Genomic DNA, 136,188 nt, shown 5'->3' with positions numbered 1-136,188 from the left:
TGCTCCTCAATCGATGTTAGTTATTGAACATGATAATATTTCTGGTTGTTCTTTTTGCTTGATGTTGAGTTTGACAGTTGAAGAACATAAGATTTGTGCTTTCAATTCCTTTTTCTTTTCTTGGAAGTAAAATGTTTTTATGTGGAATCAAATGTAATTTGGTAGAACAACAGCTAGGAGCTAAATATATATATTGTCAAAACAGAATCTCATTTGATTAGCACTAATTGTTACTCTGAAAGATATTTGAAGAGACTCCTTCCCATATGTAGGATTAGATTATTTCCCTTTTCATAGCTAATTTGATTGTTGCGTTATGTCTATGTTGACACTGTAGGATAGGTAAACTTGTTCTAAATTGTGTAAATATCTATCGTGGCAGGGGTTGTTCTGTAAAAAATGTAGCACTAGTACTGCCAAAACGACAATGCAATAGACATAGGGTGCAAACGGATTGGATACGGACTGGATATTGGTAAAACCATATTCGTATCCATTTTTATTTTTCGGATACGGATTGGATACGGACTGGATATTGTTCTAAATTTTTGAATGCGATAACAAAACGGGGACCAATTTAAGATTTGTTCTCCACTGGAAGGATCATGTTCATAGGTTTTGTTCCTTCAAAAAAGTTGGACTCAAAAATGATTTTGTCACCCATTGGGACTCAAATTGATTATCGAAGTGTTGTTTAATCAATTAATTTTATGTCTAACAAAGAGCAAAAGGCCTTATCAGAAAGTTGAAAATTGGAGATAAATATAATAAAATAGCAGATATTCAAATAAAGACCAAAAATTGGCCAATTCCAAATTTCACCATCGGCTTGCTTAATCCTTCTTCTCAACTGTATGCTTGGTTGCAAAATAAGAACAACTAGAATATCCAAATCAAAAATAGCTATCGTTTGTCTTATTAGAATAGCCAAATCTCAAAATTCTTAGGAATAGCCTATGCTAATATGACAAAAAGTTTGGATTCCCCATCTGGCTATTCTAATTCACCCAAACACCAAATAGGCTATTCCGAATAATATATTCTTAACCCAATCAAACATACCTCAAGAGAAGAATATTTGAAGAAAAAAAAAAAGAGTATAAAAAAAAATACAAAAACAATGAAAATGAGTCCTCACAAGCAAAGAAAGTTCTTCTCATTTAATAAATTGGATGGTAAATTCATTTCTCTCGAATGTCTTGGAGGGGATTCCTGTGGGCGAAAGGAAAATAGTAAATTAAATTCTATCGACGGTCTTGGAGGGAACTCCTGTGGTAAAAAAAAATGGAGCAGAGCTTATGTAGCAGCAACAGAAAAGTAATATAAAAATGAAATATTTATTTATCGAAACAGGAGCAGCTTGATTAGTCAACAAATCTTACCAAGGCTAATGGTTACATAGAAGTGAAAAAGTTCGGTGGTCAAAATCTAAATATTCAAATAATTATAATTATAATAGCAATAAAATTATGAACCTAATTTGATTTATCGTCGTCACTATCGTCATCCTCCCCCTCATCTTCGACATCATCATCGATATTGGACATCGATGTATGGTGCGAGATCGAAGTTTCCTGTGAATAATAGAAACAGGAGCAGGAGCAGCTTGATTAGTGAACAAATCTTACCAAGGCAAATGGTTACATAAAAGTGAAAAAGTTCAGTGGTCAAAATCTAAATATTCAAAAAATAATAATTATAATAATATTAAAATTATGAACCTGAATTGATTTTTCAAAGTCAGGGCAGCCGCACCCATGAACATCCACGTAACAAGGCCCAGGTGGAATCAACCCATCCGGCAGAGAATGAAGCGAACCACAGTTTTCAATTACCAACTTTGTAAGCGATGAAATGCTCTGCCGATTAATATGTGTTAATTCATGAGAGAACTCACCAAATAGCTCAGTAGATTCCACCAACTGCAGTCCATCCATTGTTAGTGATTTCAGGGTTCCACAGGTACGAATATCCAGTGTTTCCAACATATTCAGATGCTCTAGTCCGGTAATCAACTCCAGGTGGTAACACCATGAGATATACAAAATTTTAAGCTGGGAGGGCAGCTGCTCCAGCTGGATGACTCGGATACTAGAACAATTATGAATGGTGAGCTTCTTGAAAGTGTGAAGATAGCCGAATGGAAGGGATTGAATATAGCAACAATTTTCTAACGAGATTTGTTGAATTGACTGCAAGACAGATGGATCCCTCATCCATCCTGGTACTATGGCAGAAGGGTAACCTTCTACTCGAAGTTCCTTGAGGTTAGGATGTGGCTGGAGGCATTCTAATAAGGAAAAATGTATATCATCTGTCCCAACTATCTCATCCTCTAAGTACTCGTTTAGAAGATCTGCAAGCAACCTTTCTTTTTCAGGAGGGAAGGAGACTTCCCGTCTTGGCAGGGGTGTTTTCTCCTTTTCTACCCTTTTATGCATTTCTCTTATCTCGGGTATCGCCATTTGTTTACCTTTGGCGCAGCGTAGGCAACACCATTTTAAACATGCCCCATCTTTGTGTGGGGTTTCTTCGAATTTAGTACAAGGAGGGTGACACGTGTTCTTGCATTTTGGACATGTCACCATCCCCGAGGATTCTCCAGGAATTCCACAGACTTCGCATAGAGTGAAGGTTGATTGGCTTGACTCGGCTTCTCTCATATTGCATGAAGCTTTTGCCCCTCTACCCACATCACTCGGGATTTTAACGAATAATGCCAGCTCTGTTTGCGTATCACATAAACCCATAAATTCATATTCCCATAGTAGCTCTAAAATCTCAAGTTTGTGCTTATTTCTCAGGTTAGCACGCTTGGCATCTTCTAAATTTCGAAAGTTCTTTAAATCGTAAAAAGTGATTTTTCCTTCAAGGTCCTTCATATCCTTTAACCAACCTATAGTTCTAACATTCAACATTGCTGAAAATGTTTTTATTGATGGAAAATTAACAAGACCATGAGGGACATACTCCAAATCATTAGCAGTGTCTATAATTAATTCCAGTAATTTAGTAAGTGAACCAAATGATTGAGGTAGCTTTTTAAGATAAACATCACTACTAATAGTTAGAAACTGTAAGTTAGCTAGATGACCAATATTTTCAGGTAGATATTCAAGGGAAAAGCAATCAATTTCTAAAGACAGTAGGTTGTAAAGGAGGTCAATGGATAATGGTAACATTTTAAGACGTAAACTTCTAATTCTTAGATAGGTAAGATGTTTCAACCCGGAAATGGAGTGAGGAAACTTTCCCAAACAATCCCATTGCAATATCAATACCCTGAGCACTTCAAATTTAATGGGGTTACATAAGGTTACGTCTTCCAAACAATCTTGAGAATCACAACCTTGAGAAACATAATCTTTACAGTTTGTACAAATTACACAGTCAACATCTGCGTTGCATTCGGGCATATCCATAAAAATAGTTCTTAAACCATTCATATGTTGGGGAATTTGATTTACATATCGCATGAATCCTCTTACATATAAATGGTGTGCTTCTCGCAAAACAATCCTCTCTAGAATATCAAGTGGTTGATTGTTCTCCACCGAGTAGTGTTCATTCTCAGAATTAAGTCTAGCAAGATCATGGATTATATCATGCAACTTACAATATTCTTTTTTGAAAAATGTATTTTCATACTCAAGGAAGGACCTCTCTTTTAACTCATTATAATATTCAACACCAATTTCTATGATATTTCTATTGCTCCGGGACTCGATGTACCCATGAGCGATCCACAACTTTATCAAATCCATTTGTTTTAACGTGTAATCTTTTGGGTACATTGAGCAAAATAAAAAACATGGCTTAAGATGGGCAGGCAGATGAGCATAGCTAATCTGGAGTGCTGGGAAAATCACTTCTTTTGATTCCTTGTTTTCCCAAAGATCACTTTCTAGAATCTCCCTCCAACCCTCTTCATCTGCTTCATGCCTAAGGAGACTTGCAATTGACTTTACAGCCAATGGCAACCCGCCACACTTCCTTGTAATCTCCCTTCCCATATCTACCAAGTGTATTGGCATGGTGTCACTTGTACCACTAAATGCGTAATGCTGAAATAACTGCCAGCATGAATATTCAGATAAGTTACTTGGGTTAAAACAGCTTGTTGTTTGCATGACCTTTGCTACCTTTTTATTTCTTGTTGTCACGAGAATTCTCACCATCCTTGCTTCTTTCAAAGGAACTCGAAATGACTCCCAAAGATTATGATTCTCGTTCCACACGTCATCTAAAACAAGCAGTATTGTTTTTCCCTTCACAATTTTTGCAAGCTCTTCTTGTAATTGGCTAAACTCACTTAAATCACATTTTTTTTTGGAGAATGATTCAATGGTTGCTTTGCTGAGTCTCCTAACATCAAATTCTTCGGAGACACATACCCACCCATTTAAATCAAAGCACCTAGAAACCCTCTCATCTTTGTAGATAAGTTGGGCAATGGTGGTTTTTCCGAGCCCACCTTTACCAACAATTGAAATGACTGATAATGACTTTTCTTTTTCAGTTAGTAAGAAATCAATGACCTTTGAAATGTCGGCATCTCTGCCAAAAATATTTGCCTCATCCACCATGTGACCCGTTGGGGGTCGTAAAATTTTGTTGTTTGGACGCCTCACCCCATCACTCTCCCTTAATTGAAGAGCCTCGTGATCCGTTGCTATTTCATCAAATCGCCTTCTTATTTTGTCAAGCCGATCAACAATTCCAATAGGAATTGGTACAATGTACTGTAAAAAGGAATATAATTACGATGCTAAATTTCATAATTTGTTAGCTGAAAATTATAATTAAGGGATCAAGGCACCTACAATGTGAACTACTGCACCATCCTTTTGCAAACTGACCTGTCTTTTAACCAATAATCGAATATGTACGGAAATAAGTTACAAAAGTTGATTTTTTTTATTTAAAAAAAAAGGATTGGTAAGTTCAATAGTATGATATTTGTTTTGTATATATTTTAACCGAAATATTGTATCAATTTGAAAGCATAAATTAACATGCATATAATAATTTCAGTGTTAATTTCATATACTACGATTCTACAAAAGAATTGCCTCATAGTCCGGATTGGTATATATCTAGAAATAAGAGTGAGTCTATGGTACTATGCATAACACGGATGGGTCCGTACTACGATTCAATTTCTTCGTTTTCAAAATTATAACGGTCCATCCGAACCATTCAACATGATTTCCATAGGAATATGTACTTGCAGACCAAATTTTACATTTTTTAGAATTTGTTTACTATTTTTTAAGATAGAAAGAAAATCTCTTGATCTGAAAATTTTGTACCATCCAAAAACAATGATTTTCTACCTATATAAAAAATGTGAGCCGATAACCACAAAACAATTTTGGCTATTAATACAACCTAAGAAATATTTATTTTTCTCAAATAACACATTCTCTCCCTTCATTAATGTGTAGATTTTATTCTTTTTGAGATATTATATCTAGTTCAAACCCAAAATTATTTTTTGTTGGAGATTAGTTATTTTTAAATTATCTTAAATAAAATATATAAAAGTGTACTCACCATAAGCTAGACCTCACTTAACGATTTAATAATTTAATTAAACACTGGATTATATATAAATGATATTTAGATATATTGATTAAAGTTAATTTTCTTCATTGCCCTTTTTATTCTAAATTAAAATCCAAGATTTTACCATACAACGATAAAAGGAATAAAATAAATAAACCAGATCCTTTTGATTTCTATATGCACAAGGCACTAACCTCCATCTGCTTTGCTTTCTGATAACCAGAAGCCTCAGAAGCCTTTCTTGCCTCTACTTGGACACGTGTGACCTCATACTGGTACTCGCCGAGCACATCCTCGGCATCATAAGCGACCTTCTTGAGCTCCTTAAGCCAGAGCTTGACAGAGCGGTCTCTGATCTCCCTCTCCTCAGCATCATACAGTGTGGCCTTGATCCGCTCCAGAGTTCGCATCAGCCTCTCAAGATCCTCCTCAACGGCACGAGCACGCTCTCTTTCTGAGTTATTGTTATGATTTGATGAAGAGGATGGAGCCTGCGCAGAGGCTGTAATTGAGGGGAACAAATTGGTGGCTAGAGAGAGCAGGGAGGTTATCAAATTCCCTGCCATTTTGCAAGGAAACGAGTGTGTGACTCTGCCTATGCTCTGTTTTTTTAGATTTTATTTGCGAAAATGAGAAATGAGAGGGAGGAAAGAACAACACAGCGTATATCTGAGGGGTAAGCTAGAGTCAACGTCTATTGGTCTGCAATATTTTATTTCTCCTGACCAATTTGAAACATGCATGCACGTCTCCAATATTGTTCTCTCCCCCCCTTGCAAAGTAAGCCATATTTCTAGTTCCAAGTGGATTCTGACTTCTAAATTGATGCATTATTCGGATATTACTTGAAATGTGTGGGTATAATATATGAATAGTAAAAGGAAAGAAAATATATTTTTCAGGTAACTTTAAATTGTGTAAACTTTATTATTTAGAAGAATGAAAAACATATTTGGTAAACATTAGTTGGAATAATAAAACACTTTAACTAGGAGTGTACACGAAGCGAATTTGAAGCGTATAATGCTATACTAAATTTATATCCGCCTTTCAATGAGCAGTTATGAATACAAAATTAAAAAAAAATCCGCCTTAAACAGATACAAAGCAGATAATCCATGAATACATATTCGAATACGAATACACAGCGAATAATTGTTGAATATTTGAGTTATATCAACTTAAGATACAAATACTAATTAAATAAATTAAAATATGAAAATAAATGAATAATTTATGCTAGTTTATAATTTAAGTATTGAAGTTCATAGTTTGTAAATAAAAATTAATAAAAAAACCTACTATTTAGCAGCAAATAACAGCTAGTTTTTAAACCATGTTATACTTTCAATTTTTAATGTTTTCTTTATACTAGTCATTGGGATTGCATGACAATACAAAAAATACAAAAAAGGTTTATATTATTTTGACACCATACAAAATTTGAATTTTGATTTGCAATAATTCTTGGACATATACTGATGTGGAATATTCACTTTCTAATAGAGTGAAAAGTATGTGAAGTTTCAATCAAAAAAGAAATATGTGAAGTCCGGATATTGTAACAACACAGATGAGAGAGTAATGAATTATGACGGTAGCGTACTGGGAATCCAGTTATGGGTAATAATGGATATCATTATCTACATAATTATCCGTATACAAATTCTAATCTTACGTTTTTATTTAATAAACTAGTATCATACCCGTGCGTTGCAACGGGGACATATTATAAGAAACAAATATATCAATGAAAATAATAATTAATCTAAAAATTAAAACACATGTTAATAGAAAATTTATATAATTATATATTTTTAATTAACTTTAATCGTGATCTCTGATAACAATTTGATGATGTGATGATTCTTTATTTTTAAGTACCAATGATATCAAAAAACATAAATAAAAAATGTTATCATTTGTATGTATAGGATATATACACACACACACACATATTATAAGAAAAATATATATTCACACACACGTTCCAATTTATATTCTTTTTTGTTTCCAATTTAGAATACACACACGCACGCACACATACACACATTGATATATTATATATTGGAAATATATTCTAAATTGCCCACACCAATATGTATAAAAACAAAGAAAGAAAAATAAGGAAATTAAAAAAAAAATATGATTTTCATTGTGATTCGTATAAAAACAAAGTAAGGAAACAATAAATAAGAAAATGAAAACTTGAGTCTTCTCAATTGAAGAGGAGAAATATGGAAACAAAGGAATAAGGAAACAGATAAATATATCGCTAAATTTCAGAATTTGTTCATTTCAAATTGTAACGTATTGTGTGGCAGCACATGTGGTGGGTATGTTTTTAACTAAATTTAGACTTCTATACATAAAAGAGATGCATTTAACCAAAAACAGACAAATTATATAATTGGAGAGCTGAGATCAAATCCGAAGTTTCATCCCTCAATCGTAGCCATTGGCGGATCAGACACCCAACGTGCTTAATAATAGAATGGAGATATCCCGATCCGAAATCGTGAAATATCAGCTCCGTTTATTCGTATTCAGATCGGAAACTGATTCGGAGCAAATTTGGACGGATAAAAATGGATTTGTTTTCTTGTCTTACTGGAATGCATAACAATCACTGTAAAAACAACAATATATTATTAAAAAAATAAAAATATATTATTATTATTATTATTATTATTATTATTATTATTATTTAAAATATAGTGGCTTCCATTAATTCCGTCATGTATATTTTCATATTTAAATAATGGATAATATATTTTTTATTCCATTTTTTTTGACAAGTGCAATTTATTAATTAGTAATTATCATGAATGTATATATAAATTATTTTCTGCCATGCTACATCAAAAGCGCGGAGAAAGCCTGGAGATGTGTGGAAATTATTACCAAATTTCCTCTCTTCCAAAATTCTATGGGCATCCAGCGTGTATAGTCCGTGCAGTAGTGGTGAGTATAGCCGGTAGCTACGGCTAGTGTTGAAAGGGTATTTTCAGCAATGAATTATGTGAAAAACCAAGTAAGAAATTCAATGGGAGATCAATTCTTGAATGAATGTTTAGTGACCTATATTGAGAAAGATTTGTTTGATGAGGTATGTAATGAACGAATTAAGCAACGATGGCAAAATATGAAGGGTTGTAAAGGAGTGCTCCCTCCATTGGCTTGACTATGTAACATTAATATATTTCTTTTTCTTATATGTAAACAAATATTTGTTATAAACTTTTGATGTTCAATTATATTATATTGACTTCTTGTTTATTTTGATGGATATTGTAGTTTTTGTTATGTTGAATTATTTTTTGTAACTATATATATTCTTTCATATATGTTCGCCTACCCTGGCAAAATTCCTGGCTACGCCACTGAGTATAGGTTGGTATATAATGTTTGGTGCATATCTATCTCTTATTATACTTTTTTATTTTTGTTATAACAGTGGGCAAACCCACCGATTTCCATATTAATGAAAATCAGTCATACAAAGTTCTCTCTTATTATAGTTGTGAAGAATTTAGTTGGCAATATGATTTCTTATTCTGGTATAGCTGGTTGCATATGTCCCACTAGATAAGCATAATTTAATTGCCAAATGGGATTTAAATAAAAGCGTTGAAGTTGTAACACCAATTAAAATTAGTAAGACAATGTATAGCTAGGCTGGTGGTGATCGGCACGAATAATAGTAATGTATTATTATTTTTTTCTTTTTAAAGTCGTGTTAAATGAAACAATCCAATCCTCTTTGGGCTATTACGTAAATATAAATACTTCTCTGACTCAGTCCAATCGAATCCTCTTTAATGATTCCAGGGAGAAAATTCCCAGTGGTATTTTGATAGGTCATGTCCTCATTTTTGACAAGCAGCCTGGAACCATTAGGTCGGGATTGAAATAATTTTCCCATTTATTTCGGGTCAGATCCATTGAAGGATGAGTGTGTATCCTCTGAGATATCTCAATTTTTGCGTGACCGACATGTACGGTACCTATTCGAGTATAGTGCAGGGCCAGCATTATTTGTGCTTTGAGATTCGTGCATAACGTATTTGAACGGTTGTAATTCTCCATGAAAACACTCAAACTTTGAGATATCTCAGAGGATGCGAATTCCTGAAGGATTGTGCCCCAGCGGACCCTCTACACGGACATTTAAACATAAAAAAAATAAATAAAGAAGAGAGCTACACGGACATTTAGCCAAATATCCGTGTAGAAAGAGTAATCGTACACGGACATTTAGCTAAATGTCCGTGTAGAAAGAGTAATCGTACACGGCTGTTATGATTTTGTAATATTCCCATGCACCTCAATAGATGTTAGTTATTGCATGGTAATATTTCTGGTTGTTGCTTGATGTTGAGTTTGACAGTTGAAGAACATAAGATTTGTGCTTTCAATTCCTTTTTCTTTTCTTGGAACTAAAATGTTTTTATGTGGAATCAAATGTAATTTGGTAAAAGGTTCATCTTAATTATTATTGCTAATTATATCTTGGCAGCCTCTGCCAAGATTTAGAAAAAAAAAATATTGCCACTTTTTATCCCCAGGGAAGTTGGACTCAAAATGATCGTCAACCATTGGGACTCAAATTGATTATCGAAGTGCTGTTTAATCAATTAATTTTATGTCTAACAAAGAGAAAAAAGGCCTTGTCAGAAAGTTGAAAATTGGATATAAATATAATAAAATAGCAGATATCCAAATAACGAGCAAAAATTGGTCAATTTAAAATTTCACCATCAGCTTGCTTAATCATTCTTCAATGGTATGTTTGATCGCAAAATAAGAATAACTAGAATAGTCAAATCAAGAAAAGTTATGGTTTGTCTTATTAGAATAGTCAAATCTCAAAATTCTTAGAAATAGCCTATGCTAATATGACAAAAAATTTAGATTCCATATCTGGTTATTCTAACTCATCCAAACACCAAATAGGCTATTCCGAATAACCTATTCTCAACCCAACCAAACATACCCTTGTCAAGAGAAGAATATTTTAAGAAAAGAAAAATAGCATAGAAAAAAAAATACAAAAACAATGAAAATGTGTCCTCACAAGCAAAGAAAATTCTTCTCATTAATTACAAATCATAAATAAATTGGATAGTAAATTCATTTCTATTGACGGTCTTGGAGGGGTCCCCTATGGGCGAAAGGAAGATGGTAAATTCATTTCTATCAATGCTCTTGGAGGGGACTCCTGTGGGCGAAAGGAAGATAGTAAATTAAATTCTATCGACGGTCTTGGAAGGGACTCCTGTGGTAAAAAAAATGGAGAAGAGCTTATGTAGCAGCAACAGACCAAGCAATATAAAAATGAAATATTTATTTGTCGAAACAGGAGCAGCTTGATTAGTCAACAAATCTTACCAAGGCTAATGGTTACTTAAAAGTGAAAAAGTTCGGTGGTCAAAATCTAAATATTCAAATAATTATAATTATAATAACAATAAAATTATGAACCTAATTTGATTTATTGTCATCACTATCGTCATCCTCCCCCTCATCTCCGACTATGGTGCGAGCTCGAAGTTCCCTGTGAATAATAGAAAAATCTAATCAATTATGTACATTTTTACGAAGGAATTAAGTCAAAATTCAGACTTAATTGATAAAAAATAAGAAGCCAAAATTCAGTTTTTTTTCTCTTGAACTACATTTTGCAATTTTCTCTTTAATCTAATCAATAAGAAGCCAAAATAGGAATACATCATTGAAGAGAACGGTGAAAAAAATTTTGGACAAAACCTTATGTATCAGAAACAAACAAGTAATATAAAAATGAAATATTTATTTGTTGAAACAGGAGCAGCTTGATTAGTGAACAAATCTTACCAAGGCTAATGGTTACATAAAAGTGAAAAAGTTCAGTGGTCTAAATCTAAATATTCAAAGAATAAAAATTATAATAATAATAAAATTATGAACCTTTTGTATTCGGGGCCGAGAACGAAGCGAAGGACAGTATCCAATGTCCACCTTTAGAAGTGATGAAATGATCAGCCCATTAAAATGTGGTCTTTCATTAGAGGAATCACTAAAAGACTCAGTAGATTCCACCAACTCCAGTCCAACCGTAGTTAGTGATTCCAGGGAACAACAGGAATAAATACTCAGCGTTTCCAACATATTCAGATGCCCTAGTCCGGTAATCAACTTCAGGCATTCACACTCTGTAATATACAAATCTTCAAGCCGGGAGGGCAGCTGCTCCAGCTGCATAGTTCGGATACTAGAACATTCTTCAATCGAGAGGTACTTGAGAGTGTGAAGATTGCCGAATGGAAGGGATTCAATATAGCCACAACCTTTTAACATGAGGATTCGAATTGACTTCAATAACGATGGATCCCTTATCCATCCTGGTAGTATGGCAGAAGGATAACCTGTTACTCGAAGTGTCTCGAGGTTAGGATGTGGCTGGAGGCATTCTAACAAGGAAAAATGTAAATCATCTACACCAACTATCTTGCCCTCACAAGCTTCTAGTACGAGATCTAATTCCGGCTGTAAGTCCATGGAGTAAATATAATAATAGTTTCCACTCCAGCGTAACTCCAAATCCTCAAGTTTGCACTTATTTCTCATGTTAGCTCGTTTGGTATCTTCTAAATTATTAATGTTCTCTAATCCTCCAATAGAGATCGTTCCTTTAATGTCCTTCATATCCTTTAACCAACCTATAGTTCTAACTTTCCACGTTGCTGAAACTGTTGTTATTGACGGAAAATTAACAATACCATGGGGGACATAATCCAAGTATCGACTGTTTTCACCCACGTGTCGACTAACACTGCCAAAAGTTAATTCCAGTAAGTTAGTAAGTGAACATAATGATATTGGTAGCTCTCGAAAATTATGATCATAAAGAATACGTAGAAACTGTAAGTTAGCAAGATCACCAATATTTTCAGGTAGATATTCAAGGGGTTCACACTCAACTTCTAAAGCCAGTAGGTTGTAAAGGAGGCCAATGGACAATGGTAACTCTCTAATACGTTGAGATTTAATCGTTAGAAAGGTAAGATGTTTCAAATTGGAAATGGAGTGAGGAATTTTTGTCAAACTATACCAGTCCACTATCAATACCCTGAGCACTTCAAATGGAGTGAGGTTACACAAGGTTAAATCTCCCAAACAATCTGGACAATCTTCCGTCAACTCCAAGTTTTGGTCAATTGCCTTTGTACAGTTTGTACAAAAATATTCATACTCAAAATCTCTGTTGCATTCTTCGATATCCATAAAAATAGTTCTTAAACCCTTCATAGCTTGTTGGGGAATTTGATTTACATATCCCATTGAACATCTTACATATAAATGGTATGCTTCTCGTGGAACAGTTCCCTCTTGAATACCAAGTGGCTGGTTGATCTCCACCAAGTAGTGTTCATTCTCAGAATTTAGTCGAGCAAGATCATGGATTATATCATGCAACTTATAATAATCTTCTTCGGATTCTGTAAATGCATAATCAAGAAAGGACCTCTCTTCTAACTCATTATAATATTCTACACCAATTTCTATGATATTTCTTTTGCTCCGGGACTCGACGTACCCATGAGCAATCCACAACCTTATCAAATCCATTTTTCTTAACTCGTAATCTTTTGGGTACATTGAGCAAAGTAAAAAACACGGCTTAAGATGGGCAGGTAGATAAGCATAGCTAATCTGAAGTGCTGGGAAAATCACTTCTTTTGATTCTTTTATTTCCCAAAGGTCACTTTCTAGAATCTCCCTCCAAACCTCTTCATCAGCTTCATGCCTAAGGAGACTTGCAATTGACTTCACAGCCAATGGCAACCCACCACACTTTCTCATAATCTCCCTTCCCATATCTACCAAGTGTATTGGCACGGTGTCACTTGTACCACTAAATGCATAATGCTGAAACAATTGCCAGCTCGAATTTTCAGGCAAGTAAGTTGGGCTAAAACAGGTCGTTGTTTGCATGATATCTGCAACCTTTTCATTTCTTGTTGTCACGAGAATCCTGACCATCTTTGCTTTTTTAAATGGAAGTAGAAACAACTCCCAAACACTTCTATTCTCATTCCACACATCATCTAAATCAAGCAACATTGTTTTTCCCTTCACTTTTTCTGTAAGCTCTGCTTGTAATGGGCTCAACTCACTCACACCACACTCGGTTGGGCTCAACTCACTCACACCACAATTGGTTTTGGGGAATGATTCAATGGTTGCTTTGATCAGCCTCCTCACATCAAATTCTTCAGAAACACATACCCATCCAAATAAATCAAAGCGCTCGGATTCCTTCAAATCTTTGTAAACAAGTTGGGCAATGGTGGTTTTTCCGAGACCACCTTTGCCAACAATTGAAATGACTGAAAAGGACTTATCTTCTTCAGATAGTATGAAATCGATTACCTTCTCTATTTCAGCATCTCTGCCAAAAATGCTCGCCTCATCTACCATGTGACCCGTTGGGGGTCGTAAAAGTTTGTTGTTGGGACGCCTCGCCCCATCACTCTCTCTTAATTGGAGAGCCTCACGATCCTTTGCTATTTCATCAAATCGACTTCTTGTTTTGCGAAGCCGATCTACCATGCCATCAGGAATTGGAACAATGTACTGTCAAAAAGAAATGTATTACATAAATATGCCAAATTTTAAAACTTGTTAACTAAATATAGTAATTAAGGGATCAAATGACCACACTGGTGTTAGATTTGGAAAGCTGGTAAGAAAGCAATCGATCACTCAGTGGATTTTAATTCAGCTAAAGAAAATCAGAAAAGAAAATAAACATTTCTGTTTGCTTTTAGTACCAAACTTTGACACAAAAAGAGAAAACACCAGCACAAGTAAGATCCTTATGATTTCTATATGCACAAGACACTAACCTCTATCTGCTTTCTCTTGTGAAAACCGGAAGCCTCAGAAGTGTTTCTTGCCTCTACTTGAACACGTGTGACCTCATACTGGTACTCGCTGAGCACATCCTCGGCATCAAAGGCAACCTTCTTGAGCTCCTTGAGCCAGAACTTGACGGAGCAGTCTATGATCTCCCTGTCCTCAGCATCATACATCGTGGCCTTGATCCACTTCAGAGTTCGCATCAGTCTCTCCAGCTCCTCCTCAGCAGCACAAGCACGCTCCTTTTCTGAATTATTAGAATTTGAAGAAGAGGAAGGAGCGTGCGCAGAGGCAGTAATTGAAGGGAGCAAATTGGTGGCTACAGAGAGCAGATATGTTATGAAATTCCCTGCCATTTTGCTGTGTGTGTGGACTCTAGGTATGCTGTGTTCTGAGTAGTGAAAATGAGAAGTCAAGTGAATAAAGAGCAGCAGTCTTCAGATCTGAATTGGAAATAATATTCTAATCAAAATCTATCAAATTTTGGAAGATATATCGTGCATGCATGTGTTCAGTATGAAACCGGGACATATCGTGCATGCATGTGTTCAGTATAAAATTTTGGAACTCCCAAATAATATTCTAATCAAAATATTTTATTAGTAATAATACCTAATGGAACTCCTGCAACCTGTGTAGTTTCTACACAGCTTGTGTCATGTTAGAAAAAAGAGGAGAGTTGTGATAGACGTGACAAGCCAATGTAAAATACAATTTTTTTTCTATAGAAATGAAATCCTCATGGACTCCAGTTTGGGTTTCATTTCTAGCTAGCCTACTACAATTTATTTTGGGACTAAAGACTTTCTTGTTGTTGTAATAATACTTGATGTGGGATATGTGATGATCTGTGGTGCTCTGTCTCAAGATGCAACAAAGACGGATCATGCATTCATGAAAAAAAAACCCTAAATTCACTACTACAAAAAACACATTTATTATCGCCCCTTTACTTTTGAATTTTGAATTTATTATCCGCAAGAAAAAACCTGAAAATGGGTGCAGATTTTAATTATTTTTTTTGGATATTAATAATGATTCGGTAACAAATGTGTGTGGACTCTACGTATGCTCTGTTTTTTATATGTGAGTTGTGAAAATCATGAGATGTGAGTAAAGAGAGTAACAGTCTTTAGATATGAATCTTAATCTATCAACTTATCCGAGTATAATATTAGCAATTTGAAGCTGTTCGCAAGTTTTCAACTTTTCCATTGTCGATATTGTGGCTTAAATATTTTTATGTTTACTCAGCGACAACATCAATAAAGAAAAAAGTTGAAGATAGTGGGAAGCGCACCTTATCGTTGCTTTATATTTATATATTTTAAGTTGAATATAGTGGGAAGTCGAGACATAACTATTATATATAGTGGGTGGTTGGTTGACCCGGCCGTGACCAGAGAAACACTTTAATTTTTGTATTATTATATTTCTGAAATAATTTATCTTTGGTATATAAAGAAATTGAATTTGTTGAATCCACCGTTCAAAAAGTGGCTTTTAATACGAAGCTAAATATTTTTTTTAGAGTGCAAAAAATATATCATATTTTGTATTAAGCATGCACGCACTATAGACAAATGCAAAATTTATATATAATTTGCATATAGAAAAATAAAATTAACGCTTGTAAATAACATGACATATGTCTATTGATAAAGAGATGACAAAATTGGCTCCAGCAATCAAAATGATCTGCCTTTTTTTTTTTTTATTTATTTGTAGACTACTGACACAATTTTTTTATTTTTTCATATGTAGTATATCATTTTTTTTTCATTGCTAATATCTCAAGTTTAAGTTCCAAATAATATTACTAAAATATTAAATTCATTTTGAATTGCTTGCTTTTTGCGTTTATAAATCAGTGTTGTAAATAACGGTATGCGGTCGTCGGACGGACAGGGTACCGCCAAGCGATTAATTGAGAATAATCGGAAATAATTAGCCATAATCGGGAAAAATCGGTCAATTAGTCGGAAAAATCCATGACGGTTTGGTCACCGCCAACGACTAATCGGCCGATTAATCGGCCTAAACGGACGTTTTTTACAACACTGTTATAAATATACATATAATTGTGAGTAGAACAAGGATGTTCAGTTCATCAATGAATTGGGAAACTTAACTTCAAAGTCTATTAAAATGACTTCAAATGAATTGAACATTTATTATAGCGCCTTTACTTTTGAATTTTGAGTTTATTATCCACAAGAAAATTAAAAACCTAAAAATGAGTGCAGACTTTGAATTTTTTTTTTTTTGGATATTAATAATAATTTCGGTAACAAGTGTGTGTGGACTCTACGTGTGCTCTGTTATTTAGATGTAAGTTGTGAAAATCATGAGAAGTGAGTAAAGAGAGCAACAGTCTTTAGATCTGAATCATAATCTATTAAATAATCCGAGTATAATATTAGCAATTTGAAGTTGTACGCATGTTTTCTACTTTTCCATTGTCGATATTGTCACTTAAATATATTTATTTTTACAAAGCGACAACATTGATAAAGGAAAAAGTTGAAGATAGTGGGAAGCACACCCTTATCGTTGCTTTATATTTCTATATTTGAAGCAATCCCTTATCGTTGTTCAGCTGAGACATAACTAGTATAGTGGGTGATTGGTTGACCCGTCACAAGAGAAATGCTGTAATTTTTGTATTATTATATATCTAAGATATATAATTTATTTTTGGGTATATAAAGAAATTGAATTTGTTGAATCCACCGTTTAAGAAAGTTGCTTTTAATACGAAGCTAAATATATTTTTTAGAGTGCAAAAAATGTATCATATATTGTATTAAGCACGCACGCACAATAGACAAATGCAAAATTTATATATAATATGCATATAGAAAAATAAAATTAACGCTTGTAAATAACATGACATATATATGTCTATTGATAAAGAGACATGACAAAATTGGCTCCAGCAATCAAAATGATCTGCCTTCTTTTTTTTTTTATTTTTTTTATTCGTAGACTATTGACACAATGTTTTTTTTTTTTTCATATGTAGTATATCATTTTTTTCATTGCTAATATCTCAAGTTTAAGCTCCAAATAATATTACTAATATTAAATTCATTCTAAACTGCATGCTTTCTGCGTTTATAAAAATACATATAAATGTGAGTAGAACTAGGATGTCCAGTACTTCATCAACAAATTGGGAACCTAACTTCAGAATCTATTAAAATGACTTCAAATTACGAATCAAAATTATTGAAACTGATTTACTTCACGAGTAATGTGTTTACATGTCAAATTTATAAATTTATTTAGTACAAAGTAAAATATTTACAAGTAATATATTTTTAATACGTTCATTTTTCATTTTATTTTGATCGTTGATTATGGCAACCTGGTAGAGACCCAGCTTATTCAGAGCGGCATCTATATATCTTTCCATTATACTTCATGACAATGCGATGCGTATTAACTTATAATTATCCTAAATAATGGCTGTAACAAATCAAACATCACATTTAGATATATAAAACAATTAATTAGTTGAAATAATCCAGAATAAAATATTTCTATTTGTAATAATACCTGATTACAGTAAACAAACATAACTTACATTATAATCAGATCCTAAAATACCCTAAATTAAATTTGTACTACTTTAATCTAAATTCAAACTAAATTATTCTAAATTATTCTAAATTGGCATGTAGCATGTAATTAACGTGCGTTGATCCATTAATTAATACTGGGCTACAACGGCCCATAAGGCCGAGCCCACCTGTTCCTCTCAGATTATTAATTGCTGGGCCAGCTCTATGAATTAAGCATAGTAGGAAATATCGGTATTGGTATCGGGATCGGTCACGGCCAATACCGATACGTATCGGACCAGTATCGGACCAGTATCAGCCAATACGGCTCAGGCTCTTTAACACACTATCGCGAGTATCGGACCAGTATCGGATCGGTCACGGCCGATACCGATACGTATTGGCCGATACGGATCAGTATCGGCCGATATTTCCTACTATGGAATTAAGTCCTTCCATGAATTATAACTAATTAATTCCTTGTTTCAAGCTGTCATGCAGGGATTGGACCCGCGAGCTATGGGAGAAGACGATCCGCGAGGTGGAATACATATCACACCATCTGGGGCTGCTTCAGCCAACGCACCGGGCTCCTCTAGCTGCTCGAGTATGCCCAGTTTCTCTACATGAAGAACCCTACCAGGCTCGGCTCCTCTCGTGATGGCGGCAATAGTGGTGTACCCATTCGGAGTCTATTATTACTGATTACAGGTACGCACACTGACACACACCCATTCAGCAATAGTGGTGTACCCAAACTGACACACACACACACACAGACACTACTTGTTAAAGTCATTGATCATATTTTTTTATTAAAAATCAGTCGCTAAAGGACACAAAGAGACAGGGATCTATTGGTCTCTAAAAGGAGCATCAATGACTGACAAAATTGGTCTATAAAAGGAGTATCAACAACCAGAGTGACATCATTCAGCGACCAGCGACGTCATCATCTAGTATCAGTGACCATAGCTTCTGTGACCAGGCCATCTATGACCAAAAGTGGTCGCTGATACCCAGCTGCGACCGGCGCAGTTATTATCAGTGACCGAATCGCCGGTCACTGATACCCATTTTTGCTGTAGTGTTTTATGGTACTGATTCAATTTGCTCTACTTATATCCTGTTATTGTTGTTGCAAAACATAAAAATATATCACAAATCATAAACATGCAAGAAATGACCAAACTAATAATATGAAGACTACAATACTATAGATACACAATAAAACAACATAAATTCATGTTGCCGCCTTGGCAGAATAGTAGGGTGTCAAGTGTCTCAATGTACTATAGAGCTGCAGTGGACCTCGGGAGCACGTCGATATTTATCGACAAGGATAGCATAATCTGCTACATCCCAATTCCCCACTCATGAACTGAATCCAGCTTGGCGGCACCATGTCGTCAGCCTCTGTTGGTATGCTGGGCTCAGGGGAGTTTGTAATTTTGTATCGTCTCAGGTACCCGCATAAGTGGGGTCCACAACTTTATGGTTAAGATTTACTTACAGCCGGACCAAACTCAATCCGGTGCCTATTTAAAAATATGGGGTCCGCTTAAAGATTCATACGAGGTTCAAAGAACAGTCTGAATTTAGTAATTAGATGTGCGGTACTGGAGGTGATCAGGATTCAAGCTCAGGGTTCGGTATGTCGTAGGCCGGATCAACGCCTAAACCTTAATGGAGCTTATAGCTCCAATCGTCATTGTCCCCTCTAGTATTCCTATGGCTTGGAAATTTAAAATATAGAAATAGAATATAATAATTAGCATACACTTATACCCTTAATTAAATGACAATCATAAATACTGTCATCTTAATACCTTTAACTGATAAGCCCCAGAGAGCTGACGTCCTCCAATGCCACTGTCATTTTGTCAACAACTAGATGAAATGTCGATGTGTCCAGCTCGACCTCTCAACCAGGACGGTGATCAATGACATGTCAATAGGACAATCATTGATTCTGGCAAGCTGGCAGAGATCCAGCTTCTTCAAAGCGCCAGTTTAACTTTATCACAGTGCAATGCGTGTTGACTCATAATATTGCACTTGGCTGGAAATTAAAGATCATGTATATAAATCAAAAGGAATTAATTAATCAAAAGGAATTAATTAATCGAAAGAATTCAAAGAAAATATTTTTATTTGTAATACTACCTGATTGGAGATGTGCAATGATCTGTGGTGCTCAAACTAAATTACATTAATTATGATCAGATCCTAAAATACACTAAATTAAATTGTACTACTTTAATCCAAATTCAAACTAAATTAAACTAAATTATTCTAAATTGACATGTAATTAACCTGCGTCAATTAATTGTTACTGGGGTACAACAACCCATAAGGCCTGGCCCACCTGGTTCTCTCAAATTATTAATTCCTGGGCTCTATAAGGTCCTTGTAACAGGCCTTCAATTAATTATATAACTAATTTCTTGTTTCTCCTCCCATCTCTAGCGGAGCTTTTGATCGCACACATCCCAATGCAACACAAATCTTATTACCTGCAACGGGCCAAAATTGTCCCATCTTAAACTGAGCTTTTGATCGCACGCATCTCCATGCAACACGGATCTTATTACCTGCAACAAGCAAAAATTGGCCAAAGAAAAAAGTTGGTTGTTGCCTTAATCATTTTCAAGAGGACAAGAATTGAAGAAAAGAAGTATAGAAAAGTTATACAAAAATCGATGAAAATGAGTCCCAAATTCTTTCAATATATTAAAAATCATATTATAAATTGAATAGTAAAATTCATTTCAATCAAGGGTCTTCGAGGGGATACCTCAATGTTCTTCCGGACGAAAGAAGGACATCAGGGCAACCGCAACGGAGAACACATATGGAGCAAGGCCCATTTGAAATCAACCCATTAGGAAAAACACGAAGCAAATCACAGTTTCTGATTTCCAATCTTGTAAGTGATAAAATGGTCTCCCCATCAATATATGGCTTCTCAGGAGAGGAAGCACCAAAATGGTCATTTATTGTTAGTGATTGTAGGGCCTTACATGAACAAATTTCCAACTCAGCCAACATATCCAAATGCCCTAGTCCGGTAATCAACTCTAGGTGGTCACACTCTAAAATATGCAATGCTCTAAGCTGGGAGGACAGCTGCCCCAGTTGCAGAACTTGAATACCAGAACATGAAACAATGGTGAGGTGCTTGAGAGTGTGGAGATTGCCAAATGGAAGAGACTGAATACTGATACAACATTCTAACAAGAGTTGTTGAATTGACTGCAAGGAAAATGGATCCTTCATCCATTTTGGTAATCTGGCACAAGGATACCATCTTAGTAAAAGTTTCTTGAGGTTAGGATGTGGTTGGAGACATTCTAACAAGGAAAAATCTAGATCGTCTGCACCAACTAACCTGCCCTCACAAGTTTCTGGTATGAGGCTTAATATCAGCTCTGATTTTGTATTGTTATTTTCAGAATTCCAGCATAAATCCAAAGTTTCAAGTCTGCACTTATTTCTCAAGTTAGCACTCTTGGCATCTAATAAATTGATCATATTCTCTAATCCAGCAATGGAGAGTTTTCCTTCAAGGTCCTTCATATCCTTCAACCAAGATAAAGTTGTAGTTCTCAACCCTGCTCTCATTGTCTTTATTGCCGGAAAAGTAACAAGACCATGAGGGCCATAATCAAGTAATTTATTACTTTTGATAACTAATCTCAGTAAATTTCTAAGTGAACAAACTGATTTAGGTAACTCCTGAATTGTTCCAGATCGAACAGATAGAAACTGTAAGTTTGCAAGATCACCAATATTTTCAGGTAGATATTCAAGGAAAAAACAATTAAGAATTAAAGCCTTCAGGTTGTAAAGGAGGCCAATGGATAATGATAATATTTTAAGACTTGAAGAAGTAATACTAAGATAAGCAAGATGTTTCAACTTAGAAATGGAGTGAGGAATCACTGTCAGACCATACCCTTTCAATTCCAATACCCTGAGAGCTTCAAATTTTGTGAGGTTACATATGACCAGTTGCCAACATTTCTTATGATATTCTGACAACATATGGCCTTTGTTTATACAATAATGGTGCTCCAAATCTTCGATGTAATTGTTTATACAATACCGGTGCTCTAAATCTCCGATGCAACCTCTCAGATCTGTAGAAAGAGTTTTTAAACCAATCAGATTATGTCGGTTTTGTTGGAGCATTTGATTTACATATCCCAAGAAACCTCTTGCATATAAATGGTATGCTTCTCGTGGAACATTTTCCTCTTGAATATCAAGTGGATGATTGATCTCCACTGAATAATGTTCATTCTCAGAAATAAGTCGAGCTAGGTCATGAATTATATCGTGCAACTTACAGAATTCTGAAGATCGACCTGAATAATTATCAAGGAATGACCTCTCTTTTAACTCCTCGTAATATTCAATACCAACTTGTATGATTCCCAGATTGCCCCTGGACACGACGTAGCCATGAGAGATCCATAACTCTATCAAATGCATCTTTTTTAATAAGTGATCTTTTGGATACATTGAACAAATCAAAAAACACGGCTTAAGGTGGGCAGGTAGATGAGCATAGCTGATTTGAAGTGCTGGGAATATATCATTTGATGGATTGGATTCCCAAAGATCACTTTCTAGAATCTCCCTCCAACTCTTTTCATATGTTTCATGCCTAAGGAGGCTTGCAATCGATTTCACGGCTAGTGGCAACCCACCACATTTTCTCATAATCTCCCTTCCCATGTCTATCAAGTTTGTTGGCACATTGTCACTTGTACTACTAAATGCATAATGTTGAAACAACTGCCAACATGAACTTTCAGGCAAGTTACTTGGCCTAAAAAGCTTTTTTGTTTGCATGACTTTTGCAACCTTATTATTTCTTGTTGTCACGAGAATTATGACCCATTTTGCTTCTTCAAAACAAACCCAAAACAACTCCCAAAGGCCTTGGTTCTCGTTCCACACATCATCTAAAATAAGAAATATTGTTTTATCCTTCACAATTTTTGAAAGCTCTTCTTGTAATGGGCTCAACTCACTCACGCCATTATTTATTTTGGTGGAGAGTGATTCAATGGTTGCTTTGATGAGCCTACCGACATCAAATTCTTCAGACACACATACCCACCCAAATAAATCAAAGCATTTGGAAACCCTTGGATCTTTGTAGACGAGTTGGGCAATAGTGGTTTTTCCAAGGCCACCTTTGCCAACAATTGAAATGACCGAAAAGGACTTCTTTTTTCTTTGTTTCTTTTTTTCAGATAGTAAGAAATTAATGATTTCCCTTATTTCAACATCTCTACCAAAAATGCTCGCCTCATCCACCATGTGACCTGCTGGGACTCTTCTTAATGTGTTTGGACGCCTCACCCCATCACTCTCCCTTAATTGGAGAGCCTCACGATCCTTCGCTATGTCATCAAATCGACTTCTTATTTTGTTAAGCCGATCTACCATATCATCAGGAATTGGAACAATATACTCAACGGACTGTCCAAAAGAAATGAATTACATTAGTATGGCAAAATTTAAATTTTGTTAACTATAAATGATAATTGAGAGATCAAGTGACTACTCTGATGTATGATTTGGAAGGCTTTGAAATTAAAACAAGCTACCACTATATTGGATGCCAATTCAGATAAAAGAAAAGAAAATGAAAATTCAAGCATTGCCCATTTGCTTTCAGTACCACAAAATACTAGCATAAGTAATGTGATTTTAATATTTATACACAAGGTACAAACCTCTATCTGTTTTCCCTTGTGATATCTGGATGCTTCAGAAGCCTGTCTTGCCTCTACTTGAACACGTGTGACCTCATAACGATATTCGCTAAGCACATCCTCAGCATCATAAGCAACCTTCTTGAGCTCCTTGAGCCAGAGGTTGACGGAGCGGTCTGTGATCTCCCTCTCCTCAGCATCGTACATCGTGGCCTTGATCCACTTCAGAGTTCGCATCAGCCTCTCCAAATCCTCCTTAGCAGAACGAGCACGTCTTTGATGTGAGTTACTTGAATTTGATGAAGAGGATGGAGCCTGAGCAGAGGCTCTAAATGAAGGGAGCAAATAGGTAGATAGAGAGAGCAGAGAGGTTATCAAATTCCCTGCCATTTGACACAGAAAAAGTGTGTGACTCTGCGTATGCTCTGTTTTTTAGATCTGAATTGTGAAAATGAGAAATGAGAGGGAGGAAAGAACAACACCGATCTTCAGATCTGAGGGGTAAGTTAAAGTCAACGTTATGTGTAGAGGCTTTGTTTTCCTAATCAAAACCTCTCAAGTTTTCCAAGTATATATTATAAATTTGAAGGTATACCTACACGGATGGCGACAATAAGCAATGCATGTCTCCTATTAGATGAACTTAAGTAGCATTTCTAATTCCCCCTTGAAATTTAGGCTCATTTCTAATTCCATGTAAAATATGACTTATGAATTATGTCATTATTCGGATAGTACTTAAAATAGTACGTGAAATATGAGAGGATAATATTTCAATAGTAAAAAAAAAAAAATATGTTATTCAAATAGTACATAAAATAGTGCAAACTTTAATATTTAGTAGAATGAAACATTATTTGATAAACTATTAGTTGGAATAATACTGTATTGTATAATAAAAACAGTAACGGCAAGTATTATCAACAACAACAACAAAAATAATAATCATAATAATAATAATAATAATAATAATAATAATAATAATAATAATAATAATAATAATAATATTTTAAAATATAGAGGCTTCCATTAATTCCGCCATGTATATTTTCATATTTAAATAATGGGTAATATATTCTTACTTCCATTTTATTTTCGACAAACTTAATTTATTAGTAATTACCATGAATATAAAAATCAATTAAATTGTTATTCTCTGCCATGCTTGGTGAGTACGTATAGGTATATAATGTTTGGTGCATATATCTATCTATAATTGTACTAGCGAAAAATTCATTTAGTTGGCCATGACGCCATGTGATTTTTAATTTGTGTATAGCTAGCTGCACACATCACACTAATAGATGATGTATAGGTAGGCGGTGCGTTGAATTGATCGGCAAACCAAACAAATTGTTTAAGTATTAAAATATTACAACTTGATGTGCAACTATTGATTGTCCGCAACAATTTGTTTAAATAGTGGCAACTATATATCCTGATGAATCAATTTTAAAGTACCACAATAACTTATCATAGTCATCCGATTATTTTATTATAGTAGCCAGCCAATAGAAAATTTATGTACTGGACAATTTATTTTTTTCTATAAGAGGAGAATTCAAATGTTTCATGTCTTTCATGCCTCATTATGTCTCACATTATAATCATCATTTTTTAAAGTGCAACGTACCTGTCTATCCAAACCAGTCAATATGATCACCATATTAAAATTAGCTTTGCGACAATTTTTTTTAAAATTATTTACTACTTTTGTAAGATAGATACAAAAAAAATCGTTGTTTCTAGACCATTCACAAATAATAACTTTGTACCAATCTAAAAATATAAAAAAAAAATCCGAAAAACATAATTGCTGTTTTTGTCCTTGGGTAGATCAATATTGCAAATCAGGAGACCGTGATTGATGTTTTCAATATCATAATTATAGACGATGACCTTTCTGATAAACCTTAGCCGTGTAATTTTAGTTTAAGAGAATATTTGCATAATTCACATCTCAATGCAAGATAGGAGGACATGCTAAACTCTCTCTCGCTATAGAGAAAGAAACTGACCGGATCATTATGCCGTGAATCATAAACCTCGAGTTCTTTATCTCGTGATCAACAGTGTCATGCCACATTGCATCTACACCTACACATCATTAGAGGAACTGGACCTCGAGAATGAGTGTGGAACATGTTTATCTGTCCTGCTAATAATTCTTACTAACCTTAAGAAACTAAGTATTTCTTTTGGAGATCTTAGCTCCAGTTATGTGAACAAGAATGTCTTCAGCTACATATGATCGATTTTACTGATTGCGTAATTGCTCATGAATGCCTGAAGCATTTAACTATTGTAAAAGTCATGAGTGGTAAATATTCGAAGAACACTACTTCCTTGAAGAAAGGGGAGGTGAGAAATAGAAGGGAATGGAATGGAATAGAAAGAAATATTAACATATTAAACCTCTTCATGTTTGGATTATTAATGAGGGAAAATAAACTTAACTTTCTATTTCCGTCTTACTTTTTGTTTGGTTAATTAAAATTTAGATGGTTGATTAAAATTTCGATGGTTAATGAGAAATTAGGTGACTGTTGTAGGATTGTGATAATAAGCTTGTATGAAAATTGTATGATAAGATATAAGGTTGTTCATTTGTATTAGTTTTTTTTAACAATATCAGTAAAAAAAATTATTTCCATCAGTTACACTCCAAATTAAGAGGGAAACCTATTCTATTTATTATAATGATGCAAAGTTAAACCTTTCACCTCATGTACCTTTCACGTCCGATATAATTTTGTCAACCAAACACGATTAAACGAAAAGTTTTCTGTTCTTTCCGTTCCCTCCCATCCTCTACTCTCCGTCCAAACATGGTGGTGGTTGGCGAAGTTCCTTCGTTTCATTACAAATTTTGAACCTCTGGAGTTACATTTCCACTGCGCTTTCATGGTATATATCCATCTCATAATTAATTATTATTTTGCATGAAAGTTCCATTTAGATATGCTCTTAATTTTTTCACGACACATGTAATTGTGAAATTTTACACCTTATATATATATATATATATATATATATATATATATGAGGGATCAAGTTACAACAACCATTTTTTTACATTTTTAAAGTCCAAATCGTCGATCCAAACCGTTAGATGTGATCTCTACAATAAAATGTGCTTGGAGACCAAATTTTACATTTTTTGGAATTTTTGTACTATTTATTAAGATGGGTACAAAAACTAGTCAAATTTAGACCATTGAATTTTGTACCCATCTTAATAAATAGTAAAAAATTTTCAAAAAATGTAAAATTTGGTCTCCAAGCACATTTTATTGTAGAGATCACATCTAACGGTTTGGATCGACGATTTGGACTTTAAAAATGTAAAAAATGGTTGTTGTAACTTGATCCCTCCTCTCTCTCTCTCTCTCTCTCTCTATATATATATATGTATATATATATATATATATAGTATGGCTATATTGCTACCGGTAGTATTTCGACCTAAGTTCTTACGAGGTCAAATTTTAGTATTTGATGTTCAAACAACAAATCCAAACCGTTAGATGTTCAATCTATATTAAAATATGTTTGAACACCAAATTTTACATTTTTTGGAATTTTTTACTATTTATTAAGATGGCTGAAAATCGCTATTTTTAATGGTGCAGAATTTTTACTCTTCATTAAGAGTGTCAAAGCACGGCGATGAGTAGTTCGGACCGTCGGAGTGCGGCGGCTATCGAACGAAAACAAATCCAATCGTGGAGAGGGTTAGAGAATGATGTATTAGGGTTTTTAAGAGTGTAAATAAGTATGATTAGAAGGTGAGAGTAGTTTAGATGAATGAATGATAATAAATGAGTTTAGATTTAAGAATTAGAGTCATTTGACTCGTTGTAAATACATTTTTCATCAATAAAAAAACAATATATAATAATAATAATAATAATAATAATAATAATAATAATAATAATAATAATAATAATTATTATTATTATTATTATTATTATTATTATTATTATTATTAAAATATAGTGGCTTGATTGGCTTCCATTAATTCCGTCATGTATATTTTCATATTTAAATAATGGATAATATATTTTACTTCCATTTTGTTTTAAACAAATTAAATTTATTAATTATTAATTATAGTGAATGTAAATATAAATTATATATTCTCTGCCATGCTAAAAAGGATGGCAAACCAGCGAAGATAGAAAGTTATTTTGTGGAGATGTGTGGTACTACATTTTCATAAAAAAAAAAAAAAGACTTTTTTTTTCTTTAAAGTTGCCTAGCTGCACTTTATTACAATCCTCTTCTTTTTTTCTGACTTGAGATAGACTTTTTAGAAATTATACATGCAGAGTTGTTGTTGTTTGAAAACTATTTCCAAAAATCCTCTCTTCCAATCCTTTTTAGGCATCCAGCGTGTAGAGTCCGTGCAGTACACGTGATGTGACCATTTGCATGTGGTGACTGTCTGTCACCACTTTGATCATGCCACGTCACGTGAAAAAAAAAATTCGTCATGTCACATGAACAAATCACGGCGTGTTTGTCACGTCACGCCACGGCGTGTCATGTATTTCCTTTTCTAATGTTGATACTGTAGGATAGCTAATAAAAACAGACTTCTAGATAAGGTGCTCAAATTTTTAAATGCGATAACAGAAACATGTTTCTAGTGGAGAACTCGGAATTAGTGTCGGATGTTTATGGGTATTAGTGTCGGATCCGACGGTCGGATCGGGCTGGAAAGGAAGTTAGCTTGGATTTGGGGCTGCGGAGCTCCTGTCAAAATTTCAGCCCGATCCGACGGACGGATCAAAAGTTACGCCCCTTGGACTGAAGCATGCTCGGTTTGAGAAGATATGGTATTCGCGTAGAAGCGGCTCGGTTTGAGAAGATCAGATCGGAGAGAAGCGTGAAGCGAAGTGAAGGAGATGTTTTAAACCCTAGGCGTGCGTTTGAAAGAGGTGCGCGGGACTTAAAATGAAATTTTTTTAGCTTTAATGTCGGCTGTTTATAAATAGCCGACACTAATAACTGAGAATTAGTGTCGGATGTTTATAAATAGCCGACACTAATACATTAGTGTCGACTGTTTATAAACAGCCGACACTAATTCTCAGTTATTAGCCGATTTAGCCGACACTAATATTATTAGTGTCGGTTTTTTGTAAATAGCCGATACTAAAGTATTAGTGTCGGTTTTTTAAGGCGACACTAATTGTATGTTCTCCACTAGTGACAGGACCAAATTCAATTTGTTGCCCATTGAAAAGGATTGTCTTAATAGGTTTTGTTCCTTTAAAAGGTTCATCTTAATTTATATTGCCAATTATAACTTGGCAGCCTCTACCAAGATTTACAAAAAAATATTGCCACTTTTTTCTCTCAAGGGAAGTTGTTGGACTCAAAATGATTTTGTCACCCATTGGGACTCAAATTGATTATTGAAGTGCTGTTTAATTAATTAATTTTATGTCTAACAAAGAGCAAAGGCCTTATCAGAAAGATGAAAATCAGAGATAAATGAAAAAAAAAACAAATATCCAAATAATGACCGAAAATTGGCCAATTCAAAATTTCGTCCGCTTGCTTAATCATTTTCAACAGTATGTTTGGTTGCAAAACAAGAATAACTAGAATAGTCAAATCAAGAATAGTTATTGTTTGTCTTATTAGAATAGCCAAATCTCAAAATTCTTAGAAATAACCTATTCTAATATGACAAAAAGTTTAGATTCCCTATTCTAGCTATTCTAACCCAAGCAAACATCGAATAGGCTATTCCAAGTACCTATTCTCAACCCAATCAAACATACCCGAAGAGAAGAATATTGGAAGAAAAGAAAAAGAGTATAAAAAAAAATACAAGAACAATGAAAATGAGTCCTCAGAAGCAAATAAAATTCTTCTCATTTATTACAAATCATATAATAAATTGGATAGTAAATTCATTTCTATCGACGGTCATGGAGGGGACTCATGGAGAAGAGCTAATGTAGCAGCAACAAACAAGTAATATAAAAATGAAATATTTATTTGTTGAAACAGGAGCAGCTTGATTAGTCAACAAATCTTAGCAAGGCTAATGGTTACATAAATGTGAAAGTTCAGTGATCAAAATCTAAATATTCAAATAATAATTATTATAATAATAATAAAATTATGAACCTGATTTGATTTATTGAGGATCCCCAATTTCAATGTTAGGGCAGCCGCAACACCAAACTCTCACATAACAAGGCCCAGATGGAATCAACCCATCCGGCAGAAAATGAACCGAACGACAGTATTCAATTTTCAACATTGTAAGTGATGAAATGCTCTGCCGATTAGTTTGTGGTCTTTCATGAGAGAAATCACCAAATAGCTCAGAAGATTCCACCAACTGCAGTCCATCCATAGTTAGTGATTTCAGGGTTTTACATGAATAAATTATCAGTGCTTTCAACATATCCAGATGCTCTAGTCCGGTAATCAACTCCAGGCATTCACACCCTGTAATTTCCAAAATTTCTAGCTGGGAGGGCAGCAGCTCCAGCTGCATAGTTCGGATACTAGAACATTCATCAATGTAGAGGTACTTGAGAGTGTTAAGATTGCCGAATGGAAGGGATTCAATATAGCCACAACTTTCTAACCTGAGTACTTGAATTGACTTCAATAACAATGGATCCCTCATCCATCCTGGTACTATGGCAGAAGGATAACCTTCTACTCGAAGTTTCTTGAGGTTAGGATGTGGCTGAAGGCATTCTAACAAGGACAAATGTACATCATCTGCACCAACTATCCCTCCTTCACAAGCTTCTGGTACAAGATCTAATTCCAGCTGTGAGTCCACGTAGTCAAAAAAATAAATGCAATCATCCCAGAATAACTCTAAAATCTCAAGTTTGCACTTATTTCTCAGGTTAGCACGCTTGGCATCTTCTAAATTATTAATGTTCTTTAATTTTCCAATATGGATCATCCCTTTAAGGCTCTTCATATCCTTTAACCAACCTATGGTTCTAACATTCCACAATGCTCTAACTGTTGCTATTGACGGAAAATTAACAACACCATGGGGGACATAATCCAAGAATCGACCATCAATAGCTAATTCCAGTAAGTTAGTAAGTGAACCGAGTGATTTTGGTAGCTTTTTAATGTTGTTACAAGAATCAATACGAAGAAACTGTAAGTTAGCAAGATCACTAATATTTTCAGGTAGATATTCAAGGGATTCACATTCAACTTCTAAAGCCAGTAGGTTGAAAAGGAGGCTAATGGATAATGGTAACATTTTAAGACGTTTAGAACTAATACTTAGATAGGTCAGATGTTTCAACTTGGAAATGGAGTGAGGAATCTTTGCCAAACTATCCCATTTCAATATCAATACCCTGAGCACTTCTAATTGAGTGAGGTCACACAAGGTTACGTCTCCCAAACTATCTTGACAATCTTCCGTCAACTCCAAGTTTTGGTCAATTGCCTTTGTACAGTTTGTACGATATCCGTACTCAAAATCTCTGTTGCATTCTTGGATATCCATAAAAATAGTTCTTAAACCCTTCATTGTTTGTTGGGGAATTTTATTTACATATCCCATTGAACCTCTTACATATAAATGGTATGCTTCTCGTGGAATAGTTCTCTGTTGAATATCAAGTGGATGATTGATGTCCACCGAGTAGTGTTCATTCTCAGAATTTAGTCGAGCAAGATCATGGATTATATCATGCAACTTACAAGATTCTCCTTTGAATCTTGTAGTTGTATCATCAAGAAAGGACCTTTCTTTTAACTCATTATAATATTCAACACCAATTTCTATGATATTTCTTTTGCTCCGGGACTCGACGTACCCATGAGCGATCCACAACTTTATCAAATCCATTTTTTTTATCATGTAATCTTTTGGGTACATTGAGAAAAACAAAAAACACGGCTTAAGATGAGCACATAGATGAGCATAGCTAATTTGAAGTGCTGGGAAAATCTCTTCTTTTGATTCTTTTATTTCCCAAAGATCACTTTCCAGAATTTCTCTCCAAACCTCTTCATCAGTTTCATGCCTAAGGAAACTTGCAATTGACTTTACAGCCAATGGCAACCCACCACACTTCCTTGTAATCTCCCTTCCCATATCTACCAAGTGTATTGGCATGGTGTCACTTGTACCACTAACTGCGTAATGCTGAAACAATTGCCAGCTCGAATCTTCAGGCAAGTAAGTTGGGCTAAAATAGGTCGTTGTTTGCATGATATCTGCAACCTTTTCATTTCTTGTTGTCATGAGAATCCTGACCATCTTTGCTTCTTTAAATGGAACTCGAAACAACTCCCAAAGACTTTTATTCTCATTCCACACATCATCTAAAACAAGCAACATTGTTTTTCCCTTCACTCTTTCTGCAAGCTCTGCTTGTAATGGGCTCAACTCACTGAAACCACAATTGGTTTTGAAGAATGATTCAATGGGGCTCAACTCACTGAAACCACAATTGGTTTTGGAGAATGATTCAATGGGGCTCAAATCACTGAAATCAGAATTGGTTTTGGGGAATGATTCAATGGTAGCTTTGATGAGTCTCCTGACATCAAATTCTTCAGAAACACATACCCACCCAAATAAATCAAAGCACTGGGATTTCTTCAAATCTTTGTAAACAAGTTGGGCAAGGGTGGTTTTTCCGAGACCACCTTTGCCAACAATTGAAATGACTGAAAAGGACTTATTTTTTTTAGATAGTATAAAATTGATCACCTCCGTTATTTCAGCAGCTCTGCCAAAAATGCCCTCCTCATCCACCATGTGACCCGTTAGGGGTCGTAAAAGTTTATTGTTGGGACGCCTGTCCCCATCACTCTCTCTTAATTGGAGAGCTTCACGATCCTTCGCTATTTCATCAAATTGACTTCTTATTTTGTTAAGCCGATCAACCATGCCATCAGGAATTTGAACATTGTACTCAATGTACTGTCCATAAAGAAATGTATTATATAAGTATGCCAAATTTCATAATTTGTTAACTTAAAATGATAAATAGATTGGAAATGTATTATATCATATGACCACTCCGATGTCAGACTGGAAAAGCTGATTATAAAATAAGTGACCACTCCGGTGGATACCATTCTAGCTAATAAAATAAATCCAGTATCCTCTATTAAGTTTTGGTGCCACACAAGAACAAAAATAACACGTGCACAAGTACTAACCTCCATCTGTTCTCTCTTGTTAGGACCTGAAGCTTCAGAAGCCATTCTTGCCTCTACTTGGACACGTGTGACCTCATACTGGTACTCGCTGAGCACATCCTCAGCATCATAAGCAACCTTCTTGAGCTCCTTGAGCCAGAACTTGACGGAGTGGTCTATGATCTCCCTCTCCTCAGCATCGTACAGCGTGACCTTGATCCACTTCAGAGTTCGCATCAGCCTCTCCAGATCCTCCTCAACAGCTCGAGCATGCTCTTTTTCTGAATTATTAGAATTTGACGAAGAGGAAGGAGCACGCGCAGAGGAAGTAATTGAAGGGAGCAAATTGGTGGCTAGAGAGATCAGAGAGGTTATCAAATTCCCTGCCATTTTGCTCTGTAGATTTCTGTTGAGAGGGACGGGGATGAAAGAATGAATGGTTTGTCAGATCTGAGTTGTGAAATGAGAAATGAGTAAAGAAAAACTGAGTCTTTAGATCAGAGGAGTAGCTACAGTCGACGTTTATTTCACTTCTACTTTTCTTTTATTTTTTATTTCAAGTCTACAATAATGCATCGTTTTATATATTTATTGGTCAACAGTCCCGAATACAAGTTTAAGTTCATTTATTTATTGCTACTTGTTCTAAAAGATGTGATAATTGATAATTGTTAGGTGAGCCCGTGACTGTAAGAGGGCCCACATTTCTAACATCAAGTTGCTAGAAATGACAAAACAATATAATAAACGAATAAATAAATGAACAAATAGTTGGTAAAGAAAACTTTTCAAAACAGTCGTAATGTTAGTCTTCATTTCCTACGTATTTTTTATTTTTATTTTTTTTTACTTTGTTATTTTTGACGAGTGTCGATGGATTAGGGAGTGGGGCACCCTAATCAAGACGGTTTAAAAATTAGAAGTGTTTTGATGTGTCATGCCACATAATATATGTTACGAATATAGGCATGGTACCAATTGATGCAACGTGTTTAGGCGTACCTAAAAATTTCGAAACATCCTTTTGTTAAATATTTCACAAAAAAAATAAGAAAAATATTGAAAAAATGATTAATAAATAGTGAACAAAGCTATGTTCTAATTTGGTCGTTTCTATATATTATTTATCAAATTTTCTCCTATGTTTTGTTTTTTTTATCTAATTTTACGTGTTACTTTGGGTGTTTGAAAAAAATCATTACATGTACAAATTAAATAGTATAAAAGAATATGTTGCTAATTTTCAATTTTTAACTTTAGTAGGGTTAAATGGTCATTTTTTATTATAATTGCTTTCCAGTAATTAAAATCATTTATGGGTGTACATAACATGTCTGGGTACAATTTGAGTGCAAACTGGGTGTCGTTAACACACACAGAATGGATACATGTAGACACAGCATGCCTGACACTCTGTGTCCTTGTACAGATATTGAGCCAGAGCTTTGATTTTTACCAAGTTGCATTAAATAGTATTCCACGTTGCTTTCTTTACGTTTTGTAAAATTATGAGGTTTTAATTAATAAAGACTCCTCAGTGATCCTATATTATGATGGCATTAAACATAATCCGCGCTATGCATAGTAACGTACGTAGCCTCACCTCTAATGATATACACATAATTTTGATGTTGAGATAATAGATCGATGCAATAAACAAGCGCATGGAAGGCGTTTGATGCATCAAGTAATTTACCTTCTTGTACAACATCGTCCAAGTGTAAACATGAAAGAAAATAAATAATTGGTGCAAGAAAGAAAGAAAAAATCGTATAGATGATTGTTTTCCATTACACAGATCGAACCCTCTCATTGGCTTTAGGTTATTCATCCAGCAGCTCTCTATCCTTGCATCATGCACAGCGGCTATTAAGAAGATTGCGTCAATGCATGTTTGGTAGGTACAAAAATGAACATAACTGGGTGATTGAAGGAAGTTGCAATAATTGGATATTTTGTTAAGGGATTGCTTTAACTGCAATAATCATCCACATTCAACTGGATGGTTTAGATCGAAACTATCGATCTAAACCATTCAACATTCAATCTATATTAAAATGTACTTGGAGACAAATTTTATATTTTTTAGAAATTGTTTAATATTTATTAAGCCAGTTTTAAAATTACTATTTTCAATGATCCATAAATTTTTGAATAATTATTTCAGTACCCGTACTTAGAGGAATAATGTAATATGGTCCTCACTAATTATATTATGTCCACTAATTATTATTCTAAAAAGATATTATATAGTCTCAACCAAGGTTGTAAATAGCGTTTATCGCGTCATAGCGGAAAGCCTACAAAAAAAGCTATAGCGAAAGTTATGCTACATAGCGTTTTCTTATTTTTATAAAAATTATATCATATATTATACTAAATATCAACATTGTCTAAGTCTCATAGAACAATAAATAATATCAAATTGATTAAAAAATTATAATATTCATATTGAACCAATACAAAGTCCAAATTGCAACTCAAAATATCCATAGTAATACTAATATCATAAACTATCAATCTTTTTATATTCAAAATATATTCAGCATCATGACATAATCTATCATTTTTCTATTTAAATTTCAAAATAACTTAGACATCATGGCATAATTAACTATCTTAATATATTCAAAATATTCAAACTACTGTATAGTAAGTATCATTTTGTTATTTCAAGAAATATCTTAATATATTCAATCTAAGCCTTTATTTAAAACCCATATAAATTGAAAAGAAAAAATAAACAACTCATGTTGCATAGCGCGTTGTAGCTTCCTTATTTTGATTTCATTTGACGGATCTCTCATTAAATATTTAATAGTTTAATATAAAGCTTAGTACGTCAATTGTAAAAAAAAATTACAGTTAAAATCCAATTTGAACCTTTATTTAAAGCTCATATAAATAGAAAAAAAAAACAGCAAATGTTGCATAGCAGGCGTTATTTGCGCTACACGCTATGCGCTATAGCGGACCGCTATTAACGCTATAGTGTCTGTAGCTCAAATTGCGCGTTATTATACCATAGCTTAGTGTTTAGGGTCCAAAAACGCTATGGCGCGCTATTTAGAACACTGGTCTCAACTAATTATTATTCTAAAATCCCAGCAAAACCATTTCTTTATGGTCCCCACTAATTATATAGTTTTCATTTTACAGTTCCCACACTCGTTCTCACATCAATCTTTCTTTAACAAAAATAGTTAACTTTATAGGAATAAATACTTCAGTGCATAGAGGAGGAATCCAATTACACTCTTTTTTGGTGACACCGAATTACACTCTCCATTTTCAAAGTTTTCAAATTCCAAACCGTCCAACATATATAATGGATATGTTAAAATGTGCTTGCAGATCAAATTTTACATTTTTTTGAATTTTTTTTACTATTTATTAAGTATTTAACAAAATCGCTATATTCAGACCATTGAATTTTTGTACCCATCTTAATAAATAGTAAAAAAATTCAGAAAAATATAAAATTTGATCTGCAATCACATTTTGACATATCCATCAAGTTGAACGATTTTGGATCGACTGTTTGGACTTTGTAAACATAGGGTGTAATCCGGTGTCACCAAAAAAAGGTATAATTGGATCCCTCCTCTAAATATAAATACTTTTAGTACTTAGATATTAATACTTTCAGTGTCATATGTACAAAATAATTAGATATTTATACCTTTGTAGTTACAAATACTTAGAAGATAAGATATTAACACTTAAAAAAAAGATATTAATACTTTGATGCCTAAACTTTTGTTATTATAATACATTTGTTATTACAACAAATGATTTCCCCCATCTGAGTTTCGAACTCATGACATCACTGTTTATTAAAATCTGCGATTTTAAAATTAACTTAATAAATAGTAAAAAAGTTTTAAAAATGTAAAATTTGGTCTCCAAGCACAATTTATTATAAAGATCACATCTAATGGTTCGGATTGACCGTTTGGACTTTAAAAATAAAAAATAATAATTGATTGCACCACGACTCCGGAACAAACTTTTTGATATTAGCCAACCCCCCCCTCTCTCTCTCTATATATATATATATATATGAGAGTGACTAATATGCTTTCGGTAGCATATTAGCGATTTTCAAAGTGGCTTAATATATAGTAAAAAAATTCAGAAAAATGTAAAATTTGGTCTCCAAGCACATTTCAATATAGAGATCACATCTAACGGTTCAGATCGACTTTTTAGGTTTTAAAATTTCAAATTTGGACCGGTAGCACTTCGGCCCATATGTTACCAAAAGCATATTAGTCACTCTCTCTCTCTCTATCTATATATATATATGAGGAGGGATCGGATTACACCCTTTTTTTAGTGACACCGGTTACACCCTATGTTTACAAAGTCCTGTAGGGCGTAGAAAGTTGCACGGCGTCAGGTTAGCTAACGGTGCGATTTTTATGTGTGGGTGAGTGGTAATGCTCCCAGCTAGGGCTCAGTGCTCTGGTTCATGAGCATGTCACCGAGCTCAGGGGAAGGCATCCACCGGGTATTTCTTCCTGCATTCCTTCTGGTTCACCCCTTGTGACAACCTATGTTCCTGATCAGTTGTCGGAGGTTTTATTATTTTCGATTCTGGGGACGTTTAAACTCCCGACGGGTGCAAGCCCCCGCCGTTAATTACATCAGAAAGACCTTTCGGGTCAGACTGAACACCTCATGAATTCCAGGATTTATGCCTATTTGGATTGAATCGAATAATGGGGCTAAAGAAGGCTCATGTATGATTCACTTTGGTCATGCAGTTGGATCTCATTTGACTTTGTATTTCTTTTTGGTCAGTTACCATAATATGTACATGAAAATATGGATTTCATATTTAAAATATGAGAATATGCATGAGAAATATCATTTATGTGTTTTTAATTTGAAAGGAGCATTTAAATATTGTTTTTTTTTTTATATTTTTACTCATAAAAAAATATGTCAAGAGAGGGGTATTTTGGTCATTTCAGATTATAGCTGGGATCTGGATATGTTCAGTTATCATTTGAAATTATAGAGAATTGAATTTGGGTTTATTTGGAACTGATTTGAGTTGATTTGGACTTAGTATGAGAAAGTTATGGTCAAAAGGACTTGAAAGGGCTTATTTGTAAAGATTTTATATTTTTTTAGGGACTTGTTTGTAATTTCCAGGGACCTGAGGCTGTAATTTAGGCTTTTGACAGGGTCTGGATTGTAAAATGGGCCTTTAAGGGCTTGTTTGAGAAGGTTTTGTTCTGACAGGGGCCTTTTTATAAATTTATAGGGGCTTCTCTGCATATTTTTAATAAACAGAGGGGTTTATATGCAAAAGGGAATCTTCTGGTCACATGTGGACTTTAAGATTGGTGCAGAGCTTTAAGATTTGGGCTTTTGGGCCTTTGAGATGTGTACAATCCATTGGATCAAGATCATTGGGCTTTAGGATATGTGCAGAGACGATTTAATTAAATGGGCTTTGAGATTTGGGCTTTGAAGCCTTCAAGATGTGTATTGGGTTATCAATTGATGTGCAGGGCACAGATACCACTCATTTGGACTTTGAGATTCAGTTTAATCTTTGAACTAAACATATGACAGATGGGGCCCAGACTTCAGGATCCGTTGGATCTGATTTGAATTCGGTTCATTGGATTAAACAGATTGCTTTTCTTGGGAAAATTTTATGCACATTTAGCATTGTTCAAGCATTTTAAAAATAGTTACCAATTTCCATTTATTTAATTGGTAACTTTTTAGGGTACAACAAGTCCAAACAGTCGATCCAAACCGTTCAACTTGTTGGATATATTAAAATGTGCTTGCAGATCAAATTTTACATTTTTCCGAATTTTTTTACTATTTATTAAGATGGGTACAAAAATTCAACGGTCTGAATATAGCGATTTTGTTAAATACTTAATAAATAGTAAAAAAAATCCAAAAAATGTAAAATTTGATCTGCAAGCACATTTTAACATATCCAACAAGTTGAACGGTTTGGACTTTGAAAACTTTGAAAATGGAGAGTGTAATTCAGTGTCACCAAAAAAGTTGTTAGCTGAGATTTTATGAGAGTTATGTTGCATTTTAGGGGTAGAAATAAGGGTTCTAGGACATCTATATATGTAGCTTAGTGGATGGGTTTATGTTGTAATGACTCCACATGGTTTCGCAGATCACTTGCTCGACTAAATTCCTCTGAGGATTTTAACTGTAAGCCAGTCAAGATCACAACAGACAGGGACACAGTCATGAATCATGATCAGTACTTTTCTAATTCACTTAGTAATGTCCTTCATGACCGCGCCATATAATATCCAGTTTGTTTATGGTGTTCCTAAATTTTCTAGGGTGACTTTGCTCTTGCACGGCACCATCTTTGATTTAGACACTTTGCACTTTTGATACTTGAAGCCATCTACTGTTGCATGGCACCATCTGTGTATGATTGTACTGTTGATACGTGAAGCTAAAATTGTTTTGACCTTGGTCAGCTGTATGCTCACCATAGGATGCAACGACCACATCGCCTAAAAGCAGTCCACCATCAAGCGGTCGTGCATCAAAAAGGGTTCCCCACGGGCCACGGCCGGTCCGCCAATCCCTCCAGATAAAAATAAAAACTAATTTCATTGTTTCATTAATTTCACACATTACAAACCGGGAAATGTTTGATGATCTAATCTTAATATGCAATTAATTATCATCGTAAGAAAAAAATAAAATAAGCAGGGCTTGGATCCACGACCTACGGCAAATATATCTCAGGTACGGTGTGCATCGGAGAGTAGACGATAATAGAGAAGGAATGCTTCATTTTAAAACTAGTCAACATTGCAGGATTGCAGTTCGGGCGGTGTTGAGGTCATATGCCACATCATCTGGGGCTGCTTCAGCCAGCATACCGGCCTCTTCATGCAGCCCAAGGAATCTCAGCTTCTCTGCATGAAAAACCCTGCCAGATTTGGCCCCAATTCAGACTTCAAAACCTGGGTATGATTTCCTCATTAAAAAAATTTGCTGCAGAACTCAACACCTGAAAGAGCATCCTGCTATCTCTAGATGGCCGGCTAATCCTTGTAATATATGTACTTGAGTTGTTACCCATATATTGCATGGCAACGTTTATAATTCCCAAGCCGGTAATTAAGGAGTTAATGGGACTCACTAGAGACGATTTTTTTGGGGAAAATTTGATAAAAAGAGGTTCTTGGCCTACGACGCATGGGACATAATTACCCTTCTGACAGGGGATCTAGGCATCAGAGACTTACAAGTGGTTAATGATGCTTTAATGATGAAATCCATCCTGAAATTGGCTGCGGGTTCACAAACTTTGTGGGTGAAAATTGTAAATTGCACAGCAAGAGGGATCACCGTTGCTTGGTTTTCTGGAGAGGGATTGCTAAACTCAGAGATTCGTTACAGGAGTGTGTTACTTGGAAGGTTGGTAATGGAGAGAATTGTAAAGTGATTGCACAGTAGTGGTTTCAAGGGGCTCTCTGTTTCCACAAGATGACAGACAGAGGAATCTGCGCCTAATCGACCTGGTGGCCTCCTAATATCGTTTGGTAAAATAAATAATAGTGTTAAAATAATGCTATTTAATTAGTTAAAGAAAAAAAAAAGAGTGAATTGTATTTTTTCGGATAATAGTTAAAATAGTGTAATTTTAAAAGAGTGAATTTTTCTAAAAGAATGAATTTTTGTTTAAAATTTTTCTAGTTGGAACAACAACAACAACAACAATAATAATAATAATTTGTAAAACATCATAGCTCTTGTTAAGTTGATGTATAATTAGATCTAAATCTAATCACAAATTTCATATTTTGCTGCATATCTATTTATATTTTATCAAGAGATAAAGAAATTGTGCTACTTGTGTGAATGTATGTTTTATTAATTATTATAGATTTAGAATAAATATCCATGCAAGGAACATCATGCCAAAAGATAACGTCAACTTACATGCATTGGTACGATATAGCCTATCACACTGGAAGTAATTACTTCCGAAATTTTTATTAATAGGAAATAAATTAAATAAATAACGATGTTAGAGAATAATTTTAATTTTTTACGAAATATAGGAAAAACGTGATAGACTATCACGGCCTCTAACCGTTGTAGACTATCACGATCAAAATTAGCGCTAATTAATTTCCTCGTGAACATTATCAACTAACTGAACTGTGAAAAAAAAAATCCAGAAAAAACTCGGCTGTGATACTCCATCACAGCCAGAGATTTACAAAAAATAAAATTAAATTAATAAAATCGGGACGTGATGAAGTATCACGGCCAGAGGTTTGAAAAAAAATTGACACAATACTTGTCGAGATTTTCACAATGTTGAACTGGAGAGATCTTTCATACACCTGGTGTTGTTTTAAATAATTACACATAACCTTATCGTGGTATGCTGGTTTCTGCTCAAGTACGTGACAGTTCTTTATGTAAAATGTTTCTAATGGTTCACACATTTAACAATAGACCATTTCTAACGCATAAAGCGTGATCTCCCATATAGCTTTACCGTTTTGTAATAAATGTTATTCTGAGGTGTAAACGACGAACAAGGATGCATACATGATTAGTGCATTCGAATTTTTTTTTTTCTCAAACCTCTGGTCATGATATTCCATTAGGTCCAATTTTTTTTTTTTTTTTTACAAATATCTGACCGTGATGGAGTGATGTTTTTTCCAGTTTTTTTTTCTACGCGATTCAGTTAGTTGACAAGGGGATTAATTAGCGCTAATTTTGATCGTGATAGTCTATAATAGCCAGAGACTGTTATAATCTATCATGCTTTTCCTATATATATCTCGAAAAAAATCAAAACCGTTATCTAATATCGATATTTATTTAATTTATTTTCTATTAATAAAAATTTCGGCATAAATAGCAGGTACGGAAATGAACTAACAAGTGTAAACCAAAGCTCCTCTTCCAGTAGAAGAGGCGCATATCACAGTTAATAGATTATAAATGAACTTGTTACGATATAGAACAACATATCACGCTACTATTTTTTTTAGAATTTTTTAAAATCAGTATTTTTCAGAAAATTTTAGACCATTAAACACAGTGAGTTTAAAAAAATAGTAAAAATTTTCAAAAAAAAATATAAAATTTGGTCTCCAAGCACAATTTAATATGTATATCAACTTGAACGGTTCGGATCGACACTTTGAACTTTAAAACTATAGATATGAGCACAAATTAAAACACCCACTTTAATTTGCAAAATATAGTAGCCTTACTCTAGATTTCTCTCTATATATTTGTTTGTAAGAATATTCTAATCGAGATCTATCAACTTCTGCAAGATGCATGCATGTGTTCAGCGTACTAAGTGGATCTGAAACGTGTTCCTACCAACGAAGCGATCCCTTATCAATATTAATTGTCGCTTAAATATTATTAATTTTAGTGGATTGTTGGTTGACTCGAGAAACGCTGTAATTTTTGAATTATTTTTTATCCTAAAATAATATAGGTTTGATAGTAAAGATAAATTGAATTGATGAACCAGCCTTTGGTTGAATCCACCGTTCAAAAAAGTTACTTTTAGTACGAAGCTAAAAAAGTTGCTTTTAGAGTGCAAACAATTAATGTAACATATATACTTTGTATTTTTTCTTTGGTGGAATCCACCGTTTAAAAAAGTTGCTTTTAGTACGGGCTACTCACAAAATTGGCTCCAGCAATCAAAATGATCTGCCTTTTTTTTTTTTCGTAGACTACTTACAAAATGTATTATCCGGTGCCACTCTCATAAATAGTACATATTTAATTTTTCACCGCTGATGACTCAAGTTTAAGTTGCAAATAGTTTTTTTTTTTTTTTTTTTTAAAAGAAGTGGACATAAACCCACTGATTTTTATTAATAAACGAAAACCACAATACATTGTATCTAGTGAAACTGGTACCAACATTGATACCACAAACAACATCTTCAAACATAAAAGATATCGACAAAACACGGCATTGAGACAATACCATGAAAAGCAACTTGCACAAAAACAAATGTCCTAACAGAAACACCTACTGACACTACTACTTATTACACAGTTATGTAAAAAGACCCCTACATTAGTAAATATCCCAAACCCTCCGTAGATTCATCTTCAAAGTCCTTCATCTTCAAACCTATCCTCCATCGAGTGTCATATCCCAAGCATAGGGGTTGTAACTTGTCCATCCTCCTGAGGGATAGTAAGCAAACCTTCTAATAGGCCCTTAACATCATGAGGTAATACATATGTTAGTTTATCAAGCGCATTATACTTTTGATTGAAACACCAAAACTTACAAATAGCTAGAATCTGTGCCCCTAAGCTACTAGGTTGTTTGATAATGCCCCCCTTGAAAATGACTCTATTTCTCTCCAGCCATAAGGTCCATAAAACTGCACCTATAATAATCATTATTATGTTGGCATCTTCATAGGTATATATGCACATATGTCCCAAAGCTCATCTAATGTTGTACAAGTAAAAACAAAGTTATTAAATTGAGTTATCCAATCCCATATCTGTCTAGCCAAAGGGCAAAGAAGGAATAAATGAGAAACAGATTCCTGTTAAGTGCAAAATACACAACTCTGGTCACCAATCCACCCTTTTTTACCTAAATTATCCCTTGTCAAAATTATGCTTTGTTTGGTCAACCATAAGAAAATTCTGATTTTGAGGGGTATATTGGCATCCCAAATAGTTGAAAATGACAAATTAGGTATTGCCCCAAAATCCAACTAGGTATACAGAGAATGCACACTGAACCTACCCGTACTAGACCATCTCTAAACAATTTGATCATTATTAGAACGCAATTGAAAATTATGAAACTGAGATAATAGAGCACATCACTTTGTGTGGTATACACTAACTAGTTGTCTGCAAAATTCTAAATGCAAACCATTAGAAGTAAACACCTATGAAACTAAAACATTTTGATCATATGCAATTATAAACAGATTAGGATAGACAGTATGCAAAGTACTGTTACCAATCCACCTGTCAAGCCAAAATTTTATTGAGTGTCCATTCCCCACCTGCCATTCCTTGTTAACTTCAACTATAGCTTTAGTTGTCATTATATATTTCCAAAAAGGGGAAATCAATCCATAGGTACCTAAGACACTATATTTTTGATAGTCTTCCAAGTACCAAAATTGAACAATCTAAAAATCTGATGAGCCATTTAGCTAAAAGTGCTTTGTTCATCCTCTGTAAGGAAAAAAATATGCTCTTATTAGCTGGTCAAAGATTTGTAGGAGTTCCAAATAATATTATGAAAACATTAATTCAATATGAACTGCTTGTTTTTTCCGTTTATAAATATACATATAATTGTGAGTTATAGTAGAACCATAATGTCCTTAAGCTCACCAAAGAATTGGTGAACTAAACTTCAAAATCTATCAAAATGACTTCAAATGATGAATCAAAATTATTGAAACTGATCTAGTTGACGAGTTATGTGTTCACATGTCAAATTTATAAATTTTGAAATTTATTTAGTACAAAATTAAGTACTAGACCTTAAGAATGGATAATTAATCCTTGAAAAATAAGTTTATAAGTTATATAATTTTAATACATTATTTTTCATTTTATTATGAGCAGCATCTTTCTTTCTCTTATACTTAATGACATTGCCATGCACACGTATTCACTTGTAATCATCCTTAAGAATGGCTGCAACAAATTAAACATAATGTTTAGAAATCTAAAGATTTAATTAATCGGAAAAATCCACAAGAAAATATTTTTATTTGTTATAATACATGATTAATTGGAGATGTTCTATGATCTGTGGTGCTCAGCCTCAAGAAGCAACAAAAATGGATAATTAATCCATGAAAAAGCCTAAATTACACTACATTACATATACATTAAACTATAGGATCCTGATAATTGTCCACCCACCTCTATCTCCCCATTTATCTCCGCACTTAATTTATATAATTGTCTTGCATGGGGATCACAAAAAACTCCAGTACTGATTTAAAAAAAAAATATTAATCTCCATGCACAAAAATATTTATATCGAAAAATAGAAGTATTTATACCTATAAGGTGAATAATTTTTACATGAATAATTGTATCTTCAACCAAATTTCAAACTACATGGGAGAGTCATACACGTTTTTAGAGGTGAATTTTTATTCATTCAATCTCATTCACATTTCTGACGATCTATAAATAATTTTACAAATCTAAAACCACGAACGTCTTCTACGCAATTTTTTTTTTGCTTGAAACGTGCCCGTAGGCAATAGCTTTATTAATCACAACTTTCACAGGAGATTACATTTGATATAAAAACCCTCCCATAAAAATCTAGAATTCCAAAAACATAGGATATGTGTAGCCCATACAGTCCCAAGCTATACCTTTCCTTGAACCAATTTTTGCTAACTTATCAGTCTTTTCCATGATGACATACTTTCGAGCTCGTCATCACAAAATATTTAAATCTTTACTTGCAAGTATTTTTTACATATGACACTGGTTGACATCTAAAAGTATTAATATAAAATATTATAAGTATTTATACTTATGCACTGGAGTATTTATACCTATGTTGTCAATTATTTTTGTTAGAGAAATTTTAATGTAGTGACATGGAAGGTTGATGCATGGGATGTAGGGTCCCTACTACTTCATTTGATGAAGGTTGATGCGGGACCATTGAGGCCTGAAGAAAGGTGGTCATATCGTTATGCATGCAAGTATTAATATTTTATTTTGCAAGGATTAATTTATTATATTTTAGTATTTATACTTATGAAAGTTAATGCAAGATGAGTGTGTCAACTGAAAAAGGGGACCATATAATTAGTGGGGACCATTGTACAATTTTTTCTTTAATGTTGTTGGGGCCAGGGATCGAGGGGGACAAGAGTGTGAGGACAATTATAATTATTCAAAACTATATTACATTATAATCCGATCCTAAAATACCCTAAATTAAAATTGCACTACTTAAATCTTAATTCAAACCAAGTTAAACGGAATAATTTTAAATTGGCATATAGCGTTAATTAAAATTTGCATATATAAATCTGCATTAAAATTCACATTTATGGTTGCGTACCATATATGCAATATGCAGTGACCTTCTGCATGCATGACCAAAGTCACATTTAAAAACATTGGGTATTAGCTGGTCTCAACACCCACATTATTTTGATTGAACAGTGAAAACTAGCCCAACTACTCTAATTATTAATTGGAGTTTGTGGCGTTAATATGTCCAAGCCTGAATAACTACAGACTAACCACATGACTCCACAAAAGCTAACCAAGATTTTAGTCTCAAAAAAGTTGGAGTAGGCTAGAAATGAAATCCAACCAAAGACACCAAATTCGGATGTGTTTCATTCCATATAGAGGCTGTTTTTTATCTAGTTTCTCGCCACACCTTATCACGACCCTCCTTTTTTTTGCTGGCTTGAGACATGTTGTGTAGAAATAACACAGACATAATTCACACGACTCCAACAACATTGCAAATAATTCCTAATTGATGAATAGAAATGGGTGCACTGCAGAATATAAAAGTTTCAAAAATCTTAAACTCACTATTCAAATTACATCAGCTCTAAATTTAGAACGCCAATAGTATTACATAAAGACAAAACATCAAGATTTAAGAAAAATACATAATTTTTCAAGGAATATAAGAACAGATAAAGAAGTACAATTACCAAGTAACGAGCAACTCTTACAATTGAAATTTGATAATTACTCACATTATTATGTGGAAAAGTGTTCATTTACCGAGAAAAAATTAGATGATGACTGTAGTTCTTGTTCAAAACTACATTGCATGGTTGTATCAATTCCTGCAGTGTAGTCAGGTAGCATAAGTTGCCTCTCCTCCGAACTTTGAGAGGTCCAAGGATGTTTGCGTTGTTGGTTGGACCGCCACAAGGCGTCGAGCCGTACCTCCACTTCCTTTATTGTTGGCCTTTGTTCTCCTTTCATTCTTAGGCACATTTGTGAAATTTTGGCAACAGCTTCGAGTTCTGTTAGGTGTCCCTCTTTTACAACTTGGGGATCGAGAATCTCAAAGAGACGGTTCTCTTGCATAGCAGAACTAAAATATGCAATGAGACTACCCCCTTCAAACTTCCTAGAGGAGAATAATGGCTTTTCTCTTGTTAGCAATTCTGCTAGAATGACACCAAAGCTGTAGACATCACTTTTCTGGGTTAACCGGCCTGTGTAATAGTACTCCGGATCCAAATACCCATGTGTGCCTTGGATAGCTGTAGTTATGCCCGTTTGGTCTATTTGGACAGATCTTGACGCCCCAAAATCTGACACTTTTGCTGTGAAATAATCATCCAGTAGAATGTTTGATGATTTTATGTCTCTGTGAAAAATTGATATAGAGGCAGATGAGTGAAGATAGGAAATTGCCCCTGCAGCCTCAAGGGCAATTCTTAACCGATGCGTCCATGTCAAGGAACAGTGTTCCTCTACATGGAGATGATTAAAAAGTGTTCCGTTCGAAATGAACTCATAAGCGAGCAATGGGACTTCGGTCTCTAGGCAGCATCCATAGAGTTTTACGATATTCCTATGGTTGACTTGTGAGAGAATAACCACTTCATTTATGAATTGATCGATTTCGGCTGGATCAACAATTTTGGACTTTTTAATGGCTACAACACGTTGATCCGACAAAATACCTTTATAAACTTCTCCATGACCTCCCCGACCAATAATGAGTGCATTATCGAATCTGTTTGTTGCCTTTTCCAGCTCATGTAACCTAAGAATTCTCATATTTTGTGTTGCATCTTCATGGGAAGCAATTAGTTGTTGGAGAAGCAACCCCCGATTTTGAAGAAAGAATTTTTGTTTTAGCTTTTCATGTTTTATCTTTTCAAACAATTTGATACGCTTGGCTATAGCCAAATATATTAAAAGAATGCTTGTGCCAGTAACAATACAGAGCGTAGTGATACCTGCGTACATAAATAAAGTATGTTAGGAAAAAGCAAGAAAGTTATTTGACATCATTTCATTTAATAAAGAAATCAAAATTCCCTCCTTTGTTTCGATCGTATTATGTTTAGTACAAGCTTGCATGACCTGCAAAGATAACTATTTTATGATCGTATATTAGCTACTTCATTGGCGACAAAACTATTAAACTACAGGTTATATATATATCAAGAAGAGTTACTTTAACATTTTCCTGTGAGTTACTGAACTTTTATTTTTTTCTAATATAAAAGTTCACGTTGACAACAGATCACCATTTTATTTGTTCGCCTAACCCTCTATACCGTTGCTGTTGACATTGTAAATGCCTTATAATTGCATATGATGCTTGCTAGGTGTATAGGTGGCCGACTGTCTGAATGTCGCCTGTCATAGTATTCATGACCCTTCAATCCAAAAAAGAGAAAAAAACAAATGGTGATCTGTTGTCAACGTGAACTTTTTTCTGTTGAAGTGATCGTATATGTTTCTTATTTTATATTTTTATATATCTAACAATGTCAGTGTTCCAAATAGTAGAGGCTCAAGCGGGCTATAGAGTTATAATGACAGAGAATTTTTCAACATATATTTGTTTTCAATTTTATAAATTTTGATTCATTAATCAGACAATTTTGAAATCATACTAAAATTTATAGATACTCTTCAACAAATGTAGGGAGAATACACATATATAATTTATAATTTTAAAATTCCAACTTGTAATCATGACTATTGGTATTGTGACGGATACTCCCGCCGATAATAACGATGCCATTGAGAATAGCAATTTATGTCGACTTACCCTTAACAATAGTCACTAGTGTCTGAATGTGCGCTTCACAATTGATTTGTATCTCTTTATGATATATTTGAGAGGAAAAAATAAAGAAAGTTTGTGATGGACAGTACAAGGTGCCACCATTTGCTTTTTACCTATTTTTGGGTACATCTGTTAGTAATTGTTGGAAACAGTAAACTTAATTAATTGGTAAATTAATCAAATGGTTAGAGTGAATGCATTTGGATTTTCTACATAGATTTAATGTTTAGGTCTTCTAGAATCATGTTGGGTTATGCAATTCATGCACTTGGTATTTGTGTCATGTTTAATGATACTTATGATCTAGGTTATCTAAAGAGTACCATGTAGTCTATAAATTGAGATGTCTTCATTTGTAATTTGTAATTTGTAATTTGTAAGAAAGTAAGACAATATTAATAATAGAAGTAAATGTTCTGCCATGGAGTGTTCTCTCTTCCATTATTAAATATATTAATTTCTTATCAAATACTAACAATAATAACATTTCCAAAGATAAGGATTTTTCATAGAGCAGAAAGTGTGCAAGGATAAATAACATACTTGTAACAACGTTCAAATTTTCATGAAAAATATTGATGCTGAAAGGTAAAGGTAATAACATACCTATAATTACTAGTCCAGGATCGAGTTGGCAATCTGTGTCTATCCCACCGTGAGATCCAGGATACCAGTCGAAAGGACAAGAGCACAGATGACCTCCTTCTAAATTGTGACACGTTGCCCGCTTGGAGCAGAAATTTTGGATGGCACATTCGTCGATATCTGGCATCAATATGGAACAATTACATATTAATTACTGCAACATATCTATGAATTCTCTCTCTCTCTTTTTCTAGGATATACTAGGCAGTTGATGTGGCAGCCGTAAAGATTATAAAAAGAATAAAATAATAAAAGAGAGCAAGAGAAAGACCTTGGCAGCCTCCTAGAAGGTAAGGATTGCCTTGATAACCATCGGAGCATTTGCAGAGATAACCACCATTACCACTATTTGAGATTGAAATATTACTGTGAACACTTATGCATGCAGAGGAGGATTTATTTTTCAGTTCGATGACGTATGTGTTATTTGAGATTAAAATATCACTGTTATCACCTATGGCCCAGTCGACCACCATCAGCTGCCCTTGGGTAGCATCAGCCAGCCTGCCAGTAGTGATGTAAGTGGTGTCGAACTTGTATTGGGACTCCTCCACCACCATGGCATAGCTGCAAGGACAAAATATATACGCGTCTGAGTCATTTTGCGTGATATAACTCGTATCAAACGTGACCATAAAGGAAGAGGCTCCTTTAGGGATAGTTGTCTGGCAGCAACCAATTCCAGAGCAGGATTCATACGGATGAAGGATATCTAGGGTTTCAAGTGTTTCAAGGGTTTCACACGAAGAAAGGCACCCTGCTCCTACTGGGTAAGCAGTACTATTACTACTAGACTGATATAGCTGGAGATAGGCAATTGTATGACACCCAATGACTGTAAATTTGTTCTTCACGTTGTTGATCCAGAATGGTGTTTTACCAAACATCAATTGCATAGACCCGTAATCCATGGTTTTTGATGTGCCGTTGTAGCAATGGTAAGAGATAGGGCTGTTTATACGTGCCTGGCCCAATTCCAAGCTTATATTCAGAATCGCAAAATCACCAAGGTAAGGTGTAGATGTACCGTCATTAGTTGTGTTGCAAGTGACATTGAATTCTTTAGACAGGGAGCAATCTTGGCCAATGCCGAAAGGGTAAGGGATGGTAATACTACCGCATCTCTCTCGGCACCCGGGCCGAGCAATGATGTTCGCAGATTCAGTGCTTTTGAACTGCAGGAGGAGGAGAAGTTGTGTTAGTATCGTTGTCAACACAGTGTATTGCAAGGTGTTTCTTTTTGTTTCGTTCATCGTATTGATAGTTTCTCTTTAGTGTATTGTTGTGAGCACAGTGTATGCAAGGAGCAATGGTGTTTCTTTTTGTCTCTAGTTTGTATGAATGGATCGATACAAGAAAACTACAGTTTGAGATTCTTTATAAAACATATGTGCACATTGATACTTTTTTAATAATTAATTGTTATTGTACATACTATATTTTATACGTAATTAACGTGTAGTGCAGCACAATTTTTTAAATTAATTGAATTGTTCAACTCGAACTGCAATTGTATTTCTTCTCAATCTCTTTCTTGCCTTAAATTATCGCAGCTTTAAAGGAAATTTTTTATCCGCTAATTAAAAAAAAAGGACTCTACTTTGAACCATAAGATTTAAAATGAACATACTGAATCAATTGGATTAAACATTTATAAATGATCTTTTATATAAATTTTATTTGTTCATTCTGAATATGACGGTTCAATTTGAAATATTAGTAAGATCTTACTTTTTTTTACTGAAAATAAAATAAAAGATATCAACCAACTTTAAATTTTCTCTCTATCACTATTAGATCTGATATTTCTTTATTCGTTGGCAAACTAACTCAATATATATCTAATCGAGTATTAATCAGAATAAGAGTCTGATTAATTAACAAATCGCTCTAACAATTAAATCCAAATTTGTATAACCATACCCGCTCAGCTAATTGTAATAATTTCATTAGAATGAAATGATGTGTATTGATGATGAAATAGCAACAAGTTGAACAATTAAAAATTACGGTCGAAACTTTTACCAAAAAGTCAGTCCCTCGCCCCCACCCCCCAACACCCCCCGAGGCCGCCACCACATCAGGTTGGAATATTTAATTTTCAAGAGGTAAATGAGGGATTGGATTGTTTTATAGAAATTAAAATGTCTTTGGAATTGTACATTTTTTTTTTAAACACGATTAAAATAAAAATAAAAAGTTTATTATTTCTTATCCTCAAATTTATTCTTTCAAAAAACTAAGTTTGTAATAATGGATCTCCATCTATTTTTTTTCTAAGTATTTTATCTCATTTCTAAGTAATTTTTTCTGTAAATATATTTCCCTGAGACATCTCTTCTAAACAAAAGATGCTAGGGTGAGAGATAAGACAATGGAGATGGTATCTTCACTGAAAAGGCAATTTCTAACGAAGAAACCTCAAACGAGTGTAACTCGGCCCTCAAGTGTCTGATTTCAGCGTTATACTGCTTTAATTCAGAAGGCTCGCGAAAAGAAGATACTCATTTTCCATCCAGATTTCAACCGGCAATCTTTCACAAAAAAAATATTATCTTTACCACTAAACTAAAGACTTATTCAAGTAAATAATTTAGTTGGCAATATGTATAAGCTTCTCATTATCTCTCTTATCAAAGCGTTGAAGTTGTAACACCGATAAAAAATAGTAATTTAATATATAGATCATGTATTGGTGGTCGTGCGTTGAATTAATCGGCACACAGCAAATATATTATTTTCTTTTAAATGTCGCCTCGTAGTAAACAATTTGTTTAACTGAAATATTACAACTTGATGTGCATCTATCAACTATTGAGCATCGACCTGCGGGGTAACCAGTAACCACAGAGCGAACTATTTATTTATTCCTCCTTTTGGGTACTCCCTAACGGATATACCAATTGAATGTGTACACTGCTTACGGGCTTGTATTCAAAAAAATTAAAAAAATTGAATGTGCATTCCAAATCTCGACCGTTCAATTGAAAAAGTCCTCGCTCTCCTCCTTTTAAGATTAGGATTTGTATCCGACTGAATATCTCTGTATTACAGTATTAGAGAACAAAAGAGGAGAGTGTGTGACCTCTTTGTATTTTGGAAAATTTCAGATATTTTTTAGTTGAAAACCTTCGTAGAGGCTGCAGAGTTGTGAGAGGAAATTAAAGAGTTTGGCTAGTATAATATCAGTGTTATTTCAACCTATATAACACCAACTCTAAAACCTATCAAATCGACTTCGAACGACTAATCCAAACCATTCAAACCGATTTGCATTATGAGTATGCGTTTACATACAAATTTTTTATATTTTCGAGTTATTTTAGTATCAAATCAAGCGGTAAAAATATTGAAAAATTAATGTATTAAAATTAACTTAAAACTCACACATTTGACCGCTTGACTTAATACTAAATAAATTCGAAAAGTTATAAATTTTGCATGTAAACGCACAACTAATGAAGTAGATCGGTTTGAATGGATTGGATTCACCGTTTGAAGTCGATTTGATAGGTTTTAGAGTTGGTGTTATATAGGTTGAAATGACATTGATGTTATACTAGCCAAACTCGAAATTAAACTCTTGACTTTTGAGTAATTAACCGTGTTAAGATTTTTTTTCTAGCCATCTGTGCTACCTCTCTTTTAAAATATAAAAAAAAAATCAGAGATATTCTACTGACTTTATTGAAATTATACTGATTTCATTTTCCTGAACATGGTTAAATAGAAATAAAAAAGATTAGTATTTCTTATTCTCAATTTTACTTATCAATTTAACACCGAGTTATTTTATTTCTTAGTCTGTTATATATATACTTATCATGGCCTTAAGAGCCCATACTTTATGTATATTTTATTTCGATCATTTAGAATTGTGTATATATATCATATTATGAGCAATATTGTTGGCAATGAATTTAAATAAAAAAATGAAAATATAAAGTGCTCTAAATCAAGTGAAGTTGTTGGACTCAAAATGATTTTGTCACCCATTGGGACTCAAATTGATTATCGAAGTGCTGTTAAATCAATTAATTTTATGTCTAACAAAGAGCAAAAGGCCTTATCAGAAAGTTGAAAATTGGAGATAAATATAATAAAATAGCAGATATCCAAATAACGACCAAAAATTGGGAAATTCGAAGTTTCACCGTCGGCTTGCTTAATCATTCTTCAACGGTATGTTTGATAGCAAAACAAGAATAACTAGAATAGCTAAATCAAGAACAGTTATTGTTTGTCTTATTAGAATATCCAAATCTCAAAATTCTTAGGAATAGCCTATTCTAATATGACAAAAAGTTTGGATTCCCTATTCTAGCTATTCTAACCCAACCAAACACCGGATATACTATTCCGAATAACATATTCTCAACCCAACCAAACATACCTCAAGAGAAGAAAAGAAAAAGAGTACAAAAATAATATAAAAAATAATGAAAATGAGTCCTCACAAGCAAAGAAAATTCTTCTCATTTATTACAGATCATATAATAAATTGGATAGTAAATTCATTTCTATCGACGGTCACTACAGCAAAAAAAGGGTATCAGCGACTGGGCATTCGGTCACTGATAATAACTGTGCCAGTCGCAGATGGGTATTAGCGACCAAATTTGGTCGCAGATGGCTGGTCACAGAAGGCATCGTCACTGATACTAGTGTGATGATGTCATCTCCCTCGCTGATGCCTTTTCAAAAACCATTTTTTCCGGTCCCTGATATTATTTCCTGACGTCATACAGGGGCTTTTAGCGTCCAATTGTCCATCATGGATGTTTAAAATCCGGACGCTGATACCTTTTTTCAGCGACTAACTTTTATCGCTAATGTTTAAAATTACGCCGCTGATATTTGTTTTTAGCATCCAATTTTTGATCGCTAATGTTTAAAATAAGGCCAGTGATACTTTTTTTTAGCGACCAACTATTGAACGTTGCTAATGGTAAAATACCAATCACTAATGCTCCTGTAAGCATTATTTTTTTGTTTGTCATTTATGTTTCTAATAATTACATCCAATATCTAATATTGTGTGCTTTGTAATCTTTCAATATCGACATACAACAAGATATCAAATAACATCAAACAGCACACCAAATAACATCTAAGCATCAAACATCGTACCAAATAACATTAAACATAGCATCTAAGTATCAAACATCGTACCAAATAACATCGAACATAACATCTAAGCATCAAACATCGTACCAAATAATATCAAACATAACATCTACGTATCAAACATTGTACCAATTAACATCTAATATAAACAATCTAAGCATCAAAAATCATCATTTGAGTCGTCACTATCGTCATCCTCCCCCTCATCCCCGTCACTATCATGCGAGCTCGAACTTTCCTGTGAATAATAGTAAAAATATAATCAATTATGTACATTTTTCTGAATTAAGTCAAAATTCAGACTTTAATCAAAATTAAGAAGCCAAAATTCACGTTTTCTCTTGAACTATATTTTGCAATTTTCTTTTTAATCTAATCAATAAGAAGCCAAAATAGGAAGACATCATTAAAGAAAACGCTGCAAAAAAATTGAACAAGAGCTTATGTATCAGAAACAAACAAGTAATATAAAAATGAAATATTTATTTGTTGAAACAGGAGCAGCTTGATTAGTCAACAAATCTTACCAAGGCTAATGGTTGCATAAAAGTGAAAAAGTTCAGTAGTCAAAATCTAAATATTCAAATAATAATAATAATTATTATTATAATAATAAATTATGAACCTCATTTGATTTATAGTAGTCAGGGCAGCCACAATCTTGAACACGCACATCACAAGGCCCAGATGAAATCAACCCATCGGGCAGAGAATGAAGCGAACCACAGCGTTGAATTATCAACAATGTAAGTGATGGAATGCTCTGCCGATTAATTTGTCTTATTTCATGAGAGAAATCACCAAATAGCTCAGGGGATTCCACCAACTGCAGTCCATCCATTGTTAGTGAATTCAGGGTTTTACAGAAATAAATATCCAGTGTTTTCAACATATCCAGGTGCCCTAGTCCGGTAATCAACTCCAGGTGGTCACAATCATAAATATCCAAAATTTCAAGATGGGATGGCAGCTGCTCCAGCTGCATAGTTCTAATACTAGAACATTTTTTAATGTTGAGGTACTTGAGAGTGTGAAGATTGCCGAATGGAAGGGATTCAATGTAGCCACAACTCTCTAATGTGAGTTCTCGAATTGACTTCAATAACAATGGATCCCTCATCCATCCTGGTATTATGGCAGAAGGATAACTTTTTACTCCAAGTCTCTTGAGGTTAGAATTTGGCTGGAGGCATTCTAACAAGGAAAAATGTAAATCATCTACCCCAACTATCCCGTCCTCACAAGCTTCTGGTATGATATCTACTACCAGCTCTGAGTTCTTGCTGTAAAAAAATTGAAAGTGATCATGCCAGCATAACTCTAACATCTCAAGTTTGCACTTATTTCTCAGGTTAGCTCGCTTGGCATCTTCTAAATTATTAATGTTCTTTAATCCTCCAATAGAGATCCTTCCTTTAATGTCCTTCATATCCTTTAACCAACCTATACTCCTAACATTCAACCTTGCTGAAAATTCTATTATTGATGGAAAATTAACAAGACCATGAGGGACATAATCCAAGGATTCACGACCAATATCTATTTCCACTAAGTTAGTAAGTGAACAGAGTGAATTTGGTAGCTTTTTAAGGCCTGCAATGGAATGAACATGTAGTAACCGTAAGTTAGCAAGATCACCAATATTTTCAGGTAGATATTCAAAGTACGTGCAATTAAGTACCAAAGATAGTAGGTTGTAAAGGAAGCAAATGGATAATGGTAACATTTTAAGACGTGAACAATGAATACTTAAATAGGTAAGATGTTTCAACTCGGAAATGGAGTGAGGAATTTTTGTCAAACTACCCCATGTCAATATCAATACCCTGAGCACTTCAAATTGAGTGAGGTTACACAAGGTTACGCCTTCCGAAAAATCTTGACAATCATCCATCAACTCTAAGTTTGGGTCAAAATCTGCTTTCCAGCGTCCCATATCAATAATAATAGTTCTTAAACCCTTCATATTTTCTTGGGGAATTTGATTTACATATTCCATGCCATTGGAACCGCCTACATATAAATGGTATACTTCTTGCGGGACAGTTCTCTCTTGAATATCAAGTGGCTGATTGATCTCCACCGAGTAGTGTTCATTCTCAGAATTAAGTCGAGCAAGATCATGGATTATATCATGCAACTTACAATATTCTTTGGAATCTGTGAATGCATAATCAAGAAAGGACCTCTCTTTTAACTCATTATAATATTCAACACCAATTTCTATGATATTTCTTTTGCTCCGGGACTCGATGTACCCATGAGCGATCCACAACTCTATTAAATCCTTTTTTACTAGTGTGTAATCTTTTGGGTACATTGAGCAAAACAAAAAACACGGCTTAAGATGAGCAGGTAGATGTGCATAGCTTATCTGAAGTGCTGGAAAAATCAATTCTGTTGGTTCTTTTACTTCCCAAAGATCGCTTTCTAGAATCTCCCTCCAAACCTCTTCATCAGCTTCATGCCTAAGGAGACTTGCAATTGACTTTACAGCCAATGGCAACCCGCCACACTTTCTTGTAATCTCCCTTCCCATATCTACCAAGTCTATTGGCATGGTGTCGCTTGTACCACTAAATGCGTAATGCTCAAATAACTGCCAGCATGAATATTCAGATAAGTTACTTGGGTTAAAACAGGTTGTTGTTTGCATGACCTTTGCTACCTGTTTATTTCTTGTTGTCACGAGAATCCTGACCATCCTTGCTTCTTTAAAAGGAACTCGAAACGACTCCCAAAGATTATGATTCTCGTTCCACACATCATCTAAAACAAGTAATATTGTTTTTCCCTTCACAATTTTTGCAAGCTCTTCTTGTAATTGACTCAACTCACTCAAACCACAATTTGTTTTGGAGAATGATTCAATGGTCCCTTTGATGAGTCTTCTGACATCAAATTCTTCAGAGACACATATCCACCCATTTAAATCAAAGCACTGGGAAACACTCTCATCTTTGTAGACAAGTTGGGCAATGGTGGTTTTTCCAACCCCACCTTTGCCAACAATTGATATGACTGATAATGACTGTTCTTTTTCAGTTAGTAAGAAATTGATGACCTTTGAAATGTCGGCATCTCTGCCAAAAATATTTGCCTTATCCACCATGTGACCCGTTGGGGGTCGTAAAATTTTGTTGTTTGGACGCCTCACCCCATCACTGTCCCTTAGTTGAAGAGCATGACGATCATTTGCTATTTCATCAAATCGGCTTCTTATTTTGTTAAGCCGATCAACAATGCCATCAGGAATTGGTACGATGTACTGTTAAAAAAGAAATGAATTACAATGTTAAATTTCGTAAATATGTTAAGTGCAAATGATAATTAAGGGATCAAGACGCCTACAATGTGAACGACTGCCTACACCATCCTTTGGCAAATTGACCTCCGACTTTTAACCAATAATCAAATATGTACGGAAATAACTTACACAAGTTCATTTTTTTATTTAAAAAAATAAGCATTGGTTAGTTGAATAGTGTGATATATGTTATGTATATATTTGAACCGAAATGTTTTTATCAATGTAAATGCATAAATTAACATGCATATAATAATTTCAGTGTTATTTTTGTATAGTACAATTCTACAAAATAATTGCCTCATTAAATTGGATGGTCCGGATTGGTGTCGTAAAATAATGGGAGCTGATAATTACAAAACAATTTTGACTATTGACACAGCACTAATAAAATTTTTGTTTCTCAAATAACACATTCAAACTCTTTATTAATGTGTAGTTTTTTTTTTTCTTTTAATATTATATATCTAGTTGGAACCGAAAAAAAATTGTTGGTTGTGATTAGATCTTTTTATATTGTCTTAAATAAAATATTTAAAATTATACCTCAATAACTATTTAATAACTTAATTATACACTGACTTATAATAATTAAATTTTATTTAAATATATTGATTAATGTCAATTTTTTTCATTGCCTTTTCTATTCTAAATTGAAATCCAAGATTATACCTTACAACGATAAAAGGGAAAAAAAAATAGATCCTTTTGATTTCTATATGCATAGGACACTAACCTCCATCTCCTTTCTTTTGTGAGAACCAGAAGCCTGAGAAGCCTTTCTTGCCTCTACTTGAACACGTGTGACCTCATATCGGTACTCACTAAGCACATCCTCAGCATCATAAGCAACCTTCTTGAGCTCCTTTAGCCAGAACTTGACGGAGTGGTCTATGATTTCCCTCTCCTCAGCATCGCACATAGTGGCCTTGATCCCATTCAGAGTTCGCATCAGTCTTTCCAGATCCTCCTTAACAGCAAGAGCACGTCCCTTTTCTGAGTTATTATTAGGATTTGATGAAGAGGATGGAGCCTGTGAAGAGGCTGTAATTGAGGGGAGCAAATTGGTGGCTAGAGAGATCAGAGAGGTTATCAAATTCCCTGCCATTTTACGCGGAAACAAGTGCGTGACTCTGCTTTTGCTCTGTTTTTTAGATTTGAATTGTGAAAATGAGAAATGAGAGGGAGGAAAGAACAACACTGCGTCTTCAGATCTGAGAGGTAAGCTAAAGTCAACGTTTATTGCTAGGCAATATTTTATTCCTGCGAATCAATTTGAAACATGCATGCACATCTCCAATAGTACTTGATATATAAGTGCATAATATTGGAATAGCAAAAGGAAAAAAATTATATTTTTCTGATAGTAGTTATAATAGTGTGAACTTTATTATATAGAAGAATGAAAACATTATTTGGTGAAAAGTTAGTTGAAATAATAAAACACTGAAATTAGGAGTACTAACAGAGCGAATTCGGAGCTGATGATATTAATACTAAATACGTATCCACCTTTTCATGAGCATATACGAATACGGATTGTAAATGGATGTCAAAATTTAAAACCAAATATGTCTTAAACGGATACGGAGTAGCTAATAGACGAAGGCATGTAAAGTCCGGATATGTTGTTAGCGTTAGTTCTACAAGGATATTGTAACAACACATGAGAGAAGAACGAATTATGAAGGTAGCGTATTGGAGATCCGGTTCTAGGTAATAATGGATGTCATTATCTACATAATTATCCGGATCCAAATTCTAATCTTGCATTGTTATTTAATAAATATCCCGATCCGAAATCGTGAAATATGAGCTCCATTTATCTGTATTCGGATCAGAAACTGATTTGGAGCGAATTTGAACGGATAAAAATGAATTTGTTTTCTTGTCTAACTTAAATGCATAACAATAACAGTAAAAAAACAACAATATATTATTTAAAAGAACAATAACAATATATTATTATTAATAATATTACTATAATTTTTATAATAATTATTATTCTTTAAAATATAGTGGCTTAATTAATTTCGTCATGTATATTTTAATATTTAAATAATGGAAAATATATTTTTACTTCCATTTTGTTTTAGACAAATTTAATTTTTAAATTAGTAATTATCATGAATGTAAATACAAATTATTCTTTTCCATGCTACAAAAGGGTGGCAAACCAGCGAAGATAGAAAGTTATTTTGTGGAGATGTGTGGAAAGTAGTTTATTTCCATAAAAAAAAAAGTTTTTTTTTTTTTTTTTACCGTTGGCTCACTCCGCCTTATCACAACCTTTCACTTTAATTTTTTCTGGCTTGGGATAGACTGTGTAGAAATTATACAGGCGGAGTTATTGTTGTTGTTAGTAGAAAACTATTTCCAAATATCTTCTCTTCCAATCCTTTTTAGGCATCCAGCGTGTATAGTCCGTGCAGTAGTGGTGGTGAGTATAAGTTTGTATATAATGTTTGGTGCATATATCTCTCTCTTATTATACTTGATATATACTTGGCAATATGATTTCCAATTCTTGTATAGCTGTCAGCATATGTCTTACTAGATAAGTATAATGTAATTGCCAAATGGGATTTAAATATAAGCGTTGAAGTTGTAACACCGATTAAAATTAGTAAACGGATAATGTATTGGCTGGTGGTGCATTGAATTGATCAGCACCCATAAAAGTAATGTATTATTTATTATTTTGAAAAGTCGCGTCAAAGGAAACAATCAATTCCTCTTTAATGCCCCCAGTGCTTTTAGAGTTAAAGAGCTTTTTTGATAGGTCATGTTCTCATTTTCAGCAAGCAGCCTGGAACCATTAGAGCCGAACCGTTTGTTTCCACCAGGCACATCAAGTCAGGCCGGGATTGAAATAATTTGCCCATTTAGGTTGGGTCTGATCCACTGATGGATTGTGCCCAAGCTGGATCCTACCCTATCTACTAATTGATTATACTGAACTATTTTATCTAATTCAATTGTAAAAAGAAAGGAAAATGCTTAAATAATTATTTAATTTCCAAATTGTCAGAAATATTAGTATTGAATAACATAAAGGAATATTTGTAGAACTGTAATTTAATTTCTGCTACATAAAGTAGGCATATGAGATTTTTCATCAAAAGAAAAGACTGATGGATTGCCTATTTTATAGTTGGACTATTAACTTAGGTCATCACACTGGGCTCTCAGAAGATAAATTAATATGGGCTTCACTGGGCTAATATGAAAGATTTGTAAATGTTATGTGGGCCCTGATGGCCACCTATTGGGCTGCACTCAGTTACCTCAATCACATAGCAGCTAATTTAAAGGGTTTTGTCACTGACAACATGGTACAATATTCACACATGTGGAATCACTGTCATAGGCGATTCTTACATTCTCATAACACAATCTCATCAAAAATCAAATCTAACATCAGACATGCTATCATGGTAAATATGTCATCATATTCAAATACCCAATACCAATATCCAAATAAATCATACAAATTAAAAATACATATTATAGAAAATTCTAGTTACCTGATAAGAATCAATTTGGAAATCCAAAGCCAACAACTGTTCATAATCAACACGTCGACATAGTGAGAATTCCAATCGAAGACATAATTAATGATAATGTTTGGTTATGTTTTGCAATTTAAAAAATATAAATATAGTACTTTCATATTTCCTTTTTTTTTGTATAAAGATAAAGAGTCTGAAAAAAGGGGATCAACGGAGAAGTGGAGAATAAATTTAAGAGCCAGATGAGTATAAATGTTGCTTGTCTCAATTTTGGAATGTATAAACCGTTATTTTTTGTTGCTGATAACTTTACATGACGTTAGCATATGTTGTGTGCTTGTTGTGTGTAGAATGCTGTTATTTGAACTAACTAAATGCGGTTTGTGTAGCTTCGAAGGATATGCCTTGATATATTAAAGGACAAATGGAGTCCTGCTCTTCAGATTCGTACCGTTCTTTTCAGGTAATCCTTAAAGTTAATTTTCGAAATTTATGTTATCATATTATACTTTGTTTCTTTACACATAAAAGTAATTGGTTATTTCCTTTTTTTAGTATTCAAATACTTCTTAATGCTCCAAACCGGGATGACCCGCTTTCTGACAATGTTGCTAAGCATTGGAAAGCAAACGAAACCAAGGCTGCTGAGACAGGTAATTCTTGGTACCATATGGTTTAAGTTTTCGTTTTATACCATCAATATTTTGCTTTGGTTGGTACCTATGCTACACAGATACAGATTCGAGTATAGTATATAATCTACAAATATAGCATTTTTGTAAATCTAAATATGCAATCCTGTTAATATGACATTCATTTTATAAATTTTTATACATAATAGGTATTAAATAAAGATAAACAAACACACATTTATTAATCAGAGCACCTTCGTCAGCTGTAAAGGAAATTATTCCAGAGTGTGGTGATATATATACAAACTAGGGATCACACAATGGTTTGTATGGCCCCTTCTTTGGGTTCTATGGGTGCTGATATGTGTACCAACAGTTTCATTGGTCGAATCCAACGGAGAACAAAATTTAATTATTCAGATATGTGTAGGGTGGGGTGGCAAATCTGTGTAGCATATTTTGGTACCAAAAAGTATTCCAGTAATTGATTCTAGGCTGTGGGCTGAAAATTTTAACAGAGCAGTTTTAGCGTGATGCAGCGCACAGACAATAGCATCAAAACAGCACTGCAGATGGTTGGTGCCCTGCATAAAGTTAAAACTGATCTGTTAAAATCTTTACCAAATGGTTGGTGCACTGCATATAGTTGGTGCGCTGCACGGACAATAGCATCAAGACAGCGCACGGACAATAGTAGTTTTGGCAAATCTTTGTAGCATAGTTTGGTACCAAAAAGTATTCCTGTAATTGATTCTAGGCTGTGGTTTAATTTGATTTGTACCAAGTTGTATTCTTGCAGTTGCTTCCTTTTTCCTTTTGTATGGTGTTGGACTGTTCATAGTCAAGTTTAATCGGTAATGGCATGTTTCCCCTATCTCAAAGCAATACATTTATAATATAAATAACAAAAGAACTAAAGATAAGTCATAAGAGTAACTTTATATGGTATTGTCATATAGCATTTGTTGTTCAGGGGGGGGTGTAAGGGGGCAAAAATGTCTCTAGCATTTGTTGTTCAGGTCTCTGGAGATATTGTGATGATGATGAGAATAATATTGTATATTAAATATTAACCTTGTTGTGTTATCTGATGCTTATGGACGTCTTAATAGTGATTTCTATGTTGTGTGTGTATATGTTTTTTCTATATATGAAGTAAATTTATTTCATATTAAAGGAAGAGCAGATCTTTTTTTTTTTCTCCTTCAACACAAAAATTAAGATTTGTTCTCCATTGAAAAGGATGGTCTTAATAGGTATTGTACCTTCAAAAGGTTCATCATAATTAATATTGCCAATTATAACTTTGGTAGCCTCTGCCAAGATTTACAAAAAATATTGCCACTTTTTTCCCCAAGGGAAGTTGTTGGACTCAAAATGACTGTGTCACCCATTGACACTCAAATTGATTATCGAAGTGCTGTTTAATCAATTAATTTTATATCTAACAAAGAGCAAAAGGCCTTGTCAGAAAGTTGAAAATTGGAGATAAATATAATAAAATAACAGATATCCAAATAACAAATAATGACCAAAAATTGACCAATTCAAAATTTCACCGTCGGCTTGCTTAATCATTCTTCAACGGTATGTTTGGTTGCAAAACAAAAATAACTAGAATAATCAAATTAATAATAGCTATCCTTTGTCTTATTAGAATAGCTATTTTAACCCGACAAAAAACAAAATATACTATTCCAAATAACATATTCTCAACCAAAGATACCCCAAGAGAAGAATATTTGAAGAAAATAAAAAGAGTATAAAAAGAATACAAAAACAATGAAAATGAGTCCTCACTAGCAAAGAAAATTCTTCTCATTTATTACAAATCATATAATAAATTGGACAGTAAATTCATTTCTATCGACGGTCTTGGAGGGGAGTCATAAATATTAATTGTGGGCGGTCAGAATTCTGCAAAAAAAAAATGGAGAAAAGCTAATGTAGCAGCAACAAACAAGTAATATAAAAATGAAATATTTATTTGTCGAAACAGGAGCTGCTTGATTAGTCAACAAATCTTACGAAGGCTTATGATTACATAAAGTGAAAAAGTTCAGTGGTCAAAATCTAAATATTCAATTAACAATAATTACAATAGTAATAAAATTATGAACCTGATTTGATTTATAGTAGTTAGGGCAGCCGCACCTTTGAACACGCACATCACAAGGCCCAGATGGAATCAACCCATCCGGCAGAGAATGAAGCGAACCACAGTATTCAATTACCAACCTTGTAAGTGATGAAATGCTCTGCCGATTAATATGTGGTATTTCATGAGAGGAATCACTAAAAGGCTCAGTAGATTCCACCAACTGCAGTCCATCCATTGTTAGTGATTTCAGGGTTTTACAGTAACCAATTTCCAGTGTTTCCAACATATCCAGATGCCCTAGTCCGGTAATCAACTCCAGGTGGTCACAACAAAAAATATACAAAATTTCTAGCTGGGAGGGCAGCAGCTCCAGCTGCATAGTTCGGATACTAGAACATTCAATAATCTTGAGGTACTTGAGAGTGTGAAGATTGCTGAATGGAAGGGATTGAATATAGCCACAACTGTGTAAACTGAGTTCTTGAATTGACTTCAATAACAATGGATCCCTCATCCATCCTGGTACTATGGCAGAAGGATAACCTTCTACTCGAAGTACCTTGAGGTTAGGATGTGGCTGGAGACATTCTAACAAGGAAAAATGTATATCATCTGCCCCAACTATCCTGCTCTCATAAGCTCCTGGTACGAGATCTAATACCAGCTTTGAGTCCACGTTGTTAGCAATAACAATGTGATCATCCCAACATAACGCTAAAATCTCAAGTTTGCATTTATTTTTCAGGTTAGCACGGTTGGCATCTTCTAAATTATTAATGTTCTTTAATCTTCCAATAGAGATCATTCCTTTAAGGTCTTTCATATCCTTTAACCAACCTATACTTCTAACATTCCACCGTGCTAAAACTATTGTTATTGACGGAAAATTAACAATGCCATGGGGGACATAATCCAAGAATCGACCGTGAATAGTTAATTCCACTAAGTTAGTAAGTGAACATAGTGAATTTGGTAGCTTTTTAATATTGGCACGAATAGATAGAAACTGTAAGTTAGCAAGATCACCAATATTTCCAGGTAGATATTCAAGGATTTCACACTGAACCTCTAAAGCCAGTAGGTTGTAAAGGAGGCCAATGGATAAGGGTAACATTTTAAGATTGTAAGAACGAATACTTAGATAGGTAAGATGTTTCAACTCGGAAATGGAGTGAGGAATTTTTGTCAAACTATACCATTTCAATATCAATACCCTCAGCACTTCAAATTGAGTGAGGTTACACAAGGTTACGTCTCCCAAACAATCTTGACAATCTTTCATCAACTCCAAGTTTTGGTCAATTGCCTTTGTACAATTTGTACAATATCCGTACTCAAAATCTCTGTTGCATTGTTGGATATCCATACAAATAGTTCTTAAACCCTTCATAGTTTGTTGGGGAATTTGATTTACATATCCCATTGAACCTCTTACATGTAAATGGTATGCTTCTCGTGGAACAGTTCTCTCTTGAATATCAAGTGGATGATTGATCTCCACCGAGTAGTGTTCATTCTCAGAAATAAGTCGAGCAAGATCATGGATTATATCATGCAACTTACAATATTCTCCGTATTGTGTATCATCTTTATCAAGAAAGGACCTCTCTTTTAACTCATTCCAATATTCAACACCATTTTCCATGATTTTTCTATTGCTCCGGGATTCGACGTACCCATGTGCAATCCACAACTTTATCAAATTCTCTTTTCCTAATATGTAATCTTTTGGGTACATTGAGCAAAACAAAAAACACGGCTTAAGATGAGCAGGTAGATGTGCATAGCTAATCTGAAGTGCTGGAAAAATCTCTTCTTTTGATTCTTTTATTTCCCAAAGACCACTTTCCAGAATCTCTCTCCAAAACTCTTCATTAGCTTCATGCCTAAGGAGACTTGCAATTGACTTTACAGCCAATGGCAACCCGCCACACTTTCTTGTAATCTCCCTTCCCATATCTACCAAGTCTATTGGCATGGTGTCGCTTGTACCACTAAATGCGTAATGCTCAAATAACTGCCAGCATGAATATTCAGATAAGTTACTTGGGTTAAAACAGGTTGTTGTTTGCATGACCTTTGCTACCTGTTTATTTCTTGTTGTCACGAGAATTCTGACCATCCTTGCTTCTTTAAAAGGAACTCGAAACGACTCCCAAAGATTATGATTCTCGTTCCACACATCATCTAAAACAAGTAGTATTGTTTTTCCCTTCACAATTTTTGCAAGCTCTTCTTGTAATTGACTCAACTCACTCAAACCACAATTTGTTTTGGAGAATGATTCAATGGTCCCTTTGATGAGTCTTCTGACATCAAATTCTTCAGAGACACATATCCACCCATTTAAATCAAAGCACTGGGAAACACTCTCATCTTTGTAGACAAGTTGGGCAATGGTGGTTTTTCCGAGCCCACCTTTGCCAACAATTGATATGACTGATAATGACCTTTCTTTTTCAATTAGTAAGAAATCGATGACCTTTGAAATGTCGGCATCTCTGCCAAAAATATTTGCCTTATCCACCATGTGACCCGTTGGGGGTCGTAAAATTTTGTTGTTTGGACGCCTCACCCCATCACTGTCCCTTAGTTGAAGAGCATGACGATCATTTGCTATTTCATCAAATCGGCTTCTTATTTTGTTAAGCCGATCAACAATGCCATCAGGAATTGGTACGATGTACTGTTAAAAAAGAAATGAATTACAATGTTAAATTTCGTAAATATGTTAAGTGCAAATGATAATTAAGGGATCAAGACGCCTACAATGTGAACGACTGCCTACACCATCCTTTGGCAAATTGACCTCCGACTTTTAACCAATAATCAAATATGTACGGAAATAACTTACACAAGTTCATTTTTTTATTTAAAAAAAGAAGAAGCATTGGTTAGTTGAATAGTGTGATATATGTTATGTATATATTTGAACCGAAATGTTTTTATCAATGTAAATGCATAAATTAACATGCATATAATAATTTCAGTGTTATTTTGTATAGTACAATTCTACAAAATAATTGCCTCATTAAATTGGATGGTCCGGATTGGTGTCGTAAAATAATGGGAGCTGATAATTTCAAAACAATTTTGACTATTGACACAGCACTAATAAAATTTTTGTTTCTCAAATAACACATTCAAACTCTTTATTAATGTGTAGATTTTTTTTCTTTTAATATTATATATCTAGTTGGAACCGAAAAAAAATTGTTGGTTGTGATTAGATCTTTTTATATTGTCTTAAATAAAATATTTAAAATTATACCTCAATAACTATATAATAACTTAATTATACACTGACTTATAATAATTAAATTTTATTTAAATATATTGATTAATGTCAATTTTTTTCATTGCCTTTTCTATTCTAAATTGAAATCCAAGATTATACCTTACAACGATAAAAGGGAAAAAAAAAAATAGATCCTTTTGATTTCTATATGCATAGGACACTAACCTCCATCTCCTTTCTTTTGTGAGAACCAGAAGCCTGAGAAGCCTTTCTTGCCTCTACTTGAACACGTGTGACCTCATATCGGTACTCACTAAGCACATCCTCAGCATCATAAGCAACCTTCTTGAGCTCCTTTAGCCAGAACTTGACGGAGTGGTCTATGATTTCCCTCTCCTCAGCATCGCACATAGTGGCCTTGATCCCATTCAGAGTTCGCATCAGTCTTTCCAGATCCTCCTTAACAGCAAGAGCACGTCCCTTTTCTGAGTTATTATTAGGATTTGATGAAGAGGATGGAGCCTGTGAAGAGGCTGTAATTGAGGGGAGCAAATTGGTGGCTAGAGAGATCAGAGAGGTTATCAAATTCCCTGCCATTTTACGCGGAAACAAGTGCGTGACTCTGCTTTTGCTCTGTTTTTTAGATTTGAATTGTGAAAATGAGAAATGAGAGGGAGGAAAGAACAACACTGCGTCTTCAGATCTGAGAGGTAAGCTAAAGTCAACGTTTATTGCTAGGCAATATTTTATTCCTGCGAATCAATTTGAAACATGCATGCACATCTCCAATAGTACTTGATATATAAGTGCATAATATTGGAATAGCAAAAGGAAAAAAATTATATTTTTCTGATAGTAGTTATAATAGTGTGAACTTTATTATATAGAAGAATGAAAACATTATTTGGTGAAAAGTTAGTTGAAATAATAAAACACTGAAATTAGGAGTACTAACAGAGCGAATTCGGAGCTGATGATATTAATACTAAATACGTATCCACCTTTTCATGAGCATATACGAATACGGATTGTAAATGGATGTCAAAATTTAAAACCAAATATGTCTTAAACGGATACGGAGTAGCTAATAGACGAAGGCATGTAAAGTCCGGATATTTTGTTAGCGTTAGTTCTACAAGGATATTGTAACAACACATGAGAGAAGAATGAATTATGAAGGTAGCGTATTGGAGATCCGGTTCTAGGTAATAATGGATGTCATTATCTACATAATTATCCGGATCCAAATTCTAATCTTGCATTGTTATTTAATAAATATCCCGATCCGAAATCGTGAAATATGACCTCCATTTATCTGTATTCGGATTAGAAACTGATTTGGAGCGAATTTGAACGGATAAAAATGAATTTGTTTTCTTGTCTAACTTAAATGCATAACAATAACAGTAAAAAAACAACAATATATTATTTAAAAGAACAATAACAATATATTATTATTAATAATATTACTATAATTTTTATAATAATTATTATTCTTTAAAATATAGTGGCTTAATTAATTTCGTCATGTATATTTTAATATTTAAATAATGGAAAATATATTTTTACTTCCATTTTGTTTTAGACAAATTTAATTTATTAATTAGTAACTATCATGAATGTAAATACAAATTATTCTTTTCCATGCTACAAAAGGGTGGCAAACCAGCGAAGATAGAAAGTTATTTTGTGGAGATGTGTGGAAAGTAGTTTAATTCCATAAAAAAAAAAGTTTTTTTTTTTTTTTTTTTTTTTTTACGGTTGGCTCGCTCCGCCTTATCACAACCTTTCAATTTTTTTCTGGCTTGGAATAGACTGTGTAGAAATTATACAGGCGGAGTTATTGTTGTTGTTAGTAGAAAACTATTTCCAAATATCTTCTCTTCCAATCCTTTTTAGGCATCCAGCGTGTATAGTCCGTGCAGTGGTGGTGAGTACAAGTTTGTATATAATGTTTGGTGCATATATATCTCTCTTATTATACTTGATACTTGGCAATATGATTTCCAATTCTTGTATAGCTGGCTGCATATGTCTTACTAGATAAGCATAATGTAATTGCCAAATGGGATTTAAATATAAGCGTTGAAGTTGTAACACCGATTAAAATTAGTAAACGGATAATGTATTGGCTGGTGGTGCATTGAATTGATCAGCACCCATAAAAGTAATGTATTATTTATTATTTTGAAAAGTCGCGTCAAAGGAAACAATCAATTCCTCTTTAATGCCCCCAGTGCTTTTAGAGTTAAAGAGCTTTTTTGATAGGTCAGGTCATGTTCTCATTTTCAGCAAGCAGCCTGGAACCATTAGAGCCGAAGCGTTTGTTTCCACCAGGCACATCATGTCAGGTCGGGATTGAAATAATTTGCCCATTTAGTTTCGGTCGGCCACTGATGGCCACCTATTGGGCTGCTCTCAGTTGCCTCAATCACATAGCAGCTAATTTAAAGGGTTTTGTCGCTGACAACATGGTACAATATTCACACAAGTGGAATCACTGTCATAGGCGATTCTTACATTCTCATAACAAACAATCTCATCACATCACAAATCAAATCTAACATTAGACCTGCTATCCTGTTAATTATGTCATCATATTCAAATACCTAATATCAATATCCAAATAAACCATACAAATCAAAAATACATATTATAGAAAAGTTTGGTTTCTTGATATCAATCACATTAGACATCCAAAGCCAATGACTGTTCATAATTAACACGTCGACATAGTTAGAATTCCAATCGAATACATAACTAATGATAATGCTTGGTTTATGTTTTGCAATTTCAAAAATAAATGTAGTACTTTCATATTTCCTTATTTCTCTCTTTTTTTGTATAAAGCGAAAGAGTGTGAACAAAGGGAATTAACGGAGAAGTGAGAGAATAAATTTAAGAGCCAGATGAGTATAAATAGCGAAATTAATAACTGCTAGTTTACTAATTAGATGCCAACTAATATCGAACTGTTATCAGCGGAAGGGTATCAATTAAAATAATTGAGTGTGGTACGTAGGTGATAACTATGGTATAATTTAGTACATGAAATATAATATGTATAGATGATCAATGTAGTATTTTATTAATTATTACTTTTTCTGAATAAAAGTAGTTATATGCTACCAATTTTTATTTCTCAAATTTTGTACAAATGATTGAAGTGGGATACATATATTCTACTGACTTTGAAATTATACTCATTTTATTTTTCTAAAAACGATTAAAAAAAAGATTATTATTCCTTATTCTCAATTTTACTCATTTAAACACCAAATTATTTTATTTCTTAATCTGTTATATACTTATCATGGCCTTAAAACCCCATACTTTATGTTTATATTATTTCCATCCCTGAAGCAGGAGAAACCTTGAGTATGGCAAGCTGGTTGAGACCCCAGCTTCTTTAGAGCATCAGCCGTCTTTTCATTATACTTTGTGATAGTGCAATGCGTACGTACGGATTAACTTGTAACATTGCATTCGGCTGCAACAAATTAAACATCACATTATGAAGTCAAAAGGATATATATTAATTAATTAATCGAATAATCGAAAGGAAAATATTTTTATTTGTAATAATACCTGATTGGAGATCTGCAAGACGCAACAAAGACAGATAATTAATCCCAGAAAAAGCCTAAATTACAGTACAATGCAGTAAATAAACATAAATTACAGTAAATTAAAACTAAATTTTTACATTATAATCAGATCCTAAAATACACTAAATTATATTGTACTACTTTAATCTAAATTCAAACTGAATTAAAGTAAATTATTCTAAATTGGCATGTGGCATGTAATTAGCGGGCGTCAATTAAATATTACTGGGCTAAAACACCCCATATTGCCCATAAGGTCTAGTCCACCTGTTTCTCTCAGATTATTAATTACTGGGCTCTATGAAGTCATTGTAACAGGCCTTCAATTAATTATAACTAATGCCTTGTTTCTAATTCCATCTTTAGCGAAGCTTTCGATCGATCGCACGTATCCTGATGCAACATGAATATTATTACCAGCTCTCAATTACAATTCCATTTTCTCCCAAATTCAAAAGCTGGCTATCTAATTCCAATTCTAATTCCACTTTCCTCCATTTCTCAGATCTCACCTGCACTACTCAATTGTACTGATTTTACTCAATAGTCAAATCCAAACAAAAGATTCTCTATCCCTCTCTCACTCAAGTGCGTGTGCGGCTTCTTTAATTGGGTGCCTCTTCATGTTGTTCCTAAGAAACTACCTGTTCACAATTTTTGAAGAAACAATTACTTTTTTTAGTTCTGATTAGGTTTTCTGTCTGGCCTCCAAGTATCGTTTGGTAAATTAAAGAATAGTTTTAAAATAATGCTATTTAATTAGTTAAAGCAAATAAGAGTGAATTGTTTTATACGAATAATAGTTAAAATAGTGTAATTTTTAATATAATGAACATATTGTTTGAAAAAATTCTAGTTGGAATAATGCAATAATATAATTCAATAATAATAATAATAATAATAATAATAATAATAATAATAATAATAACAACAACAATAATAATAATTTGTAAAACATCATAGCTGCCGTTAACTTCAAGATATATAAGCCTGACTTTGATGTATAATTAGACTTAAATCTAGCACAAATGTCAGATTTTGCTGCATATTTATTTATTTTTATCAATAGATAAAGAAACTGGGCAACATGTATGAATGCATCTTTTATTATAGATTTATAATACATCGATGCAAGAAACAGTGCATGAAAGGCGTTTGGTGCATCAAGTAGTTTACCTTGTTACACAAGATCATGCCAGTGTGAACTTGAAAGAATATAAATAATTGTCATCTATATGCATTAGAAGTTTAGAACAGAACAATTCACAAATTACATAACTCTATTGAAGTCAGAAAATACAAAGTATATTTTCTTGGCCGTTTCTTTTGCAATAAAATAATTTATGTGCAGTCGGCTAATATTTCTTGATCATTTGGACAACATGTATGAATGCCATACGGAAGATTGCATGCCATAATACAGAACCCTCCCGTACAGCGGCCATCAGGAGCCTGGTAGTGCATTTGATAAAATAAGATCGAGGATTTTAGCAGAACTGCGTTTATAACTTGTATATGTGCTCTTCAGTGTTTATGTTCAGTTCAGTGCTAAATTCATCATCAACAATCAATATATCAAAATGAGTGCTAGCAATTAGATTGCATCAAGTTATAAAACAATCCTGTCCGGCTACAAATAAAGCAATCCTGTCAATTAGATAGCCTATTGCACTAATATTCATTCATGTGCAGTTACAGAAATGAACATACCTAGGATGATTGAAGGAAGTTGCAATAATTGGATATTTTGTTATGGGAATTGCTTTTACTGCAATAATCTCCCCTGTAATTTCCTACCATTCAGCATTTGCATTAATGCACTAACAAGTGAAAGTTCCTCTTCCAGTAGAAGAGGCGCATATGCTAGGAGTCTGAGACAGGTCTCCTTCTTTAATGTGGAATTTCATCTCTCTCTCTTAATAAACTCGAAATTACTTATTTTCCCTCTAAAATAGATAATATCGTATTTATCCTTGTAATTTTAAAAAAAAATTCATCAAATTTATTGTCTTTTCAATTAAAATTCATTTAATCATTTTTTAAATAAAAAATATAAAGTATGTGTAAAAATGTTAATCTTCTAATTAGTCTATTTTTTAGGGCAAATGTGTCATCTATTTATTTGTGACGCGTACACGGTACCATTTAAGAATACGCTTGTGTATGCGCATCATAAGTAAGAAAATAAATGATTTCCTCTCACAACCAGTCAATTAATTAGAAGATTGGACATTTATTGCAGTTGGAAGAACCCTTACAGTGATAATACAGCTGTACAAAAAACTCGTGGCTCATGAGCCACTCGAACTAAGCTTGGTAATGAACTCTGTAACAACTAGTCCTTTTGGAAGATTAAAAGGACACATCTTTTTTTCCGAAGTTGAAAAAATTTTAGTACAAATGAAAGTTTAAGGACCAACTTTTTTTTAAAACTTTTTTTTGAAGACCAAGAATAAATATTCTCCTATATTTTTATTTTTTTTCAACGAAAAATTTTTGGTTACCACCCTTAAATTTTATAATTTAACCCTATAACAGATTTCTGAAACTTCTCAATCTGACCATATGCATCCACAAACTCTGGGGTTCGACACGTACTAGGGCTGCGCAAAACCAAGGTTTTCTATCCATCTCGGGACTGTGTAGATCTTTATTTTGGTTAATTAACAAATCATGGTATAGAATGACAGAAATAAATAGAAAAAATCATCAACTATTAAGAAATTTTAATATGTTAGTTATTGTCAAATTAAATATCCTAATGACTAATTAACAGACCGTTTCTAGTTGAAATAATAGAAAAATTCATAATTGCTGAGGATTAAGAACTTCAAGTTTTGAGCCCCAGGATAGGTGGAACCCCTTGGTTCTGCGTAGTCCTAGGCTAAATTGAAACATTTGAGAAGTCTATGGTAAGGTTAAAATTCTGAAATTTGAGAGTGGTAACTATTTTTTTTTTCAATGTTAATGAAAGCTACAATACTCACTAAAGTGATGTGTTGTTTTGATCATGGTTCAGAAAATCGGAATCGGAATCGGAATCGGATTTTTGACCGCCTAGTTAAAATCGGATAAATCGGCCGGAATCGGAAAATCGGATCGGTAAATCGGGTTTTTTTGGCAGAAGCATTGTTTTGTAGCCAAAAAATAGGAATGAGGGCCTTTCACTAAAAAATGAAGCCTTGTTTTGTAGCCAAAGAATGAGGGCCTTTCACTAAAAAAAAGATATATACATATTAAGTTCTGAATAAGAAAAACATCAAGGGCCTATTTAAAAAAGTGCCAAATATTAGCACTTCTTCGGTGTTCATCTTCTCCTCCTTTACGACTTGGTGTTCTTCTCCCCCTTCTCACCACGGTGGCAAAAATCAACGCCTTTCGAAAAATCAAGTCTTCGGTGCACGGTGTTCTTCTCCTCCTGCACGACTTCGGTGTTCTTCTCCGGTTCTCCCCCTTCTCACCACGGTGGCAAAAATCAGCGCCTTCTCAGTTCTCCATGGTTCGAAAAATCAAGCTCAAATGGCGCGTCTTCAGTGTCTTCTCCCCCTTTCGGGCTACCTTCTCCTCCTGCGCGCCTTCTCCCCCTTTCGGGCTGCCTTCTTCTTCTCTGAATCGACACAGATGTGGATTCAAATGGCGCGATTTCTCTGAATCGGCACAGAGGTTAGTCAAATTGAAATTTTTTTGCTTTAAATCGTTTGAATCGGTGTAAATCGGACAAAAAATCGGAAAATCGGCCGATTTTTTCACTGTTCATCCGCTTTTTTTGAAAAGAATCGCACCAACTTGAGAATCAGGCAAAAATCGGGTCGGCCCAGTCCGATTCCGAGTTGAATCGGCCGATTTTACGAACTATGGTTTTGATGATTAAAGTTAACAATGGCTAAGTTGGTTATTACGATTTAGGTCGATCAAAATTATTCATATTAGGTTGAGATCTAAGAAAGAAGTAAAATATGCAAAAGATCACTGACAATGAGCTCAGACGCAACACAAAAATTATGATGCATGTAGAGGTGCATGGTTTAGTTTAGGATAGCTTAAGCCAGCCTAAACAAGCTACTAATTTTGTTTTGTACGACATTTGTTGTGCTTGTTGTGTGTAGAATGGTGTCATTTGAGGTAACTCATGCGTTTTGTGTAGCTAATTGGAAGGACATGCCTTGATATGTTCAAGGACAAATGGAGATTCGATCGGACTTTTCTTTTAAGATAATCATTAATGTTTGTCAAAATTTCTGAGTAATTAAAGAGCAGTAGATTCCTCAGATCTGAGGGGTAAGCTTCTTTAGTATAAGCAACATTTCTAAATTCCAAGTGGTTTCTGATTTCTGAATTAACGCTCTCTTAATTATATTTGTAGGCATAACACACTGGGAGTGAGAAGCGCTCCCTTATTGATATGGCCGCTTAATATATATATTTATTAAGTGATCCTTTATCGTAAATAGTCTAGTGGGTGCTTGGTTAATTAACTTGACCCGTGACCCGAGAAATGCTGTAGTCTAGTTGGTGGTTGTTTAAATTGAATTTGGTAAAACCAACCATTAGTTTAATCCACCGTAAAAAAAATTGTTGCTTTTAGTATGAAGGTAATTATTATATTTTAGGAAAAATTGTGAAAATGCCATTCCAAAACTTTGAAATTGGGAGAATGCCACTCCAAACTTGGAAATTGAGAAAATGCCACTCCAAAATTGATTAATTTGTGAAAATGCCATTTAGACAGTATTCTTATACTGTTTCCATATACATATTTATGTATTTCCAATTATACCCTTGTATGAATTTATTTTGTCACTGCATGCCTCCAGTTCAAAATCGCTAGGCGATTCCTCAACTCTCAACGGCAATTCCACCAGGCGATTCCTCAACTCTCATTGGCGATTCCTCCAGGCGATTCCCCGGCGCTTCTCCGTGCGCTTCCCCGTTCGTCCTAGCACTCCAGTTCAAAATCCCCTTCCGACGCTTCTCAAAGACTGGCTTCCGTGAGTATAGGTTTTTAGTATGAAATTTTTTTATTTGAGATTAATTAGTTGAGGTTATCAGTATGAGTATCGGTATCTGGCCACACTTGATTTCTATCTTCTACCACAGACAGGTATTCGGGCCACACTTGAACCAAATCGGATCACTGCAATCTTGGCTAATACTACCAGTTGTTCAGTTATGAATGTTGTTAGAAGCATTTTTGTGGAACAGCTATTCTAGTTGATAATCACTATATTCTGAATTTGGAATTTATAAGTTAACTTCAGTTTTCTTAAATTACAACTAGGTGGTGTTTGGGGCAGGCAGAAATGGAATCATATATGCATGACTAGACAAAAATTGACCGGCATTTGAATCATATATCCAGAACTAAGTGTGCTGTACCAGTTTATCATAATATGCAGGTGCCAATTTTGACATCTATGAATGTATCATCTATGCTAGAGAAGATCAAAGCTTTGAAGGTATAAATGACTTTAAGTTCGAGTAATGTAGGTCAACTTTGCAATAACTTAAGTTTAAATTACATTTTGGAAAGATCCATGACTAGACAAAAATTGACCGGCGTTTGAACCCAATATAAGGGACTTAGAAGTATGACATTCTTTGTTCTTAAGAAAAGTATTATTTCTATCAAAAATATCACTGAAGAAAAGTAATGCTAATGAGCTGGTTTGTGCTGCTAATCAAATTTTTAGGAACAATCAAATATAGTACCGAGCAAAATTCACTCGATAATGTTTGACCCTTCTTGCTCATACCAGTTGACATTTCATCTTGATGATGGCTGGTACACTTCTTTCCATATCAATTATTTTATTGCTTTTGACCTTTTTTTAATAAATTGAATCACTGCATAACCTTTAATGATCCACTTTTTTATTTCTATTTCAGAAAAGTACTTCTAATTTTTTGGTGTTTAGCAATTTTGATAATTGATTTGTCTAGTTAATTATTCAAAAAAAAAAAATTTCTTTTGTAGGTCAGGAGTCATAAATGTAAATGATCTAGAGGTGACACATGTGCACTGCCCCCCTCCCAAACAGCTGATTCTAATTGGTTTCAACACAACATTCCTTTTCTTTGTCAATCCACACTTTTACTTTGTCATTATTGTATGACTATATTACATGAAATTAAGATGACTATATTACATGACATTAGGATGACTGGATGAGGGAGAAACCGTGAAAATTTACTAGATGTTTCAAGATTATTATAGCAAATACTACATAACATGTAATTCTGCATATAAATGGGAACCAAATAGGATCCTAACTTTTAAAGTAAAATTTCATTACCGGTCAGTGCTTAGAATTCGCATAACAACCACAAACAGGTACACTACTGGTATCTGGTACAGAAAATGCAATTTCATTTCTTTATCTGACTTGTACCAATATTTTGATGTATTTCAGTGCCTCCTCCAGTCTGATCTAATCAGCATGCATTGCTCGAATCAGTGAAGGAAGATTGCATTATAATTGATCTCAGGAGTCAAATGACCCTCTTGTTGGTGGAAGCTGGTCATAGATTTGGTCGGGTGTTTCACTGAACTTGCTTCAAAGATGTTGCTGGCACCAATTTGGAATTGAAATAAAAAAAATTAGATACTGTCTTTTTTTTTTTTTATTAATCTGTTTTCTTTTTGCTGTTTTTTCCTAACTCTAATTTTATGCTTGTTTGATTCAATACAAAGGTTGTAAATAAGGAAAAAGAGATATATGTGTGTATCTATATAGATGTGTGAACTTTTCTTACCATTAAAATTCCATTTTTATCAATAGTCAACTGCAGGGTTTGACCTTTTCATTTTATTATTTTTCTTGTGTTTCTTCCATTTTTACCCCTGGTAGAGGTGTTTAAAATTTTATTTGATTTTTCTACCTAAACTGTGTGTCTTTATTATATAACTCAGATTAAATATATAAGAAAGTTAGAAACATAGAATGAATTTTTCAGCATGCTAAGATTGCAATGTTAAAATTAATTTTTACCATACTGGTAATTTGAAAGCTTTTGCATATAAGTCCCTACACTTAATAGCAGAACACTAAAAAATTCAGAAAATTTACATATAGCACATGAAAACTACTCATAAACACTCATGTCCAGAAAACACAGCTACATAGTCCAGAAATCACAGCTACATAAAAAATTAGACAGCACAGGTAGTGTATTAAGATCGGTCTGAATAGGACATGCAAAGCTGACACCTTGGCGCCTCGATCCTATATCCATACCAAACACCCGACATCAAATTACAGTGCTCTAAGATCAAATTAACAAGTTGAGTAGTACGTATGAGAAGGAGAGGGGAAGAGCGCAGAGTCGGAGAGAGGGAAGGCGGAGTAGGTAGGGATGGGAATGGTTCCGCATAGGAACTCGGACCCCACAGGCTTCGGCTCGGGGATCTCCAGTCTTCTGACGCACGGGAAGAGCGTGTCTTCGCCTGTGCGGAGAAAAAAGGAGAAGGGGAGAGCGTGACACAGGCAGAGGCTGCTTTTTGACTAAGGGTATTTCAGGCATTAAAAAGATTAATACAGTATAAATGGCATTTTCACAAATTAATCAACTTTGGAGTGGCATTTTCTCAATTTTCAAGTTTGGAGTGGCATTCTCCCAATTTCAAGGTTTTGGAGTGGCATTTTCACAATTTTCCCTATATTTTATTGAGTGCAAACAATAGCAGAAATAGTTTTATCTCGAACTTGTTTACAAGTTTATGTATATATATGAAGCATACTTTGCGTTAACCTGGACAATATACAAATTTAAAATTTATATATATTTTACACTTAAAAAAATAAAATTGACGGTTGTAGCTAACATGACATACGTCAATGGATAAAGAGGCTGGACAACATTGCCTCCAGCAATAAAAAATATTTAAGTTGCGCGCCTTCGTTTTATATTTTTCATTAATTGCTAGACTCTAACAAAATGTATAATCCGGTGCCAATATCTCAAATCAATATTCCAAATAATGTTATTCAATTATTAAATTCAAGCTAAAGTGCTTGCCCTTTTCCGTTTATAAATATCATATAATTACAATAATTTTGATGATTTTGATGGGTCTTGAGATGTTCAATAAAATGAACATGAGAAATATATGATTATTCATGGACCTAATGTGTTCATAATGAATATTTAGTGATTGAAGTTTGCATAATGTGTTCATAATTAATATTTAGTGATTTAAGAGTAAATGGTATATAACGCAAGTAAAAATTATTGACATTGAATTCTTTTTATTAATCTTTTGTAATTATGTCTAAGATACAATACATAAAGATATATATATATATATGATGTATAATGTAAATAAAAATTGGGAATGATGAATGGCAGTCTGGATTTGAAAGTCTGAATTAAAAGTCCGGTAATGCATCACCTGTGGTGTTAAGATTAGTGCACTTGGCATCTTTGAAAGAACTACAAAAATGATTTGAAAGGTAGGCTTCTCTGGGCTAATATTGGTCTGCTCTCAATAGGCTCCATCACTTACCTTTCTGATTTAAAAGGGCTGTGTAGCTGACTATTGACAAGGCTATTCATAGTGTGAGGTTTATTTTCTTTAAAGTCATAAGAACCTGAAATTAATGGTGAATTGGTAGATAGTGTTTTTCCTGAAATGTTACAATGTACTAAACATTACAAGTTATTTTTGTACATTACCTAAACAATGGATTTCAAAACAGCTGTCTAGGATTGGTGTTCTGTAGTTCATCTATCCATTCATGCTTTTTACAGCTAGAAAAGAAAAAAAAAGGCCTCATCAGAAAGCTGAAAATAGGTGATATAGAAAAAAATAAAAATAAAACAGGCCAGGTAGATACAGACAACTAGCAAAAATTGGTGAAGGCCAAAATTTGTGTATCGGCTTATTACTAAATCATTCTTAAGAGAAGACACATTGAAAAAAAAAAAAAAAAAGGGTATAGAAAAAGTACAAAATCAATGAAAATGAGTCCACGAAATGATTTTTTCTAATAATTATTGCAAATCATATAATAAATTGAATAGTAAATTCATTTCTACTTTCCCATAAGAAATTGAATAGTAAATTAATTTCCCCGTAAACAAATATGACTTTCGTCTTAATCATTCTTAAGAGGACAATTCAACAAAAAAAAAAAACAGAGTTTACAAAAAAAAATACAAAATCGATGAAAATGAGTCACCACAAGCAAAGAAATTCATTCTGTTTATTGCAAACCATATAATAAATTGAATAATAAATTTATTTCTACCGAGAGTCTTCGAGGGGGCTCCTAAGTGTTCCTTGTCAAGCAAGCCCTCTATTGGAAACAATGTATGATAAAAATGTTCAATAAATAATTCATCTTTTCTATTGAATTATTATTAATGATAGTAGATGTGCTCTGTGAAAGATTAGTAAAAGTTCTGTGGGCCCTGATGGACCAGGAGACATATATTGGGCTGCTCTCAGTGGGCTCGATCACTTAGCTGCTGATTTAAGGGTTGCCTCATTGACAAAGCAAAATTCGTTGCACAAATCATTGTCCAAACTTGGCATGTTATTTCACTAGTCTCCTCAATTGGCCTGAAGAAAATTCTCTCTAATCTATCTAATGTCAGTAAAATTTAGGTTGATCCGTGCGTTGAGGTTTAATTTTTCTGATTAATTTGATGTGATTGAAATGCCTTAATTGATTTAGGTGGGATTTTCAAGCTTGAGTTGTTCTTGCCTGAAGAATATCCAATGGCACCCCAAAAGTATGATGTTATATATTAAATTATATACAATTTTGATTTTAAATGACCGAAGTGTGCTCTAACTATTTATCTGTTTAAATTGGCTTCATGTTTTGTTTTTTTTGAATAGGTCCGGTTCATAACCAAAATTTACCATCCGAATATTGACAAGGTGTGTTCGAATTCTCTTATATTTTCTTCTCTGCATTTGTTGTATGGGCAGTGGCTGATGGAGGTAGACAACAAGGGGTGCTAAACACTCCGCCTATAAATTGAAGGGGAAATTTCATGTATACCCCTCGAAAACTTCACAATTAGTCATTCCCCTCTGAAGTTCATAATATCATATTTACCCTTCTAAATTACCCTTCACATTTACCCATTTTACCCTTTATTAAAAAATAAAAAAATATGTAGTATGTTCACGAAAAATATAAGTCTTCTAATTGGTAGGTTTTCGAGGGTAAATGGGTAATTTCTCAACTTTTGACGCATACACGGTGCCATTTAGGTATATGCTTGTGTTAGCGTCAAAAGTAGAGAAATGACTCATTTGCCCTCAGAAGTTGACCAATTAGAAGATTAATATTTTTCTTAAACATGCTACATATTTTGTTGTGTGCATATGTTGTGTGCTTGTTGTGTGTAGAATGCTGTTATTTGAACTAACTAAATGCGGTTTGTGTAGCTTCGAAGGATATGCCTTGATATATTAAAGGACAAATGGAGTCCTGCTCTTCAGATTCGTACCGTTCTTTTAAGGTAATCCTTAAAGTTAATTTTCGAAATTTATGTTATCATATTATACTTTGTTTCGTTACACATAAAAGTAATTGGTTATTTCCTTTTTTTTAGTATTCAAACACTTCTTAGTGCTCCAAACCCGGATGACCCGCTTTCTGACAATGTTGCTAAGCATTGGAAAGCAAACGAAACCAAGGCTGCTGAGACAGGTAATTCTTGGTGCCATATGGTTTAAGTTTTCGTTTTATACCATCAATATTTTGCTTTGGTTGGTACCTATGCTGTACATATACAGATTCTAGTATAGTATATAATCTACAGATATGATTGGTGCGCATATGGTTGGTGCGCTACATAAAGTTAAAACTGATCTGTTAAAATCTTTACCAAATGGTTGGTGCACTGCATATGGTTGGTGCGCTGCACGGACAATAGCATCAAAACAGCGCATGGACAATAGCAGTTTGGTACCAAAAAGTATTCCTGTAATTACTCAAAGCAATACATTTATAATATAAATAACAAAAGAACTGAAGATAAGTCATAAGAGTGACTTTATATGGTATTGTCATGTAGGTCATATAACGAGACATGCATCAAGAAATTGCACCGTTTTCTCCCCTATTTCAATGTTGTTTTTTTTTCTTTCCTGGATTGGGATTTAGTTTTGAATTAGCATTTATTAGTACCTGCTGCCTACGCTAATAAAAGGATACCGAAGTTGTGATGTCTCTGATGCTATTATTTGTCAACCATGACCTCTGTTGGAAGCAATGTATGATAAAACTGCTCAATAAATTATTCATCTTTTCTTCTGAATTATTATTAAATGTTACAGCCAAGGAATGGACACGCCTATACGCAACTGGAGCTTAGGTACAATGGGTGGATCTTACTATCTTACTATGCATCTTTGTACTAAGTAAAATATTTTTCAGGAATGGAATATATGCTTTATTCAACCTGATTGAGGACTAGTGGTTAGGAGATGTGTGGGCTTCTAGAGGTTTTTTTTTTTTTTTTGGTGGATTGGGGGGGGGGGGGGGGGGGGGGGGGGGGGGGGCGTTAGGGGGCAGAAATGTCTCTAGCATTTGTTGTTCAGGTCTGTAGAGATATTGTGATGATGATGAGAAGAATATTGTATATTAAATATTAAACTTGTTGTGTTATCTGATGCATGGATGTCTTAATAGTGATTTCTATGTTGTGTGTGTATATGTATTGTCTATATATGAAGTAAATTTATTTCATATTAAAGGAAGATCAGCAGATCTGTTTTTTTTTTTTCCTTCAACACAAAAATTAAGATTTGTTGTCCATTGAAAAGGATGGTCTTAATAGGTTTTGTTCCTTCAAAAGGTTCATCTTATTAATATTGCCAATTATAACTTTGGTAGCCTCTGCCAAGATTTACAAAAAATATTGCCACTTTTTTCCCAAAGGGAAGTTGTTGGACTCAAAATGATTTTGTCACCCATTGACACTCAAATTGATTATCGAAGTGCTGTTTAATCAATTAATTTTATGTCTAACAAAGAGCAAAAGACCTTGCCAGAAAGTTGAAAATTGGAGATAAATATAATAAAATAGCAGATATCCAAATAACAAATAATGACAAAAAATTAACCAATTCAAAATTTCAAGGTCGGCTTTGCTTAACCATTCTTCAACGGTTATGTTTGGTTGCAAAACAAAAATAACTAGAATAATCAAATTAATAATAGCTATCGTTTGTCTTATTAGAATAACTATTATAACCCAACAAAAAAACAAACTATACTATTCCAAATAACCTGTTCTCAACCCAACCAAACATATATACCCCAAGAGAAGAATATTTGAAGAAAAGAAAAAGAGTATAAAAAGAATACAAAAAAAATGAAAATGATTCTTCACTAGCAAAGAAAATTATTCTCATTTATTACAAATCATATAATAAATTGGATAGTAAATTCATTTCTATCGACGGTCTTGGAGGGGACTCCTAAATGTTCCTTGTGGTCGAATCTAGTTAGAATTCTGCAAAATAAATGGAGAAGAGCTAATGTAGCAGCAACAAACAAGTAATATAAAAATGAAATATTTATTTGTCGAAACAAGAGCAGCTTGATTAGTCAACAAATTTTACGAAGGCTTATGATTACATAAAAGTGAAAAAGTTCAGTGGTCAAAATTTAAATATTCAAATAATAATAATTATAATAATAAATAAAATTATGAACCTGAATTGATTTACAGTAGTTAGGGCAGCCACAATATTGAACAAGCACCTCACAAGGCTTAGATGGAATCAACCCATCCGGCAGAGAATGAAGTGAACCACAGTATCTAATTACCAAACTTGTAAGTGATGAAATGCTCTGCCGATTAATATGTGGTATTTCATGAGAGGAATCACCAAATAGCTCAGTAGATTCCACCAACTGCAGTCCATCCATTGTTATTGATTTCAGGGTTTCACAAAAAGAAATATTCAGTTGTGTCAACATATCCAGGTGCCCTAGTCCGGCAATCAACTCCAGGTGGTCACAATCATAAATATTCAAAGTTTCAAGATGGGACGGCAGCTGCTCCAGCTGCATAGTTCGGATACCAGAACATCTAGTAATGTGGAGGTACTTGAGAGTGTGAAGATTGCCAAATGGAAGGGATTGAATATAGTCACAATTTTCTAACCAGAGTAATTGAATTGACTTCAATAACAATGGATCCCTCATCCATCCTGGTACTATGGCAGAAGGATAACCTGCTACTCGAAGTTTCTTGAGGGTAGGATGTGGCTGGAGGCATTCTAACAAGGAAAAATGTATATCATCTGCCCCAACTATCCTGCCCTCACAAGCTTCTGGTATGATATCTACTACCAGCTCTGAGTTCTCAGGTAAAAAAAAATGAAAGCGATCATCCCAGCGTAACTCTAAAATCTCAAGTTTGCACTTATTTCTTAGGTTAGCTCGCTTGGCATCTTCTAAGTTATTAATGTTCTTTAATCCTCCAATACAGAGCAGCCCTTTAAGGTCCTTCATATCCTTTAACCAACCTATGGTTCTAACATTCAACGATGCTCTAAATGTTGCCATTGACGGAAAATTAAGAACACCATGGGGTTCATAATCCAAGAATCGACCTTCAATAGTTAATTCCAGTAAGTTAGTAAGTGAACAAAATGATTTTGGTAGCTTTTTAAGATAATAAGCATCATGAATAGATAGAAACTGTAAGTTAGAAAGATCACCAATATTTTCAGGTAGATATTCAAGGGTTTCACACTGAACTTCTAAAGCCAGTAGGTTGTAAAGGAGGCCAACGGATAATGGTAACACTTTAAGATGTTTAGAAGTAATACTTAGATAAGTAAGATGTTTCAACTCGGAAATGGAGTCAGGATTTTTTGTCAAACTATCCCATTTCAATATCAATACCCTGAGCAGTTCAAATTGAGTGAGGTTACACAAGGTTACGTCTCCCAAACAATCTTGACTATTTTTTATCAACTCCACGTTTTGGTGACTTGCCTTTGTACAGTTTGTACAATATCCGTACTCACAATCTCTGTTGCATTGTTGGATATCCATAAAAATAGTTCTTAAACCATTCATAGTTTGTTGGGGAATTTGATTTAGATATCCCATTGTACCTCTTACATATAAATGGTATGCTTCACGTGGAACAGTTCTCTCTTGAATATCAAGTGGCTGGTTGCTCTCCATCGAGTAGTGTTCATTTTCAGAATTAAGTCGAGCAAGATCATGGATTATATCATGCAACTTACAATATTCTTTGGGATTGGGATATGTATCACCTTCATCAAGAAAGGACCTCTCTTTTAACTCATTATAATATTCATCACCAATTTCTATGATATTTCTTTTGCTCCGGGACTCGACGTACCCATGAGCAATCCACAACTTTATCAAATCCGTTTTTGCTAATTTGTAATCTTTTGGGTACATTGAGCAAAACAAAAAACACGGCTTAAGATGGGCAGGTAGATGAGCATAACTTATCTGAAGTGCTGGGAAAATCACTTCTTTTGATTCTTTATTTTCCCAAAGATCACTTTCTAGAATCTCCCTCCAAAACTCTTCATCAGCTTCATGCCTAAGGAGACTTGAAATTGACTTCACAGCCAACGGCAACCCACCACACCTTCTTGTGATCACCTTTCCCATATCTACCAAGTGTATTGGCATGGTGTCACTTGTACCACTAAATGCATAATGCTGAAACAATTGCCAGCTCGAATCTTTAGACAAGTAAGTTGGGCTAAAATAGGTCGTTGTTTGCATGATATCTGCAACCTTTTCATTTCTTGTTGTTACGAGAATCCTGACCATCTTTGCTTCTTTAAATGGAACTCGAAACAACTCCCAAAGACTTTTGTTCTCATTCCAGACATCATCTAAAACAAGCAACATTGTTTTTCCCTTCACAGTTTTTACAAGCTCTTCTTGTAATGGGCTCAACTCACTCACACCACAATTGATTTTGGAGAATGATTCAATGGTTGCTTTGATGAGTCTTCTAACATCAAATTCTTCGGCCACACATACCCACCCATTTAAATCAAAGAACTGAGAAACCCTCTCATCTTTGTAGACAAGTTGGGCAATGGTTGTTTTTCCGAGGCCACCTTTGCCAACAATTGAAATGACTGAAAATGACTTATCTTTTTCAGATAGTATGAAATTGATCACCTCAATTATTTCAGCAGCTCTGCCAAAAATGTTCTCCTCATCCACCATGTGACCCGTTGGGGGTCGTAAAAGTTTGTTGTTGGGACGCCTCGCCCCATCACTCTCTCTTAATTGGAGAGCCTCACGATCCTTTGCTATTTCATCAAATCGACTTCTTGTTTTGTGAAGCTGATCTACCATGCCATCAGGAATTGGAACAATGTACTGTCAAAAAGAAATGTATTACATAATTATGCCAAATTTTATGATTTTTTAACTAAATATTATAATTAAGGGATCAAATGACCAGTGGTGTTAGATTTGGAAAGCTGCTAAGAAAGCAATCCATCACTCAGTGGATGGTAATTCAGCTAAAGAAAAACAGAAAACAAAATAAACATTACTGTTTGCTTTTGGTACCAAACTTTGACACAGAAAGAGAAACCACCAGCACAAGTAAGATCCTTACGATTTCTATATGCACAAGGCACTAACCTCTATCTGCTTTATCTTGTGAGAACCGGTAGCGTCATAAGCGTTTCTTGCGTCTACTAATTGGATACGTGTAACCTCATACTGGTACTCGCCAAGCACATCCTCGGCATCGTAAGCGACCTTCTTGAGCTCCTTTAGCCACAGCTTGACAGAGCGGTCTGTGATCTCCCTCTGCTCAGCATCGTACAGTGTGGCCTTGATTCTCTCCAGAGTTCGCATCAGTCTCTCCAGATCGTCCTTAACAGCTTGAGCACGCCCCCTTTCAGAGATATTAGAATTTGAAGAAGAGGAAGAAGGAGCGTGCGCAGTGGCTGTAATTGAGGGGAGCAATTTGGTGGCTAGAGAGAGCAGAGAGTTTATCAAATTCCCTGCCATTTTGCACAGAATAAGTGTGTGACTCTGTGTATGCTTTGTTTCTTAGATCTCAGTTGTGAAAATGAGAAATGAGAGGGAGGAAAGAACAACAGAGTCTTCAGATATGAAGGGTAAGCTATAGTCAACGTTTATTGCTCCGCAATATTTTATGCCTCCTAACTAATTTATAACATGCACGTCTCCAATGTTCTTCCCCCCTGCAAATCAATTAACATTTCTAATTAATTTCAAGTGAACACTAACTTCTGAAGTAACGCATTATTGGGATAGTACTTAATTAAATTATTATAAATATGATTGTATAATATTTGAATAGTACAATAAAAAGAGATTATATTTTTCAGATAGTACTTAAAATAGTGTATACAAACATAACAACAACAACAATAATAATATTATTATCATTATTATTATTTTTAAATTTAGAGGCTTCCATTAATTCCACCATGTATTTGTTCATATTTAAATAATGCATAGTATATTTTATTTAGTAAGGTTGGAGATCAACTCATCGAACTATTTAATATCTATATGGGATTCCCCCATTCGGATTCAAACATGCAACCTTCAACACAGAGGACATTGCTTTTACCACTAGAACAAATGCTGGTTCTCAATGGATAACATATTTTTACTTCCATTTTATTTTAGACAAATTTAATGTATTAATTAGTAATTATCATGAATGTAAGTATAAATTATTCTCTGCCATCGTAAAGAAAGCGTGGAGCAAACCAGCGAGGATAGAAAGGTATTTTGTGGAGATGTGTGGAAACAATTACCAAAAATCCTCTCTTCCAAAATTCTATAGCATCGAGCGTGTACAGTCCGTGCAGTGCTGGTGAGTGTAGGTAGGTACATAATGTTTGGTGCATATAATCTCTCTCTTATTATACTTGTGAAGAATTTACTTGGCAATATGATTTCTAATTCTTGTATAGCTGGCTGCATATGTCCCACTAGATAAGCATAATTTAATAACCAAATGGGATTTAAATAAAAGCGTTGAAGTTGTAACACCGATTAAAATTAGTAAATAGATAATGTATTGGCTGGTGCTTCGTTGAATTGATCGGCACCCATAAAAGTAATGTATTATTTATTATTTTGAAAAGTCGCGTCAAAGGAAACAATCAATTCCTCTTTATGGGCGATTATGTAAATACTTCTGCGACTCAGTCCAATCAAGAAGGTTTCACTGAAATAAAAAAATAAAAAAAATCCAATCCTCTTTAATGCTTCCAGGGAGACCATTAACTTAGGTCATCACACTGGGCTCTCAGAAGATAAATTAATATGGGCTTCACTGGGCTAATATGAAAGATTTGTAAATGTTATGTGGGCCCTGATGGCCACCTATTGGGCTGCACTCAGTTGCCTCAATCACATAGCAGCTAATTTAAAGGGTTTTGTCGCTGACAACATGGTACAATATTCACACATGTGGAATCACTTTTCTAAGCGATTCTTACATTCTCATACTACAATCTCATCAAAAATCAAATCTAACATCAGACATGCTATCATGGTAAATATGTCATCATATTCAAATACCCAATACCAATATCCAAATAAATCATACAAATTAAAAATACATATTATAGAAAAGTCTAGTTAACTGATAAGAATCAATTTGGAAATCCAAAGCCAACAACTGTTCATAATCAACACGTCGACATAGTGAGAATTCCAATCGAAGACATAATTAATGATAAAGTTCGGTTATGTTTTGAATTTAAAAAATATAAATACAGTACTTTCATATTTCCCTTTTTTTTTGTATAAAGCTAAAGAGTCTGAAAAAAGGGGATCAACAGAGAAGTGGAGAATAAATTTAAGAGCCAGAGTATAAATGTCCAAATTAATAACTGATAGTTTAATAATTAGATGCCAACTAATATCCAACTGTCATCAGCGGAAGGGTGTCAATTAAAATAATTGATTGTGGTAGGTGATAACTATGGTATAATTTAGTACATGAAATATAATATGTATAGATGATTGAAGTGGGTTACAGATATTCTACTGACTTTCAAATTATACTCATTCTATTTTTATAAAAATGATTAAAAAAAAATAAAAAAATTATTATTCCTTATTCTCAATTTTACTCTTTTAAACACCAAATTATTTTATTTCTTAATCTGTTATATACTTATCATGGCCTTAAGATCCCATACTTTATATTTATATTATTTCGATCCTTTAGTTATATGTTCATGTAGATAATGTCAGAATTATGCACAGATGATATTATGAGCAATATTGTTGGCTATGAATTTTAATAAAAAAGATAAAAATATAAAGTGACTCATAAATTAATATCATCATCCATGTATAACTTGAATTGATAAGCCCTCGAGACAACTGACGAGTGAATGAATTGTAAACGTCTCCAGCTTCCATCTCTGAAGCAGGACAATCCTTGACTATGGCAAATAAGCTGGTTCAGATCCCAGCTTCTTTAGAGCATCAGCCATCTTTTCATTTTACTTTGTGATAGTGCAATGCGTACGTACGTATAAACTTGTAACATTGCATTTGGCTGCAACAAATTAAACATCACATTAAGAAATCAAAAATATATATATATATTAATTAATTAACCGAATAATCCAAAAGGAAAATATTTTTATTTGTAATAATACCTGATTGGAGATCTGCAAGACGCAACAAAGACGGATAATTTGACAATAGCTGCAAAGTAATTTGACAATAGCTTATTTAGCAACAACAAACAAGGAATATGAAAATAGATGATTATTTGTCGAACCAGGATCAATTTAATCAGTTGACAAATCCTAACAAGAGGTATGATTACAAAAAAGTAAAAGGGTTGAGTGGTCTAAAATCTAAATAATATATTAATAATAATATTAGTACAAACCTGATTTCATTTATGGCTGATGTCCCATTTCAATGTCAGGGCAGCAACAACCCCTAACACGCACATAACACGGCTCAGATGGAATCAACCCATCTGGCAGAACACGAAGCAATTTACAGTATTTGATTACCAACCTTGTAAGCGATGAAATGCTCTGTCGGCCGATACGTGGCTTTCCATGAGAGAAATCACCAATTGGCTCAGTAGATCCCACCAACTGCGGTCCAGTAATCAACTCCAGATGGTCACAATATCCAATATGCAATTCTTCAAGCTGGTAGGGAAGATGCTCCAGCTGCAGAACCCGGATACTATCACATACCTCAATGGTGAGGTGCTTGAGAGTGTGAAGATTGCGGAATGGAAGAGATTGAATATTGTAACAAAATTCTAACCGGAGTTCTTGAATTGACTGCAATGAAAATGGATCGCTCATCCATTCTGGTACAGTGGCAGAATGATAATATCTCACACAAAGTTTCTTGAGGTTAGGATGTGGTTGGAGGTATTCTAACAAGGAAAAATCTCTATCATCTGCACTAACTAACCCATCCTCACAATCTTCTAGTCTTAGTCTTAATCTCAGGTCTGTTTTCCAATCTGGATTAAAATAGTTAAATGGAACATCATTATCCCAGGATAAATCGTAATCTAGATCATGATCCCAGCATAAATCCAGAGCTTGAAGTTTGCACTTATTTCTCAGGTTAGCATGCTGGGCATCTACTAAATTACTCTTCCTTAATCCTTCAATAGAGAGTGTTCCTTCAAGGGCTGTCATATCCTTTAACCAAGCTATATTTCTAACTCTCAACCCTGCTGCCATTTTTTTTATTGCCGGAAAACTAACAAGACCATGAGGGACATAACCTAGTAAATAATTAAACTTGTTTCTATCACCATGAGACCATAAGTTAAGCTTCTCTAAACTACTGAGACAGCCTATTGTATTAGGCAATGCTAGAGTATGACTAGATGAAATTGTTAATTCATGAAGGGTAGAGAGATTTCTGAGATATAAAGGAACTTTTTTTAAATGATAACAGCCAATAGCTAATCTCAGCAAGTTACTAAGTGAACAGAGTGATTTCGGGAGTTTCTTAATGTGGATGGATTGAATATATAGAAATTGTAAGTTAGCAAGATCACCAATACTTTCAGGTAGATATTCAAGGGAATCACAATCAAGAATTAAAGTCTGCAAGTTGTAAAGGAGGCCAATGGATAATGGCAACATTTTAAGACGTGAAGAAGTAACACCAAGATAGGCAAGATGTTTCAACTTGAAAATGGAGTGAGGAATCTCTGTAAAGTCCCCTTCCAATTTCAATACCCTGAGTGATTCAATTTTAGTAAGAATACCTTCCACTTCTTTGCTATGACCTACTCGATCCATGGAAAGAGTTCTTAAACCCTTCAAATTTTGTTGAAGAATTTGATTTGCACATCCAATGAAACCTCTTGTATATAGATGGTATGCTTCTCGCAGAACATTTTTCTCTTGAATCTCACATGGCCAATTGATCTCCACCGAATAATGTTCATTCTCGGAATTAAGTCGAGCAAGATCATGGACTATATCGTGCAACTTACAGTATTCATATTCTGAACATCCATCTGAAAATCCATCAAGAAAGGACCTTTGTTTTAACTCCTCATAATATTCAACACCAATTTCTGTGATTCTTCTTTTTCCCTTGGACTCAATGTAGCCATGAGAGATCCATAACTCTATCAAATTCATCTTTTTTAATAAGTAATCTTTTGGGTGCATGGAGCAAAACAAAAAACATGGCTTAAGGTGGGCAGGTAGATGAGCATAACTAACCTGAAGTGCTGGGAATATATCATTTGATGGATTGGATTCCCAAAGATCAGTTTCTAGAATCTCTCTCCAACACTCTTCATATGTTTCATGCCTAAGGAGGCTTGCAATCGACTTCACGGCTAGTGGCAACCCACCACACTTTCTCATAATCTCCCTTCCCATATCAATCAAGTGTGTTGGCACAATGTCAGTAGTACCACTAAATGCATAATGTTGAAACAACTGCCAACACGAACTTTCAGGCAAGTTACTTGGCCTAAAAAGTGTTGTTGTTAGCATGACATCTGCAACCTTCTTATTTCTTGTTGTCACGAGAATTCTAACCATCTTTGCTTCTTTAAAAGGAACCCGAAACAACTCCCAAAGACTTTGATTCTCGTTCCACACGTCATCTAAAACAAGCAGTACTGTTTTTCCCTTCACAGTGTTTGCAAGCTCTTCTTGTAATGGGCTCAACTCACTCACACCATTATTTGATTTACAGATTGATTCAATGGTTGCTTTCGTGAGTCTTCTGACATCAAATTCTTGAGAGACACATACCCACCCAAATAAATCAAAGCACCTGGAAACCTTTCGATCTTTGTAGACAAGTTGGGCAATAGTTGTTTTACCTAGGCCACCTTTGCCAACAATTGAAATGACTGAAAATGACTTTTCTTTTTCGGATAGTAAGAAGTTGATGACCTTCGTTATTTCAGCACCTCTACCAAAAATGCTTGCCTCATCCACCATATGACCCATTAGGGGTAGTAAAATTTTGTTATTCAGACGCTTCACACCGTCACTCTCCCTTAATTGGAGAGCCTCACGATCCTTTGCTATTTCATCGAATCGACTTCTTATTTTGATAAGCCTATCTACCATATCATCAGGAATTGGAACAATATACTCAATGGACTGTCCAAAAGAAATTGATTACATTAGTATGCAAAATTTCAAATTTTGTTAACTAAAAATGATAATTGAGTGATCAAGTGACCACTCTGATGTTAGAGTTGGAAGGTTTGTAATTAAAACAAGCTATCAATATAGTGGATGCAAATTCAGATTAAAGAAAAGAAAATGAAAATTCAAGCATTCGCCATTTTCTTTCTCTTGTGAGAACAAGGTACTAACCTCCATCTGCTTTCCCTTGTGCGAACAACTGGAAGCCTCCAAAGCCTTTCTTGCTTCTACTTTGACACGTGCAACCTCGTACTGGTACTCGCTAAGCACATCCTCGGCATCATAAGAGACCTTCTTGAGCTCCTTGAGCCAGAGTTTGACAGAGCGGTCTCTGATCTCCCTCTCCTCAGAGTCGTATAGTGTGGCCTTGATTCGCTCCAGAGTTCGCATCAGCCTCCCCAGTTCCTCCTCAACAGCTTGAGCATGCTGCCTTTCAGAGCTATTAGAATTTGAAGAAGAGGAAGGAACATGCGCAGAGGCTCTAATTGATGGGAGCAAATTGGTGGCTTGAGAGAGCACAGAGGTTATCAAATTCCTTGCCATTTAGCAAGGAAAAAGTGTTTGACTCTGTATATTCTGCTTTTTTAGATCTGTGTTGTGAAAATGAGAAATGAGAGGGAGGAAAGAATCTTAGATCTGAAGAGATAAGGTAAGCTCTTGGAAATGGTGTGGATATGAATTTGTGAAGTAGTCAACGTTTATTTCAAAGTTTTATTTTTCTTTTATTTTCTTTTTAACGAAAGTGTGGGCTGTATGTATAGTTTAGAGAAGTGGGCCCCAGTGGGGTCACTAATTGTTACCTTGTCGAAAGCTCTGTGGCTGTATAAATGAGTAAGGACAAAATATTATAAAGAGTAAAGAGTAAAGATTATTAATTACTGGGCTCTACGAATTCCTTAAGTAATAGGCCTAGCCCATCTGTTTCTCTGAGATTATTAATTACTGGGCTCTATGAAGTCCTTGTAACAGGCCATCAATTAATTAACTAATTTCTTGTTTTTCCTTCCATCTTTAGCAGAACTTTCGATCGCACGCATCTTGATGCAACACAAATGGGTTTTTTTTTTTTTTTTTTTTTTTTTTTTGAGAGGAGCAACACAAATGTTTTTTTTTTGAGAAGAAATTTAGGAGTCTAGCTCCTATATTCCATTAATAACAGACACCAGTGGTGTCCAGAGTTACAGCAACACAAATGTTATTAGCTGCTCTCTATTCCAATTCCGTTTTCCCCCAAATTCAAACCAGTCTGCCGAATTCCAATTCCACTTTCCCCCAAACAGTCCCTTCATTCCTCAGATCTCACCTTCTTTCACGTTTCACCCCTTGTTTCATTGAGTGCCTTTTTCATGTTTCACCCCTTCTTCCTCTCTCTTTGTACGAATCTGAGGTGTTTCTTTACAAATGTTGTTGCCAACTGGTGATTTTGGATGTTTCTCATAATTTTGGGCAGTCGTTAACCCAGATTTTTTGAGAAATATGTTGAATTTTAGGGATATAAATAAGGGTCCTCAGATATATCTGTAGCTTAATGAACGGGTTTATGTTCTAAGCATGTGCACATCACTTGCTCGACTAAATTCCTCTGAGGATTTAACTATGAAGCCAGTCAAGATCACAACAGACAGGGACACAGTTATGATCAGTGCTTTTCTAATTCACTTTGTAATGTCCTTCATGACCACATCATACAATATCCAGTTTGTTTATGGTGTTACTAAATTTTCTAGGGTGACTCTGCCCTTGCAGGGCACCATCTTTGATTTAGACACTTTTCACATTTGATATGTGAAGCCATCTGCTATTGCACGGCACCATCTGTGTATGATCGTACTGTTGATACGTGAAGCCAAAACTGTGTTGACCTTGGCCAGCTGTATGCTCACCATAGGATGCCACGACCTCATCGACTGGAAGCAGTCCACCATCAAGCAGTAGTGCATCACCAAGGGTTCCCCACAGGCTACGGCTGGTCCGCCGATCCCTCCAGGTAAAAATAAAAACTAATTTCATTGTTTCATTAATTTCACACATTACAAACCGGCAAATGTTTGATGATCTAATTTTAATATGCAAGAAAAAAATAAGCAGGGATTGGATCATGACCTACGGCGAGTATATTCTCAGGTGCGGTGTGCATCGGAGAGAAGACGATAAGGGAGGAGGAATGTTTTCTATTCTCAGAATTACATTTAGCAAGGTCATAGATTATATCGAGCAACTTAAAAGATTATGAAGATTGACTAAAAAAATCAAGAAATGATCTATATTTTAGCTCCTCATAATATTCAAACCCAATTTCTGTGATTATTTTTCCAACCCTGGACTCGATGTAGCAATAAGATATCCATAACTGTATCAAATTCATCTTTTGTAATTAGTAATCTTTTGGGTACTTTGAGCAAAACAAAAAACGTGGCTTAAAGTGGACCGGTAGATGAGCATAACTGATCTGAAGTGCCGAGAATATATCATTTTCTAGAATTTGATTCTCAGAGATCACTTTCTAGAATCTTTCTCCAGCACTTCATCTTTTGCATGCCTAATTAAAGAGGCTTGCAATCAACTTCACAACAAATAACAGCCCCCCACACTTTCTCATATACCCAAATATACTAAGTTACTAACTATTACAATAAAATAAATTTCTAAATTAATAATCACATTAGTTCTTACATATGCATTTTTAATCTTGTGCATCTTCATGGGGAACCAGAGCACGGGGCTGAGACGGTCCTCCGTCATCTGCGGAAAAATGCGCCCTACCAGCTCGTTGTCCAAATCCCATGTAACATAATCTTCCAGGGTTTCTTTGGTACCACTACTTGATGCCATATTAAAAAAAAATTAAGGTTTAATTTGGTTCAATTATGGTCTACAGTTGAACAAATATGGTCAATTAACAAACGGTACAATTTTGGTTAAAAAAATGGTCTAATTTTTGACAGTTTCAGACAATTCAGGTCGAATTTGGTTAAATTCTGGTTTATTTTGGTCTACTATGTACCTAAATAAACTAAATATCTAATTTAATAAACTAACTTTCTAATTTAACAAAATAACTATCTAATTTAAGAAAATCAATTTATATTTTTCTAATTTAATAAACTATCTAATTTAATAAAATAAATTTATAATTTAATAAAAATAAAAACAAGTTACCATTTTAGAAGCGGTTTGCTGTGCATAAAGGTTGAGCCGAGAAAAGGTCCGTAAGGGGCCCTTATTTAGTCACAAAACCGTGAGCAGACCCAGTATTCTCACCAAAGTGGTGCGTAGACAAAGTCTGCACACCCGTCAAAAACAACGCTTAGACTAGGTCTGCTCACATGTTAAATTCTGAATTTTTGACCAATAAGATTAGAATTCTCAAAGTTTAGGGTGGTAACCATAGTAGGAATTATCGGTATCGGGATCAGGATCGGGATCGGTCTCGGCCGATATTTATACGGGATCGGTGTATCGGCCGGGTATCGGCCAATTCGGATCAGAAAATCAGACTTTTTGGCTAGAATCTTGTTTTACACTAAAAAATAGGAAAACATTGATAAAAAATTAATTTGTCAATAATTTATGTTTAGATAAATGATTACAATCAAATAATCCACTAATACAATATAATACAAACATTAAAACTATAAACACACTCTTTCACTGCCAGAAACTATGTCGTACTGACTGGATCACTTCATCGTCATTCATCGTCATTTGTATTATGATAAAAATGGAGATATTATTGTCTGGAACAAAAAAAGAAGACATTGTAGAACCAAATGAAAGATTATTAACATCTTTAATCACGGGTTCATATTTCTCTATTTCAGCATAGTTGATACTTGATACTCTATTTAATCAATGAATGTGATGAGTTTTTAACATGTGCATAGTTTATACTCTATTTAATCAATCACGGGTTCAAGTTTTCAGACGAATAATTACTAGAATCGGACCAAAATAGCAGAAATTGGATGAAAAACAGAAAATCCGTGAGTATCGGCTCAGTATCGGATCGGTGTACGTCGGACGATACCGATACGTATCGGCCGATCCGGATCGGTATGGGCTGATAATTCCTACTATGGTGGTAACTAAAAAAATTTCGGTACGAAAACTAAGAATTTTCGTGCTCTTGCAACATTTGTGATTTGAGGGAATAAATGGATATATATAGCATTTTAAATTTGTATTTCCAAAAATAAAATGGGACGTGACGAAGATAGACATTTTGAGCGTACCCATGAGAGGCATTTTTGTGTTATATTATTACGGATTCTACTATATATATTTTATTCTATTGTTTTATTTTTTTGTAATACTCCCATGCCCCTCAATAGATGTTAGCTATTGAACATGGTAATATTTTTGGTTGTTCTTTTTGCTTGATGTTGTGTTTGACAGTTGAAGAACATAAGATTTGTGCTTTCAATTCCTTTTTTCTTTTCTTGGAAGTAAAATGTTTTTATGTGGAATCAAATGTAATTTGGTAAAAGGTTCATCTTAATTATTATTGCTAATTATAACTTGGCAGCCTCTGCCAAGATTTAGAAAAAAAATATTGCCACTTTTTACCCCCAGGGAAGTTGGACTCAAAATGATTGTCAACCATTGGAACTCAAATTGATTATGCAAGTGCTGTTTAATCAATTAATTTTATGTGCAACAAAGAGAAAAAAGGCCTTGTCAGAAAGTTGAAAATTGGATATAAATATAATAAAATAGCAGATATCCAAATAACGACCAAAAATTGGTCAATTTAAAATTTCACCATCGGCTTGCTTCATCATTCTTCATCGGTATGTTTGATCGCAAAATAAGAATAACTAGAATAGCAAAATCAAGAAAAGTTATGGTTTGTCTTATTAGCAATTTAGCATAGTCAAATCTCAAAATTCTTAGAAATATCCTATGCTAATATATCAAAAAATTTGAATTCCATATTTGGCTATTCTAACCCATCCAAATACCAAATAGGCTATTCCGAATAATATATTCTCAATCCAACCAAACATACCCCAAGAGAAGAATATTTGAAGAAAAGAAAAATAGCATAGAAAAAAAATACAAAAACAATGAAAATGTGTCCTCACAAGCAAAGAAAATTCTTCTCATTAATTACAAATCATATAATAAATTGGATAGTAAATTCATTTCTATCGACGATCTTGGAGGGGACTCCTGTGGGTGAAAGGAAGATAGTAAATTCATTTCTATCAACGGTCTTGGAGGGGACTCCTGTGGGCGAAAGGAAGATAGTAAATTAAATTCTATCGACGGTCTTGGAGGGGACTCCTGTGGTAAAAAAAAATGGAGAAGAGCTTATGTAGCAGCAACAGAAAAGTAATATAAAAATGAAATATTTATTTGTCGAAACAGGAGCAACTTGATTAGTCAACAAATCTTACCAAGGCTGATGGTTACATAGAAGTGAAAAAGTTCGTTGGTCAAAATCTAAATATTCAAAAGATTATAATTATAATAATAATAAAATTATGAACCTGATTTGATTTATAGTAGTCACTATCGTCATCCTCCCCCTCATCTCTGACATCATCCTCGATAATGGGCATCAATGTATGGTGCGAGCTCGAAGTTTCCTGTGAATAATAGAAAAATCTAATTAATTATGTACATTTTTATGAAGGAATTAAGTCAAAATTCAGACTTAATTAATAAAAAATAAGAAGCCAAAATTCAGATTTTTCTCTTGAACTACATTTGCGATTTTCTCTTTAATCTAAGGGAAAATTTCCTCCATGCCACTTCAAAACTTGAAAAATACCAAATTGCCACAATATACATCTAATATACATATTTAATTAAAATTATTATGAAAAGTATTGTATAATAAAACGTATTTTCGTATTTCCCAAAATTACCCTTCAAAAATAGATGAAATTTCGCTCCAGTAACATTTCGCCTCTTTCTCTCTTTCACCCTTCCCTTCGGCTAACCCTTCCCTTCCCTTCCATCGGAGGAGGCTGGAGGTCTGGCCGATCTATTGCTAACCCCTTCCCTTCGCACATTCCCCTTCCCTTCTCTTCGCCTAACCCCAAATTTCTCTCCAGTTGTCTACTATGCATGCAATTCGCATATGCCATATCTATTGCTAATACTAATCAAGACTCAGTAAAATCGACAGCAAGCAGTAAGTTAGGTTGGAATTTTAGTTATAGTTTAAATGGGTTGACTCAAACCAACTAGCAGGTCAGGAAATATTGACCCAGAACCAACCTATTACGCAGTCAGGTCAGATTGGGCTATTGCATATATTTCAGAAATTCTAACGCATTAAACCTCCTTTAAATTCAGAAATTCTAACGCATCAAAAATTCAGCTGTACTCAGAAAAATGTACTTGATTGAGCTCAATTTCGGGTTACTGGGTACTAATATTCATCCAATACAACAACTATGGTTGGATCATGACAGACTGGCAGTACACTGTGGCGGGGCTCAAGAGCTAGGTGGGACACGGCATGGGCTGTCGGATGTGGGTGCTTTGGAGAGAGAGGAACATCAAGATTTTCAATGACAAACGGATGCTGGTACATGTACTGGTACGTGAGATAAGGTACGGATGCTGGTACATGTACTGGTACATGAGATAAGGTGCTGATATGTGCTATGCTGAATGATGCAAGGCATCAAGGAGAATTGATTATTGTCCGGGTTTGAGTCCATCTAATTAGAGTAGTGCAATGTAAATATTTATTTGGAACTATTTAGAGATCCTTTTCTTTCTGTGTACCTTTTGGGTTTGTAAATTTATGTAAATATTTTTTTTATTAATGAAATTGTAAGATTGCAACTTGCTGCCGGCCTTAACCTAAAAAAAAAAATTGAATTTCTTTTCATAGAAGATGTTTGGTGATGTTTTGCTAGAAGGTGGTAGTTCTTTCGATATTATTAGTAAAATTGTTTCATATGTTTGTTTGATCTTATATTCATTGTTTGATATTTCATTGTGCATTTTAGGAGGCATCATTCCTTTTTTGTCATTTCAAAGGCAGCAGTGTTTATATAATTGTCAGCCGTTTGTTGCTGTATTATATTGAGTTTTATGTGCCAAATTTATTTGTACAACAACATTTGATGCTTGGCTTGGCTTCTTTAACATGATATTCTTCAGTTGTTATATATCTGCTATAGTTTTTTTTTATCAGCAATGAAAGAACTCAAGTCATTGTAAGAAAAGTACCATGGGCTATAGTTCTTTAATGCTTGGTTTGGATTTGTAGTCCTCTATAGCATCTAGAAACATATTTATTAAACAAGAGAGTGGCAACACTATAAAAAACAAAAAAAAGACTTGAGTCACGCCCGATTCTCATTACAACTCACATAACATATGTATTTTTTTCCTGATTAAAAAGTAAAGACATAAAAAGGCAAAAAGAAGTTGCTGCATCCCTCTTAATTTCTTGGTGTCATCAGGATTCTGTAATAATAATATTGACAGGAAGGGATAGGTTAGAGAAGCAAATATAATACCAACTATTTATACCAGTAAGCACTTGTGTTATAACAAATATGCATTACCTGCAACCACTTTTACCAACCCACATATATTGGTACTAGACAAAATTAGTGTGTAATAAAATGACCATAATTCTGACTCTAATTAATAAAATCAAGAAAATGAATTTTAAAAAAAATGCAAAAATCCCTGTCAGACTGAACGGATAAGTTACAGTCGGGCTCCGTACACTATGTACCACCAAATACACAAATCATGTTTTATTTATTTTTTATTTAGAAGAATAACAACAGCTGTGAAAGTTTCTTTTTTCTTGATTTATTCATTTAGATACTTCATTTGAAAAGATCCATTTGAATTATCCTTCAATTGATTTTTTACTATAGAATACAGAACTGATAAAGATAGAATCAGCATACATACAGTATAATAATAGGTACCAGCCAAAGATTGCGTATTTGGTGGTACATAGTGGTACGGAGCCCGATTGTAACTTATCCATTCAGTAAGATACAACGTTTTCATCAGTTTGTAAGCCTTGGTTATGCTTTCAATGAAGCATGATACAGGTACAATACCAATATGAATGACCAAGTCGGTACAATATGTTGGTACAGAAACGTACAATCCAGCTAGACAAATAAATCTGAAACAAGATGCTAATTTCCTGACCTTAGTAGATATGGGAATCTATAGATCAAAAAACAAACTAAACAATTAAAATCTAATTACAGAAAGGAGACACCTTGCATAAGCTGGTAGGCAACTGGTACAGTCTAATGACCATTATCCATCCAATCAAGCCAAATTATGAACAAATACATCTAATGCTCAAATCAAATACTCACCTTTCATGGAGCGGAGTGACAGGTGCACTCTTGTTGAGAGTGATCTCGTCGTCGCGCCTCTGCTTTGAATGCTCCGCTCCATGCGATTTTGTCTCTGTTGGAGGGGCGGAATTGGGTTAAGGGTTTTGGCGGAGGAAAGGTACTGGAGAGAGGCGAAGGGGACGAAGGGATTCTAGTATTAGCGGAGGAAGGGTTCTGGGTTTTGGTGGACGTAGGATACTGGACAGATCCATTTTCTAATTTCATCTGTTCAAATGAAAAATGAAGGGTAAAATTGGAAATACAAAAATACGTTTTTTATACAACACTTTTCAGTATAATTTCAAGGAAAAATGTATATCAGATGTAAAAATGTGGCAATTTGGTAAATTTGATGATTTTAGGGTGGCAAATAAGAAATTTTGAGTTTTGAAGTGGCAATTTGGTATTTTTCAAGTTTTGAGGTGGCATGAAGAAAATTTTCCCTTAATCTAATCAATAAGAAGCCAAAATAGGAAGATATCATTCAAATAATAAATAATGAAATATTTATTTGTGGAAACATGAGCAGCTTGATTAGTGAACAAATCTTACCAAGGCTAATGATTACATAAAAGTGAAAAAGTTCAGTGGTCAAAATCTAAATATTCAAATAATAAATAATAATAATAAAGTTATGAACCTCAATTGCATCCTCCCTCTCATCCCCGTCACTATCGTGCAAGCTCTCGTCATCCTCATCTGAGTCGTCACTCTCGTCATCCTCCCTCTCATCTGCGTCACTATTGTGCGAGCTCGAACCTTCCTGAGAATAATAGAAAAATCTAATCAATTATGTACATTTTTCTGTACATTTTTATGAAGGAATTAAGTCAAAATTCAGATTTAATTAATCAAAAATAAGAAGCCAAAATTCAGATTTTTCTCTTGAACTACATTTTGCGATTTTCTTTTTAATCTAATCAATAAGAAGCCAAAATAGGAATACATCGATCATTCAAGAGAACTTTGCAAAAAAAATTGGACAAAAGTTTATGTATCAGAAACAAACAAGTAATATAAAAATTAAATATTTATTTGTTGAAATAGGAGCAGCTTGATTAGTCAACAAATCTTACCAAGGCTAATGGTTACATAAAAGTGAAAAAGTTATGTGGTCAAAATCTAAATATTCAAATAATAATAATTATAATAATAATAAAATTATGAACCTGATTTGATTTTTTGTAGTTAGGGAAGCCACAACCTTCAACACGCACATCACAAGGCCCAGATGGAATCAACCCATCCGGCAGAGAATGAAGCGAACCACAATATTTAATTGACAACCTTGTAAGTGATGAAATGCTCTGCCGATTAATTTGTGGCATTTCATGAGAGAAATCACCAAATAGCTCAGTAGATTCCACCAAGTGCAGTCCATCCATTGTTATTGATTTCAGGGTTTTACAATAACCAATTTCCAGTGTTTCCAACATATCCAGATGCCCTAGTTCGGTAATCAACTCCAGGTGATCACAACAAAAAACATACAAACTTTCAAGCTGGGAGGGCAGCTGCTCCAGCTGCATAGTTCGGATACTAAAACATCCAGTAATGTAGAGGTACTTGAGAGTGTGAAGATTACCGAATGGAAGGGATTCAATATAGCCCAATCTTTCTAACCTGAGTTGTTGAATTGACTTCAATAACAATGGATCCCTCATCCATCCTGGTACTATGGCAGAAGGGTAACCTCCTACTCGAAGTACCTTGAGGTTAGGATGTGGCTGGAGGCATTCTAACAAGGAAAAATTTATATCATCTGCCCCAACTATCCTGCCCTCACAAGCTCCTGGTACGAGATCTAATACCAGCTTTGAGTCCACGTTGTTACCAATAGCAACGTGATAATTCCAGTATAACTCTAAAATCTCAAGTTTGCACTTATTTCTCAGGTTAGCACGTTTGGCATCTTCTAAATTATTAATGTTCTTTAATCTTCCAATAGAGATCATTCCTTTAAGGTCCTTCATATCCTTTAACCAACCTATACTTCTAACATTCCACATTGCTGAAACTTTTGTTAGTGAAGGAAAATTAACAAGACCATGGGGGACATAATCCAAGAATCGATCACGAATAGTTTTTTGGTTGTGAATAGCTAATTCTAGCAAGTTAGTAAGTGAACAGAGTGATTTTGGTAGATTTTTAATATTGGCACGAATAGATAAAAACTGTAAGTTAGCAAGATCACCAATATTTTCAGGTAGATATTCAAGGTATTTACAATGAGCTTCTAAAGCCAGTAGGTTGTAAAGGAGGCCAATGGATAATGGTAACACTTTAAGATATTTAGAAGTAATACTTAGATAGGTAAGATGTTTCAACTTGGAAATGGAGTGAGGAATTTTTGTCAACCGATCCCATTTCAATATCAATACCCTGAGCACTTCAAATTGAGTGAGGTTACACAAGGTTACGTCTCCCCAATGGATATCCATAAAAATAGTTCTTAAACCCTTCATAGTTTGTTGGAGAATTTTATTTACATATCCCATTGAACCTCTTACATATAAATGGTATGATTCTCGTGGAACAGTTCTCTCTTGAATATAAAGTGGATGATTGATCTCCACCGAGTAGTGTTCATTCTCAGAAATAAGTCGAGCAAGATCATGGATTATATCATGCAACTTACAAGATTCTTCTTTGAATCTTGTAGTTGCATCATCAAGAAAGGACCTCTCTTTTAACTCATTATAATATTCAACACCAATTTCAATGATTTTTCTATTGCTCCAGGACTCAACATACCCATGAGCGATCCACAACTTTATCAAATCCATTTTTTTTATCATGTAATCTTTTGGGTACATTGAGGAAAACAAAAAACACGGTTTAAGATGAGCTGGTAGATGAGCATAGCTAATCTGAAGTGCTGGGAAAATCTCTTCTTTTGATTCTTTTATTTCCCAAAGACCACTTTCCAGAATCTCCATCCAAACCTCTTCATCAGTTTCATGCCTAAGGAGACTTGCTATTGACTTTACAGCCAATGGCAACCCACCACACTTTCGGGTAATCTTCCTTCCCATATCTACCAAGTGTTTTGGCATGGTGTAACTTGTACCACTAAATGCATAATGCTCAAATAACTGCCAGCATGAATATTCAGACAAGGTACTTGGGTTCAAATAGGTTGTTGTTTGCATGACCTTTGCTACTTTTTTATTTCTTGTTGTCACGAGAATTCTGACCGTCCTTGCTTCTTTTAAAGGAACTCGAAACGACTCCCAAAGATTTTGATTCTCGTTCCACACATCATCTAAAACGAGTAGTATTGTTTTTCCCTTAACAATTTTTGCAAGCTCATCTTGTAATTGGCTCAACCCACTTAAACCACAGTTGGTTTCGGAGAATGATTCAATGGTTTCTTTGATGAGTCCCCTGACATCAAATTCTTCGGAGACACATACCCACCCATTTAAATCAAAGCACTGGGAAATCCTCTCATCTTTGTAGACAAGCTGAGATATGGTGGTTTTTCCGAGCCCACCTTTGCCAACAATTGAAATGATTGAGAATGAATTTTCTTTTTCAGTTAGTAAGAAATCAATGACCTCTGAAATGTCAGCATCTCTGCCAAAAATGTTTGCCTCATCCACCATGTGACCCGTTGGGGGTCGTGAAATTTTGTTGTTTGGACGCCTCACCCCATCACTCTCCCTTAATTGGAGAGCCTCACGATCGTTTGCTATTTCATCAAATCGGTTTCTTATTTTGTTAAGCCGATCTACAGTTCCATTAGGAATAGTAACAATGTACTGTCCAAAAAGGAATTTATTAGATGAGTATGTCAAATTTTATTATTTGTAAACTAAACATGATAATGAAGGGATCAATTGACACTCTGATGTTAGATTTGACAAGCTTATTATAAAACAAGTGACTAGTCCAGTGGATGCCAATCCAACAAAAAGAAAAAAAAAGTTGCATTTAGTAACACTATCACAAGTAAGATCCTTTTAATTTCTATATATGCACAAGGTACTAACCTCTATCTGCTCTCTCTTGTGAGAACCAGAAGCCTCAGAAGCGTTTCTTGCCTCTACTTGGACACGTGTGACCTCATACTGGTACTCACCGAGCACATCCTCGGCATCATAAGCAACCTTCTTGAGCTCCTTGAGCCAGAGCTTGACAGAGCGGTCTCTGATCTCCTTCTCCTCAGCATCATACAGTGTGGCCTTGATTCGCTCCAGAGTTCGCATCAGCCTCTCAAGATCCTCCTCAACGGCTCGCGCACGCTCCCTATCAGAGTTATTAGAATTTGAAGAAGAGGAAGAAGAAGCATGCGCAGAGGCTCTAATTGATGGGAGCAAATTGGTGGCTAGAGAGACCACAGAGGTTATCACATTCCATGCCATTTAGCAAGGAACAAGTGTTTGAGTCTGTATATTCTGCTTTTTTAGATGTGTTGTGAAAATGAGAAATGACAGGGAGGAAAGAACCTTGGATCTGAAGAGATAAGGTAACCTCTTCGAAATGGTGTGGATAAGAATTTGTGAAGTAGTCAATGTTTAATTTCAAAGTTCTATTTTTATTTTTATTTTCTTTTTAACGAAAGTGTGGACTTTTGAGAAGTGGGCCACAGTGGGGTCACTAATAATTACCTTGTTGAAAGCTCTGTGGTTGTATAAATAAGGACAAAATATTATTAGTTACTGGGCTCTACGAATTCCTGGTAATAGGCCTAGCCCATCTGTTTCTCTCAGATTATTAATTACTGGGCTTTATGAAGTCCTTGTAACTAATTTCTTGTTTTTCCTTTCATCTTTAGCAGAACTTTCGATCGCACGCATCTTGATGCAACGCAAATGTTATTAGTTGCTCTCAATTCCAATTCCGCTTTCCCCCAAACAGTCCCTTCATTTCTCAGATCTCACCTACACCGACCCCTTGTTTCATTGAGTGCCTTTTCACGTTTCACCCCTACTCTCTCTCTCTTTCACAGGGAGGCACCAATCTGAGCTGTTTCTTTACAAATGTTGTTGTCAAACTAGTGATTCTGGATGTTTCTCACAATTTTGGGCATTCGTTAACCGATATTTTTGTGAGAAATATGTTGAGTTTTAGGGATATAAATAAGGTCTCAGATATATCTGTAGCTTAATGAACGGGTTTATGTTCTTAGCATGTGCGCATCACTTGCTCGACTAAATTCCTTTGAGGATTTTAACTATGAAGCCAGTCAAGATCACAACAGACAGGGACACAGTCATAATCAGTGCTTTTCTAATTCACTTTGTAATGTCCTTCATGATCGTATCCACTTTGTAAATCACGGCACCACCTGTGATTTAGACACTTTTAACTTTTGATACGTGAAGCCATCTGCTCTTGCACGGCACCATCGGTTTTTGATCAGTACTGTTGATACGTGAAGCCAAAACTGTTTTGACCTTGGTCAGCTGTATGCTCACCATAGGATGCAACGACCACATCGCCTAGAAGCAGTCCACCATCAAGCAGTCGTGCATCAAAAAGAGTTCCCCACAGGCCCACAGACGGTCTGCCGATCCCTAAACCGGCAAATGTTTGATGATCTAATCTTAATATGCAATTAATTATCATGGTAAGAAAAAAATAAAATAAGCAGGGATTGGATCCACAACCTACAGCAAATATATCACAGGTACGGTGTGCATCGGAGAGTAGACGATAAGAGAGAAGGAATGCTTCATTTTAAAACTAGTCAGCATTGCAGGATTGCAGTTCGGATGGTGTTGAGGTGGTACGCCACACCATCTGGGCTGCTTCAGCCAGCATACCGGCCTCCTAATGCAGCCCGAGGAATCTCAGCTTCTCTTCATGAAAAACCCTGCCAGACTTGGCCCCAATTCATACTTCAAAACGTGGGTATGATTTCCTCATTTAAAAATTTTCTGCAAAACTCAACACCTCCTGCTGGCTGGCTAACCCTTATAAAATCTGTACTTCAGTCGTTACTCATCACTAGTGGAAAATATGGAATCAGGATCGGTTATATACGCATATCAGTATCGGAATACAACCGATCCTGATGAAGGCGACACTGATACTACAATAATCTGGATCGGTTAAATAACCGATCCAAATAGAAACTATCAGGATCGGTTGTTTAAACAACCGATCCTGATACTATTTTTTTTTTCAAAGTTGGTTCTGCAAAAAAAAAAAAAATAGTATCAGGAACGGTTGTTTATAAACAACCGTTCCTGATACTATTTTTTTTTTTTTTTTTTTTTTTTTTTTTTTTTTTTTTTTTTGCAGAACCATCTTTGAAAAAAAATAGTATGAGGATCGGTTGTTTCCAAAAACATATATAGATCATAATTTATCTAAGCACAGAGATATATATATCAATTTACCCAAAAACATATATCATATTCATTTATTCACACAATCGGGCTTGCTTCCATTTGTCATTTCATTGAAGAAAAATTGCAATATTATTCTTTTAGGATTTATGGTACCCAAAGAATTGAAACCGGATTGATTTGATAAAACAGAATACCATCCCATGTAATTTCAATCCAAAACTAAACTAGCCGAATTGATTTAAATGAAACCGAATTGATTTGAAACCGAATTGAATTGATTTGATAATTTAAAATTACTTAAACTAGCAAAACTAATCTAGCAAATTTACCTAAACTGAGAGGCGAGCGGACTGAGAGGAGAGGGCCGAGCACCGAGCACCGAGCGAGTGAGTGGATTTATTGCGCCGAGCACACTTGCGTTGAGCACCGAGCACTCTTTTTATTGAGCCGATCGGACTGAGAGGAGACGGCAAGACGGAGGGAGAGGAGGAGACTTGCCGCTAGAGGAGACAAGGAGTTGAGAGAGTTGTAATTTTGAATAATGGAGAGACGCAAGGAGAAAAGGGATGAGCGCGGAAAAATAAAAACCTAAAATGGACTATCTGGATCGGTTTTTTGAAACAACCGATCCTAATACTATTTTTTTTCAAAGATGGTTCTGCAAAAGCTAATGAAAACACAGCACATGAACTAATTGGATCGGTTCTAAGCTAAGAACCGATCCTAATACTTGATAATTAGGATCGGTTCTTAGCTTAGAACCGATCCAGATATTATCTGGATCGGTTCCTATATAAGAACCGATCCTGATACTATTTTTTTTTCAAAGATGGGTCTGCAAAAAAAAAAAAAAAAAAGTATCAGGAACGGTTGTTTATAAACAGCCAATCCTGACACTATTTTTTTTTTTTTTTTTTTTTGCAGAACCAACTTTGAAAAAAAAAAAAACAAAAAAAAAAAAGTATCAGGAACGGTTGTTTATAAACAGCCGTTCCTGATACTTTTTTTTTTTTGCAGACCCATCTTTGAAAAAAAAAAAAAAGTATCAGGAACGGGTGTTTATAAACAACCGTTCCAGATACTATCTGGATCGGTTCCTATATAAGAACCGATTCTGATACTATTTTTTTTTCAAAGATGGGTCTGCAAAAAAAAAAAAAAAAAGTATCAGGAACGGTTGTTTATAAACAGCCGATCCTGATACTATTTTTTTTTTTTTTTTTTTTTTGCAGAACCAACTTTGAAAAAAAAAAAAAAAAAAAAAACAGTATCAGGAACGAGTGTTTATAAACAACCGTTCCTGATACTTTTTTTTTTTTTTTGCAGACCCATCTTTGAAAAAAAAATAGTATCAGGATCGGTTCTAAGCTAAGAACCGATCCTAATTATCGAGTATTAGGATCGGTTCTTAGCTTAGAACCGATTCAGATACTATCTGGATCGGTTCTTAGCTAGGAACCGATCCAATTAGTTCATGTGCTGTGTTTTCATTAGCTTTTAGTATCGGTTTTATTGATAAAATCGATCCAGATAGGTATTAGTATCAGTTGGTTCATACAGCCGATCCAAATAGGCCGATCCTGATTTCAGTTTTTCCACTAGTGCATATTTCATGGCAACGTTTATAATTCACAAGCCGGTAATCAAAGGAGTTAATGGGACTCACTAGACGATTTTTTTGGGGAAAAACTGATAAAAAGAGAATTGCATTAGAATTGTGACGCGGTGCGTATTGAAGAAATGTTCAATTCATATTTGAATGTAAATGATGGCCACACCAGATCCAAGCGAATCAAGAAATTATATCCACAACTTGAAATTTGATCCTAATTACTTTGAGTGCATGCACCTGAGTTGAATTAATGGGTATTATTGAATGCATGGTGGTCTTCAAAGAAGGAAATAAATAGTTTGACTAGATGGATGAATGCATGGCGGTCTTCAAAGAATTAAATAAATTATTTGACTGTATGGATTTTGATGAGAGTTAAAGTTCCGTTGGTTTACTAAAAATTAGAATTAATAGTATTTAATAGTTTGCATTTCCTATGAAACCATTTAATTTTTGTCTCCTTTAAATATGTACGGGATTGTTGATTGAAAGGCAGTGATCGAATGATAAAATGAATTGAAAAGTTGAGTGTTTTGTTGTTTAGTTTTGTTTGTGACTCTTTACTCTTCTCTATTACTACTAAACCGGTACGTGAGCTTAACGGGCAAGATCGTAACGGGACCGCTTTGCGTCAAGTGGTATCAGAGCCAGGTTCGACAACCACCTTCATGCCTGCGTGAAGTTGTTTCTCCGTTAACCGCCAAGTTCAACAACCACCTTCATGCTTGCGTGAAGTTGTATCACCACCAACCGCCAAATTCAACATCCATCTTCGCGCTTGCGTGAAGTTATATCTCCATCAATCATTCAACTGGGCATTATCATCGCAACAACAATGGCCGATCCCAACCTTATCGCTATTCTTGACCGTATGCAACAAAATCATACCGAAAAAATAAAACTCCTCACTACTCTAGTTGAACGCCTTGCACCCACCAACAACCAAAACAAACACCAAAATCACCAAAATCGAGAACCAATATGGGATGGCGGACTACGTGTTGAAATTCCTAATTTTTCGGGAAGGCTCAAACCTGAGGAATTTCTCAATTGGACTAACACCGTGGAAAAATTCTTTGAGATAAAAGAAGTCCCTCCCGACAAACGAGTTCCATTGGTGACTATCCGTTTCAAAGAATGAGCAGCGACTTGGTGGCAAAATTTTAAGTTTCGCCGCTACCTTGACGGTCTTCCCCCTCTCAACAATTGGTTCGATTTGAAGCGTGAAATGACTCATGAGTTCTTACTGCTCAACTACCGACAAAGTGAGAATCATGACCGTCAGACGAGGCACGACTCTACAAGCTACAACAACATTTTGCCTCACCACCACGGTTACAACATCTCTAATAATATTGTTTCTCCTCCTCACCTCAAACGGAGAGACAACACTTTCAAATACCTGAACTGTTTGCCTTGTGGTTTTAAAGAAGAAAATATCAATAGAGAAGATGAAGAGATCAATACCTTCCGCGAAAACAAATCTTTGGTGGCATGCGATAAAAAGGATCGACATAAACACCACACCCCACCGAGCACATGTTCTCAACAGATTACGGACGAAAAGGCCACCACTCAAGCGGAAGAGTGTCTAGAACAAATAGATGAGCTTGTTGATGGGCTTGTCAATGTTGAAGAAATTCATGAGCCCGATGATGACGGCGAAGTCAACACCTTGACAGATGAACTCAAGCTAGAAACAAAATCCGTTGAGAACTCTTCAAACTTTGAAGAAGACTTTGTTGGTGACTTCCCAATGTTTACGAGTAATTTAGCAAATTCTTATTCCATGGAGGTTAGATATAATTTTTTGTTGCAAACCAAACATTTGTGTTTGACCAAAAATGAAGCCTTGACGGTCAACTACAATGATTCATTCCTACAACTAAGTGCCAAACCATTAACGATTGAAGCCGGCTCTAGTTCGTTGATTTCGAGAGCGGTACAGCAGAAACAGATGTGTAGAAATTCCAATGCGAAAGAGGTCGACAAAGATTTAATAGTATTTGATTTAAAATTGTATTGTTTTAAAGAATTCTACAAAGAAAAGAATGGTACGATAAAATGTAAATTTGGACCGTGTGAGATTTTGGAGAAGTTTGACACAAATGCTTACCGCGTGAAATTACCCAATAATTTTCACAACTCCAACACGGTCAATGTTAGTCATCTCCACAAGTACTATGAAAAAGATGCAAGCTTGAGGACATGCTTCAACCAACCCGGGAAGCTTGACGCGGTGCATATCGAAGAAATGTTCAATTCATATTTGAACGTAAACGATGGCCACACCAGATCCAAGCGAATCAAGGAATTATATCTACAACTTGAAATTTGATCCTAATTACTTTGAGTGCATGCACCCGAATTGAAATAATGGGTATTATTGAGAATGCATGGTGGTCTTCAAAGAAGAAAATAAATAGTTTGACTGGATGGATGAATGCATGGCGGTCTTCAAAGAATTAAATAAATTATTTGACTGTATGGATTTTGATGAGAGTTAAAAGTTCCGTTGGTTTACTAAAACTTGGAATTAATAGTATTTAATAGTTTGCATTTCCTATGAAACCATTTAATTTTTGTCTCCTTTAAATATGTACGGGATTGTTGATTGAAAGGCAGTGAATGATAAAATGAATTGAAAAGTTGAGTGTTTTGTTGTTTAGTTTTGTTTGTGACTCTTTACTCTTCTCTATTACTACTAAACCGGTACGTGAGCTTAATGGGAAAGATCGTAACGGGACCGCTTTGCGTCAAATTGTAAAGTAATTGCACAGCAGTGGTTTCAAGGGGCTCTCTGTCTCCACAAGATGACAGACAGAGGAATCTACGCCTAATTGACCATTAACTAGGTGGATCTGCAATCGGGCACCATTGATAGCCCGTCGCCTGACGTATCTCAGCTTGTTCAACTCTTTGGGTATGAGATTGCATCAGAATTGTAACCCCCATTGATAGCATGTCGCCTGATGTAACTCAAGACACTGATTTCCAAACTCACAACAAAAGGTCAATTTTCAGTTAAAAAGTTCTACAATTTCCTGAGAAGCAGTAACTGCAGGAAGGACAAAAGGAAATTTGGTGCAAAGGAGGCTCTGTCCTCAGGTTAAATTTTGCTCTATTTACAAATAATTTATATAAACTCTTCCTAGGTTCCTTGGTGCAAAGGAGGCTCTGCCCTCAGGGAAGGACAGAAGAACTTTTATCAGAAATTGTAGAAGTAATTTTTTTTTATCATAAGCCCATAGGCAGAAATTGCAGATGTAAATTATTTTATGTTTCATTCAACTATTCCTACTTTCTGTAACCTTTTTCAGAAATTGCAGATGTAAATTCAGTTATTATTAGCTGAAGAGATTATATGCGGCCATTTTTATTAATAACCCAAACAAAAAGTTTTTTACAAAAGTAACCCTGAAATCTGAGTTTTTCCACTTCTATAGCGGACCGCCAGGCACACGGGCGGTCTGTTAGGGACCCGACCGCCAGCGTTCTGGGCGGTCCGCTTTTTTTTTTTTTTTTTTTTTTAGAGATCTGATTTTTTCCTAATATTTTCATTTGTTTTAGTTTTTTTTTGCTTAGGATATTTGCTGATGCACGAACGATCAAGAAATTGGAAAAAAAAATAATGGAAAGATAGATTTGGTTCTGAGATCACATAGATTCTCAATTCTTTAATAAAACTGATACATCAAGAACTAACTTCTGCCAAAAGACATGATGTCTGTTTAAATACAAACCCTAAAAATAGAAAATACATAAAAAAAAAACATAAAAGACCCTAAAAACTCTAAAATTATAAAGACATGTCCAAAAGTCCATGAAGGAAGACTCGGATCGTGAATCTGAGCCCAAAAATGGGCGAAACAAATCATAGATTGTTTCGGATCCGGTTTTGGGCTGTGGAGTTCCTGTCAAAATTTCAGCCCGATCCGACGGACGGATCAAAAGTTATGCCCCTTTTCGTGAAGCATGCGCAGGACCATATTGCATCATATTTGCCAAAAAATAAAACATTTGATATATTTATAAGTGATGTTGTCTAATTGTAGAAAAATCCAAATAAATTGAAATTTGTATCAATTATGTGTATTTTTTAATGCTCTACATGCTGGTGTAATAACTTTTTCAGTTTGGTCCCTGTATCAGTCCAGACTTGCTGATTTACCAACAGAGGTCAAATTTAATGTTTTTAGTGCATTGCACTATACCAGCAGCTTTTGTCTAGTGCTTGGCTGCTGAGTTTGGACTTGGTACCATACCAGAGGTCAGTCTAGGGTGCTTTGTGCATGGACAGAGATCTAATTTGAGATTTGAACATATTTTAGTATTTCTAAACTATTGTTTTAGTACCATAAATATAGAGAAGAAGATCAACAAGCTGTCAGAGCTTGAAATTTTTTGAATCAAGGCCAAGTCCTTAATTAGTGTTATCTTTAGACTTGTGATATCCAACTGACAAATCAATTGAAAGTTATAAAGAGTTACGACATCACTTATAAATATATCAAATGTTTTATTTTTTGGCAAATACTCTAAGCAAAACTAAAACTTCACAAATGAAAATATTAAGAAAAAAAATCAGATCTCTAAAAAAAAAAAAAAAAAAAAAAGCGGACCGCCCAGAACGCTGGCGGTCGGGTCCCTAGCAGACCGCCCTTGTCCCTGGCGGTCCGCTATAGAAGTGGACGGCCAGCATGCCTGGCGGTTTGGTTATATTTGGAAAAACTCAGATTTTGGGGTTACTTTTGTAAAAAACTTTTTTTTTGGGTTATTAATAAAAATGGCCGGATTATATGGCAGTTATATATAATTTGTTGAATTTTGAGTTATTTTCATTGGTGTATATACTGAAATTTTTATTAATACCACTGTTAAAAAAAAGCACAAATTATGGTGAATTTAAAAAATACCAGGGCCTCCAATTTAATATGCAGACCCATTTTTGGAGAGCCGCAGATTGAATTGGAGACTCCCTATAAACCAAAAAATGCATTGTAATATAGTAATATACTGATATTTAGGTTTTTGGGAACCTCCAATTCAATCTGCAACCTCCAAGATCGAATTGGAGGCCCTAGTATTTTTCAAATTCCTCAATTTCAGTGGTGTTTTGGTTTATTTATTTTTTTAAATGGTATTAATAAAAAATTCGGGCTTATATACTTACAGGAAAAAAAAGAAGTTATTTTCATTGGTGAGCTAAAGTGAATATATGTTCCTCTCTCAAGTCTGAAATATTAAGTTATTTGTACTGGTGCATGTTTTGCAAATCAAAATGTTGTTTTTAATTGACAGAAAGATCCCATTCAAATGTCAAAGGATTTGTCAACAAACAGGTCCCAACTTTTTGTCAATTTATTAATATTTTTAATAATATGTTTAGTCCTCAAAACAAATTTTTAATAATGTAGTGATTAGATCAGCGTGAGACATTATTTTTTTGTCTGAAAGAAAGGCAAAACAGTCCATTTTGAAATAGCCGAGCTAACACTGACCCATGGTGAACTAGTACAGAGTATTCTGCATGAAATGTTATAATGTTACAAATCAAGCCAGCCTAGCATTACTATTTTTTATGTTGCCAAGAAAAAGAAAAGAGAAAACAAGGTCTTATCGAAAAGCTGGAAATCAGAAAAAGAGAAAACAGGGGCATCCGAAAAACAACCAAAAACTGGCCGGAAGCATATCCTCTGACAGAACTCAAACTTTTGAGTTGTTAAATTTACGGGATAGATATTAAACGGTGCCTATTTAGGAGAAGAGGGTGTACTAATAGGGAATTGGTTGTTTCAAGATTTGTGATGAACGATTGAGATTTTTACACGTATCAACTAAAAAATTGAAATATCTCAGGGGATGCGGATTCATACTGGCCAAGGACAAAATTGACTGTTGGCTTACTAAATCATTATTAAGAGAAGAAGAATTAAAGAAAAAAAAAAGAATAGAAAAAATAGATAATATCATATTTGCCCTTCTAAATTTTAAAACTCCAAAATGTATCCAATTTAATGCTTTGTCTATTAAAACTTCCAAATGGTCCTAGAGACCGTTCATCATGCTATGGAGAATAAATGGTCCTAGAGACCACGTGATGGCCGAACTAACACTAACACATCGTGCACTTGTACAGAGTATTTTGCTTGCAATGTTACAATGTATTCAACATTATTTAAACAATTAATGGATATCAAACCAGTCTAGCACTTGTGTTTTGTATTTCACCTTCTAATCATGCTTTCTTTGCCTAGAGAAATGATTAAAAAGGCCATATCAAAAAGCCGAAATTTAAAGATAGAGGAAAAAACAGGGGAGATTTAGACAATGAGCAAAAATTCGCCAAGATCGACAACAATTGACTGTTGGCTGGCTTAATCATTCTTAAGAGTAATGATATTATAATTTTTTTTATAATTTTTATTTTATTTTTCAAGTATATTTTGTTAGTATTTTCTATAAACTAACTTAAAATTTGAAAAAAAAAATTGCATGGTATAAATGTCTTCCAACATTTTAGTTACGTCATATCACAATATAATTTTTTTTTTCACGTGACGTATTAGTTACGTGACGTCACACTACGTCACATCATGTCTTTTCTTCACTAACATACCTTACCGCTCATATGTTAATGTTCTCCTGCTCTTTACTCCTCATTTTTACAACTACAGAGCTTTGCTTTCGACAAGGTATTAATTAGTGACCCCACTGCACCTAAAGTATCTATAGTTCCATACCCACTGTCGTTGAATATAAAATAAAAGAAAAATAAATCTTGAAATAAACATTGACTACTGTACAAAAGTCTCCTCCATGCAACTTCCAAGATCTTACCCCTTTCATACGTACGCGGTTTTTAAAAAAAACCGTGTACAAATTAAGAAACCTTTCATACATGGTTTTGTGTTAAATGAACGTGTGTGTATGGTTGAGCGCATTTTTGTGCACACACCTCCTCCCTTTACACACTATTTTGTTGGAAATTTCTTGGTTCAATTGCGTGCATGATTAGCATTTTTGTACCAGCGTAAGATAAGAAATTTTGAAGTGCAATAAACAAAAATGTGACCAAAGTTTGTGGAAACTTTACTGAATAGATGAATGAATTAGCAGAAAGAAAAGTATGAATTAATTCGATCAGTTTGGTTTGGCATTTGCCTACCCCTTAAGGCACCAGCACACCTAAGACCATAAATTTTATCTAGATGGTTTGATAAATAATTAACAGTTCAAATTCTATCTACACAGAAAGCCATACTATTGGAGATGTTGGGGATCCGAAAAGGTGGGTGTGGAATTTTTGATTGACTTGGTTTTTCTTGCGTGGACACGATTTACCATCAATCCCCTAAAAAGTGTTCTTTAGTACTGAAAAGAAGAACTAAGTTGGTCCCTTCAGTTGAGCTATTTGGTGCACAGGATAGGAAGAACTATTCTATGCACTTAAATATGTTCATTTCTAAGACGTTGCAGTTGGTTGGGTGAGATCTTTTCTCTACAAATGGTCCCCGGCATTTTTTGCCCTCTAAAATTTCATATTTATAGTTATATCCAATTTTAAAATTGTAATGCAATGATAGTGGAGGTTTAATATATCAATAAATTTTAGGGAAAATTCCCAGTGTGCCCATCTAAATTTTTGAAATAGCCAATTTCCCCATCAAAATACCATAATATCCAATATCCCCATACAAATTTAACATTATTTCTTCTATCCCCTTTTAACTATTTAATATTTTATTTCATTATTTTATAACTTAAATTGACCATTATACCCTGACTTTAAAACATTTCCTCTTTCTCCTTCCTGCCTAGAATCCATCTATCTCCTTCTCACCATCTCTGTACTGATTTTCTTAGCGACACTCAGTTGTAACTTGTACGGTTCAGTTGGATAAAAAGACACAATGTGCTCTCAGTTAAAATGATACTTCAATTCGACATTATACCCAATAATGAAAAAAAAAAGTAAAATTAAGACTTACAATTTCAATATACGAAGTTTATAGCCATTATTGGAGATTTATAAGTACAATAGAGTGCAGATTTTTCAAGGACAAAAAAGTTAATAGAAGTCCGAAAGAAGGATCTGAGAACCAATTACATAAATAAGCCCCAAATTGAGAAAATACAGCAAAAGGCCATCTCCTCTTGTACGATTGATCTGACAAATTAAGTGTAATTGAATTGTGATAAATTGTAACATACGTCAAAGACCGCCTCCACAAGAAATTGCTTCATTATTTTTTTTTTGAAGATATCTCATCTGATTCAACTCCGCGCGTCCTCATCATTGTTTTAAATTTCAACTCCGTCAATGGAAGCAGATTCGAGCTCTTGGCATCTTTCGTAATTCTTTTCTAATTTGAACTTATATGAATTAGGAAATACTTCTTCCATGGAATCAAAATCATGTTGCTGGGCTTGTTTGTAAGTTTTATCGTTTTTGTTTGAAAAAGAACGTCTCTTTTAACAGCAAGGTAGTTCATCCATTGCACAAATATTAAATTCATTTGGTTCGGTAATTGATTGATGTAATCTTTGTTTTCAATTCACTACATATAGAAACTACGCTGTAAAAAAAATTTACAAGTGAGACAGAGTATGAGATGGCGAGGATGAGAGATGGATTTCAAGGAGGAAGGAGAAGAGGACTAGTTAAAATTAGAGGGTATATTGGTCAATAATATTTTTAAAATAATCAAATAAAATGTTAAATAGTTAAATGGGTATAAAGGAAAGAATGTTTAATTTGAATGGGGATATTGGATATTTTGATGTTTTGATGGGGAAATTGGCTATTTCAAAAATTTGAATGGGCACACTAGAAATTTTCCCTAAATTTTATACTATTAATCAACGGAGATATATTTTTAAATAGAAGGGAAACAAATAATATAGATATCAAGTTTGAAACTTTGTTACTTGTAGTCCATATATAATACTCTCAACAATAATTTGCTTATGTGCTATATTGTATAGATACAGGCATGGGTATCACTACTTAACATATTTATTAAGCGCTCCTTTATCATCAGTGGGAAGTGCTCCTATCTATTAAGTCCTACAAACATATCAAGTATAAGGATAAATATGATATTAAAAAAAAATTTCGAGAAAAAACACATAATTTTAAATTTTTTGAAGGTTAAATAACTTGTTAAATAATTATAGCTATCATGCATGCGGCTTGCTGTTTCCAAGCAACCACCGGTGGACCTTTCCAAAAAAAAATAATAATAATAATAATTACTTTAGTTGCGACTTGTGATTGGGTGCTTATCTCTGGCCCTCCTCAGCCTAGAATCTGTATCCTCTCTGGTATTGCAGAGGATCATTCTCATTTTACGGTTTGAGATTAAATCTCAACTGCTTTGGGATTCGGATTGCAATAGGGGGCAGTATTTTTGAGCTTTGAGATTCGTGCAAGTTAAAAAGAATGGTTCAGATCTGGTAATTGTAAAAAATTCTCTTAGCAGGTATTGGAGAGGATGTGATTTCCCTTAGCCTAGGCTGCTATAGTATAAGCAACATTTCTAAATTCCATGTGGTTTCTGATATCTGAATTGATCTCACTATTACTTATATTTGTAATATATTTATTAAGTGCTCCTTTATCGTAACTAGTCTAATGGGTGGTTGGTTAATTAACTTGACCCGTGATGAGAAATGCTATATTTTTTGTATTATTTGATTTCTATAGTCTAGTGGGTGGTTGGTTAAATTGAATCGGTAAACCAGCCATTGGTTGAATCCACCGTTAAAAACTAGTTGCTTTTAGTAGGAAGGTAATTGATACGTACCAGTTCCGGTGTGACTGGTCCTAATCTTTCGAGGTGAACTCGAGTTTGTGTGTAAGCTATTCGGACTCTAACCTTTAGATACCATGTGCTTGTGTTAAAATGTGAACCCTCTCTCTCTTCGGCCCATATTTGGGCCTTTTATAGATCAGCTCTTCACTGTTGTGTAGCATACCGATCTGGGGGCTGATAATATGCCTGACAGGCAATCCATCTGGCAGCGGTTACAGAGATCACTCCATACGAGTGATCTCGAACTCGGGTTGGACCCTGTCAAGATGCTCTGCCGACAGGGGCCTTTACGGGTTGGTGCTCTACAGAAATTATAATTTTATCTCGAACTAGTTTACAACTATATATATATATATATATATATATGAAGCATACTTTGCGTTAACCTGGAAAATATACAAATTAAAAATTTATATATATAGTTTACCGCAATTTTTATTCATAGTAAATAGAAAAAAAATTAAAAATAAAAAAAGATATGAGCAAATTTTAAAAATGAGAAGGCACATACACGTGACCATACCGAGGTCGAGCTTATTTATTTTATTTTTTTTGAATATATGTGACGCCACACCAACCAAAAACCAATTTAATTAAAAAGAAATTAAAAACAAAAAGAGGAACGCCATTGCAAACAGCCCATCCATATATTTTGCTCTCCACCATAACTATCAAGCACTGCTACTAGGGGTGATTAATGAGCGAGCATGAGCGAGTTAGGGTATGCTCATGCTCGCTCATTAAGTAAATGAGCGAGTTTAAATGAGCAGATAAATGAGCGAGTTGTAAATGAGCGAGCTTTTAATGAGCGAGTTATGAGCGGCTTACGAGTTATGACTTATGACTCATAACATAATTATATAATGTGCCCACGCATAACAAAATTTGTTAAAAATCATCATAACAAAATCCAACAAATTGTCATAATTCATTTAAATGAGCGAGTTGTTATGACTATTACTTGTTTTGGGCTTTAGACGGAGGTTTTGGTTCTGCCGATTTACAAAAAAAAATGAATATGAAACTATGAATATTAGTATATTACACATGATTAAATGTTACATTGTGCTCACTATATTACACAAGATTAAATATGAAACTATGCTCACTATCTATCAATCTTAATGATGCAAGCTTGATGTTACACATAATTACATAGGATTAAATGTGGCAGGGATTAGATGTGGCAAATTCTTAATGAGCGAGTTATGAGCGAGTTGGGACATGCTCATGCTCGCTCATTAAGTAAATGAGCGAGTTGTTAATGAGCGAGTTTAAATGAGCGGATAAATGAGCGAGTTTAAATTAGCGGATAAATGAGCGAGTTTAGGCGAGCTTTTAATGAGCGAGTTATGAGCGATTTACTCATCCCTAACTGCTACTTAACTTTTGTTTGTCCCCTAACTTATCAATATTATTCTATGGTACCATTGTTGCTTAATTAAAGGATCCTGCATATATGCAGTCGACAAGGGTGTGGGTTGTGTACGGCCTTTGATAAGAACAGAGAAAAATGGTCCGAAGAAAAAAAGATATATGAATGGTTGGTTTGCAGTGGCGTCCCTATTTTCTTTTTATTTTTTAATGAGTTTTTAGTTGAAAATATGATTTTTTTTTTTATTGTGATTTTGATAAATCGTTTGGCATTCCGCAGGAACGCCATAAGTCCTAACTGCCTTCACATTTTTCAATTTACAACCTAATGTTTCCAATTTTTATGTTTATTTTTTTTCCTATTTCCTATGATTAAAAATTGCGGTATAGTTTACACTTAAAAAAATTATATTAATGGTTGTAGATAACACACTAGTATAAAATATATATATATATATATATATATATTTCTCTCAACACACGTATGAAAATAATGCATTTCCTCTCACAACTAGCCAATTAGAAACTGAACATTTCTCTTAAACATAAAAGAAAATTAATTGGGAAAAATGAGTTTTATAAATTTATAAGGATAAATATGATTTTATAAATTTTATTTGAGAAACAGCAAGTAATTTTAATTTTTTGAAGATATACATAAAATTTCCTCTTATTTTATTGAAATTGGAAGAACCCTTACAGTGAAAATAACCTGTTTAGAAATTACAGGTATCATGGGACTTGCTATTTCCAAGCAACCACCTGTAGATCTTTTCCAAAAAAACAATTACTTTTGAGTTGCAATGTGCAGTGTTAATTGTCTGTTGCACCTCCGTCATGTGCCACAGAATTGATTGGCATAGAGACAGAGGTGAAGCAAATCAAAACTGATAGAAAAGTGGAAAACCAGAGGGGTTGCATAGTTGTCTTACTAAAACTAGTTAGTACATCATATGTCTAGTCCTTTGTAGTCTCTGAGAGGTAGTTCTAAAATAATGGAAATGCATGATTTTACATGAACCAAAATATGTAGCAAGCTGTTGCTTTATTCGGTCTCATGTCCCTTGAACTCTACATTCCATCCGTTATATATTTTGCTACTTGAGTGCCTAAAAAATTCAAAATCTTGCCCAAGACTTGGAGTAGTTTTGATCCTAGTAGTCACAACATATATTTGTCTCGACAATTTAGTAATTAATACAACTATTTACCAACTACAACATCCTGCTTTTAAATTTTTAAGAATTAAATAAAATATATAGTGCAAGATAATGATTAACTTTTTATTCCTTATACCAGTGGAAGGGTTCTATTTATATCACTTAGAAACAGTGCCTTAAATTATTAATTTTTTGTATAGTTATAATGATTTAAAGTAATTAATATAACTATTTACCAACAACAACGTCCTGCTTTTAAATTTTTAAGAATTTTTTTTTCTGCAATGATCGATCCTTCTTTTTTTTTCTACCACTCAGGTCCTCACCTCCTAAGAAGATATGGAATCAGTGGTGCACACGCACTCTTTAGTATTTTCTGGGTGACATAATAACTGTAGAATTTCTGTCAAGTCATTACCTACAAGTCAAAGTCAACCTCCCATGGAGCCCGAACACTATTTCAAATTATCCCATGTACTTCATAACAAATCATTAACTATTCTTTAATGAAAAACAGTGTATGGTTTAATCCTACGCGGTTTCTAGAAAAACCGTGTAGAAATTAAGCAAACCTTTCATACACGGTTTTGTGTTAAATGAACATGTGTGTATGGTTGATTGTATTTTTGTGCACACACCTCCTCCCTTTACACACTAATTTGTTGGAAATTTCTCGGTTCCGTGCATGATTAGTATTTTTGTAGCAGTATAAGATAAGAAATTTTGAAGTTCAATAAACAAAAATGTGACCAAAGTTTTGTGGAAACTTTACTTAATAGATGAATGAATTAGCAGAAAGAAAAGTATGAATTAATTCGATCAGTTTGGTTGAGTCGGGTGCCAGTGGCAAAGCTAGTGTGTTACAGGGTTTGGCATTTACCTACCCCTGAAGGCACCAGCACACCTAAGGCCATAAATTTTATCTAGATGGGTTGCTCCTCTGCAGAAGTTATAATTTTATGTCGAACTAGTTTACAACTATATATATGTGTGTGTGTGTGAAGCATACTTTGCGTTAACCCGGACAATATACAAATTTAAAATTTATATATATAGTTTACCGCAATTTTTATTCATAATAAATAGGAAAACAAAAAAATTAAAAATAAGGAAAGATATGAGCAAATTTAAAAAATGAGAAGGCACATACACGTGACCATACCGAGGCCGAGCTCAATTATTATTATTATTTTTTTAATATATGGGACGCCACACCAACCAAAAACCAATTTAAAAAGAAAAAGAAAAAAAAAAAAGAGGGACCCCATTGTAAACCGCCCATCCATATATTTTGCTCTCCACCATAACTATCAAACACTGCTGCTTAGCTTTTGTTTGTCCCCTAACTTATCAATATTATTCTATGGTACCATTGTTGCTTAATTAAAGGATCCTGCATATATGCAGTTGACAAGGGTGGAGTCCGGATCCCCTAAAGTAACCCAATCTTTGGGTTTTGGATCGAGACCGTTCGATTCGAATCCGTCGATCGAGATTGCTTCGGGATTCATATTCATGTTTCGGGATATGGGCATTCCACTTTGGATAGATCATCTCGGATTCAAATCGGACGGTCCCGATTTAAAACTCAAAGATTGGGTTACTTCATTGGATCTGAATTCACAAGGGTGTGGGTTGTGTACGGCCTTTGATAAGAACAGAGAAAAATGGTCCGAATAAAAAAAAACATGAATGGGTGGTTTGCAGTGGCGTCCCTATTTTCTTTTTATTTTTTAATGAGTTTCTTAAATTTATAAGGATAAATATGATTTTATAAATTATATTTGAGAAACAGTAAGTAATTTAATTTTCCGAAGGATATACAAAAAATTTCCTCGTATTTTATTGAAATTGGAAGAACCCTTACAGTGAAAATAACCTGTTCAGAAATTACAGGCATCATGGGGCTTGCTATTTCCAAGCAACCACCTGTAGATCTTTTCCAAAAAAACAATTACTTTTGAGTTGTTTCTGGGTGCTTCTGGCAAACACATTAATTGTCTGTACTAATATGAATTGATGCATTGACTTGTAGACTAGTCTCCTATGAGCTTGCTTGTTTAATACATAATTAATATAGTCATTTAAGTTTATAGCTCAGATACAAATAAGGTGATAACTGCAAAGGACACACCACCTTCCCTCATTTTTCTACCCCTCTCTCTCTCGAATTAAGAATCTCAGTCCAATTCTTTCTTCAAGTTAACGCTCACCATGAACTGGCTTGGCAAAATCACGTCTGCTCCGGGCCTGGCAGAGAAGGTAGTGGATAAAGGCTGCTCTTTGGTTGAGAGTGGGGTGACCCGCTACTGGAATGTAGAAGAAGAGCTCGGGCGGCTTAGACGCACATCAGTTCGCATTAACTCCCTCCTAACCGATGCCGAAGAGCGGCGCTACATCGAGGATAAGTCAGTCATGGATTGGCTCAGCGATCTCAAGTCGGTGTCGTTTGACACAGACGACCTCCTTGACGAGTACCAGACAGCCATCAACGTGCACAAGGTAGAGCCCTCGCGTAAGAGGAAGAGGAATCGGTTCGAGCTCCCATCCATTAGCCCCGAATGGGACCCGTTTCAGCGCAGCAAGTTTGCATCTGAGATTAATAAAATTAACAATAGGTATGAAGAGATTCTGAAGAATCGAAAGAATCTGAGGCTGAATGGGGAGGATGGGGAAAGGAGGGGGTTCTCTCATCAGCGTTCCCGACCTTGCCAAACTGGCCCATATCATGACCGGGCAAGCATGATCGACCGAGAAAATGATAAAATTGAAGTTGTGGACTTGTTGATAACCGGTCAGACAATTACTGTTGTTCCTATTCATGGTGCAGCTGGGATTGGGAAAACCACGCTTGCTCAAAAGGTCTATCATGATCCGAGATTAAATTGTTTTAATATCAAGGCATGGGTGTGTTTGACAGAAAGGTGTGATCTGAGCACTGCCATGAAGGAGATCTATGAAAAGATGACCCGGCAAAGGTGTGATTCTGGCGACTTTGGCAGGCTGCAGGAGAGACTTGGGTATATATATCCTCTATTCTAATATATATATTTTATATTTTTTTTTGCGAAATATTAAACAACGGGCAATGATTTGCGTGTTTAGGAATTCAAGAAATTAAAAGTAATAATAAGTTTCAATTGTCCAAATTAAATTAACAAAAAAAAGAGAGAAACAATGTCCAAACTTGGTTTATAAATAGAATGATCCAAAAATGTCAGTCAGGCATGTCATCAATAAGAAGGAACTACGAAGATACACATATTACTGTTATCAAAACAAGGTTCTGAACTTCTGGTTCTGCAAGTATCTGGAATAAAATTGATGTATGGAGGTAATCAGGTTGTTTTCCCTGTTGTGACAATAATAGTATAATACCCCTTAAGCCTTTCTAACAGTGCTTTCAAATATTGACCTTCTTAAACTGATATCAATATCATTGTTTGGAAACTCGGCCGAGTTCGGATTGACTCGGCTGACTTAACTCGGTATAGGTCGGGTCTGATCCGAGTTTTACCCAACTTTCAAGTCCATGTAAGTTTTTCATCAAAACTCGGTTGAATAGTGTTTGACTCGGCCGAGTCAGACCGAGCTGTGTCGAGCCGAGTCAAGCGAGTTTCGTCTGAGTCAGACCGAGTCAGGCCAAGTCTCATCCCATCCTGCACTTTTTTTTGCATCAATTTGGGTTTACATAGGAATAGTCACGAATTTGGGAAGAAAATGAAGGGTAGTTTGATTTGGAAAGTAAACGAAGCGATCTATAGAGGAAGAAAGACAAATATATTTATATTTTTAAATAAACATGGTGTATTGTTTTATTGTTTATAGAAATAGAAAAATCATTTGGTCCATCGTGAACCAGGAGCAACGAGGATCCATTGTGTATAGAATGGAAGCCTTTCCATTCGCTGCCCTTTTTTTTTCGTAATTTGTTTCCTCTCCATTTCTTTTTCCATAGATACCTCCATTTTAATTTTAAGATTTTTTTAATTTGTTTTCATTTTTTATTATTTTTTAGAGATTAATATTAAGACTAGCAAATCATTTTTTTTTTTCAGCACCTTTATTTTTTAACAAATTAATGTTCTACTATTTTTTTTCTATTATTTTAGTACAAAACAAACTTCGGCTAATTTCGGTCAATTCATCTGATTCCAATTTCATAATCAAGTATCTTATTCAGTTTTCAATTCCGAGTTTCAGAACCATGATCAATATCCATTAGCTGGTCAGTGCCAACACTCACCCAAGGCTTAATTTATTACTTGTAGCCTCATATGAGCCATAACATAAAAAAAAAAAAAATGTATAACACTACACCCAATATTAATGATTTCCTTATTGACCAAATTTTCATTCCCATTTAGGGAGTATCTGGAGGCACGTGAAGGCAACAACAAGTTCTTGTTAGTAATTGATAATCTTTGGGCCACTGATTTGCATTTTGGGGATATGCTGCGAGTCCTTTTGCGTGCCGGGGGAGAAGGAAGCAAGTTTCTAATCACAACACGCAATGAAAAAACCTGCCATAATTTGCCAGGAGTAATAGAACGACCCAGCTTAAAAGGTCTAGGTGAGGAAGAATGCTGGAAGTTAATCCAGTCCCTTGCTCTCCCACAAGGTAGCATCAATGATGATCATGAGAAATTGGAGATTGGGAAAGAAATTGCGAGAAGGTGCTATGGATCTCCCATGGCAGCCAAGGCTCTAGGGGCAGTATTATATGGGAGAAGTGATGAAGAGTGGTCCGATGTGCTGAGCGATATGCGGCCCCTCAAAGATGATATTAATGGGGCTGTTCATGCTAGCTTGAAGATAAGCTACCATGACTTAAAGTATCACCTGAAAAAATGCTTTGCTTACTGCTCCATATTTCCTAATGGTTATGTGTTTGAGAGGGATCAGGTGATTAGATATTGGATAGCAGAAGGGCTGATTGAAGCAGATGGGAATCGCCGGCTAGAATCAGTTGGTACCAAGTACTTTGATGAGCTGATATGGAGGTCATTCTTTGAGAAAATAACTATAGGCACTGAAGGTCAGAATGCCAAGCTCTTTTCCCGTCAGGTAGAGAGGTACAGAATGCCAAGCCTGATGCTCGATCTAGCAATGGAGGTTTCCAAATATGAATTTCGCAGCTTCGAGTCTGGTAAACCTCTACCTAAGGATAATCATGGTAACTCAGATCAGGCTCGCTATGCTTCTCTTTTGCAACCAAGGAATACAAATACCGTGAAACTAGAGTGCTTAGAGCCTTACTCAAAGTCAAACTTCAGAACCTTGAAATTCTGTCATGAACTGAATGAAGTGGTGGGGTTGTCGAGTTCCATAAAAGAACCCTTTTTCCATAAGTTTATGCGTTTACGGGTTCTAGATATGAGCAACAGTGATCTCAAACTGGTACCAGATTCGGTCGGTGAGTTAATTCACCTGAGGTTCCTTGGTCTTTCAAATACTCAAATTACAACCCTACCTGAGAATATTTGTGACCTCTTCAATCTTCAAACCCTTGAGCTTAAGGGATGTTTGAAGCTTGAAAAATTACCAGAAGGGATGCACCGGTTGATGAACTTGCGGCATCTCGACTTGCATCTTGATTGGGAGCTGATAAAAGATTCAACTGAAGTGGCACTGCCGCAAGGATTTGATGATTTGGAACAACTTCAAACACTCTCTAGGTTCTACGTGACCTCTGCCAATGGTCCGTGCAATATTAGTGAGTTAAATAAATTGAATCTTAGAGGGGATCTTTGCATACTGAACTTAGAGAAGGTGGCAACAGGGCAAGCCATATACGCAAATTTGAAAGGAAAGTTTATTGATAAGCTAATGCTGAGGTGGCAGAGTTCGGTACTCAATGATCAACTTCTTCAGCAACAAAGTGAAGATGTAATCAAATCTCTGGAGCCGCACCACGGACTTAGGTGTCTATGGATTGTAAACTATCCAGGTAACATCTTTCCGGAATGGATGGGTGATCGAGTTTTTCGGAAGCTAGAGACAATTCAAATCTCTAACTGTAACAATTTCAACTTTCTCCCTCTTTTGAAGAAGTTGCCATGTCTCAAGAATCTCCTAATTGGCAATTTACCCGTGGATACGATGTCTATGCCTGGAGGGTTTCCATCTCTGGAGAATCTAAAATTGTTAAATTTGAGATCTCTTAGGAGTTTATTCCTTGAAAATGAGATTCCCAAACTCGAACAAATATATATTTCCAACTGTCCTAAGTTGCCAAATATTAAATTTAAAATAGAGAACTGCCCAAAGTTGTCAAATATTATTTGGGGACCCGAGAACTAAAACTGAAAGGGGCTAATTTGGGAGTAGAAGAAACTGTAGGTTGGATTAGCCAAGTGCAATTGAACTGTTTTGAATTTGTATTATTTTTAGCTTTTTGTTTCTATCTTTGTAATAACTTGATTATGTTGACATCTTCTAATTAATTCACTGGAACATTATTGATTTGGATCCCAAAATAAATTTCAGGTTCCTCGGTCTTACCATACATTTAGTTTTGTTTTTATATCTTATTGCGTGCTCGCATGTATCTAACTTCTAATTGAAATGCAGCAAAAGAAAATTCTATATGTGATACTTTATATATTTTTATGAACAATATCTAAGAAAAAGTAGTATATAATAGATAACTTGGTAATATAAATGAGTATAAAATTAAAATTTAGACAAAAATTAATCAAAAACTTCAACTCAAGTGAGACTCTTCCTTTTGTTTTTTTAGACTGAAAAATCCAGTTTTTGTCTATAGATATAATTGTCACAGATTTCCTCACAAGCCTTCAAAAAAATAGTCATATGCTGAAATCGGACAATTGAGCACCGATATTGGCTCGTTTCAAGTTTCTTCGACAGAGATCCCCCTTTTTGGTGAAAATATTGTCTCTCTTGTCTTATCTCTCGCTCTAACCTCGTCTGTTTATGAGACATGTCTCAGATAAATACATATACAACCTACAAGTCTTACTCAATTTTTTAATTGATCCAATGCTGTGATTCTGTTTTGTTTTGTCATTTAGTTATATTTTATATTGTGAGATTGATATTATTAATTAAAAAAATTGATAAACAATTTTACTCCTAAAATACTACTAGCAATTATTATTTAACTGAGGATATTAATGAGAAGTGAGTAAAAACTAAAAAGTAGCGTGTACAAGACTTGACAGTACAGCAGTTGAATGCTTATTTAAGTTGTACTTTTTCTCTTTTTGACGAGAGTGGATTACTTTCGGTAGAGTGGGGAGGGGGTCCGGATCCCCTAAAGTAATTCAATCTTTGGGTTTTGGATTGAGACCGTTCGATTTGAATCCGTCGATCGAAATTGCTTTGGGGTTTGAATTTACGTCTCGGGATATATGCGCTCCACTTTGGATAGATCATCTCAGATTCGAATCGGACGGTCCCGATTTAAAACTCAAAGATTGAGTTACTTCACTAGATTTGAATTCGTGGGGAGGGGCATCTTCATCGGTTCGGTTCGGTTTCAACAAAAGTTATAATTCGGTTTTAAAAATAGAATCAAACCAAACCGATTTAGCATTGCAACCGAACCGAATCAAAGTTCTATTTCGGTTTATTCGGTTTGTTCGGTTCAAACCGAAATATATTATTTTTTATTTAAAGCAATTGATTTATAATAATCCGAAGTATATTAAGAAATAAACTGTGATGTTAACAAATAAAGTGGGATATTAAGAAATAAACTTAAGTATTTTAAGCAATTGATTAATAAATAAACTGAGGTATTGAGAAATAAATCAAGACGGTCCGGACCAAATTCATGATATATAAAAGTTTGATCGGTTTAGTTATTTTGATTTTGAAAATTTTCAAACCAAACCGAATCAAAATTATAATTCGGTTTGAGCAAACAAGCTGAAGCGAACCATAAACCAGAAAAACCAAACCGTTTGATTCAAACTAATTTGATTCGACACAAAACCGATTAAACCGAAACAAATAAACACCCCTAAGTGGGGTTACTATGTCTATATATTTTGGTGCTTTCTTTTTGGAGAAATTGTACGTATGTTTAAGTCAAATAGGTTCACAGAATGTGGGCTCCTAGGTTCTTGTCGGATTCACAAAACAGTCACTATTACTGAAGAGTCACATGCATTGGTACTGTAGCTTGAGTGCTTGACACTACTTTTTTTTTTGATTCAAAACCCGTAGGTATTTTATTGAATATTAAAAGTTCAAGTTACAACAGAGATAAAAACTACTTAGGAATGTAAACAACATGGTAAAATAAAAACAGGTAGATAAAAGTAGTACTCCTAAACAACAAACTAAAGAAACATGCTTAAGGCATTTTCTTTTCTAACAGTAGACTTTCGTGTGCTTTAAATCAAAGTCTAGTGTTGGTTGATACGCCTGAAGTGAACTGAGTTCAGGACTTGTTGTATGTTGGTCTTCTCAATCACCTGTGAAGGTATTGAACCTGTGAATGCTGTACCAGTGATACGCGCCCAGTTAGCCATTGCATGAGGTTGGGTAAGTAATTTCCTGTTTACATACCGAATTTTTACTTTCCCTGCTGCTCGCTGGTACAGTTGAACTCCCTGTGCTACTGTTTCGGTGGCACGCCATGACGGTATATCTGTAAGGTTACCTTGTACCGTTGCCTGTACCAGTACCTTACAGTCAGAGCATATAGTGGTCAGTGGTATGTGAGATGCATCTATCCTTTGTTGCACATACTCCAGCGCCTGCAATAGGGCTTTTGCTTCTGCATGAAACGAATCTTCACATCGAATGTGCTTAGTATCCGTGTAGGTGAGTTCCCCAGTTTCAGAAAAAACCAGGATAGCTGTACCCGCCTTCTTTGTACCATCCCAGGATCCGTCAATCAGAATTGTAATCCCTTGTTCTGGTAAATCCACTATCTCCTCCATACTCTGTGTTATTCCTAGTGATGGAACAGTACCCGACTTACCCATTGCCGTTGCTTGTGCCAATATCCCTTGTGGTGTCATTGCCTTTCCCTTGAAAATGTGTTCATTCCGTGCCTTCCACACACACCACAGTATGTTACTGAAAAGCACAATTTGATCCGCATCTAGGTCTTTTACAATTGTCATAAGAGACATTGTAAAATTCATTGGCAGGTATTGTACCCTCAAGGCGAATGGTGATACAAACCATGTAACCTCTGACAAATGGCAAAAAAAGAGGACGTGCATCAAAAATTCATCTTCCTGACCGCATCTCGGGCAAATTGGACTGAAAGATCTGAACCTCCTGTTTAGAACCTTACCAGTTGCTAAACCTCCATGTACAGCCCGCCATAGGAAAGTTTGCACTCGTGGTACCATACCCTTCCATGCCCATATTGCCTTCCAAGCCGCCTGTTGGTATTCGTCGTATTGCAACACTCTCTGTTTCCCTTTTGCTATCATCTCATATCCCATTTTTGTTGTGTACACCCCACTCTTGCCATGTTCCCAAATCAACCTATCCGGTACCAGAGTTTGTGTGGATGGTCGCCTTGCAGACCTGAGAATACATGGTGCTGCAGTTGTGCCGAGTAGTTGCCTAATTTTTTCCTCCTTCCACATTCCTTCCTCCTGATCATATAGGCTATCTACTGTTGCATCCCGCTGCTCATTTGTTGTGATTCTTTGTATGGTCCACTCGTCGAACCAAGGTTGGTTGACTACCCTTACTTGCGTTCCATCCCCTATCTCCCATTTCACATTTTCTTTGAAAAAATCCTTGAGTTTCTGTAATTCCCTCCATGTCTTACTTGCTCCTTTTTTTGTTTGTATTGCCCAAAAACCCCCTCTCGGGAAATATTTAGCCTTCATTATTTGAATCCAGATTTTATCCTTGTCTTCCGCTAGTTGCCACACTAGTTTCAGCATCAATGCCTCATTGAAAGCCGCAATATCCCGTATTCCAAGTCCCCCCTCCTCCATTGGCCTACACACTTTCTCCCATGCAATTAGTGACATATAGCGATCCTTCCCAATTTTGCCCCACAAGAATTTCCTCATCACTGAGTTAATCTCATCCACTGTGTTGCGTGGTAGGGTTGCTATTGTCATAAAATACACCGGGAGCGAGATAAGGACAGATTTAATGAGAGTTGCCCTTCCTGCATGTGAAAGTGTATTGATTTTCCACCCTGACAGTCGTGTATAGAATTTCTCTAACAGAAGGTCATTATTTGGGTCTCTTCCCCCTTGTGTCTGACTCATCAGAACCCCCAAATATTTTTCCTTTTGTTCCGCCTGTTTTGCCCCTATTTCTTGCAACACCTGTTGTTCACCTTCCTCACTACATGCATGACTGAACCATATCGTTGACTTTTCTGGATTGATTGCTAGCCCCGATTTTTGAGCAAATACTTCCAAAATTTCATTGAGACACCCAGCTTCCTGGGCTGTTGCACGTCCCATGATCATCAGATCATCTGCATAAAGGACATGAGTGAGAATTGGTGCGGTTGGTGCAAGTTTTAACCCGACTATATTACCCTGCCTTAGGGAGGTGTTGATCTGTTTTGATAGACATTCCATAGCCAAGATAAAGAGATAAGGGGAGAGTGGGCACCCCTGTCGCAATCCTCTTGTAGGCTTAATAAAACCGCTACCCGCCCCGTTTACAAGTATTGTTGTCTTGCTTGATGCCATGCCTGCTAGCACCAAAGCGATTATTTTTGGCGGTATCTTTACCAATTTCATTGCTTCCTCAATAAAATCCCACTGGATAGTATCAAAAGCTTTGCTTACGTCAGCTTTCAAAAGGAACGCCTCTTCTCTGTATTGTGAATTTCTGAAAGAATGCATAACCTCTTTGATCAAGATTGTGTTGTCCGCGATATGCCTCCCCTTTAAGAAAGCTGTTTGATGTTTGGAAACCACCTGTGACATGTGCGGCTGGATCCTACTTGCCAAAATTTTCATAAAAAGGCGGTATATGGTGTTGCCAATAGTGATGGGTCTGTAATCCTTCGGAACCTGAGGCTCTTCGGTTTTTGGTATGAGTACAACATGACTTGCAAGCCACTGTTCTGGTAACACTTCGGTTTGGAAAGCGAGTGCTTGACACTACTATTCATTCTTGTACGGGTACATAAATGAACTAGAATGATTGTAGGAAGTTGCAATAATTGGAGATTTTGTTATGGAAATTACTTTAGCTGCAATAATACCCACTATAATTTATTACCATTAGTGATAAATTTTGCTTGAAGAGGGCACATTAGCATTTTAAACCCTATAGATTATCCATAAACCCTGACTTCAGAAATTCTGACACATTAATTCAAATCAGAAGCATTCAAAAGGACTGCAAAAAAATAAAATAAAAATAAAACAGAGGACCAAGTAGGACAAAAGATAAATGTGCCACCTACATAGAACGTATTAAATGAAGCATATAATGAAGCATTTTTTTCTTATATATGAGTTAAACTAACGTTCTCTTGGTACCTCACCAAGCTTTTTGTGAGCTTTAACTCCAAAATTTATTAAAATGAATTTAAATGATGAATTCAAATTGTTCAAACTGATTACTTCACTAGTATTGTGTTTAGATGTTAAAATTATAAATTTTGAAATTAAATTTAGCACAAAGTCAAACAGTAAAAAAATAAATAAAAATAAAAGCATTTGTCAAGCCCCAGTCCCTGATCGGTTGCGTGCTGATAGAATGACATCCTAGCATTCCTCCGACGGCCCATCAACATACGTCGCAAACAGAAAACAAAACGAAAGTTAGCTACAAAGTTTAGTAACCAGTTTTTTAACGACGCCCTTCTTTATAACTGGCTTATTCAAAACAACAGTATAAACATAACTGAATTAATCCACACAAATATACAAAGTTTAGTAACCAGCATTTGTCATATTGACTTCTTCTAATTAATTCACTGGAACATTATTGATTTGGATCCCAAAATAAATTTCAGGCTCCTCGGCCTTACCATATATTTACTTTTGTTTTTATATCTTATTGCGTGCTTGCATGTATATAACCTAGATATGATACTTTATACATTTTTATGAACAATATCTAAGAAAAAGTAGTATAAAATGGATAACTTTATAAATGAGTACAAAACAAAAAAAATAGAAAAAAAAAGTAATAAGAAACTTCAACTCAAATTTTGAGACTCTTTTTTTTTGTTTTTTTAGGCTAAAAAATCTGTTTTTGTTTTTTTTGTCTATATAGATAATTGTTGCATATCTCTTCACAGGCTTTCTCGAAAATAGCCATATGCAGAAATCGGACACTCGAACACCGATATAGACTCGTTTCAAGTTTCTTCGACACTCTTCTCAATGAAGATATAGTCTCTCTTGTCTTATCTCTCGCTTTAGCCTTGTCTGTTTATGAGATACGTCTCAGATAAATACATGTACAACCTACAGGTCTTAATCAATTTTTTAATTGAACCAATGCAGTGATTCTGTTTTGTTTTATCATTTAGTCAGGTTTTATATTGTGAGGTTGATATTAATAATTAAAATAATTAATTCATGAACAAATTTGCTCCTATTAGAGCATTTTTTTTTAAATATTGAGGACATTTTTGTAATTTATTATTTAATTGAGGATATTAATAAAATAAATTGGCTACCAAGATCAAGCTATGTGGTTATAGGTGTGCATTTTAAAGCTGTTACGCCATTAATGAGCTGCTGGCAATAGCGTGTACAAGACTTGACAGTACAGTTGTTGAATGCTTATTTAAGTCTATGTTTTAGTGAGCTTTCCTGTTCTTGGCGTGTTCACAAAACAGTCACTTTTATTAAGGGACATGCATTGGGACTGTAGCTTGACACTACTATTTATTCTTGTACGGATACATAAATGAACTAGGATGATTGTAGGAAGTTGCAATAATTGAAAATTTTGTTAATGAAATTACTTTAGCTGCAATAATACCCACTATAATTTGTTACCATTAGTGATAAATTTGGCCTGAAGAGGGCACATTAGCATGTCAAACTCTATAGATTATCTATAAACCCTGATTTCACAAATTCTGACGTACTAATTCAGATCAGAACCATTTAAAAGGATTGCAAAAAAATTAAATAAAGAAAACAGAGGACCAAGTAAGTAGTACAAAAGATAAAGGGTCCCACCTACATAGAAGGTATTAAATGAGAATTCACATTCTCTCCAATACCTAATAAGGTAATCTTTTACAATTACTAGATTTGGACTGTTCTTTTTAAATTGGCACAAATCTCAAAGCACAAAATATTGCCCCCCCCTATTATGACCCGAATCCCAAATCGGTTGAGATTTAATCTCAAACCGTAAAGTGAGGGTGATCCTCTGCAATATCGGAGAGGATACAGATTCATTAAATGAAGCATGAATATAATGAAGCCTTTTTTTTCTTATATATGAGTTGAACTAATGTGCTCTTAAGCTCACCAAGTTTTTTGTGAGCTTAACTAAAAAACTAAATAAAATGAATTAAAATGATGAATCTAAATTGTTGAAACTGATCTACTTCACTAGTATTGTATTTTCATGTCAAAATTACAAAATTTAAAATTAAATTAAGCACAAAATCAAGCGTTAAAAAAATGATAAAAACTAAAAGAATTTGTCACGCCCGGTCCCTAATCAGGTGCACGTCGATAGAAAGACATCCTAGCATTCCTCTGACGGCCCGTCAACCTACGTCGCAAACACAAATAAACAAAAAACGAAACGAAAGTTAGTTCAGCAACTGATTATTTAACGATGAGTTTCTCTATAATTGATTTATTCAGAATAATAATATAAACAAAACTGGATTAATCCGCACAAATATATCGGATTACGTATGCATATTTAACCGGTTGGATCTAGATTTTCAGTTTCCACAATACTCACCTCATGAACAAATTCAGATTTCTATATCCTCAATCCTGTTAAATATACCCTCAATATCCAATATCCAGATACGATACAACTCTCATTATTCAAGCAGACCAAAATGAAAACACATATTACAGTGAAGTCCAGTTACCTGATAATGATATTCGAGAAATAAAATTAGACTGCAATTAACTGTTCGACCCACAACATAGGCTCGTAATTTCAATCGGATGGATTACAATATTTTCTTTAATTTTCTATTTTTGTTCTATGTCCTTATTATTTGTTCCTTCTTTTTTGTTCCTCTCTTTTACGAAGTGCTAAAAATAAACGAGGAGAGTGGTGAACTTTTTTTTTTCCTCTTTTGCATGAATGACAAGTGGCCTTCATGACACATCATTTTTTTGTTTAAGTTTTTCTAAAATAAATAAATACTTCTATTTTCCAATTTAATGAATAAATTCAGAAATTAAGTTTCAAAATATAATTAAAATTATCGAAGAATATTATTAATTTTATCGCATGTTAACCTTAAAAGTAACTTAAAAATTTTTTTTTTTACGAATTGAATTTATACTAAATTAATTTAAAAATTTATAAACCCAGTGCTTTGAATTAGCTAATCATAATTATGCAATCTCTCTCTTTGAAAGAACTACCAAATGATTTTCTTGAAGAAAGGGCAAGCCGAGCCCTGGTTGGGTCCATTATTTTTGTGCCGGCCTAGTGAAACAAAAAAGGACATAGGACAAGCTTAAGTAGCATACACAACACTATTTGACTTATTAATGTGGGCTTCTTTGGGCTAATATTGGGCTGCTCTTATTAGTAGGCTTCATCACTTACCTTTCTGATTTAAGAGTTTTGTAACTGACGAGTGACAAGGCTAAATTCATAGTGTTTTGGATAAAATGTTACAATGAATTAAACATTATATGTTATTTTTTTACAGTACCTATTAGATTTCAGACCAGCTGTCTAGAATTTTCTGTAGTTCATCTATCTATTCATGCTTTTTATACCTAGAAAAAAAAGGGCCTTATGAGAAAGCTGAAATTGGAGATGGAGAAAAGGACCCCGGTTCGAATCTCCCTAGCGCCAGAAATATGTTTTGGCTAGGTCCATGCGTGG

The 136,188-nt window shown here is 34.7% G+C and overlaps 10 protein-coding genes across 12 annotated transcripts; 1 reads left to right on the top strand and 9 right to left on the bottom strand.

Annotated features, from left to right (window-relative positions):
• Positions 1 to 1,475: 1,475 nt before the first annotated feature.
• On the bottom strand, positions 1,476 to 14,828 carry LOC144548857 (uncharacterized). The gene is made up of 3 exons (XM_078297570.1): positions 14,460 to 14,828; positions 1,722 to 4,742; positions 1,476 to 1,574 (listed from the first exon to the last, which is right to left on the bottom strand). The coding sequence occupies exons 1-3, from the start codon at positions 14,826 to 14,828 to the stop codon at positions 1,476 to 1,478; spliced, it is 3,489 nt and encodes a 1,162-aa protein (XP_078153696.1).
• A 5,985-nt stretch (positions 14,829 to 20,813) lies between these two features.
• LOC144548856 (putative disease resistance protein RGA3) lies at positions 20,814 to 24,160 on the bottom strand. Its single transcript, XM_078297569.1, has 2 exons — positions 23,792 to 24,160; positions 20,814 to 23,534 (listed from the first exon to the last, which is right to left on the bottom strand). The coding sequence occupies exons 1-2, from the start codon at positions 24,158 to 24,160 to the stop codon at positions 20,814 to 20,816; spliced, it is 3,090 nt and encodes a 1,029-aa protein (XP_078153695.1).
• Positions 24,161 to 29,927: 5,767 nt separating this feature from the next.
• On the bottom strand, positions 29,928 to 33,342 carry LOC144548855 (disease resistance protein RGA2-like). Its single transcript, XM_078297568.1, has 3 exons — positions 32,957 to 33,342; positions 31,791 to 32,714; positions 29,928 to 31,616 (listed from the first exon to the last, which is right to left on the bottom strand). Exons 1-3 carry the CDS (start codon positions 33,323 to 33,325, stop codon positions 29,928 to 29,930), a joined length of 2,982 nt encoding a protein of 993 aa, XP_078153694.1. The 5' UTR covers positions 33,326 to 33,342.
• Positions 33,343 to 46,674: 13,332 nt separating this feature from the next.
• LOC144549210 (wall-associated receptor kinase 3-like) lies at positions 46,675 to 47,904 on the bottom strand. Its single transcript, XM_078297941.1, has one exon. The coding sequence runs from the start codon at positions 47,735 to 47,737 to the stop codon at positions 46,700 to 46,702; it is 1,038 nt and encodes a 345-aa protein (XP_078154067.1). The 5' UTR covers positions 47,738 to 47,904; the 3' UTR covers positions 46,675 to 46,699.
• On the bottom strand, positions 47,875 to 50,659 carry LOC144548854 (wall-associated receptor kinase 2-like). The gene is made up of 4 exons (XM_078297567.1): positions 49,678 to 50,659; positions 49,378 to 49,526; positions 48,244 to 48,345; positions 47,875 to 47,919 (listed from the first exon to the last, which is right to left on the bottom strand). Exons 1-4 carry the CDS (start codon positions 50,657 to 50,659, stop codon positions 47,875 to 47,877), a joined length of 1,278 nt encoding a protein of 425 aa, XP_078153693.1.
• Positions 50,660 to 54,867: 4,208 nt separating this feature from the next.
• On the bottom strand, positions 54,868 to 105,387 carry LOC144548992 (putative disease resistance protein RGA3). 3 transcript variants are annotated; one of them, XM_078297720.1, is made up of 5 exons: positions 104,936 to 105,387; positions 102,110 to 104,704; positions 101,581 to 101,703; positions 100,920 to 101,165; positions 99,840 to 100,032 (listed from the first exon to the last, which is right to left on the bottom strand). In XM_078297720.1, exons 1-4 carry the CDS (start codon positions 105,305 to 105,307, stop codon positions 100,923 to 100,925), a joined length of 3,333 nt encoding a protein of 1,110 aa, XP_078153846.1. In that variant the 5' UTR covers positions 105,308 to 105,387; the 3' UTR covers positions 99,840 to 100,032; positions 100,920 to 100,922. The 3 variants fall into 3 exon arrangements, with proteins under 3 accessions (XP_078153847.1, XP_078153848.1, XP_078153846.1); XM_078297721.1 differs by lacking the exons at positions 99,840 to 100,032; positions 100,920 to 101,165; positions 101,581 to 101,703 and adding an exon at positions 54,868 to 54,951; XM_078297722.1 differs by lacking the exons at positions 99,840 to 100,032; positions 100,920 to 101,165; positions 101,581 to 101,703 and adding an exon at positions 83,303 to 83,408.
• LOC144548804 (putative disease resistance protein RGA3) lies at positions 55,057 to 58,948 on the bottom strand. Its single transcript, XM_078297525.1, has 3 exons — positions 58,577 to 58,948; positions 55,159 to 57,801; positions 55,057 to 55,065 (listed from the first exon to the last, which is right to left on the bottom strand). The coding sequence occupies exons 1-3, from the start codon at positions 58,946 to 58,948 to the stop codon at positions 55,057 to 55,059; spliced, it is 3,024 nt and encodes a 1,007-aa protein (XP_078153651.1).
• On the bottom strand, positions 64,040 to 67,920 carry LOC144548995 (putative disease resistance protein RGA1). The gene is made up of 2 exons (XM_078297724.1): positions 67,549 to 67,920; positions 64,040 to 66,771 (listed from the first exon to the last, which is right to left on the bottom strand). Exons 1-2 carry the CDS (start codon positions 67,918 to 67,920, stop codon positions 64,066 to 64,068), a joined length of 3,078 nt encoding a protein of 1,025 aa, XP_078153850.1. The 3' UTR covers positions 64,040 to 64,065.
• Positions 89,189 to 93,318, bottom strand: LOC144548994 (putative disease resistance protein RGA1). Its single transcript, XM_078297723.1, has 4 exons — positions 92,770 to 93,318; positions 89,957 to 92,550; positions 89,584 to 89,632; positions 89,189 to 89,480 (listed from the first exon to the last, which is right to left on the bottom strand). The coding sequence occupies exons 1-4, from the start codon at positions 93,139 to 93,141 to the stop codon at positions 89,400 to 89,402; spliced, it is 3,096 nt and encodes a 1,031-aa protein (XP_078153849.1). The 5' UTR covers positions 93,142 to 93,318; the 3' UTR covers positions 89,189 to 89,399.
• A 17,945-nt stretch (positions 105,388 to 123,332) lies between the features above and the next one.
• LOC144549197 (putative disease resistance protein RGA3) lies at positions 123,333 to 127,677 on the top strand. Its single transcript, XM_078297932.1, has 2 exons — positions 123,333 to 124,226; positions 125,574 to 127,677. Exons 1-2 carry the CDS (start codon positions 123,421 to 123,423, stop codon positions 127,507 to 127,509), a joined length of 2,742 nt encoding a protein of 913 aa, XP_078154058.1. The 5' UTR covers positions 123,333 to 123,420; the 3' UTR covers positions 127,510 to 127,677.
• Positions 127,678 to 136,188: the final 8,511 nt, after the last annotated feature.

This window comes from Carex rostrata, chromosome 34 (genome assembly GCF_964058835.1).
Source record: "Carex rostrata chromosome 34, lpCarRost1.2, whole genome shotgun sequence".
In the NCBI taxonomy this organism is placed as follows: Eukaryota; Viridiplantae; Streptophyta; class Magnoliopsida; order Poales; family Cyperaceae; genus Carex; species Carex rostrata.
The sequence above is the reverse complement of the archived record's forward strand: the minus strand, read 5'-3'. Positions and strand labels throughout refer to the sequence as shown.

Excerpts from the sequence above, each read along its gene's own strand:
- LOC144548992 (XM_078297720.1), bottom strand. The coding sequence starts at position 105,307 with ATGGCATGGAATGTGATAACCTCTGTGGTCTCTCTAGCCACCAATTTG. Across the intron at positions 104,705-104,935 it reads ACAAGAGAGAGCAGATAGAG|TACATTGTTACTATTCCTAA; the intron begins GTTAGTACCTTG and ends CTTTTTGGACAG. Across the intron at positions 101,704-102,109 it reads ACTACAAAAAATCAAATCAG|GAAGGTTCGAGCTCGCACAA; the intron begins GTTCATAATTTT and ends TATTATTCTCAG.
- LOC144548855 (XM_078297568.1), bottom strand. The coding sequence starts at position 33,325 with ATGGCAGGGAATTTGATAACCTCTCTGATCTCTCTAGCCACCAATTTG. Across the intron at positions 32,715-32,956 it reads ACAAGAGAGAACAGATGGAG|TACATTGAGTACAATGTTCA; the intron begins GTTAGTACTTGT and ends CTTTATGGACAG. Across the intron at positions 31,617-31,790 it reads GGCATGAAACTGATGAAGAG|TTGTGGATCGCTCATGGGTA; the intron begins GTTTGGAGAGAA and ends GATTTGATAAAG.
- LOC144548804 (XM_078297525.1), bottom strand. The coding sequence starts at position 58,948 with ATGGCAGGGAATTTGATAACCTCTCTGATCTCTCTAGCCACCAATTTG. Across the intron at positions 57,802-58,576 it reads ACAAAAGAAAGGAGATGGAG|TACATCGTACCAATTCCTGA; the intron begins GTTAGTGTCCTA and ends CTTTTTTAACAG.
- LOC144549210 (XM_078297941.1), bottom strand. The coding sequence starts at position 47,737 with ATGAGAATTCTTAGGTTACATGAGCTGGAAAAGGCAACAAACAGATTC.
- LOC144548854 (XM_078297567.1), bottom strand. The coding sequence starts at position 50,659 with ATGAACGAAACAAAAAGAAACACCTTGCAATACACTGTGTTGACAACG. Across the intron at positions 49,527-49,677 it reads CCTTCTAGGAGGCTGCCAAG|ATATCGACGAATGTGCCATC; the intron begins GTCTTTCTCTTG and ends TATTGATGCCAG. Across the intron at positions 47,920-48,243 it reads TTACAATGTCAACAGCAACG|GTATCACTACGCTCTGTATT; the intron begins GTATAGAGGGTT and ends TTATGTACGCAG.
- LOC144548995 (XM_078297724.1), bottom strand. The coding sequence starts at position 67,920 with ATGGCAGGGAATTTGATAACCTCTCTGATCTCTCTAGCCACCAATTTG. Across the intron at positions 66,772-67,548 it reads ACAAAAGAAAGGAGATGGAG|TACATCGTACCAATTCCTGA; the intron begins GTTAGTGTCCTA and ends CTTTTTTAACAG.
- LOC144548994 (XM_078297723.1), bottom strand. The coding sequence starts at position 93,141 with ATGGCAAGGAATTTGATAACCTCTGTGCTCTCTCAAGCCACCAATTTG. Across the intron at positions 89,633-89,956 it reads AGCATTTCATCGCTTACAAG|CTATTGTCAAATTATCCGTC; the intron begins GTTGGTAATCAA and ends ATTACTTTGCAG. Across the intron at positions 89,481-89,583 it reads TCTTGCAGATCTCCAATCAG|CCAAATGCAATGTTACAAGT; the intron begins GTATTATTACAA and ends AATTTGTTGCAG.
- LOC144548857 (XM_078297570.1), bottom strand. The coding sequence starts at position 14,828 with ATGGCAGGGAATTTCATAACATATCTGCTCTCTGTAGCCACCAATTTG. Across the intron at positions 4,743-14,459 it reads ACAAGAGAAAGCAGATAGAG|TACATTGTACCAATTCCTAT; the intron begins GTTAGTGTCTTG and ends TCCTTTTTACAG. Across the intron at positions 1,575-1,721 it reads ACTTTGAAAAATCAATTCAG|GAAACTTCGATCTCGCACCA; the intron begins GTTCATAATTTT and ends TATTATTCACAG.
- LOC144548856 (XM_078297569.1), bottom strand. The coding sequence starts at position 24,160 with ATGGCAGGGAATTTGATAACCTCTCTGCTCTCTCTATCTACCTATTTG. Across the intron at positions 23,535-23,791 it reads ACAAGGGAAAACAGATAGAG|TCCGTTGAGTATATTGTTCC; the intron begins GTTTGTACCTTG and ends TCTTTTGGACAG.
- LOC144549197 (XM_078297932.1), top strand. The coding sequence starts at position 123,421 with ATGAACTGGCTTGGCAAAATCACGTCTGCTCCGGGCCTGGCAGAGAAG. Across the intron at positions 124,227-125,573 it reads AGGCTGCAGGAGAGACTTGG|GGAGTATCTGGAGGCACGTG; the intron begins GTATATATATCC and ends ATTCCCATTTAG.